Source organism: Andrographis paniculata, unplaced genomic scaffold (genome assembly GCF_009805555.1).
Source record: "Andrographis paniculata isolate CXL003 unplaced genomic scaffold, ASM980555v1 Contig32END, whole genome shotgun sequence".
NCBI lineage: Eukaryota > Viridiplantae > Streptophyta > Magnoliopsida > Lamiales > Acanthaceae > Andrographis > Andrographis paniculata.
Window position 1 is genome coordinate 672,575 of NW_026137565.1, and position 144,179 is coordinate 816,753.

Genomic DNA, 144,179 nt, shown 5'->3' on the forward strand with positions numbered 1-144,179 from the left:
ATTTAAAAAGTCTTTATAAAAGGGATATAATCGCGGCCAGGATGTTTGATCATTTCTAGTTCAGTCGGACCACCCGCCTTTAAGCAACGGATGAGGTCCTCTTCGCTCTTTTTTAATTTGGCGGGCAACTTCCTATTCATGAATAAGTTATGCCCGATGATTTGATTGATTTTGTATGATCTGGTGTTCGTTGGACATGCACTTGTTCATTTCATCCAGCTTTTTCTCCTGCATCGCCAATTCTTTTTGCAGGCACTTGATCTCTTGCTTTTTTCTTTCTATGTCTGCAAAATGTTGCTCTTTTGATAATTGGAGGGCTTTCACTCGTTGTTGCGAGCGGCCCAGAGACGAGTCTACATCAGAAATGGTATGTTGAATGGTGTCAGTTTTGGGAATGGAAGATCAGGGATCTCGGGTCGCAGCCAATTAGAGGAGTGGCATGTCCACAATAACCTCGGAAAGTCTCTCAAGGATCCGGTCGAGCACTTGGCATGAAAGAGAGTCAGTAGGTTGTGCACAACAGACTGAGGAGGCCATTCATCAGTTTGTTCAATTCACCCTCAGTCAAGCTGGCAAATGTTCTTTCAGCAACTTTGGAAAGCGTCTGCCAGATTTCAGTGGGAAGAGACACGGGAGAGAGGGGAGTCAGAAAGCCCTGGTCTTGCAAAATGGACTATAGGTAAGTTTGCTGCTGATATGTTGTTTCAAAAGAAAGTGGTGGAAAGTGCAGTCACCTGGCCTAGGGTGGCCATTTTGACTGAGGGGGCCAAAATTGTGGACAGAATAGGTGGAGGTTGAGGCCTCGGCGGAGCTGTTAAATTATGTGCTGAGTCGTAGGGCAATGGGACCGCTACATCTTTCCTGGCCAGGGATTAGGTGGGGCCCTCTTGATTCGGACTGATGGGATTTTCCTTGGGCATGGACTGATGGGGAGTGGGTGACTTAGATCAAATAAGAGAACTCACAGCACAAGATTCCTCATTTGCGATTTTGCACAGGGGGGATTGAGGTTGCGCCGTGGCCTCTTCGGGAAATATTTCCCCTTCAGCTTCTCCTAGCGGTCCTTGCTTCTCAACCGGTGCTTCTGCACCCTGGTCGTTCACTGGCTGGTTAATTTTCCTCAAACCCTCATCCGGAACTTCGATTATCTGAGGGAGAAAGTATGGTGTATGAGCGAAAGAAGGTAGAAATAATAGTTAGAGGAGGGAGGATACTTGAGGAGGTGTTCGGTTCCCAGCTTTAGCGGGCGCGGCTGGTTTTGGTTTGCGGGCACCAGTCGGTGGGACTTGCCTCTCAACCAGTGCTCCGATATTGTGGTCAGTCATTGGTAGGTCCGCTGGTTGGTTACCTTATCCCCGAATGTTTGTTCCTAGTGTTAAAATCGGATGTCTCCGTATTGGAGTACCAATTGCAACAGAATTCGAAAAAGTACCTCGGGAGCAGGGGTTTGTTTGATCAGAGGGTTCGAGGTCGGCTCGGTGGCAGTGGCAGTGGTAGGAGGCAGTTGTTGTTCCTCTGTCACAGGGTTGGTTGAGCCAGGTGAAGGGACGGTTGGAATGGTGGTCAGGTTGGCAGCAGTTGGTACCTGCTAAAGCTTGATATGCGGCAGCTGATCGGAATTCGGAGAAGATAGTCAAATTCACCTGCAAGGAGGCTATATATTTATCCCTGGCCTTTCAGTGTTCTTCTGAACCGGCTGGTTGGACACCTATGGTGGTCTTCGCCTTCTTTAGGGAGGAGTTGGCGGCTCCAACTTGATTGTCGCTTTGCCATTTGGGTCACGGGGATCCTAGGGTAACTTGCCCTATTAGTGGTTGAGGAAGTAGAATCATTTAGGACTCTGATTGGGCGGCTAGAGGAAAGTGAGTGTTCAGGCACTCGGCAATGGGCCTCCCAACCACAGGCCATGCTAGGTCTAACCACCATCCTCGAAAGGCTCGGACGGTATTAAGGCAGTCTCATAAATGAGTGAATGTATGGTTGGTGAGGTAAATAGTAGTTCTTGGGATCTTCAATATTTCTAGGTTGAGTTTTCCTTTATAAGACTTATATTTCGGCAGGCTTAACCTCCACTCCTCTAGTCAATTTGTACACTGCATCACGATTTAACCCTCCACTAGGTTATCTTTTGATGCAACATAGTCTATCGAAATAACCTTAGTTGTGATTAGTTGCCTTATGGAATTATGTCGACGGAAAATGTGTCGACTCTTTCCATTGTACATTGTACTCTCTGCTCTGCCAAAAGAAGATTTACTATCGTAGTAAAGACTTATGGCAGAGATAGGTTTGTCCCACTCTGGATTGTCCTCGAGAAAGTGACGAATCCATTCCGCCTCTTCTCCAGCTTTATCCAATGCAGTGAACTCAGATTTCATTGTGGATTTGGTAATAATTGTTTGTTATGAGGATTTCCAAGAGATTATTGCACCCACTAGTGTAAACGCATATCCACTAGTTGATCTCGAATTGAGAGTATCAGATATCCATTTTGCATCTGAGTAGCCCTCTACTACAGTTGCATGTATGTTGTAGTGCAGCCCGTAATCTCGAGTGTATGTAAGTACCTAACTACACGAACTATGGCTTTCCAATGCTCGCGACTAGGATTACTCGTATACGTACTCAGCTTGCTTATAGCATAAGCTATGTCGGGTCTAGTGCAGCTCATTAGGTACATCAAGCTTCCAATTATCCGAGCCTATTGGATTTAGGATACACCCTCTCCACGATTCTTGGATAAATGGATGCTTGTGTCCAGTGGAGTTCTCGTTATTCCTGTATCATTATTACTGAATTTTTCGAGGATTTTGTATGGATAATGAGTTTGACTTAAAATTAGACCATTTCCGGTTCTGTTGATTGCTAGCATCGTCAAAGCTGCAAAATAAAGTATCAGTTCCTACACCACAAAAAACTTGCAAAATGCAGTAGTTCGGTGAGTAGGGCCGTCTCCGCAGGGAACAATAATAATATTGAATATTCGGTTATCTAAAATTATATTATATATATAATGGGGGGGTTGAATTTATCACACTAAAATAAGAGAAAATAAATTCGTTCAACTAAATAAAATAAAATAAAATGCACGGCAGACAGCAATAAAAACTAGAAAGGCCCAATTCAATTTCACAAGCTCCTACGAGGATTTGTTTAAAAACTTATTTTAATTCTTCCCTAGAGTGTTCTTCTCTAGGTTGCTACGCTAATTGGAAAATTACACAATTTTGTATGCCAATCCCTAATATAGCTATGAAATACTAAATTGATACGTGCGCAATAATCAATTCAGGATTTCTAAACTCATCAATTAGAAGAATTAAAAATACTCAACATCGATGAACACCAATTTTAATCGAAACCAAGTCTCACACTTTCAATCCCGAAAATCAATTCATACCTACACTAGAAATGAAACTACTCGCAATCCATAGCAATTAAAAATATAAAATAAATCAAAGAGTTCATCATGCCTTCAATTTTAAAAGTTGATAACAAACCAATTCTATAAATGAAGAAAAAGGGTGCCCGGAAGTTCTTCTGTGTTGCTCTCCAAAGTTCCCGTACGTAGTGTTCTTCCTTCGCTTCTCCTCTCTCTCAGAAAATAGGTTGTAGGTGAGATCGTGGTAGAGAATGTGGTAGTCCCCTTCTCTTCTCCTCTTCAATTAAAAAAATTGTGTCTCTTCAAGTCCATCCTAAGATCCCCTTTGCACTTTAAACCAAACAATTCTAAAATTGCTAATTAACCCTAGAGGACCTTTTTGCAATTTTTATTTTTTTCTACTTCGTGATCACGCCTAACGACTTCCTGCAACTGCTTTTCTCTCCAATATGCCCAAAATTTGCCAACTCTCAACGCCTAGTAGAAAGTTCAAAAACACACCATTAAGAGCATATATACAAAATTCGCATCCAAAAACCGTCTAAAATATAGCGAAATAATTATCTAATATCGCATATATCAACTCCCCCACACCTATCTCATGCTTGTCCTCAAGGATATCCAAACCAAGACTTGAAATACTCACTAGCGCAAAAGTCACTTAGCCGTGTTATCAATTACGTCAGATTTAAAGCATGCAAGAACCAACTAACCTCTCCAAATGTGGAATGTATATAAGTAAAAGCTCTCACCCTCAAGTGTTTAGGCTATATTCACTCAATGCACATGAAGTAAACGAAGAACCCCATTGTCTTGCAAGCAAATCAAATCAACTCCACAATTCATCAAGAAATTAACGTTCATAATCAAAGGTCTTAATTAAAGGTTGTAATGGGGCCATGGTTGGGGTAGGAAAAGGGATATCAATGGCTAATGGGACCGAGTAATTAATCTATCAAATCATCACATCAAAATGAACGCAAGTCGCACACACGTATGAATAAGAACAACATAACAAGAACAACACAATACTTCCCAAGATTTGATCAATGCAAGACAACATCATACTCACTTTTCTTTTCACGAGTCCCTTTTTTTTTAGGACTCGGAATATTTTTTTTTCTTCTTTTTTCACACAACCTCTTTTTTCATTTTTTTTTTTTTTTTTGAGGTTGGTCAATGAAATACTTTTGGCAAAAATATATATGAATTTATAATTTTGCCACATATATGAGAACTTTCAAATGCAACTATCGAATAATATACTGATGATATGCAACTCTAAATAGTCTAATGTAATGAATCAAAGAACAATCCCTCGAATTCCCATGGGCTCAAGTAAACGTTCGGCTTATTCCAAGAAAAAGGCATATCGGCTTGGGTTAAATATGAACCAAGAAAAATAGGATAATAACATTAAGCTCAAACTTTGGTTCACAAGGGGATAATAGGGGTGAAGGTATGAAATTAAGGCCAACAAGGGTAAACCTAGTGCCTTATCATTTTAATCCCATCAATTCTCAATAAACGCAGAGTCAATAAGCATAAGCAAGCAAGTTCTAGGTAGTCAAGTATAACATATGTTCACACAGTCCAAAAAAAAAATTGAGCATATATGATATGTATGAGTGAATTTGCTCAAATAAGGCTCAAATAACTCACTTAAGGGTTCTTTGTTAGAAGGCTAAGCACACTCGTCATCTAACTTCATCAACAAACATGGCAAGATCCTAATGAACTAAGTAAGCACTACAACCTCAGCTCAAAATACACAAGAAGACATGCAGGGAAGTTATCAAAATAAAGCATTATATCGCATCAAAAATTCTAATCTCCCCCCACACCTAATTAGTGCAATGTCCCTATTGCAAGAAATAAAGATGAAACAAAAGGGCAGAGAAAAGAAACTTCCTTGGAATAGGTGGGGGCGACCGGCCATTGAGAAAAAGACCCGAGACTCGCACTGGTCAGGGCAGTAGGAGGGATCCAACTCTTGCACCTTGCCCATCGTGCCTTCACACAAAAGAATTCAACAATAAAATTACAATTCCTCAATAAATTCCACAAAGCATACACACTAGCAATTAAGCCCTTACACCAAACATCACTCTCAAACATGTATTCAACGTGCAATCGACAATTTCACCATCACAACATCATTCTCAATCATCTATATGAATCCATATATCGATTGCATCAAAGAACCTCTACGAAAATCGCCCAAATTAAAATTTTTCATCATCAACTGATTTTATATAATATCTAGCCAATAATTGATAGAGGTTAACCAAGAGAATGCAATAGATTAAAAAGTAGGAGAAATCCCTGAAATCAAACCGGCAAACTGGAGAAAATCGAAACAACGAAAAGGGCGGCCCTGGCTGGTGGCACGGACCGGCTGAAAAACAGCTGCAACTGATGGACGACGTCGCAGAGGGGCGGCGGAATGGTGAACGGTTCAAAATGGCGGAGAAAAGAGGGAGGCGGCGGCTCCTGCAAGAGAGTGAGAGAGAAAAATGATTTAAGATTTTAAGGGTGTAATAATAAAAATAATAATAATAATAAATATAATAATTATTATAGTAAGAATAATAAATATAGTAATAATAATCCTAACGTATAACTATTATAGCAATATGGAAATAAAAAAATTAGAACTTAATTACTAAAAATAATAATTGTAATTATAGAAACAATAATAAATATAGTAATAAATATCATAATAATTATAATTATAGATATATTAATAAATATAATAATAAGAATAAATATACTAACTATAATAATAAAATATAGAAACAAAATATATATATAATAATAAATAAATAAATAAAATTACGAGTATATATATATAAAAATAAAATAAAAATAATATAGTAATATTAAATTTAATAATAATATTAATAAATATAATATATAATAATTTCCCCAAAATAAACCCTATTTGCACAATTTTTCAGAATATAAGACTTCATTAGACGTGATCACGCCTAAAGAAGTACGTTCTGATTTCTTTAAAAATTTCTCCCTCTTATCAATCACAACACACTTGATGCGTGGCCACGCCTAAGAATCATTCTCATTCTGCTCCACTCAACCACAAAAATTTCACCTGTCATCAAAACACAAAAAACAAGGCATGAAATTGACTCACAAACACAACAAAAATTCAAAGCACACAAAATAAAATAAAACACTTGGATTGCCTCCCAAGAAGCACCTTTGTTTATTGTCGTTGGCTCGACACAACATCTCTTAAACTAATCACGTGGCTCAAAAAGAGCTACACACTCCACTTCTTTGCTCTGGAACCCCTCATAGTAAGACTTAAGACGATGTTTATTCACAACAAACCTTTTATCCGTGCTAAAACTTTGAATCTCAACTGTACCACACGGAAACACATTAGTTACCACAAATGGACCTATCCAATGATAACGAAGTTTACCCAGAAAAATCTTAAGATCAGAATGATGAAGCAAAACCTTTTGACCAACCTTAAAATTTTTTCTCAAAATATTTGGATCATGAAATTTCTTACTATTTCCTTATAAATCCTCGCATTCTCGAAAGCTTTGTTCTGAATCTTCTTCAACTCTTGCAACTGCAATTTTCTTCTTTCTCCAACTTCATAGACTTCCTGCACATCTTGATCAAGGACATCTACACAATACAAATCATGAGGTTCCACGGGATCATTCGATTCATAAAAAATATTGATATGAACTTTTACACCTTCGAATTCCATGGTAAGTGTCCCTGTTCTAACATTAATTTTTGTGTGTGTAGTACACACAAAAGGACGTCCAAGCAGAATAGGTGAAGGATTAGGCGAATTTTCATCATGCATATCTAAAACATATAAATCAACATGGAATATTAACTCATTCACTTGCACAAGAACATCCTCAATTATCCCTTCGGGGTAAGCGTAAGTTCTATCAGCTAGTTGAATCACTATCTCTGTTTCTTTCAAGGGCCCAATGTTCAAAGAGTTAAAAATAGACTTAGGCATAACGTTAATGGCTGCACCTAAATCTAGCATAGCTCTTTTAATTTCCATCTTACCTATTTTGCACGGGACGACAAACATACCTGGATCTCCGCATTTTTGTGGCAATTTTCTTTGCAGCACGGCAGACGCAGTCTCTCCAGCTAGCACTTTCTCGTCTCCTCTCAACTTCTTCTTCTTGGTACACAACTCCTTCAGAAATTTTGCATAACGGGGAACTTGCTTAATTGCGTCAAGCAAAGGAATGCTTAGCTCCACTTTCTTAAACATCTCCATGATCTCCTTATCTTTATCGCTTTTAGCCAGTTTTGCTAACCTTCGAGGAAATGGAGCAACATTAGCATTTGATTGAATAGGAGGTTTAGAATTCACCTGACCAGTTGATTTGTTTGCTTCTTGCTCAATCTCCTCTCCAGCTTTCTCTTTTTGTGTAACAACCTTCGGACCTTCTAGCTCCTTACCACTTCGCAAGACCATTGAACTAACATTGCTCGGTTTCATGTGGGTTTGAGCCGGTAGCTTGCCTTTCTCCCTCTCTTTCATATCCCGCACCTCCTTCACAACTTGAGACATTTGATCTTCCAAATTTTTAATACTCATTCTTGTCTCTTGCTGAAATTGCAAAAAATTAGACGCAATTGATTTCACCATATCATATAAAGAGTTACCAAGAACGGGAGCTTGGTACATAGTCCTTTGCTGCTGCTGCTGTGCTTGTGGTTGAAAACCCGGTGGTTGTTGTTGTCCATAGGATTACTGATTCTGATTCCCATATCGAAAATTGGGGTGGTCTCGCCATCCCGGATTAAATGTGTTCGAATAAGGGTCATAAGCCCTTCTTGGTGCAAAACCTGCAGTATTCACTTCCACCTCTTCTCTTAGTATGGGACAAGCATCCGTGGGATGCTCAACACTCCCACAAATTCCACACGGCTTCACTTGAGCATTACCTACAGCAAGTTTCCTCACAAAAGCAGTTAGCTCATTCAATTGTTGTTGCATAGGAGAACTTACCTCAACAGCTTCTTTCACTCCCACAACATCGCTCGGCCCAAATTGTTGAGAGTTCATGGCCATATCATTTAACAATTCCCAAGCTTCTCTCAGAGTCTTATTCATGAAAGCGCCTCCACTGGCAGCATCGATGATCCTCCTGTCAATAGAAGTTAGTCCTTCGTAGAAATATTGGATTAAAAGTTGCTCAGAAATTTGATGTTGGGGACATCGAGCAATTAATTTATTGAATCTATCCCAATACTCGTATAAAGACTCCCCTGATGCTTGTTTGATGCCACAAATCTCTTTTCGCAAATTCGCAGCTCGGGATGCGGGAAAGAACTTCTCAAGAAATTTGCGCTTCATATCCATCCATGTGATAACACTTCCGGCCGGCAAGTTAAACAACCAATCTTTAGCTGCATCCTTCAAAGAGAATGGAAAAGCCCGAAGCTTTATTTGATCCTTAGTGACTCCCGGAGGTTTCATACTCGTACATACCACATCGAATTCCTGCAAGTGCTAATGTGGTTCCTCCCCTGCCAAGCCATGAAAAGACGGCAATAAATGAATTAGTCCAGATTTAAGTTCAAATGCCGTATTATCGGCTATAGCAGGAAAAGTAATACACAAAGGGTGTTGAATTAAGTCGGGAGTAGCTAGCTCCCTCAAGGTTCTTTGTGCCATTGGATTTATCAAAACTTCTTCAACTTCCTTGGCCTCTTCACTCTCTTCGGAACTAGAAGTATCCGCTAGTTGGATAGCTAAGTTAAGTCCCGGTGCCTCAACTTCTTTCTCGGCCCTCTTTCGCTCTCTAGCTTCTTTCCTCAAACGGCGTACAGTCCTTTCGATTTCTGAATCAAACACTAATTCACCTGTACGACCAGTTTGAGGCATAAACCATTAAGCAAAAACTAGAGTTAAATATAAACAACCAAATATCAAAAAATCTTATATTGTTCCCCAGCAACGGCGCCAAAATTGCTAGTCTCGTCAAAGCTGCAAAATAAAGTTTCAGTTCCTACACCATAAAAAACTTGCAAAATGCAGTAGTTCAGTGAGTAGGGTCTTCTCCGCAGGGAACAATAATAATATTGAATATTCGGTTATCGAAAATTATACTATATATATAATGGGGGGTTGAATTTATTACACTAAAATAAGAGAAAATAAATTCGCTCAACTAAATAAAATAAAATAAAATGCACGGCAGATTACCAAAGATGATTAGACTCTAGCATAGGCATGAATTTTTCATTCGGGATATGAAATTTGATCATCGACTAAAAGTCAAATTCATCGACTAGTTGGATAAATTGGTTAAAGTTGATCTACACACGTTCACAACCAACCTTTCCTTACTTTTTCGATAGCTAAGGTACGACCGTTAGCTATTTCTCTAATCGGGAAAGAATCCTAGGTACGACCGTAGTTTTCTAACTCGACGCAGTAAAAACTAGAAAGGCCCAATTCAATTTAACAAGCTCCTACGAGGATTTGTTTAAAAACTGACTTTAATTCTTCCCTAGAGTGTTCTTCTCTAGGTTGCTACGCTAATTGGAAAATTACACAATTTCGTATGCCAATCCCCAATATAGCTATGAAATACTAAATTGATACGTGCGCAATAATCAATTCAGGATTTCTAAACTCATCAATTAGAAGATTAAAAATACCCAACATCGATGAACACCAATTTTAATCGAAACCAAGTCTCACACTTTCAATCCCGAAAATCAATTCATACCTACACTAGAAATGAAACTACTCGCAATCTATAGCAATTAAAAATATAAAATAAATCAAAGAGTTCATCATGCCTTCAAGTTTAAAAATCGATAACAAACCAATTCTATAAATGAAGAAAAAGGGTGCCCGGAAGTTCTTCTGCGTTGCTCTCCAAAGTTCTCGTACGTAGTGTTCTTCCTTCGCTTCTCTTCTCTCTCAGAAAATAGGTTGTAGGTGAGATCGTGGTAAAGAACGTGGTAGTCCCCTTCTCTTCTCCTCTTCAATTAAAAAAATTATGTCTCTTCAAGTCCATCCTAAGATCCCCTTTGCACTTTAAACCAAACAATTCTAAAATTGCTAATTAACCCCGGAGGACCTTTTTGCAATTTTTTTTTTCTACTTCGTGATCACGCCTAAGGACTTTCTGCGTTCTGCTTTTCTCTCCAATATGCCCAAAATTTGCCAACTCCTCAACGCCTAATAGAAAGTTCAAAAACATACCATTAAGAGCATATATACAAAATTCGCATCCAAAAACCATCTAAAATATAGCAAAATAATTATCTAATATCGCATATATCCTTGATCTTAATTCCTAAGATCACATCAGCGAGACCTATGTCCTTCATGTCAAATTTAGAATATAACATGTCTTTGGTAGACTTAACGATATATTCGTTGCTACCAATGATAAGTATATCGTCTACGTAAAGGCATCACATAACCTGACTCAGTGGTCTTTACGTATATACATTTATCACATTCATTGATTCTGAAACCACTATCCATCATGGTATGATCAAATTTTTCATGCCATTTCTTTGGAGCTTATTTAATTTCATACAATGATTTCACAAGTTTACAGACTTTCTTTTCCTTTCCTGAAACTGTAAAGCCTTCCCAATGTTCTATGTATATCTCTTCATCAAGATCTCCATTTAAGAATGCCGTTTTTATATCTATTTGATGTACCTCAAGATTCCGCATAGCGGCTATCACACAGATCATCCTAATGGATGTTATTCTTGTGACAGGGTAATAGGCCTTTTCGTTGCTTGTAGCCTTTGATTACAAGTCTAACCTTGTATTTTTCTATTGTACCGTCTGGTTTTAACTTTCTCTTGAATATCTACTTTGATCCAAGAGGTTTTTTTAACCAAGTAGGAGATCCAAAAGTTCCAAAGTGTGATTCTGAAGAATATAATCAATTTCACTTCTTACAGCTTCTTTCCAGAGAAACGCTTCAGCAGATCTTGCCTCAGCATATATTTGAGGCTCGTTTTCAATGAGGCAGTAAAATATTCATTTTCAAATGACTTTTCAACTCGTGCTCGTTTGCTTCTTCTAAGATCAGGTTCCTGACCTGGTTCTGATTCAGATTCATACAACTCCATTCGATTTCGGTCCACAATTTCGTGTTCTCGGTTGGCCGAACTAGGTTCAACGCCTGCCTTTGCACGGAAAAAATTTTCAAAGATTGATGTATTCTTTGATTCCATTATTGTATTCTTTAGAATATCTGAAATTTTTTAATCGAATACCAAGAATTGATAGACAATATTGTTATGTCCATATCCTATGAAAATGCATTTCACTGTCTTGGGACGATTCTCACACGTTTGGGAGGTGGTACCACCATCTTAGCTAGACACCCCACACTTGAAGGTGTTTGTAAAATAGTTTTCGACCTTTCCAAAGCTCATAAGGGGTTTTCTCCATTGTTTTCCGAGTTATTAAGTTAAGCATATAGTTACTGCTTAAAATTGCCTCCCCCCACATGTTTTGGGGTAGTCCACAACTTAACAACATCGCATTCATCATTTCTTTTAATGTGCGATTTTTGCGTTCAACAACGCCGTTTGATTGAGGTGAGTAAGGTGAAGTTACTTCGTGAATTATTCCATTTTGTGCACAAAAATCACCGATCGGAGTTTCAAATTCCACCTCTGTCACTTCGAATTCGTTTAATCCGTTTGTTAAGTTGGTTTTCCACTTTATTTTTGTACAAAATGAATTTACTTAATGCCTCGTATTTGCTCTTAAGCAAATAAACATAACAGTATCTTGCACAATCGTCAATAAATGTGATACTATTTATTACCACGACGCGTTTGTACAATTTTTAGATCACATACATCACTATGAATCAATTCGAGTGGTTCAGTTTTACGATGAATAGTTTGGAAAGACGGTCGAGTTTATTTTGCTTCAACACAAATTTCACATCTATGTTTATTTAATTCAAATTTTGGAATGTGTTCAGGTTAATTAATCGATGAATTGAATCATAATTAACATGACCCAATCGACTATGCCATAGAGTAGAGGACTCAACAATATAAGTAACAAACTTATTATTATTATTTTCAATGACAGTCATAATACAACATTTCAGAAGTCCATCCTCCGCATAACCTTAACCCACATACACTCCTAATTTATGAAAAACAAAATTATCTCCATTCATATTAATATTAAAGTCGTGTTTCATCATGAGCGTCCCCTAGACCAGGTTCTTCGTAATCTCTGGCATGTAGAGGACATTGGTCAGCATCACAACTCTTCTAGACGTCACTTCAGAAACACCTTTCCTCTTCCCTTGACTTTAGCAAGAGCAGCATTCCCCATGTACATCGTTTCTCATTTGACACGCTCGAATGAGAAAAACTAATTCATGTTCATGCAGATATGGCGTGTGCTTATATGTCGAGCCACCATTGATTCTTGTTTGATCCCACCAGATTTGTCTCAGAGACAACACATGTCAGGTCGAGTAGCTCTTCATCTTTAGTAACAACGTGTGCCTGATTTGTCTTTTTTTTTTCTTTTTTGGCGCCTTGCAACGGTGTTCGACCTTTCCGCAATTAAAACAGTTACCTTTGAAGGTACTTTGCCTTTTAACGCCGCCAAATGGCTTCAGCTTCTCTTTTTCCTTGTCCGTTGGCTTCCAGTTATTTCCAAGCTCCTCATTGTTCCTCCGAGCTGTCTTAAAAAGTGAGCCTTGGCCTTTGTGCTCGACTACATTGGCCTTGCTACCGAGTATCGGATGTCCCCTACTTACCAGGTTCGATTTATGCTCCTCTTCAGTTTGGAGATGATTAATCAGTCTCGCCATATCCATTTCCTTGCGTTTTTGTTTTAAGTAAATTTTGAAATCACCTAAACTAGGTGGAAATTTTTCAATTATCGTCGCCACTTGGAAAGCTTCACTCAGCTCTATCCCCTCGGCCTGGATCTCATGCAGAATCAGCTAAAATGCATCAAGTTGTTTCATAACGCTTTTTCCATCGACCATTTTGAAATCCGGAAACCGTCTGGCGATAAATTTCTTTGCACCAGCATCCTCGGTTATGTACTTTTTCTTCAGCGTCTCCCCACAGTTGCTTAGCCGTTAGCGCATGCCGGTAGACACTGTATAGGAAGTCGCTCAAGACGTTCAATACATAATTTTTGCACATAAAGTCTGAATGATTCCAGGCATTCAGAATTTGTGCTTTCTGTTCTTCCGAGGATCCTTCAGGCACAATAGGTGCATCCTCCGTCAGCCAATCTACCAGATTCACTGTGGTATGATAAAACAACGTCTTCTGCTGCCATATTTTAAAATGCTGCCCGTTGAATTTTTTGGCTTATCGGGCTGCCGCAGCAACAAGCTACCTGAAAGTTGCAACAACAGGCTGCATTAAATGGTCTGTAACAGCAATAGGTTGTATACCCTCCAACTCGTCTAGTTGTTGTCGGGCAGACGCAACGAGACCCTGCGCAAGTCCTACAGCCATACGTTGCGGACGAGGCAGAACAGCAGCAGGCTGTTTCAGTCAGGCACAATAAGATGCCGTTTCTGCAGTCCAGGAATAGGATGGTTGGAGGTCGCAGCAACAGGCTGCGCCTCCTCCATCGCGGCCTTGAAGGCTTGTTTGTACGCTGCCTTCGCAACCTTTTCCGCAACAGCCCTCCTGGCCGCCTCGCGCGTTTCATGCCTGGCAGCAGCGATTTCAGCGACTTCACTGGTTGTGCGGGGTGGTTAGGATTCTGGAATGGAGGGAGTGTGCAATTCACTGGAGTTCACTTCCTCGTTCTCATCCTCGTCTGCACCAATTTGAACGTTGTCGTTCAGATTTCTTTCGCCTCAATCGCGCACAACGTCGATCATTCCTTCGTCATCAGGTACGTTCTGGGGAGCCGCGATTTGATCAAGAATCAAGGGAATTCCTTCGGCCATCTCAGGTTTTCACACGGAAATTTGCTTCAAGATTGTTTGGCAAAAATATTATTGAAAATCAAGATACTCAATTCAAAATCAGATAACAGATCTGATTAAGAACATATTTGAGTTTCGCGTTGCACGCGATCTCCTTGAAGAAAATTCGGCCCGCCACCGGTTGCTTCCCAAGATAAAACGAATTAATTAAGGATTGAAAATCCCACCACGAACCGAACAGAGAAAAATCTTAGGAAGTTTTTGGAGAAAATTGAAAAGAAAAGGCAGAAAAACTAGAGAGTAAGGGTGTACTGTATTTTAGGAATTGATTCACGTTATATGGATTGTTGGCTAAGTTCTTTAATTTAAGAAAATGAGGATTGAAAATATCACGTGGCCATTAAAACCGTAACCACCTCTACATGTTGCAATTTTTGTTGCAACAATTTTGTTTTATCCGATTAAATTTGAAACTGTCAAAATAAATCAATCAAATAAATTAAAATATTAAATTAATTGGATTTTTTCTGCGATTTGGCGTGGCCCTTGACTATACATATATATATATATGTATGTCCAATCTCAAGCCCAAGTCAAAGCTCAACCCAAGCTAATATCATATTCAATCCAATCCCAATTGAATAATAAATTGAAGTAAGTACATATAAGGATGTGGTGTTTGTTTATTCTTCCCATGTGGGACAAGAGCAATATTTTACTTTTTTTCACTTTCACGTACCAACATGTTAGATTCAGACTGCGGATCCCTACATTGTAAAAAAAAAATGAATCTCCACAAAAAAGATAAAACTACTTCCGTCGGAGACGTACTATGAATTTACTTTTTGTTTTTCACATAAACTTTTTAATATTAATATGTTACATATATATATATGTAGTACAAAAGAGATAATATACAAATTTACTGGTAGAAAAGGACAAATTAATTAAATAATAATAATAGAGATTTTTGTAATAATATATAAGTGGTAAGATTTTCTTTTTTTTTTAAGTTATATGAAAATATAGTTACTAAAAAAATAATTAATTACGGACAAATTAAAATAACAAGATAAATAGATTGATTCAGAACGAACAGAGCATATCATTCGATAAACATACTTTTAAAAGTTTTTTCAAAAAATATATATTTTTTGAATAAATACTTTTCAACTATAATTTTTTCAAGTTTTCAACATAATAATTTTAAAGAAGTAAATTAAAAACATCTTGTATGATTTAAACGAACTCAAAGTTAGATCTAAAATCAATAAGTGAAGGGAGATCACAAGATTGGGTGGTTGGGATCATCAAGAAGCATGTGAAGGAAGTTGTGTCGTTTAATTTTTAATCTTTTTTATTATATATAAATCTATGTATAAGTACTAGCCTGCCTACCCATCCATGTCCTGTCTTAGTGGTTCATATGATTCCTGAGATAGCTACCCTCAAACCTTCACTTTATTTTATGATATTTATAAAAACTCGATACAAATACAAATCAAACTTTTCTCTCTCCTAAAAAGAAGAAGTTTTTGTACGTTTTAAGAAATTTTTTTACAATTATTTTATTATATAACTCTTATTCCCCGGTAATTATTTCATTTTATTTGAGTATAAAAATTAAGTACTTCCTCCATCTCACATTGGATGTCTCGATCACTGTAAACACAAAAATTTAAGATAAGTATAATTACTAGATAATTAAAAATGTACTAGTGAAACTAATTATAAATAATTATAGATTAAGGTTAAAATAACTTATTAGTTTAATTAAAATTAAAAAAAATAAATTAAAAAATTTAAAATGAGATTAAAATGTATAATTATTTTCCAAAAAATGAAAGTGACATAGGATGTAGGACGGACAGAAACGACAATGTGGACATGGTAGATGAGACGGATGGAGTAATAATTATATTTTAATATGAATGTGAGATAGATAATAAATACATTGGAATATTATAAAAAAATTATTAAAAAAATTAGTTAAAAATGATGTGATAAATATAAAAATAGTGACAAATTAGTTGCTATTTGTTAAAATATGGATAATAAAATTATAGATGAATAAATTTGTTTATTATAAATAAATTGTGTATATGTTTAACGAATAATAATAATAATAATAAAAATCTAACATAATTAGAACGGACGAAAGAAGTAGTTCTTACGAATTATTCTAAAAATAGTACTCATTCCGTCCCACCACAAATGACCTATTTTTCTTTTTTTGGTCGTCTCACAAAAAAAAAGATGACCCCTTTTTAGTTTTAGTAAATTTATCAATTTTAAATATAATTAACAAATATAAATCAATTTAATTAAATTTCTAACTCATTCAAATCTCATATATATATATTATTATCTATCTCCTCAATTAATAAATATTTTTATTTACCTTTAAAATTCCCTATTTTTTCATAATACTAATTTATAGTAATAATGAATAAATAAATATATTTTTTATTTATTTGTATTATATAAAAGTTTATTATCTACAAAATAATTCATATTATATATATTATTGAAATATAATATTAAAATATTTAAACACATATTTTAATTTTTTTTAATCATTAAATAACTATTACTCTCTATGTAAATAAGTAATCTATACTACCTAAATTTATGTGCTCAAACAAAAGGGTTCATTTCTATTGGGAGCATGGAGTATATTTTATCTCAAGTATTGTTGAAATACATATATAAAAACAAACTAAATGCGCTCATAGATATTGTGTTTTTCAAATACAGAGAGATTCAAAAATTATTGGTTACATTTAGTGATACATCTAAATAAGTTGGTTGATAGCTTTCGATTACTTTTTTTTTTCTTCTTTATATAGCTTAAAAGGTTCCAAGTATTTTAACAACATATAGGTTAAAGTGAATTGGTAAATAAGTTAATAAAAAATTATTTATTTTTGGTTACTTATATAAATGGTTCATCTTGGGATATTTTGAATTTATTTATCTGTGGTTTCAAATAAAACGTGTGATTTTCAATAAAATCATTATTATTATTATTATTATTATTATTATTATTATTATTATTATTATTATTTTATGATAAATCTTAGGTATTATATATCAATTTGATTGTGTTAGAAAATAGTAAATAATAATACAGAATATGAGAACTTAGTGTGACCAAAAATCGGATCTATGTTGAAAGAACTTTCATTTACAAGAATCGTCACTATATATAGTTATGTCACTATATATAGTTATGTACACGTTAAATAATCACTCTCAATTTCAACTAATTCTAACTATATTTATCTACCTTTACACTAAAAGTAACATATCACCAGGAACTAGACATAAAATCCAAACTACTTAGACATAGACAATGACTTAATAGTTGTCTCACTATGATGTAACGCAACCCACAATAGCAATTCTAAATGTAATTTGTAACAACAATCATCCGCGAGATGAATGTGACATCTTCAATATTCTTTAGTTGTGTAGGACAAGATGATAATGGCCATACTAGAATAATCGCCAACCTTCAATCTCTTCACATATGTGATGGATAACTCTTCTTGTGTGATGCGTACGTATGTGATCTTACTGTTCAATAACTTATAGATATTATTTTATACCGCAAGTAATAGAGCATCTGTGATTTTTAAGATTTAGATATAATAATCTATGTGGTTATGATTATAATAGATAAATTTTTTTCCTTCCCCTTTATCTTTTTGTTGAGATTTGGATATATCAAAGATACACGCGAGACTTTGCCAAATTTTTACTAAAAATGTTCACATCTTTGTTTGAACATATGGTCTTAATAACCTTCAACTTTTAACTTAAATATAGTTGTATTCTTTGTTCGAACACCAATTTGAACATAGGAACATAATGCAAAAATAATGTAACAATCTTTCCTTTTCTGCATTATATTTGCTGCACAACATCTTTGTTATTTGGTTCTTGGCGCATGGCCATTACATTCACTTTGAACATCCAAATGGAAAGATGCCCTCTATTTAAGAACATATTGTTTTTTAATAAAATAAATTCATCCGCTACGAAGACTAGTTTAAAACCATATCTAACTAGCAGTGATCCCAAAACGAGGTTCTTTCCGATGTCCGGCATGTGTAGAACATCCTTCAGGATCAATTTTTTCTTGAAAGCCATTTTTAGCACTGTTGTTCCCACTCCTTCGACTTCGGAAGATGCATGGTTGCCCATGTGTAATTTTCTCTCCCCAGTCTCTTTGTAAATCGAGAAACTCGCCTTGTTGCAATAAACATGGGAAGTGACACCGGTATCAATGAACCATGCCTTTAAAATTTCAAAGTGACTAGTCTCGTACACAACATATACAAGATTATCAGCGCTGAGGTCACGATTAGTCTTGTGGGACATCTCAACTAAGTGGGAACTCTGATTAGACTTCTTTTATGTAGCACATACAATGCAAACGCCACAGATGTTAATTAAAACCACATCTTTTCCTGCCACTGTTTGATATTAACCCTTGTGAACGGTTGGAGAATCAACACCTAGGGCATCATTTGTGTGGCATATCCCGAAGTGACTGTCTGGATTGCAAAAGAGGCTGCATTTTGTGCCACAAAAGCCGCAATAGAAAACCCATAGAATCCTTCGAAGCCTTCGGGAGCAAATCCTACGAACCCGACAGCTGGTCCAGTATATGCCGGTGTGGAGCCGACACTGAAAATCCCAACATTCTCCACTACGTTATTTACAGCATTTTTAGTCTATACCTCAGAGAGGTCGACACCGGCCAATGACACAATCGGATTTTTGGCAGCATCCATGATGTCGCCGTATTGATCGTTGGCCGCCATTCTTGCAATATATCTAAAAATATTTATTTTTACGATTGTTAGATATATAATAATATTATTATATTGCGAGAACATAATTATATAAATAAATTTGATATCACAATAATTTTATCGAAATAAATTTGATAATCTCAATAATTTTATCGAAATAAATTCGACAATCACAACAATTTATTGAAATAAATTTGATTATCACGTCAAGTCGAGATATAACCTTTCTCCATAGAAAACGAATATGTCCCGCTAGTGCCTCCGGTTCGTGGCACAAAGTTATCAAAGATAAAATGATTTTCGTCTCAAAATTAGGTGGCATTTTAATATTTCAGAGCTTCGACGAACTAAAACAAAGCGAACTAAAACTGTGTCAGAAAGGTAAATCTAGAAGAGAAACTAGAACCGATACCGAAAACTTACCAAAAATCTTGACTAACACCGGAATAACAAGGAACAAATATCACGGGAAAGCTTTTTTGGGTTTGTGTAGTGTAGTTGTTGTGTTTTCGAAATGACGAGAAGTGCCCTATATATCGGCCTCCACCAAAAGCAACGGATATGGATTAAATTCATTCCACTAAATTGAAATTCTAAAGGGCATGCACATTTCGATGAACCAAATATTGGCTATAATTAGAATTACGTTGAACAGAATTTGTCCAGACAGAAACATTAAAAATGATACTTAATAAAAATTTAATAATAATAAAAGACTTTTATACTTTTAACTAAAATATTCCATTTATATTATAAAAACAAGATATACTTATTAATATATATATTAATAGTATAGTTTATTAATATCATAGTGCATATAATATGCATAGATAGTTTATTAATATATGTTTATTGTTTAATATTTTTTTTTTTGATATATAATATATTTTATTTAAATTGAAGATTTTGCTCGTTGTTCAAATTTTATTTTATTCTTTGAATAATATATTTTTTTATGTTTATTAATACTAACAAGTAATTTTTTTTGGAGCAATATATTTTTCTAAGTTATTATATATTAATTCTTTTACTATAAGGTTCATTTATAATTCAATTTTTATTTTTTTAATCTCAATTGAAAGTAAAACGCATATTTAGTTATATTTTGAGAAATTTTTTATGATATTTTTTATTTTTCTGTTCTTATTCATTTTAATATAATATTTTTATATATATAATTTTATATTTAGAAATTTATGTAATTTTTTCCAATTTTTTTCCAATTTTTTTCAATAATATTTTATACATGTCTCTAATCTTATTCATATTTTTTTGTCTACTTTTTTTCATCAACAATCCTCCAAAAGAAATTCCAACTATTTTTCCTTTTTAATATCTAATAATCTAAAATATTAGTTACATTAAATAATTAATTTTTTCACATTCACCTAAAAAATGAACTCTATATTTTCAGATAATATAAATTCATTATACAATATATATAGGCAATTACATTATATTGTTATATAATATAAATGACTTTAATAAGAAAAAAAAATGAGAAGAAAAACATGTATGTATGATAAAAAAAAAAATTCAGAAAAAATTTATTTATCTATGAAAGGAAAGAAAAAAGATTAATAAATTTACTAACTGACTCAACATAAATTTCGATATTTAGGTTAACAAGAACTTGTTTTTTAATATCTTCATTCACAATGTCATTTGTTTGAAAATTTCTATATTGATCATTTTTTCTAAATCACAACTAAATATCATATACTCCCTCCGTCCCATGAAATTAGTCGCGTTTCTTTTTGTACGGAATTTAAGAAAATTTGGTTTATATACTTAATTAGTGTGATTAGTTAATGTAATATACGTAATAAAATTTTAATTTAATTATTTTTATTTGATGAAATATTGAAATAAAAGTTGAAATATTATTTTATTTTATTTTATTTAAATTTAATGTTTTATTTATTGAAATTGTTTTATTTTTAAAAAATATTATTTTATTAATTGTAAATTATGCAATTAGATAAAAAAAAATTAATTGTAATACAAAAATAACAGCCGTAATATTAAAACTTTTTATATAAACAAAACATCAAATTTTTCGAATTTGATTGTTGGTAGGGATAGTTCGATATTACATACCAAAATTTATAATGCATATTTTATTATATATCTTACCAAAATTTTTAGTATGCTATTTTATCGTAATGAGATATTGTACCAATAATTTGGTATACTGAATTTATAGATGAAAAACTACTGAATTGCAGAAATAACACATACCATACTAAAAAATACCGAAAATGCCAAATTTCAGTATACCGAATTTTTTTGTTTGGTATCAATATTATTTTAATATACCAAAAAATTCGGTGTGGTATAAAATATGGTTCGGTATTATCTGAATAAGTATCGAGTCAATTCTAATCGAATTACATGTGTGATATAAGAATATAATATTCTATACTAAAATATAAAAATTAATAATAATTTTACAATTTTAAGAATATATTAGAAAATTAAGTATTTTAGTATCAATATAGTAAATTATTGATATATACCGATATATCAAATACTAAAATATCAAACTGTATTGATAATTTCGGTATATATTATACCAACAATGCTAAAAGTATATGCAATTGTCGTACTGAAAATGTTCGGTACGGTATCATACCATATAAAAACTTACGATATACAATAATGTTGAAACTTTAGTATTTTTTCATACGGTACCTGCATTATTTGAGCAAATTTATATTTTGAATGAATTTTTTTTAATGAAATATAAAAATCAAATCTCATTATTAACTAATTTTCAATTGTAAAATATCAAATTAAATATTTTTTATATTATATTAAAAATTAATTAAAATTTTTAGAAATTACATAAACACTTACTTATGTCATATTGAATATTTAGTAATTTTTATTATTCAAAATTTTAGCCATATTTTTAAATTTATAATAAAACAAACAATAAAAGTTAGAGATTTTAGTAATTGAATAAAATATAATTAAATTTATAATTGTAATTAGTATTTACTAATTATTACTATATTAAGAAATGTGACTAATTTCGAGGGAGGGCCAATAAAGAAAAAATGAACTAATTTTACGAGACAGAGGGAGTATAATATTTGCATATTCATATTGATTTTCTCAAATTGAAGAAGAAAATGTTAGTTTAAATAGAAGAAATAAAACTAAAATAATAATTGTTAATTCTATTAGAAAAGAGTAAAATACATTATTCAAAACAGATAAATATATAAATGCTATTTTTAATAAATAAATAGTTTTTATAATCTCAATGACAAAATAAATCAATTTCATGAAATAAAATCATGCAATATTATGGCTATAATTTGGTTCATATATATATATCTTTATTTTTTTGGGTTTCGGATACAACAAATTATTTTGTTGTTTGAATAGGTTTCAGAGCATGATAGACTTCACCAAATCTATAATTTATCAAACCTAAGTCTCAATCAACCGACCACATCATTTGGTATATGTGATTGGTGGTGCGCCAGCGGCTTACCGATAATCATTTGCCTAGCCACTTCGTTAATAATTATTATATAGCCTGCATACATTTCAACTACCGAATAGTCGGTCTAATAAATCATGAATTTAATTTATAAATTAAATTTCATTGATTAAATAAATAATCGATTAACCGGTTTTCCAACAAGTTAAATAATAATAATAAATAGTTTCAATACTTTTGTTTTAAAAATACAAAAAGAATAAATATTTTTATAAAAAATTAAAGATTTTTTAGTATTTATATATAATTATAATATAATTAGATATTTTTGACCGAAAAAAAAAAAAAAAAATTCTATTTATTGAGTTGTAACATGCAGTATTTCGTTAGACAAGTGAAGTTGGGCTCACATTCATATAGCGTGTGTTCATAAGGTCCAATTCTATTTATTGTGCTAATTAAGTTGAAAATTGGCCCAAAATTATTTCCGTTGGGTACAGCGAAGTCGTCAATGGTGGTTTTTTACTTTTGGGTGTTCCTGCAGAGAACAATCGAGGAGTTCAGCTTTGCAAGAAGGTTTGGCAATGGCGATGGACAATGACAAGCTCCGGGACTTGGCGCTCGCAATTGCTGCCACTTGTTTCTTCGCTATCGTAATCTCCATTCGTCTCATCAAGCCTTTTTTGATAAACCCCAAGCGGAAGAAGAGGGAGTGTTATTTGAACAAGCAGACCAAACCTCAATCCGCATTCAAGCGAGTGCTGGCGGACAATTCGTATTCGCAGTTCAAGCATCTCAAGTTCGTTACGGAAGAGTTGCCGTCTGATGGTATGAATATCATCCGAAGCCATTTCTATTTCAGCTTTGTTGGAAATTTCAATTAGCAGATTTTTTTTTTTTTTTTTGTGTGTGTGTTATTTGTGTTTGATTGGAGCTTAATCATGTACTCTTTGATTCTAATTTTTGGTTTAGGTGAGTACACAAATTTACATCCGTACAAGGGAGAAATTTCCAAGTTGATGAAGAATCGGAATGTAGGGTTTCTGGAGGTTCTTAATGGTTGTGATAAATGGGGTTTGGAGATGCAGAATTCTTACGTGTGGGTTGATACTGAGTCGGAGTTACGAGAGCTTGTTGAAGTATTGACTAATGAAAGAGTGTTTGCAGTGGATACAGAGCAGCATAGCTTCAGATCCTTCTTAGGTTTCACAGCTCTCATACAGGTTTCCATTATCATTTCCACTGTGTTCAGTGTATTCCGTGTTATGCTTTTCTGCTTGGATGTGGCATGGTATGCAAAGGTGTTAGTTTGTGTAATTTTCATATTACAGTGCATGCATAATTTTTTAGGCAAGAATGTGTCTTTTGAAAATGCTTATGAGGTTTGAGTGCATTTATTATTTAATGAGTGTACTTAGGATAATAACCACCTGCTGTTATTTGGTAATAAAAGCAGTGATGTGGAGCAAGGGTGTGAACCAAAATCGTAGATGGAATTTCGAATTTTGAAATTGGAAAATTTTCAGGAGATATTGAACTTGAGAAGTTAGACTAAATTCATATCCAGTTTCAATAGTTTCAAACTTTTTTTTTGGCGGAACAATTAAAGAAGTTTTCTTGGTTTACTTATTGAAAAAAATAAAAATAGAAATTCGCAATGGACTTCCACAATGTTTTTGGTGCTTATAGAATGAGTTGGTAACGTGTCCAGTGAGTTCGGGTATATGGTGTTTGTGCTTGTTCTGAACATGTTATTGGTATAGGCTTGGCTCGATTCTTATAGGATTCGAGCTAAAATGGTGGCTCAAGCTTGGTTTGTTAAGCTCAACTTCAAGCTCGAGCTTGGCCTACGAGGTTAAACTTGAAATCAAGTTCGACTCGAATTTTATGTATCTTGTATATTTTTCAATAAATAAGTTAATTATGTAATTTTATTCGTATCTTGTTTTCAAATTGCATTAATAAGCGCAAGTTATGATACAAAATTTACATATTATATTAATGTATAAAATGATACAAACATCCAGCCACTAACGAGCTCAATCAAACTACATGCAAGTCAAGCTTGAGCTCGGCTCACTTACAAAATTAATAATTCTCGAGCGTAGGCTTGGCTCATCTAGCTCTGTAAATGAGTCGAGTTGAGTTGTTAACGAGTTGGATCGAGCTTAGCTACAAGCTACCCCATTTGTTTAACTGCTCTACTTCTTCTTCAGGTTGTGCCAAGTGCACCAATTTTTAACAATTTTTAATATTTGATTGGATTGTGTTATTGGGTTAATGGTTTTAAAATTTGTTGTTACATATATGTAAATATATATGTATTCAATTTGATACCACAAATTTTGATTTCTAGAATTCATAAAATCAAATTCATATTGATATCAACAATCTTGAAATAAAAAATTCTAACTAGAGGCCTGAGTTTTCAAATATCCAAATTGCAAATAATTTTTGAAACCAGTTAGTAAATTGGAAATTTATGGAATTTCATTTCCTTAGTGTGGAATGTGTCTTTGGGATAATTTATGTCAATAATTCTTAATCTTTTATGCATACCAAAGGATACATAGCTACGACTGATTATAAATTTATTCCACTTTTGTTTGGTTCAAAGCAAATTTACATGTTTATTTTCTTTGTATCAAATCAGATATCCACTGTAAAGGAAGATTACTTGGTTGACACAATTATGCTGCACGATAAGATGTTACTTCTTAGGCCGGTATTTGCTGATCCAGAAAAATGCAAGGTGATATTGTGCTTATTTCTGTTCAATTTGAATTTGCTTGTTTCTAACGCAGTATATATTTTGAAGTTTTCTAAGTGCCTTTCATTGGAAATGATTAGGAAATCATATTATGAGCTCCTTACAGTATCGTTTATATGTGAACAACTATTTCCATCCAAAACTGTTCTTTTTACTCTCTATAGTCACACTGACTTGGAAAATCATGCGTTGCAATATCATATTATTAATGTCAGGCACATGTTAGACATTTGAAATCTAGCCTTCCCTATCAATTACATTAAGATAACAATCTACTTTATGTAACGTTAATGGAAGATTTTTATTAAGATTGAAAACTTTTTTGGTGTTCTATTTGTTGTTAGAATATTGAACTTTTGTGAAAATTTGGAATCATATAGTGGAGCTCTCTACAACCAAAGGATGACTTGAGTTCTTGAGCACAAGGAAGTGGAGTGCATTCATTGACGTTCTTGATTTCATTTGCTTAAATTTCTTCTTTCAAAGCAACAATCCATCGCTGTATGCATCTAGAGCAGCATTTCAGTTTGGTTCCAACACGGCTGTTGTACATATGCTTATTTTAACACAATTGCAGTGCCATCTGGTTAAGGTTTTACTCAGTAAAGGCACATTATGTTTTTATTATTTCACCTTTTTATCAATGCATTTCAGCATCATGATATATGTAACAAAAACTATATATTTATATATTTTTGTTTCTGTGTTGTAAAGAAATTCATGTCCTGAAATCTTAATTGACTGCATCTAAATCAAACCTATTCTGTTAAAGAGCTCTTATTTTTTAAGTTGTCTTATTGCTATAGGTGTTTCATGGTGCTGATAATGATGTTCTTTGGCTTCAGAGAGACTACCATATTTATGTTGTCAACTTATTTGACACAGCCAAGGTGAATTGATAGATTTGTGTTCCTTCACTTTGTTTAGAGTTTCTAATGCAGAGAAGCCATGGGGTTTCAGGATGAACTAATTCTAGCAGCAGAAATTTCAATAGAAGAGTTATTTCTCCATGATTATGTCATTATACTGTTTTTGGTGGTATATAATGCTATTTATATAATTTATGGCTTTGTTATCTTATTTATTGTATTACAGGCATGCGATGTTTTATCGAAACCACAAAGATCATTGGCATACTTGCTTGAAACTTACTGCAGTGTTTCCACCAATAAACTTTTACAGGTTTGAGCATTAAATCTTACTTTCATTTATCTGTAATCACTGAGTTCTGGTACATGGCATGTCTAATAACTCTCCTGTGGGGGACATGGTGCAGTAGATAAGTTCTATAATTTTCAATTAGAATTAATGAAAAATTAGTTCTTTGAGAATATTCAGTTATTAGTTATACTTATACCCCATGGAAGCATATAAGTTGGGTGTCTACTTATTGCATGATTTATGATTGTATTCCATCAATGCAAAAGGTCCTTGGTATTTATTTTGTTACATATAAGGGGGCTCTTCGAAGGATTAGGTCGGATAAAACCTAATATCATATTTACTTTAATGTGCTCGGGTCCGAGATAATCGCAGGCCCGATACACTAATATTTATAGGATTATTAATCTAATCCAATACCCTAATATTATTTAATACAACCTAATAAAATTATTAAACTACCCTTAGTCTTAGTTCTTTTTCTTGCCCTATCCATTCCATTTTCTTCGCTCTCGCGGTAATTCATCAACTATATATGCAAGTATTGAACATATTTTATTATTTATTTATTTATTTTGTAACGAAGTATTGAACATATGTGAATGTACGAAAATATGAATGACTTGCACTTTAGTAATATAAGTTTGATGAGTGTTTGTAATAACTTATTTGATAAAAATTATAGTGAAATAAATATTAGACTTATTTTATATGAATATAATAATTAATTTTTTGTTTAATGTTTATTTAAAATTTATTTTGAATTCATTTGAAAAGTAACTGTATATATATTTTTATCTTAATCAACTAAATATAAAATGATAAGAATGAGAAATATTGCCAAAAAATAATTTATAATTTTGAAGATAAAATTAAATATATTTAATTTATAATGAAAAAACATCCTATCAAATTATACACGTATCATAATGATATCAATTAAAAATAATAGTGGATTATTATATATTATGTTGTTAGAAAAAAAAAATGCATAGGAAGAATATCGCTGATTATTTTATTATTTTCGTCAAAAGAAAAAATGATTTTACAATATACAAAACCGTAATATATTAAAACTATACAAAATACCTAAACTACCTTCATACTATTATAAATACAAAAATACCCTTATACATAATACATCTAACACTCCCCTCTAACTGGAGAATATAAATCGTATGATCCAAGTTTGTCACATAAAAATTTAATTCGAGGGCCTCTAAGAGATTTGGTAAGAATGTCTGCAAGTTGCTCATTCGAAGCAACATGGTGAGTGGCGATGCATCCAGATAATACCTTCTCCCGAATAAAATGACAATCAATCTCTATATGTTTAGTCATTTCATGAAACACCGGATTAGACGCAATATGCAAGGCAGCTTGATTGTCACAAAAGAGTTTCATTTCTGAAACTTCCACTATCTTGAGCTTATGAAGAAGTTGTTTTACCCAAATAAGTTCACATGTCGCTAATGCCATGGCTCGATATTCTGCCTCTGCACTTAAGTGAGCAACAACATTCTGTTTCTTACTTTACTATGAGATAAGGTTAGCTCCCACAAATATGCAATATCCCGAAGTAGAGCGTCTATCAACTAGGGATCCTGCCCAATCAGCATCCGAGTAGCCAATTACTTCAGTGTGACCTTGATTGGTGTACAATAATCCTCTACCAGGAGACCCTTTGATGTACTTCAAGATTCAAATGGTAGCATCTAAGTGACTATCGCATGGAGATTGAAGAAATTGACTCACAACACTTATAGCAAAAGAAATATCAGGTCGAGTAAGTGTGAAATAGTTAAGCTTACCAACCATTCTACGATATCTTTCTGCGTCAGCTAATGGCTCCCCTTTGTCCCGGAAGAAGCTTCAAATTTGGATCCATGGGAAAGTCTACTGGCTTGCAGTCAGATAAACCAGTTTCTTCAAGAATATCCAATGCGTACTTCCATTGTGAAAGAACAATACAATCACGTGATTGAGCAATCTCAATACCAAGAAAGTACTTCAATGGTCCCATATCCTAGTTTGAAAATGCTTAAATAGATGTTGCTTTACCTGAGTGGCCTCTTCTTTATCATTTCTGGTGATAACAATATCATCAACGTACACAAGAAGGTATAAACATTTACCACTCGATGTGTGCTTATAAAAGGCAGAATGGTCTAATGCGCTTCGGATCATGCCAAACTCCTGTATAACACTGCCAAATCGACCAAACCAAGCACGCGGAGATTGTTTCAATCTATAAAGTGAACGGCGTAGTTTGCAAACAAAAGCAGACTCCCCTTGAGCAACAAATCCAGGTGGTTGCTCCATATAAATTACCTCGTGAAGTTTGCCATGTAGAAATGCATTCTTAATATCAAGCTGATGAAGAGGCCAGGAATGCATAGCAGCCAAAGCAATAAAAAGACGGATCGAAGACATTTTGGCAACATGTGAGAAGGTTTCAGTATAATCCTCACCAAAGACCTGTGTGAAGCCCTTAGCCACCAAAGTGGCCTTGAGACGAGCAACTTGAGCATCTGCATCAACCTTAACTGCATAAACCCAACGACAAGCCACGAGAGACTTACCTAAAGGCAAAGGTACCAAGTCTCAAGTACCATTAGCATGCAAAGCAGCCATTTCATCTACCATTGCCTGTCGCCAATCTGGGTGAGAAAGAGCTTCACGAAGGGATTTAGGAAGGGAGATGGAAGATAAGTTTGACACAAAGGTATAGTATGTGGGAGACAAACGATGAAAACTTAGAAAATTGTAAATGGGATGAGGATTACGAGAAGAACGAGTACCTCGTCGTAACGGTGCAGGATCCGGCAGAATAGGAGCCGCAGGAGAAGAAGACAATGGCAAGTCTTGAGAGCCAGGACACTCGATAGACGCTGGAGGAACATGAGCGGTAGAACAATCGGAAGAGAGCACTTGCGAGCGAGGACGACGACTATAAACTTGAAGAGGTGGACGCGAAAGAAGAGGAGAAAAGAAAGGAATAGGTAACACATGGCTGACAGACGGGATTAAAGATGACGGAGAGAAATAAGGTGTGGACTCAAAAAAGGTAACATGAGCTGAAAAGTAATACCTACGAGTATCAGGAGAGAAACACTTATAACCCTTTTTAACTCTAGAATAGCTAAGGAAAACACACTTCAGCGCACGTAGAGCTAACTTATCCCGACCCAAGGAGTGATCATGCACAAATACAGTACATCCAAAGACACGAAGGGGTAAATGATATAAAGGATCTTGAGGGAACAATATCTGGTGGGGAATTTTATTCTGGAGAACCGAGGACGGCATGCGGTTGATAAGATAGCAGGCAGTAAGAACAACATCAGTCCAAAACCGGAAAGGAACATGATGATGCACAAGCAAAGTACGAGCAGTCTCAATTAGGTGGCAATTTTTGCGTTCAGCCAACCCATTTTGTTGAGGAGTATAGGCACAAGAGGATTGATGTAAAATACCATGAGATGACATAAACTGAGTCATAGGAGTAGAGAAGTATTCAGTAGCATTATTCGTCCGAAGTATTTTAAGGGAGACACCAAACTGATTTTGAATTTCAGCATAAAATGTTTCAAAGACAGAAAATAATTCGGAACGAGTTTTCATCAAATAAAACCAAGTACATCTTTAGAAATCATCAACAAAGGTAACAAAGTACTGAAACCCAAATACAGAAGTAGTTCGACATGGACCCTATATGAACTAAAGCAAAAGGCATATCAACCCTATTATTAACTTGCTGGGGAAACGAAACATGAGTTTGTTTTCCTAGCTGACACGACTCACAGGACAATGAAGATAAACTAGAAAGACTTGGAACAAGCCGATGCAACTTAGAGTGACTCGGATGACCCAGCCGGTGGTGTAGAAGTTGAGGAGAACTGGCAGTGGAACATGCAATTGGGAGTGAAGGTGGTGGAGGGTGGTCAAGGTGGTACAATCCATGGAGCTCAAGTCCTTTGCCAATCGTCCTCCCGTTCTGCGGTCCTGAATAGAGAATGAATCAGAGTTAAATGTTATTGAGCAGTGCAAAGTCTTGGTTAATTGACTAACATAAACAAGATTAAATGGACAATGAGGAACAAAAAGAACGGAGGATAAGGGAACACATTGCAATGGTTGAGCATCACCGATAGCCTTAACAGAAACTCGTGACCCATCAGCTAAAGTAATATCAGATAATGAGGTAGACTTATGAAATTCGGAAAACAATTTTGGATTACCAGATAGGTGATGAGAAGCGCCAGAATCAAGGACCCATGGTCCAAGAGAGGTACCAGTGTGAGCGACAGGGGCAACGGGTGAATGAGATGACTGCTTTGAAGCTTTGTATGCAAGATACTCCTCATAGTCTGAACCAGTTAAAGGCCCGATAACTGAGGGGTTTCAACCTGGGAACAACAGCCCGAGGTGGCCGGCCATGCAATTTAAAACATTTATCACGAGTATGGCTCCACATGTTGCAATAAGTGCAGCGTGGACGAGAGGTCCCACGAGAGCTCCCATGAGGACTATGATCACCTCGCATATGTGAAGAAGGTGAAGCTAGTAGAGCAGACTTGTCTCAAGAATCAATAATCGGATGTGCCACAGAGGAGACACATAATAAGCGAGAATAAACATCATCAAAAGTCGGAACTGTTAAGCTGGAAAGGAGTTGATCATGAACCGGACTCAAATCTGGACCAAGACCAACTAGTGCACACACCATATAGAATGTATCACGCTGAGCAAGCTCCTCCGCAGCCGTTTTCCCTGGAGGTAAAACTGAATTGAGTTCAACTTTGATAGATGAAAGTTTACCGAGATACTATGGAATTGTCAATCCGGGTTGACGAAGATTGACCAAATTAGATACCACGCTGTAGAGGCGCTGAATATCATTGGTATATAATGTCTCCAGAGATCATAACAGTTTGTAAAATTGGTAAAAATTGGATGAAGGCTTGGATCAATAGATTGCCAAAGCAAATTGCATAATAAAGCATCAGCCTTAAGCCATGCAGCTTTCTCAGTGTCAGCAAACCTTGACCCATACACCACATTTGGACAGCTTTAAACCAAGAGTCATAGTTAGAACCTCCAACCAATCGTTCTGTAGCAATAGCCGGGGTTGGAGAAAGAACACCCGTAAAAGAAGCAGACATGGTTGAATAGTGAATTGAAGAGAAATCTAAGCCACAACTTAATAACAATCCAACCTAGGAGGAGAAATCAGAACAACCTTGACAGACAGCAGACCGAAGGAAAGAAGAGAGGACAACGTAGCGGGCGGCAGTCGGCGCGGAGGCGGGCGACGCGGCGGGGTAGGGTGGATGACGGGATCACAGTGACTGTGATACCATGAAGAATATCGCTGTTTATTTTATTATTTTCGCCAAACGAAAAAATGATTTTACAATATACAAAACTCTAATATATGAAAACTATACAAAATACTTAAACTGCCCTCGTACTATTATAAATACAAAAATACCCCTATACATAATATATCTAACAGTATAAAACAAATTATATATTCCCTCCGTCCCGGATACCATATCCACTTTACTGTTGACACGAGGATTTAGGAAATGTATAATTAGTAAACAATTAAAAATGTATTAGTGAAAATAATTATAGATTAAAATTAAGATAACTCATTACTCTAATTAAAATTAAAAAAATTCTAAATTAAAAAATTTAAAATAAGATTAAAGTGTATAATTTTTTTTCAAAAAAAGAAAGTGACAAAATAAGTGGGACAAACGAAAATGAAAGATGGACATGGTAAGTGGGACGGATGAAGTAATTTATAATATGATTATGAAGGGTATTTTGGGTAAAAAAATTAATCATGTCATGTTATCTAACAAAATAAACATAATATAATTTTATCTATTGTTTAATCTATCAAAGTAATATTATACTCCCTCCGTCCTAAACACCGTGCAACATTTGTGTTTGGTATGGGAATTTACGTGGAGAGTATTAAGTATGGTAATTTGAGATAATTTGGATATTAAGTGATGTGATTGGAGAGAGAAATGATTATTTATTTTTTTGTTTGAGTGATGTGATGAGATAAAGTGAAGTGTATATTAATATATGTATATAAATATTACTCCCTCCGTCCCAAACAAGGTGCAACATTTGCTTTTGGCACGGGTTTTTAGGTGGGTAGTATTAAATATGACAATTTAGAAATTAGGTGATGTGATAGAGAGAGAAATATATATTTATTTTTTTTATTTGAACGATGTGAGGGGATAAAGTGTGAGGTATAGATTAAGTATAATTAATTATTTCCTATTTTGGAAATGTTGCAGGATGTTTGGGACATACCAAAAAGGAAATGTTGCAGGGTGTTTGGGACGGAGGGAGTATTAATTATTTTTTAAATTTAGAAATGTTGCAGTGAGTTTGGGACAAACAAAAAAGGAGATGTTGTAGGGTGTTTAGGACGGAGGGTGTATTAATTATTTCTAAATTTGAAAATGTTACAGTGAGTTTGGGACAAACAAAAAAGAAAATGTTGTAGCGTGTTTGGAACGGACGGAGTATTAATTAATCATTTGATTATTTAATTTATTTAATTAATCCTTAGTACTATAATGCAATCCTTTGAAGTAAACGCCCCAATAGAGTAAAAAGATTAGTGAGGAGTCAATGCTAGATTAATGTGTTATAGTAGTACATAGAATTAGTGTTCATTAATATTGTGTAATCTCAGTTAAGGATAATCTGAACACAATTCATCTTTCACTCTTCCAATTTTAACATAGTATGAAAGCAGAAGATTATGCTCCAACCTACATGCAGTCTTGTTTCTTCATTTTCAATTAATCTTTCTTTATGCTCATATTTGAACAGAAAAATAAAAATGAAGAAAGGAGAGATATTCTGTCGAAAAATATTGTTCTTTTTTTTTTCCATACAGGGATAGACATTTTTATACAAAAATTCCTAGTAAAAATAAAAGGAAATTATCCTCTATCTTATCCCATGAATTATAGAATCTCTAGTTGTACAAAGGAAACAAGACCAACTGACCAACAAAATATTTGTTTCCTAAATATAGATTGCTTTACATATTTTCCCACACTCCCCCTTAAGCTGTTGAATAGGTATTTTCCATTCTCAGCTTAGGTACAATAATTTGAAACATTGAGCTATTCAATCATTTTGTTAAATTATCTACTAGTTGACCAATTGTTGATACTTAGGGTGTGCAAATAAATATGTTGTCCAGCTTCTCTTTGATAAAATGTCTATCTATCTTGATATGTTTTGTTCGGTCATATTGCACCGGATTGTGAACTATGCTGAATGCAGACTCGTTGCAGTAGAGTCTCATAGGCCCTACCCCACTTTGTTTGTTGCTCCTCCATGTCACAAGATTTTCCCCAAGAAAGGTGCAATATCTATATGTTGACCTTCTATCAATGTAGACCCAACATAGTCTGCATAAGTATACTTTAGTATCAAACCTCCATTTCTTTTGAATAAAATACCTTTTCTTGGTATCCCTTTAAGGTACTGAAGTACTCTGTGGGCTGCAGACGAGCCCTTTTCGAGTTGTGCATAAACTGGCTGATTACATTTGCTGCAAATGCTATATCTGTTTGTGTGTGGGAGAGATAAAATGAGTCTCCTTATCAGTCACTAGTACATCTCTCGGTCTACTGCAGCATCACCTTCAGCTACCCCAAGCTTGATTCGGGCCCATAGGTGGCCATTGGTTTGCTTGTTGTCATGCTGTCTTCAATGAGGTTCTCCCCCTAAAGATAAGATGTAGTAAAATAAGATTCATTCTCATTGAATGTGACATCCATTGAGATAATTTCTTGGATGGAGAATGGACACTTGTATCCTTTTGAGTGGAAGAGTATCCCACAAAGATACATTTTTGAGCTCTAGGATCCATTTGGACGATGAACATGAACAAAAGACACACAACCCCAGCCCTAAAGCCTATTTCTAAACTCGGTTTTGAAACCCTAAACCATCGTGAAAACCTCATCCTCTTCCGTTGAAAGGTGAAGAATCGCAAAATTTATCCATAAAAAAAGAAGGTAAAAGAGAAAAGAAGCTTTCAACAGTTCCGACCAAAAAATGAACGAAATACCCACCGGAAATCGAATAAAAAACCAACGGGATGGATCGGATTGAGGTATTAAGACTGAGATCGCAACGGATGGAGGAATGAAATTTAGGGTTCGAATGGTAGGTTAGAGAGATAGTAAATGGGGTGTGGGATAAGATAGTAAATAAAGTGGGTAGGGTAAGTGAGATAATAAGTGAGGTAGGTCAGCGTATAAATGATTAGTTTTAAATTGTGTTTTAGTTATTGTAATTATTGGTTTTAAGGTAGTGGTATATACGTAATTTTGATTACAAAGTAAGAGAAAAAATAAGATAATTGTATAAGATTTTTACTATATAAGGAAACAAGAACAAATTTAGGAGACCGACAAATATGATAAGTGATCACATTTTTTTTTTTGGAGCCGTAGGGTTATGAATTGAGATAGATTGATTACAGTTCTTGTGAAATATAGTTATGCAAATTCTATAGCCTGTACTTCCTCGTATCATAGTTTTCAATAGCGCGCTATAGAGGCGCAATAGCGGCATAGCGTAGCGGAAAGGCACTTTACTGCTACGGCCGCTCCGCAATTCCGCGTTTACGCAATAGTGGTGTAGCGGCGTTACGCTATTCCGCTATTGTAGCTTATTGAATTATTTTTTAACACGTAAATAATTGAAATCCAACTTTAACTTATAAAAGTACTTTTTTATTATAATATAGACAAAAAAAATATTTATCTTAAATCTTAACTAAATTTTTAGATTCATTCCAAGAAAAGAAACAAATTAAAAAGCCAAAAATTGCAAGATTTGACTTATAGCAATGATGTGATTGGTCTTATTGTTTTGAATGATTCCAATGAGTGGTTAATTGAAGAAGTTATTGATGCCAATAGGTCTGCTATCTACACTAAGATACAAACATAAATACATCAATGAGAAAAAAAGCTATAGGTACTTCTAGCTCTAAAAAGGAAAATGATATTATATACAGTGATGAACATATAATTGAATAAATGGATGAGAATGAAGAAGAGGAGGAAGAATATATAGACAAAAATAATTAAGCGGAAGAAATTTTTTTATCAAATTTTGATTTGATTAGCTTTGATATATATCTATCACACAATAGTGATCTAATTATTTTTGTTTATATAACTATCTAATAGTTATGATCATATATATATATATTGGCATTTTATTGGTTTGAGTGATAATTCTAAGATTAATTTATAGGTTTTTCTTATGTATTTTTGTTATAATTTCGTATAATAATAATTTATATATATTCTTAAATATTTAAATAGCAGTCATACCGCTATCCCGCTAAAGCATTTTAGATGTTGACCGCTACGCACCGCTATTCGTGATTGACAACTATGCCTCGTATAGAACCTCAAATCATTTGAGATTTGAGTCAATTATGAAAACAAGGGAATGATATATAGCCTATAAGTCCCAATAAAATAAAATAGAAATAAAAATTATAGGTTGTGCAATTTGGCTTTAGTTTAATTCAGCTCAGCTAGGAAGTGGACTGGGTTTTGCTTTTGGCAATTTGAATTCTCTCGTTGGCCTGAACATGCTTAGTTCAGCTCAGTTGGGAAGTGGACTGGCTTCAGCGTTTGGTGTTTTGTGTCTTCCCCTCCCCCCATAGGCTTTGTTTTTCTTTCAGAACTCATCTCAACTGTGAATTACAGTTCCATATCTTTGAAATTTTGACATTGATTGTGTCAGTTGATCGAGAAGTTCAGTTCCCCATTTTTGTAATTTTCTTCTTATTAAATTGCAATTAGAGAAGACACTTGGATGATCTTAGTATGACTTGAAACACTACTTCACAGAGAGAAGACTGGAGACAACGCCCCTTGCCTGAGGAAATGATACAATATGCTCGAATTGATGCACACTATTTGTTGTACATTGCATATTGTCTATGTCAGGAGCTCATGGAGAAAAAAGATGGTAAGCTTGCCGTGGTTATGCATCTTAGAATTAGCCTTTGGCTTGCTATTAATAACATGCTATATAATGAAGCAATTTTCTTATATACTATATATCATTAATTATGTTAATACTAGTCCCTTAACTATGTCTAATTGCTAAAATTCATGAAAGATCACAATGCCAATCAAAAGTGCAAGCTTTGTGTTTTTGTTTGTGTCAATAGTTTGAAGTGCAATTTTTACTTACATGCATTGCTTGAGAGTGAATGTACAATGAATGGATTTTTGTTATTATTTATTTTTGGCTTCATCTCCTAGATTTGTAGGATGAAATCGAGTTGGGGAAACTTTAACTCTCTAGATTGGTTATTATTTTCTAAAATATGTAGCAGTTTGTGCATGTTCAATTGCACATGCTATTTTTCTTTAGAAATGATCCATTATATAACTGCAAAAAGGAAATCGAAGAAAGCATGTGATCGTAAATGTATTATGACATGGGAGAATTTGCATTATTAAGTCAGCTGAATTACACGCATTACTTAACTTGTCTTTTTCTATTTTTCAACTTTTTTTACTGCCAAATTTCTGAAGAAAATAAGTGCATCAGAAAATTCACCCCCTGGTGACAAATTGCATTTTCTTCTCGAGGCTAGTCGACGCTCCAATGCAACATGTTTGCAGCTTTATGCAAAAGAAATTGAAGCCTGTCCAGGAGAACTAGCTGCATCATCTATAATTTCTCGATGCTTGAATGATCAGGGGAATATATCGTCGAACTTTTCTGACACAAAGGTATATTGTTACTGGAGCTTCTATACATATCAAGACTGCCATGGATCGCATGATACTCATGCTGAACTTTTCTGTCAGTTCCAGGAACTTGTGAGGCGACTCTGCTTATGGAGGGATATAACGGTCAGTGTGAAAATGTCTCTCTTATGATTTTTCATTAATGTGTGTGGAGGGAGGGGCTAATGAACATGATTTATGGAGAAGTAGATTGAATGAATGCTTGGCTATATTAACAGTACAAAAAGTCTAAGCGTGTCTGAAGTTTGATTTAAATATGAAATTCCAACTGTATAATATATTAATGGAAATTAGACACTTCATTTTTTCCATCTATGATCAGGCACTTCTACACTGTGCACTCTTGCTTCACCACCAATGTCTTTTTCGATCATAGTTCAATTGCCTAAACTGCCACTCTCACTACTGCCATTCACTACTTGCCAACTTTATGACTCATTTCAGCTCCCTAAACAGCTTTTGTTCATATCTTGAGTAAACAGATTCACAAGTAAGCAGCTAAAGTTAATTTTGTCTTTCTAAGGAAACACACTTGTTTACTCACACTGACACAAACACGTACCTTTGTTTGTTGTCATTGGAAAATGGCTGCTTTGTGCTTCTGTGTGTCTAAGGAACTACTTGAATAGATTTGTAGATAGATATTTCTGCAGTCATTTCTAAAAGTCATGCTTACCATCTATTTTCCTGTACCATAACAAAGTTGAAGTACTATGTCTGCATTGTGCACTAACTTGGTTGAATGACATTGTTTTAGGCTCGTCTCCACGATGAGAGCTTGAGGTTTGTTTTATCAGATAATGCGATCATTGCACTGGCAGCTAAGGTTCCAGCTAACGAAACAGATATCTTCAGTCTTATATCCAAAGCTGACCAAGATGTGGAATTTACTGTCCTTGTTCCTTCTCAATCTCCATCCCCTGTAATTTTCTGTCATTTAGAAGATCTTCAATGCTTGCTTCAAGCAAATACCGACAACTCAGATAATATATTTGAGCATTTCATTGAGCAACACTTAAGTCCAGCTGGTAGTTGTCCTCTCTCTGCATTCAATTACAATTTGCTGTCTAAAACTAACTTCCGATTAACCAATAAATCAACATCGAATCGCAATGGATTTCGAGCTTCAAAACACATCACAAAGAAGGCCTCCCGAGATCTATTTGTTAAAAAGTTTTCATGCAAATCCCCGGTTTACCACAACTGCAAGATCTATGCAAATGATGGTCGATTATTGTGTTACTGTGATCGCAGGAAGCTTGAATGGTAGATATCTATTTATTAGAGGATCTAGACTATAGCTCTCTACACATGTCAAAGGTGTTAAATCTATTATTTTCAGGTATATCAATCGGAATCTTGCAAAACTTGTGGAGGAGGATCCTCCTTCCATCATGCTGCTTTTTGAACCGAAAGGTCGCCCGGAAGATGAGGACAATGATTTCTACATTCAGAGTAAGAAAAATATTTGTGTTGGTTGTGGCGAAGGCAAACACTACTTACGGTACAGAATTATACCCTCATGCTACCGAATGCACTTTCCTGAGCATATGAAAAGCCATCGTTCCCATGATATTGTACTTTTATGTGTGGATTGTCATGAAATTGCTCACGCTGCTGCTGAAAAGTACAAAAGACAAATAGCTGATGAATTTGGAATACCATTATTTGTTCGCAAAGTAGTTGACTCATCTAAGTCACAAGAAGTACCTGCATCTTCTTTGCTTGTTACATCCTCTGAGGAGAATGGTGTATCTCCTTTACAGTTACGCACTGCTGCTATGGCACTGCTGCGGCATGGACCACAAATGCCAGCCCAACGACATAAAGAATTAATGCAGGTATAGAAATGCATGGTTATGGCAGTTTTCAAATTTGATTGTGTAGTTGAAATGCCTTTATGTTTGGACATCAAGTGTTATATGTTATGATTTTATATCAACTATGCTCAACTCTTGTAGACTACTCTATGATTTGTCAAGAAACCTATATTGATTTTTTAATGGGTAGAGTTTGGCAATGAATGATACAACATAGATAGATAGGTTAGTATGTATATTGTTGGTATATTCAAAACTATTCTTCAGGGTTATTTTTTGGTTTTCATATTTAGCAGGAATAGATATATGTATATATATCCCTTTTCATGTATGTCTCATTTTACACCCCCTGTTGACTTCCATGGAACCTTCTTGTATACATTTCTTCAAAACACAGGATTATCCTTTTTTCGTATGTGCCATTTCTCAAAAGTTATAGTTTTGTATAGGTCGTCAAGGCATACTATGGAGGAAGGGAAATATTGAATGAAGATCTAGAAAGAGCTTTGGTGGTTGGAATGAGTCCTCACGAGAGGAAACGATTCGAGAAAAAGAGAGGTTATACATTTAAACATTTCACTCGAGGTATCATTCAAAATCACGGGAAAGGAAACAACATCAACAATAAGGCACCCATCTCTATCGAAAATGTGCTACAGGAAGATTGTGAGGGCATTTCAAAGGAAGAGTGTATGGGAGTGAATCTTCTACCTTTGTCTTCTGGTTCTGAAGCCAATGCTGCAAAATATACTGGTGGGGATGATGATTTTAGGGAAGATTTAAAGATACCAAATGGTGATGTTTCTACAAGTGAAAACTTATCAAACGGAACTGCTCCAGTGCATGTTAGAGATACTTTACTTAAGCATGAGAAGCTGTCTTTGTTAGGACATGGACCACATGGGAAACAGGTAGTCGAACATCTGCTGAAGGAGTACGGGGAAGATGGGATTCGCGAATTTTGTCAGAGGTGGAGACAAGTTTTTGTTGAAGCTCTTCACCCTCGATTCTTGCCTGGTGGATGGGATGTGATGCACAGGTACGCCTGAGTTTATCATAAGACAATATAGTGTACATTACTGATTAACCCTGATGAACTAGGGCATGTTCAAAGCAATTGTTTCTTAAGATGGTATCTTGTTTTCGAAAAATACGAGAATATTGTAGTTATATGTTTTATAGTTTCTTTGTCCTTTGTATTGGTATATAGTTGCATGCATTGTTACTAGTTTTGCCTTTGTTTGTTACAAAATGAACGTACATACATACATGCTTGCTATATGAGCCTAATTTGCGTTTTACTTTGTTGTAAAGGATTTGATGTTTGCGACACTGTTTTTGCCAGTGGTAAAAGAGATTTTGGCGAATTCAGCGTCTACAAACCTGGGAAGAAAGCAGCTTTGATGACCTGACCTGAGGCTTGTCCTAGTCCTCCTTCAGGTTAGAACTATATTTATGAAATTAATTATCCTGTTTTGGCAGATAATTCGTAAGAGATCAGACATACATACATATATATATATATATATTTAGTTTACTAGCTCGCTCCTTGTACCATTTATGACCACCCCAAAATCAAGAAAGTGCAAGTGCACACATGAGACTCGATTTCATCTTTTAATTTTGTTGATTAGACAAACTAATATTTTATCTAATGTGTTGCTTGATCGAATCCTAACCCCGTCCAATAGCTGACATATTCAAGTTTCTGGACAGCCATCCCCCATCCCCCATCCCCCTTTTAAGGCCGATTGAGTTGCCTAAGAAAACATCTCCAATCTCAAATACACCCGTAAGACTTTTTTTATTATTATAAATGTTGTTATAAAATGCAATATATACACATTAAAACAATATATATCTTACTCACTAACAACAAAATATTAATTTTTATATTAACAACATAATTTTTGGTACTTAAAATAAACACATTCATCCAAAATCACTAAGGAAACAAACTTAAAAATTCCCTCAATTCCGAGACAGATGATGCGTTTTTTAGTTAGTGTCTTTTTATATAATTAGTTTATGTAATAAAAATATGTGCTATTTTTATATTTTAGATGAGCCGGTGCCAGACTATTCGAGCTTGAATATATATTAAATTGATTGAATAGACTATTCATGTCATTAATGTGTATAGTTTTTTTCGAAAGTCCTATTGAAAGAACTCTATAGTTGAACGGATGGCTGACCTTGAAAGTCTCTCAAGATGGATGATATTATTACTCATAATGTAGTTAAAGATTGATCACCATAATTTATGCCTATAAATAGGCACTTGTAATTCGAGATGGCGTGCCCGGGCCCCAAGAGATTGGGCCGTGCTTGGCCCGGGGTGTGTTTGTTTGGGGGTTTGAATTTTGAGTTGGGATTTGAATAGTAAAAATTTTGAATTTGAATAGTGATATGATGTGAAATAAATAGGTGTTGATGTGATGTTTTGAATGTAAAATTGATTTTTAGTATAATATAAAAAATAAAAAATAGGTGTTTGATTTGATATTTTTAGGGAAAAAAAAATTGGATGAATAGTGTAAATTCAATCCAATCACTCAAACAAACACACTTTATATTTAAATTTAAAATAAAGTATTTATAAATATATTAAGAAATAAATACATATTAATAATTGAAAAATAATCTAATGGATGATGTCCTCTATTATTGTTGATAAATTAAAGTTCAATTCTTATACCTATCATTCAAATTTTAAAATATTTAACTGAAAATAAAAATCGGGCTAGCCCGATCAAGATTTTGAGGTATTTATTTAATTATCTTCTTTCAACACAATTATTACTAATATATAAATTTTAGATTTTTTCCACCGGCTATTGTAATAAAAAGGCATCTGAATATGACAATGTATAAATTATCTGAAAATAGTACTAGTAGTAATAATAATTTTATTATGAACATACAATTATATGTAGTTTTTTTTTATTATTATGTACACTGAAGGTATATATTTTGATAACTTAGAATGTTTATATTTTCGTAGTTTTAAGATTTATATTTTAAGAACCTGAAAGTTCGTATTTTAAAACCCTGATGGTATATATTAAGTACCCTGAAGGTGCATATTTTGAAACCCTCTAATATTGTATATTGTGTGCTCTGTAGGTATATATTTGAAATTCGGATGATTTATATTTTGAGCATTTTGAAGGTGCAATGTGATAATATATATTTGAAACTAATTATATATAATTATTTTTACTCTCATATTTTGCAATAATGTAACAATTATGAATTTAATGTAACAATTATGAATTTAGTTCAGATTATTGATATATTTGTTCTTATATTTTTTTTCAGAAGAAGAAATATGAATATTGAACACGCTATAATAAATAATACAGAAGAAAATTTATGTCTAATTGATAGTGCATCAACGCACACCATCCTGAAAAATAAGAAATATTTCACCAATATGAAGTTGAGAAAATTTGTGTTAATACAATAGGTGATAGTACGAAATTGATTGAGGGCTCCGGAAGAGCCATGATACTTCTCCTTGAATGAGTAAAACTTGACATTCCAAATGCTCAAAGAAATTTGTTGAGTTTTAATGATATTCGCAGAAATAGAAATCAGACAAATAATAAATTTTTGTTTATTACTGTTATGTATAAAATTTATAATTAGGTTAAAAGACCCAAGTTAGATGAAGATGTGAGCCTATAATTGGGTCTGTTAGACTAATTAAGGGGTATTTCAAGATAATCGGGTGAATTGGACGTATTTCTAAGGAAATAGGTGGGTCGGATGGTCCGTAGGTCGGTTAGTCCACAGGTCGGACGCTCCGCAGGTCGGTTAGTCCACAAGTCGGAAGGTCTGCGGTCAGACGGGCAGGTCGGTTGGTTCACGGTCAGATAAGTAAGTCGGAAGGTCTGCGGTCGGACGGGCAGGTCGGTTGATTCGCGGTCGGATAAGTAAGTCGGAAGGTCTGCGGTCGGACGGGTAGGTCGGTTGGTTTGCAGTCGGATAGACAGGTCAGTTGGTTTGCGGTCGGATAGGCAGGTCGGTTGGTTCGCGGTCGGATAAGTAAGTCGGAAGGTCTGCGGTCGGACGAGCAGGTCGGTTGGTTTGTAGTCGGATAAGCAAGTCGGAAGGTCCGTGGTCGGACAAACAGGTCGGTTGGTCCGCAGTGGGACGAGTAAATCGGTTGCTGTGGAGGTCGGATGCTGCGGAGAGCGAGTGAGAGCCGTAGTTTAGTCGGCTGGATGACGCGGTTGGTAAGACAGTTGAAAACACGTGTCAACAAGAGAAGAATTAGTAGACGGTTGAGAGGTTGCGTTGTAACCGTTTGGGCGACTGTTCCAGGTACTGTTTCTGAGGAATATTTAAGAATCGGGGTCAGCAACTGGCAGGGAATCTTCAATCATCTTCAAACGACAGCAAAGTCAGTTATTTGGGGATCATCCTTTAATTTTCAGTCTTTTATTTTCCAGTTTATTTCTGTATCGTACAGTGTTTAGAAATTCCTAATCTCAGGCACTAATTATATCAAATTCGAAGATAATTTCCTATTTTCGCATTTTACTTTTTATTGTTGAAAAAACACATCAACAAATTGGTGACCACAATGGAAGAAAGGCAAGATTGTTGATCCTACATCAACAGAGAATTTCATACGACTGAGGTCCGGCCGAATCATCAGAAAAATCAGTATGGCAGGCTCACAACCTCAATCATCATCAGCACCAGTGGGAGAAAATATTTCACCACCTGTCATGCCAAATCCAGGGGAGATTCCCCAACCTCCTACCGATTGGTTGTCTTATGTTCAACAATTGAACAATCAGCAAACTTCGGCTATGCAGAATATGTTGCGCGAGCAACAGAATCTCATGCAGAACATGTTAGATCAAGCTTTATCAAGGGTTACTTTTCAACCCACTCAGACACCGCCAGGAATATCACCATCAAGAATGCAAGCAAATTTTGCAGGGCCATCATATGTTGATAGTACACTGCCAAGCGCCACAACGTTCAACTGAACAGATAAGGGAAAGATTCCTCTAACTTTCCCTAATAATGTTCCTTTGGGACCAAGAGTTGACAATCTGCAGCCAAACGTTGTTAGGGAAGAGAGGCAATGAGCACATATTCAGGATCCTATCTTTATCCCTGATCATCAAAAACCCCGTGTGGATCCTGAAGAGATTGCACAAGTGTTGAGGGTGCATTTCGGTTTGAATCCTTAGATGGCCAACCGTCCTGCTTATCAAAGATCTTTCCCCGAAAGGATCATTAACGACTATCCACTTCCAAGGAATTATCGACCACCTGATTTCCATGCTTTTTCAGGGGAAGACGGATCCTCCACCATAGAGCATGTGGGTCGTTTTACAGCACAGTTGGGGGAAGTTGGGAAATAATCCTTTTTATAAACTACAATTATTTGGATTATCTCTTACCAGAACAACTTTTTCATGGTTTGTAAATCTGCCACCTGGGCAAATACAAATTTGGGAAGGTTTGAAAATGGCGTTCCATGCTAGATTATTCAATCATTTACCAACTGTTTCTCTTACCGATTTATTGGAATTAAAGCAATATCTAGAAGAGTCAGCCTCACAGTTTATTGAAAGGGTACGATTGATGAAAGGACGTTGTCCTACTATAATCAATGAAAAGAAATGACCAATTTAGTGGTTAGAAATATGCATGGCCGCATAAGAGAAGCACTCACTGCTCATGATGTGGAAGATTTGGCAAGTCTCGCTGCCAAGGCTGGACGTTTGGAGTCTCTTTTTAGAGAAAATGATCAGAATTTCAGACGTAATAAAGTTCAACATATGGCAAGTATGGAAACAGAAGCATGCGACTTTGATTTTGATCAGACAGAAGAAATGGCGGCTGAAATCATTTCAGGAAAGCCTTATATGTGCTCTAAATTAAAACCAGTACCAGGAACTGAAGGAAGAGAGCAACCTACATTTGATAATTCAAAGGCTGATGAAATTTTTGATATTTTGCTAACTGACGGCCAGATTCGAATTCCAAAAGGGCAAAGGTTGGCTACTAAGGATGAAATCAAAGGAAGACCATATTGTAAGTGGCATAACTCTTTCACACACAATACAAGTCAATGCACTCATTTTCGAAATGAGATCCAAAAAAAGGCCATTAAGGCAGGTCGGCTCAAATATATCACTTTGGGTGTTGAGCAACAACCTTTTCCAAAAGTAACCACATCAATGGTTAATATACAAGCAAGTCCCAGATCGGGAAAAGGAAACTCATCAAACAGTGGCCGACCAGAAGAGAAACTCAAGGTTTGTGAAAAAACAGTGGCCGAAAAATCGGATAATCAAGATAGTTCTTTTAATGTGGAGTTAAAGGAGCAAGTTTTGGTTCGAGACCACCCGACTAGAAGAACTGGCTCGGTCGGGAGCAAATGGGCTCGAAATAAAAAACCTTTACCAATTGATGTGGATCCTTGTTTTCCGGGTATGAATTGTACTCAAATTCGTAATGCCAAGCTCAGGTATGCTGTGAGGTACAGGGATAAGTTCTCTTCATCAAAGCAGCCGAATGATATGCAAGGCGCTGTTGATTCTCCAAAAGGAGGTCGGTCCATAAGGACCATTTCATTTGAGCAGCCGAATGATGTACCAGTTGCTACCGATAATCCAGAGGGAGGTCGGTCCATATGGGTCGCCTCATCAAAGCAGCCGAATGACATGCGAGGCGCTGCTGATAATCCGGAGGGAGGTCGGTCCATATGGGTCGCCTTATCAAAGCAGCCGAATGACATGCGAGGCGCTGCTGATAATCCGGAGGGAGGTCGATCCATAAGGGTCGCCTCGTCAAAGCAGTCGAATGATATGCGAGGCGCTGCTGATTATCCAGAGGGAGGTCGGTCCAGATTGGTCTCCTCATCAAGGCAGCCGAAGTATCTGCAAGGTGTCTCTGAGTTTTCTGAAAGAGGTCGGTCCATACATAGGAACGGTAAAGGAGTACCAGATGAGAGAATTGAAGGTTTTAGATGTCAGTATTGTGAGCGGATTAACATTAATCCATCTCTGGAGGAATTTCGTTTGGAATCTCTTACAACTCAACCTGAAACTGATAACAGAGACGAAATGCTGGAAGCAGATTCAAGGTCTGTCAAGTCTCGACTAGGGCCACGAGATCCCTGCCGAATGACAGGAATTAATTGGATTGAAGAAGAACCCCTGTGGGCAAGTCTGATGGATGATTTTATAGAAGAGCCAGAATGGGCAAAGATTTCAAATCCTGATTTTCAGTCGAGGTTCCTCCGATAGTCTTCCCTCCCATTCCAGAAGGCACGACGTCTCATTTAAAGCCTCTATATGTTAATGCTCATATTTGTGGGAAAATAATCACGAAGGTTTTCATAGACAATGGAGCCGTCTTCAATGTGATGCCATTAAAGACTCTTAAGAAGTTAGGGAAGGGAATTTACGATCTGTCTCCATTAGATTTTGAGATGACCAACTTTACAGGGCAGCCGACCAGACCAGAAGGTATGATGGTCACTACAATTGAAGTCGGTCCTAAAAAGATTTCTTCTGTTTTCTTTGTGGTGGATGCGGACACTACATATTCCATCCTACTTGGGCGAGATTGGATTCATGCATCTCAATGTGTACCATCAACACTGCATCAACGATTAATGTTCTGGGAAGGCAATCAGGTCTTCAAAATGGAAGCAAATGACAACCCTTTCGATGCATCAGAACAAGTTGAAGAATTAGTTTTTTATTCCGGTCATGTACCTCCAATGTCTCAGATTTTTATGGCTAATGAATACCCAAGAAGGGTTTTAAATTCATCAGCCAGAATTTAATGTTCTTTTAAAAGAACAGTTTTACTGTATGGCTCATGAGGAAGCCAAACCTACTTTTTATAATATATCTTTTATGGAAGGTGCAAATTTAGAAAATTGTAGTTTACTTATTAATCAGTTTTATTTACATCAGTTGTTTTAAAGCAGAAAAAATCAAAAAGATTATTGATGTTCATTTCCAAAAAGATGAACAATTTTGTTGGTCTGATTTATTAGAAAAGACCGAACCAGCTTTTTCAGCACAAGATCCTTCATTGGAATTTAATTTAGGAACCGACCTGGTTCCAAAATGATCAGGATGAGTGGTTATTTGTCTAAAGAGCAACAAATATTGATGCTCAAAGTTATAAAAAACAATATTGATTGTTTAGCTTGGGATTATTCATAAATGCCTGGTTTAGAGCGAAGTCTGATAGAGCATCGATTGCCTATTAAAAAAGGTTTTAAGCCCTACAAGCAACCTCCAAGGCGTATGAGTCCTGATTTAATGCCTCAGATCAAATAAGAAATTCAGAAACTTCTTAAAGTAGGTTTCATCCGGCCTTGCCGTTATGCAGATTGATTGGCCAATATTGTACCAGTGGTTAAAAAGAATGGTAAGATCAGGATATGCATTGATTTCAGGGATCTTAATATGGCCACTCCTAAAGATGAATATGTGATGTCTATGGCTGACATGCTAATTGATTCAGCAGTAGGACATAAAATTCTCAGTTTGATGGATGGTTATACAGGATATAACCAAATCTTTTTGGCAAAAAAAGACATTCATAAGACAACATTCAAATGTCCAAGAGCTTTAGGTATTTATGAGTGGACGGTTATGCCTTTTGGTTTGAAGAATGCAGGGCCGGCTTATCAGAGGGCCATGAATTCAATTTTTCATGATCTTATTGGTAAATTTATGGAGGTATATATAGATGACGTTACCGTCAAATCTTCCAGTTTTGAGGAACATTTGAGAGATCTTAAAGATGCTTTCAGTCGGATGAAGAGGTACAAGTTGAAGATGAATCCGACTAAATGTGCTTTCGGTATATCAGCCGGGAGTTTCTTGGGATTTTTGGTACATGAGAGGGGGTTAGAAATCGATGCTAATAAAGCCAAAGCAATTCTTGCCAGCCGACCACCCAAAACGGTTAAGGAAATACAAAGCTTTTTGGGGAAGGTAAATTATCTCAGACCATCCATTTCTAATGCTGCTGGCAAGGTCAGACCAATTACTAAATTATTAAAAGCTGGAGGAGACGTTTTCGAGTGGGGACCAGACCAACATGCAGCTTTAGAAGCTATAAAGCAAGCATTGGCTCAACCGCCTATGTTGATGCCTCCCAAAGAAGGTCGGCCCCTCAAATTTTATTTGGCAAATACGTATGAAGTGGTCAGTTGCTTATTAGCACAAGATGGAGAGGATGGAAAGGAGAGGGTAATTTATTACTTGAGTAAGACCCTCACAGGACCTGAATTAAATTATACAATGCCAGAAAAAATGTGTTATTCCTTGGTAATTGCATGCACCAAACTTGAGCATTATATGTTGCCCAGGAGAATTAAGGTTATTTCAAGGTTTGATCTCATCAAGTTAATTTTGCAAAAACCTACTATGCAGGGCAGACTTATGAAGTGGGCCATTAAATTAGCTCATTTTGATTTGTATCATTCTCCTTTGAGGGCGGTGAAAGGCCAAGCAATAACAGATTTTTTGGCAGACTTCGCAGGTTATGAGCAAGAACCGACCGGATACATGTCTTATGTAAGTACCCGAAATTGGTTAATGTTTTTTGATGGTTCTACTTTAGGAAACAGATCGGGTGCAGGTGATTTTTTGGAAGGACCAGATGGTCAAAAGGTCAAGCTGCAGTTGCAATTAGAAGCCATGACCCATAATTCAACGGAGTATGAGGCTTTAATCCTGGGATTGGAAGCCTTAATAGCCAGGAATGTTCAATCCGTGATCATAAGAGGGGATTCTCAATTGGTAATCAACCAAGTAAACTTGAATCTTCCTGCTTTGATAGCCTTCTGTATTTCCTTTCGGAAGTGCGTACACTGGTTAGTGTAATGCATAAAAGAATTATGCCACTTACAGTACGGCCTTCCTTTTATTTCCTCATTTGTTGCTAACCGTTGTCCTTTAGGGATGTGAATTTGCCTATCCGCTAGCAGAATATCGAAGATTTCATCTGCTTTAGACGCGTCAAAGGCCGGTTGTTCCCGCTCCTCTGCCCCTGGAAGGGGTTTCAGTTTGGGACATACTTAGGGCTTGCCGTTCACAATCTCAGCAGCCATTTCCTCAGCACCACTTCCCTGTTCATCATCCAGCGCATACCTTTCTGTATCGACACTGGCCATCTACTGGACCTTGTTCCGCCGGAAGTTGTGATCTCTTTCTTTGAAAAGAGATTCTAACCTTCCTGCCTTGGATGCTAAACTGGCCAAATCTCGAACATCGTGGGCTGTTAAAGCCTCCCACAGTCGTGTATGCATATTCCTGACCACCAAATTGGTCATCTCGCTCTCCTCAATCACTGTTGGGCAACGTCCCTTGATAACAGAAAGATATATTTTAGGTTGTTGTAGGTTATATATCAATTCACAGGGATTTTTATTCGAAAATCAATGAGTAGAGTTTTTATAGAAGAATGGTCAGATATAGTAATTTTGTGGTTGTAGACCCTGGATAGTTATCACAATTATTTATACTCTTTTTACTGGTGAGTTTCCAGGTCGAACACAGGGATTTAAAGTCATGAATTTCAATGGTAGAAATCTTGGAGAAGCGACGAAGAAACAAAAAGGGGGTCCGCTTGGAGCGGGCCTAAATCTTCTACTCTGAAAGCGGTAAATAAAGCAGTAAAAATGAACGGAGACGAGCGAAGCGAAAGTGAGAGGATTGGGATGTGAGTGAGCGGCATATTATATGTATATGTATATGAGCGAATTAGAGTGAAAAAGAGGTGTTGTGTCTGAACTGTGCGTTACGAAATGGGTAGATTTCCCTGGATGCAGCGAGCGAATGACGTAATTGTGTTATCGGAAGCATATATGTATATTACGAAAATGATGATAGAAAGATGTTGTAATTATATAAACTCGATTATAAAGAACTCATCACACAGGTATTTTGGCCTGGGGGGGATTTACAACAAGACTTCAATGACACCCAGAATTAAGACATTATAAGAAAGAAACCCTACTGTCACTAGGAATTTCTGCGACCTAATAGACCCCCGTCTATGTCCCGTTAATTTTCCCAATTTCTGCCTCATTAGTGGCTTTACCCCCTGATGTTGGTATTATTTTATCATAATCAAATTTAGCACAGTAGTTAAGTAGGTCGACAAGGCTCCCGTGTACTTAACTACGTTGAACTACCTTGAGACCGCTTTTGGCGCATCACAAGGCTTAATTAATCAATTCGTCTCTCGCTCTATACCAGTGATATGAAATTCTCTAAAATTGATTTATATAAGTATGGAAAATTGTGGAAGAATTTAGTCTGAAGAAGTGAATGATATTTCCTTATATACTATGAAAACGCGAAAAGGATTAGACTACAAAGCTGTAAATGAAAGCAGTAATCTAATCTAAGAGAGCATTAAAGACGTGGCCAAGGGAGAGGGAAGACGCCCACTCCCTTGGCCTTTCCTGTGGAGAACTTCCTTACAGGGTTGGAGCTCTCGGAAACAGGAAGACAACGAACGCTGTGTGTATTCTGAAAATCGTCCAAGAATTCGATCTTTTTTACCTACAGATATCTGGCCCTATTTATAGCAGGTGCAACGAGACGGTTGCAAGAAGCTGTTGGGCAGTTCCAACCACTGGGCAGTTAGGCGGTTGCTGGTGGTTATTCTGTTAAAGCAGTTGCTGGCCATAACTCCCAGGGTGCCCGCTTCGCTTGCGTTGAGGGCACAGATCTTCCTCGCTTGCTGAAGAGCAGGAGGGCATCAGCGTAGCTCGGCTCGCTTGTGCTAGCTGGAATTGGAATGGCTGTACCGCTGCATTTGAAGTACTTAGTTGAAATATGGTGATAGTCTGCAGCGGCGGGTATCTGGACTGAAGCTTGCAAGCGGGAGAGGCTATCGCTTGCGGCTATGAAGGTGGCCGCTTGCCTCTCATGCCTTAGTGTTTTCAAGGTGTGTCTTGGGCGCTTGCGAGCGAAGGCGGCTGTCGCTTGCGGCGTCTGCCTTAGCTTTTCTGGTTCCAGAATACCGCTTAAGAGGGCAAAAATCGTTAATAGTCTCAACAACGAATTCTGGATCATGCCTGGTGATATAAATCAATATTGTATGCCGATTACGAATTATTTTGATGGTTCTTATGCAGAAATTCAAGTAATACACATTTTTGTCAAGCTAAGAATATGCTCATATTTGGAGTTATCAAACCTCCTCACACTAAACCTTTGTTCGTCCTCGAACAAACTGCATTAAAGGATCAAGAGGTTATTCCGTTCACGGCAATCAAGAAGTGCTAATAACCAGTGCCATGATTGGGAGTAGAGTGAATCTCAAATAATAACAAGTGCACCACAAGTATTCAGCATGTCATTTGATTTAACGAGATTGGAGTTGTCCAGGTATTGTCAACTTTGTTCGCTTAGCAGAGATTCTTTTTTTGATCTAGGAAACCTTCAGCCGAAGGGCGTGGAGAATATATATATATATATTTTTTTTTTTGGATCGTGAGTTTCAAACAAACATTGTGTCTGCTCATGATCTTATTAGGTTCTCGCACGCCTAGGCCTTTTCAGTTCCTTTGTAATGATAGGTCCTCCCTGCTTCGCTTGCATCGTATCTTAAACCAAATTTAAGGACTTCTCTTTTCAAGTTATGCCTTATGAGCAAAGTCGAAAAACCTGGTCACTTGCCTTACTGAGTATGGAAAGTTGAAACGAAGGGGGCACTAGTTTTTCACAAGTCTCTTTCACTGTTACTTAGTCTAACACTAGTGTTCAAGTTATGGTGAAGTTCGAAGGACAAGTACTTAGTCTGATGTGCTTAGGTTGTCTAACTCTACTCTAGAACATATCACAAAGTTAACCAAGTGGAATTTCACATAAGAGCACATACTTCAGGTTATGTTAGGCATACAATAAAGAAAAATTGTCACGAGTTACCAAAAATTGTTGTCTCCTTGATGTGTTATGTACAGCCCTTGCTATTCTCAAATTTACATGGGTGAGGACCTTTCTTTATTTCTTCTTTTCGCTTGTTGGTCCTCGCCCTTGAGGAAGGTTGCGTGATATCTGCCGCACTAGGTCTTCCAATCGAAGGAGACTCCTGGCTGTGTCAAGCTGTTGTTCCATTAGGATGGCGTTTTGTTGGGTAAGAGCTGCGAGAGCTTTCATAATTTCATGCAGCGTCGTACCCATGCTTGCAGCCAGAGTCTCTAGCGCTTCCACTCGCTCTTCTAGTGCGGCAGTCGCTTTCTTTCCAGCAGTCAGTTCATCACCCAGACTCCTAGCGTATGTGTCTATTAATGTCTGAGTCATCATGTATTGGGTGAGAATGGCTGAGTCGAGTTCATCCAATCTTTTTTCAATATTTTCCAGTGATGCGCGGGGGGCTGATGGTCCAGCACCCGCCGCTTCTGGTGATTGTCGCTCGCTCTCAGCTGAACTGATCTCCACTGGCTCTTCCTCGTTTTGGGAATCGGGTGCTGGCTCAGGGGAGACATCCCTGAGGAATACTAGCTGCCTCGCTGCCTCGTACTCCAGCTGCTCTGCTTTCTTCTGTTGTAAATACCTTCTGAATCGCAGCTGGAGTTGAGTCAGCGGTTTCCAGTATTTTAGCAGCTTGACCAGCACCTTCATTTTCCTTTTTCTTTCTCGCTCGAGCTGCTGCATTCGTTCGATTCGTTGTACTGCGGCAAGCAGCTGAGCTTTCTGTTCTTGAAACTTCCTGTCCTGTTCCTCCTCCTCCTCTTCTATAAGTGTTTTATCAGATTTGGTTGAGGCAGGAGTCAGAATTTCTGCGGGTGTCCCGATCATGGTATGTGTTCCTGGGCTGCTCGGGGATACCTGCAAGACAGGAAGATTTAGAATCACTGCCTCCACCTCCTCGGCTTCATTGGCAGCTTCAGCGGTTGTGGCAGCGGGGACCTCGGCGGGATATTCTTTGTATGATTCAATGGTGACATCGATCCCGCCAATAGTTTCTTCGGTTAGTATGGTCTCCCGCTCCTCCTCTGCTCCAGCAGCAGTAGGCTCCACCGCTCCCGGCTGGTTAACGGGTGTGGTTTCTTTGCCTATTCCAACAGCAGTTGGCTCACCTGCCCCCTGTTGGTCGAAGGGAACAGGTTCATCGCCAGATGGGCTTGGCAAAACCTCCTCTATTGCTGGCCGTGCCGGCGAAGGTCTCTCGGGTTGGGCGGTGGGTTCTCTGATGACGATCCCCTTCCGTAGTCTGGAGAGGGGAATCGTGTCCTCGCTTGACTCTACATCCACCGCTTTCCCCTTCCCTTTCTCCTGCCTTGTCGCTCGCCGAGGGGGTGTTGGATTTTTTCGCAGTGCTTCTTTCACCCTCGGTTTTTTGACAGGCGGTGGAGCAGGGTCTTCTTGTTTCTTTGACCTCTTTTCGCCCACGGCCGCTCGCGGCGCCTTTCCTTCCTTATTACTCCTAGTTGCTTCAGCCCCAAATAGATTTTCCTCAATCTCCCGAGCGAAGCGGAGGGCTTCCTCTTCCTCATCGCTGGGAGCTTCATTGGAAACTGTTCTCTCAGAGTCTGGCTCGGTATGGGGTGTCACATCTTCTCTTATGATTTCCCCCCCCACAAATCTCATCTTTCTTTTTGGTGGAGGGGGCGCTGCCGCTTGTGCTTTCCTCTTTTTCTGCTTGGGGATGAGAGTGAACCCCTTGGACTCCAGCCAATTTTTGTGGAAGGCCGCTGGGAACAACGGCTTCATTTGGAGTTCTGGGGCTGGAGTGGGCAAATCGACGCCCGCGCGACGGCAAAGTTCTGTGATCAGGGTCCCGTGACCCAATGTTCTGTCTCCACTTCTTCGATCCCAGATATCTAAGCCGATGATCGCGCCCAAATCCACATCGTTTGATTCCTCCAAGATTGAGCGAAGGGCTACGAGGTAGTCAGGACGAATGTCAGTGGTGTGAGCAGTGATCATTATTCTGCTCAACGACCACTTCACCCATTCCTTTTTCTCTTCGTCCACCGACCCGAACTTCAGGTTTCTTTTCTCATATGCAGGGGTGGTGGCGAAGGTCCTGTATAGCGACTGCAGTTCAAGTGAACTGCAGACCTCCGTTGCCTTCAGCTTGTCTTGCATCTCTTGGGCGGGGTAGTGGTGTTCCCAACCCAAGAGTCGGTTGATCTTCCTGGCTGAGCAGTCTACCCATTTTCCCCGAACGTAGACATGCTTTAGACTCTCAGCCTGGTTCAGATTAGCGTAAAACTCCCTCACCAGTGATACATCCACTGGTTCATTGGGGTTTCTGATCAACCATGACAGGCCCCGCTCCTCCAGCCAGTCAGAGAGCGGGCCTGTGATCTTTTCGGGGTCAAATCCTCTCTCGTAGAGGATCCCCATTGCCTTCATCCGCTCGTACGCCGCCGCTGCGTCAATGTTGGAAAAGTGCAGTTTGTCATACTGCTTCGATCTTAATACGTCCTTTGCAGCGTCGGCAGCATTCTTCTTGGAGATATTGCTCCGGAATGCCTTCATTTTCTTTGGCGGTGCTTCTAAGCAGGCAAATTTGTTTTTAAGCTCCTTCAGCTGGTACTCCTTCAGCTGTTCGTATTCCGATTCTTCTAATTCCAGCCACCAGTCGCTCACCGGATACCTCTGCTCTGTTTCCTCAGTGTATTCGAATCTAAGGTATTCCTCCGGGAACTCTGGGATGAATTTTCGGAATGGCAGTGACTTAAGCTGCCTGAGCTTCCCCCAGTCTTCTGTTAGCTCCAATACTCTCCTCCTCTTGTAGTATGCCTCAGGTGGCGCTGGCTCTACTAATTCTGCCCCTGAGGTTGTTGTCACCACCTTACGTCCGTCCGTGGATTTGATCCTTTGGACTCTTCGTTCGATCCTCTCCTCAACTTTCTCAAACTCCTTCTTCAACGTTTCTTGCTTTGCTGGATCTATTTTGCTAAGCCTGTCCTGAACCTAGGGTTTCCAGAATTATTGTTTATCATACGAACATTATGAATCCTGCCTCATTATCTTTAAATGTAAATAACATCCATATAAGGCAATCACATTCAAAGTTCCGGTGATTTTAACCCTAAATTCTCCCCCTCACAACGAAACAGAACACTACTGTAAGCGTTACGTTGTGAAAAAGGGAGAAAATCACAAAACAAGACCTAACCTACAGATTAGAGTGAAATTCATCCGTAGAAAGCAAGTATATCAGTTATTGTATCTAAATCTAGCATATAACAGACTTAGATTCACAGAAATCAAACAGGCAAACATTTTCGCAAAAATGAAGAACAGTGAAATATCGTGAAAATAATTTGCGATTCTGTGTTTCTAAACGTTAAATCGGCGAGAATCAACCGTAAAATAGAGTTTATGTACCAAGGTTAACCTAGATCTTACCTTAGATGAAGCTATTATTGGTTGAAATGGTGAGATTTTGAAAAATTTTCGCTCTGAGAGTGGCGGTTACTAAAGCTTCGGGAGGAAGTTACTGTAGGGCAAAAGTGGAAAAATGACTGTGGACTGGGGTATTTATAGATTTTCTCAAGACTCTCTAGAGGGCAAGCGGAGCGATGCCAAGTCCACTGTAAATACTTATAAAGGTATAGGGGAGGGTATTTCAGGGCGGATGAGCGGGTAAAGCAACACTTCTATACACCTAAGACTGACACAAAAGCGAAAATGAAAGCGGTGCTGAGTGAGCGATACTACTCCCTCAGTGAATATCAGGGTGAAACAAGCGGAGCGGTGGTTGACTTGGGTCAGGCTTAGGTTGGAAGTTAAAATGCTAACACTAAACTATTCCTATAAAGCGATAATCCTATTCTAATGAAAGCGATGAAATTATGAAATCTATCTATGAAAGCGGTAAAGGAAAGCTTGTAAATTTTAACTATGAAAGCGATAAGTTTTAACTAGAAAAGCAATAAAAGAAAGCTGTAAATTGGCGGATATAAGATTGGGCTTCTGGATTCTTTTCACGAAATTCTATCATCGCTTGAGCTTCTGAACCTCAATCAGATTAATCTCTGCATTGGCCTGTTGCAACACAGGCCCTTCAATGTATGGTTTCAGCCTCGCTCCATTCACTAAGAAGGAATCTTTCTCTCCGGGGGTCTCCACATTGTTAATCCTTATGGCTCCACTTGGCAGCACTTGTCTGACAATATACGGCCCAGTCCACCGTGACTTCAATTTCCCTGGGAATAAGTGGAGCCTAGTGTCATATAAAAGAACTTTGGATCCCACCGCAAACTCTTTCTTCTTCAACTTCTTGTCATGATAGAATTTCATCCTTTCCTTATAGATCTTTGCGCTTTCATATGCAAGGTATCGGAACTCGGTCAGATCGAGCAATCTTTTTGTGCGCTTCTCCTGCGCTGGGAGAAGATCAAAATTGAGATACTTGATAGCCCAGTACGCACGATGCTCTAGTTCCAGCGGTAGGTGGCAGGCTTTTCCATATACAAGCCGATAAGGGGACATTCCAATTGGAGTCTTGAAGGCTGTTCTATAGGCCCACAGCGCATCATCCAATTTCTCTGCCCAATTCTTGCGACTCTTATTTACTGTGGTCTGGAGGATGTGTTTGATCTCTCTATTTGAAACTTCCACTTGACCGCTCGCTTGTGGATGATAGGGGGTAGTTAAATGCTGGCGAACACCATATTGTTGTAGGCTGGATTGCAGCGCCTTATTCACAAAATGGGTGCCTCCGTCGCTTATTATCGTTCTAGGGACCCCAAACCTTGGGAATATGGTATATTTTAGGAAGCGGATCACTGATCGAGCATCATTTGTGGTGAGCGCTTGCGCTTCAACCCACTTACTCACGTAATCCACCGCCACCAGAATGTATTGTTTCCCATTAGAAGGTGGAAAGGGACCCATAAATCTATCCCCCATACATCAAATATGTCCACAAACAAGACTCCAGTTTGGGGCATCTCATCTTTCTTCGAAATGGACCCCAGTCTTTGACATTTGTCGCAAGATTTGGCAAAGGCATCTGCATCTTTTTGTAGGGTAGGCCAAAAGAAACCTGACTGCAAAACTTTGGCCGCTGTGCGCATGCCAGCGAAATGCCCTCCTACATGGGACCCATGACATTCGTTCAAGATCAGCGGGATCTCAGACTCCGCTACACAGCGACGGATTATCCCATCTGAGCCGATGTTGAACAAATAAGGTTCATCCCAAAAATAATCCTTTGCCAAACTGAGCAATCTCTTCTTTTCCCGTTGTACAGTGTGTGCTGGAAACTGTCCTGTAGTTAAAAAGTTGGCCAGGTCAGCGAACCATGGCTCTTTCGCTTGCACCAGGAACAGCTTCTCATCTGGGAATTGTTCATTGATTCCAGGAGATTTGTCCTCCTCTTGTTGCAACCTACTGAGGTGATCTGCCACATGATTTTCCTTTCCCTTCTTATCCTTGATTTCTATATCGAATTCCTGGAGCAACAAAACCCATCTAATCAAGCGGGCTTTTGTCTCCTTTTTCTCCATCAAATATTTAATGGCTGCATGGTCAGTGTGAACAATAGTCTTGCTTCCAATAAGATACTGCCTGAATTTCTCAAAAGCGAAGACAATAGCTAGCAGCTCTTTCTCGGTGGTAGTGTAATTCTTCTGAGCAGAGTCCAGCGCTTTACTTGCATAGTAAATGACGTTAAGTTTAGACTCCACCCTTTGTCCTAGTACAGCGCCGACGGCATAATCACTTGCATCCGTCATTAACTCGAATGGCTCACTCCACACTGGTGCTGAAATTATAGGAGCAGAGGTCAGCTTATCCTTCAGTATTTGAAAAGCCTCCTCACACTCGCTTGACCAGCGGAATTGAGTATCCTTGCACAGCAGTGACGTGAGTGGTTGTGTGATTTGACTGAAACCTCTGATAAAACGACGGTAAAATCCCGCGTGACCCAGAAAGCTTCGCACTCCTTTCTCATTCGAGGGCGCTGGCATTTTTTCGATTACACTAATTTTTGATCTATCTACCTCTATACCGGCAGACGAGATCTTATGGCCCAAGACAATTCCTTCATTCACCATAAGGTGACATTTTTCCCAGTTCAGCACGAGATCAGTCTCTATGCATCGGAGGAGTACTTTTTCCAATTATTCAGGCATCTGGAAAATGTCTTGCCATACACCGAGAAATCATCCATAAAAACTTCAATACAGGAGTCCAGGAGATCACTGAAGATATGGTACATGCATCGCTGGAAGGTGGCCGGAGCGTTGCACAGTCCGAACGGCATCCTCCTATAAGCGAAAGTCCCATATGGACAAGTGAATGTAGTCTTCTCACAGTCCTCCGGTTTGATGGGAATTTGATGATAGCCTGAGTAGCCATCGAGGAAACAGTAGTATTCGTGACCTGCAAGCTTCTCAAGGCATTGATCAAGGAAGGGAAGTGGGAAATGATCCTTCTTTGTGGCTGAATTCAGTTTTCTGTAGTCGATGCAAACCCTCCATCCAGTGACAGGTCTTGTCATGAAGACCTCCCCATCGTCGCTTGTCTGTTCAACGAATCCTCCTTTCTTGGGAACCACCTGGGTTGGGCTAACCCACTGGCTGTCACTGATAGGGTATATGATTCCTGCATCGAACAATTTGATCACCTCTTTCTTGACTACTTCTTGCATATTCTCGTTCAGACGCCGCTGAGGCTGTCTACATGGTTTTGCATCAGCGTCCAGCCTTATATGGTGCATACACACCGCTGGGCTGATTCCTTTGATGTCTGAGATTTTCCATGCAAACGCCGCTTGATTTCTTTTGAGAAGTGAGATGAGCTGAGCCTCTTGGTCCGGCAATAGTAAGGCGGAGATTATCAGCGGGTAACTCTCCTCCGGCCCAAGGAATATATATTTGAGGTGCTCAGGTAATTTCTTCAGCTCATCCTTATTGTTGGTCTCGCTCGCTGGTTCCCTAGTTGCTTGTTCAATGGATTCAGTGGGCGCTTGAATATCGTCGCTTGCCTCAGCTGAATTCTTTTTATCTTCCAGTTCGAGCGATCCATTACCTGAAATTCCTTCCAGGCTATCAAGTGTAATATGGTTCTCAAAAGTTATTATTTCATTTAACTCATTGATAAAATCACAATTTTCTTCCTGAGGTTGGCGCAGTGCTGAGTTCATGGAAAATGTGACTTTATCACCACCAAAACTCAAGGATATTTTTCCTTCAGCAACATTTATTGTAGCTTGAGCGGTGGCTAGGAAAGGTCTCCCTAATATAATTGGAATGTCGCGGTCTTCGCTCATTTCCATAATAACGAAATCTGCAGGGAAAATAAATTTGTTCACTTGCACGAGTACATCACGAATGATTCCTTTAGGCAATCTTATTGACTTATCGGCAAGCTGAATTACAGTTCTGCATGCTTCTAACTCATAAAGCCCTAATTTAGAGAAAAGCGAGAAGGGCATAAGATTGATACTTGCACCTAAATCACATAATGCCCTAATCGGCTCTAAATTTCCTATTGTACAACTAATGATAAAACTCCCAGGATCGCTGAGTTTCTTCGGGAGGTCCTCCTTAAATACGGCACTGCACACACTTTCCAGCTGCACCGCTGCCACTTCATCAGGAAATGCCCGCTTCCGATTGATTATATCCTTGATAAACTTAGCGTAATGTGGCATCTGAGACAAAGCATCAGCAAACGGTATAGTAATTTGAAGACTACGGAAAGTATGTACAAACTTATCAAACTCCTTGGAGTTGTCCTTCTTCCCAAATCGTGCGGGAAAGGGAGCTCGAACCAAGGGCTGAGCAATACCCCTTTCATTCGGGTCAGACTCCTGAGCGGCTGGTATCGCTCGAGGTTGGGATGGACCTTGCTCCTTAGATGGAATCTGTTTAATCTCATCCTGCACAGGCATATTAGCAACAATAGGGGAAGAAGATTGATTCATACCTCTGTCTGGCAGTGGTGGCGATTGCGTCCTTTTTCCTCCTCTAGTTTCGATGGCCTTTGCTTGGTTCGGGACAGTCTCGACTGTCCCAGGCAACGTTCCTTTCTGCTTCAGCTTCAGCGCTTCAGCAATCTGCCCGACTTGTACTTCCAGCATTTTGATCGAAGCAGATGTGTTTCTTTGGAACTCCTGATTCGCTCGCTCTGTGTTCCTCCAGAGTTCCTCCAGACTCAACGGGACTTGTGCCGCTGTGGGAGGTTGAGCGAATGCATGTGCCTGCTGCGGGAAATGGGGGGTTTGATTGTATTGTTGATGATGTGGATGATATCCCCCTTGGATATATTGTTGTGCAGCGAACTGTTGTGGCCTCTGAAATTTTTGCTGAGGACGCGGTCCAGCGGGGCCTTGAACTTGCCCTTTTTGGAACTGCTGGAATTGAGGGGCATTTCTGCCAGCCATATAAAAGACCTCCGCCGGGTTCTGAGCTTCCTCATTTGAATACTCAGCAACCTGCGGACATTTTTGGTCTTCATAAGCTTTCTCCTCGCATTCCGCGGCCTCATGTAGTGCTTGTTTTCCTTTATTACGCAGGTCCTGCTTCATAAGCTTAGACAGCTCCTTCACTTGGATCGACAAACTGTCGATCCTTGCATCGTGAGATACGGAAGCAGGGACCTGGTACAGACCCCTCGATGGCTCGGGCCTGTTGGACTCTGGCCAACTTGACTGATTGGCCGCCATCTTCTCTATCAAAGCCCTCGCTTCAGAGGCACAACGCCCCATAAGCGAGCTTCCTGCCGCTGCATCTAAGGACATTCTGAGTTCAGGAGTAATTCCTGAGTAAAAAATCTGAAGTTCCATGAAGTCCGGTATTTCATGATGAGGGCAGTTGCGGAGTAGTTGTTTGAATCGGCTCCAGGCTTTTGGAAGGGTCTCATCACTCGCCATCTTGAAAGTAAGTATTTCATTCCTCTGGCGAATGGTCTTTGATACAGGATGGTATTTGCTCACGAAGGCCTGCGCTGCTTCCTTGAATGAGCCAGGGATCGGATAAAGATTATCAAACCATTTCCTGGCCTCTCCTGTTAAAGAAAAGGGAAACAGAATCAGTTTGGCAGCGTCCTCCGTGATGCCGTGCGATTTGGAGGTGGCAGCGATCCTATTAAAGTTCTGTAAGTGTTCGTAAGGGCTTTCATTGAGCAGCCCATGAAATTGGCTCTGGCTCGCCAGGCTGACGAGCGCTGGTTTCACCTCATAATGGCCAGAGCCTCTGGGCGCAGAACTTGTAATTAAAGTGTGATCCAGAAGGGTCTGGTAGTGAACATCCATGGGGACTTCCGCAAGTGGGCGATCAGCAGCCCTATGACCCTCAGCCCTCTGGTAAGGCTCAGCAGTAGGTGGTGGGGGAATGATGGTTGTGGGTATCGCAGCGGTGGTGGCAGCTTGTGCCGCTTGGGAAGCAATAAATGCTCCCTGCGCAGCTTGAGTTTGTTCCACCTGAGCGAGGTGCGCTTGCAGCCCCGCCATTCCTTGTTGAATGCTACTGAGGGCTCTCAATAGTTGCTCCTCAGTCTGTGAAAGTGCAGGAGGAATGACAGCAGGGACCACAGTGGGGACGTGGAGCGGCACCTCCTGCGAAGATGCAGATGTGGCGGAGTTTGAAGATGTCCCAGCGGCAGTCTGGAAAGCTGGGATGACAGTAGGAGGAGCGGTGGCATTTCCTTGATTCGCCATGAGTTGTTCTCGCACTTGCTCTCGGAACAGACGTCTCTGTGATCGAGCGGAGGGAGTAGGACTCGTGGGACGCTGAAAACGCTTCGGACCCCTACAAAATGGCAGCCACATACAAAAATTTAAAGTTAGAAGAATTTTTGAAAGTAATACAAAAGGCACGATTACAACGAATTAAAAGTAAATTATGGCGCTTCAAAAGATTTCCAACAGATACTTTTCATGAGTTTCAAATCCCCGGCAACGGCGCCAAATTATGATAACATAAAGATATATTTTAGGTTGTTGTAGGTTATATATCAATTCGCAGGGATTTTTATTCGAAAATCAATGAGTAGAGTTTTTATAGAAGAATGGTCAGATATAGCAATTTTGTGGTTGTAGACCCTGGATAGTTATCACAATTATTTATACTCTTTTTACTGGTGAGTTTCCAGGTCGAACACAGGGATTTAAAGTCATGAATTTCAATGGTAAAAATCTTGGAGAAGCGACGAAGAAACAAAAAGGGGTCCGCTTGGAGCGGGCCTAAATCTTCTACTACTGAAAGCGGTAAATAAAGCAGTAAAAATGAACGGAGACGAGCGAAGCGAAAGTGAGAGGATTGGGATGTGAGTGAGCGGCATATTATATGTATATGTATATGAGCGAATTAGAGTGAAAAAGAGGTGTTGTGTCTGAACTGTGCGTTACGAAATGGGTAGATTTCCCTGGATGCAGCGAGCGAATGACGTAATTGTGTTATCGGAAGCATATATGTATATTACGAAAATGATGATAGAAAGATGTTGTAATTATATAAACTCGATTATAAAGAACTCATCACACTGGTATTTTGGCCTGGGGGGATTTACAACAAGACTTCAATGACACCCAGAATTAAGACATTATAAGAAAGAAACCCTACTGTCACTAGGAATTTCTGCGACCTAATAGACCCCCGTCTATGTCCCGTTAATTTTCCCAATTTCTGCCTCATTAGTGGCTTTACCCCCTGATGTTGGTATTATTTTATCAGAATCAAATTTAGCACAGTAGTTAAGTAGGTCGACAAGGCTCCCGCGTACTTAACTACGTTGAACTACCTTGAGACCGCTTTTGGCGCATCACAAGGCTTAATTAATCAATTCGTCTCTCGCTCTATACCAGTGATATGAAATTCTCTAAAATTGATTTATATAAGTATGGAAAATTGTGGAAGAATTTAATTGAAGAAGTGAATGATATTTCCTTATATACTATGAAAACGCGAAAAGGATTAGACTACAAAGCTGTAAATGAAAGCAGTAATCTAATCTAAGAAAGCATTAAAGACGTGGCCAAGGGAGAGGGAAGACGCCCACTCCCTTGGCCTTTCCTGTGGAGAACTCCCTTACAGGGTTGGAGCTCTCGGAAACAGGAAGACAACGAACGCTGTGTGTATTCTGAAAATCGTCCAAGAATTCGATCTTTTTTACATACAGATATCTGGCCCTATTTATAGCAGGTGTAACGAGACGGTTGCAAGAAGCTGTTGGGCAGTTCCAACCACTGGGCAGTTAGGCGGTTGCTGGTGGTTATTCTGTTAAAGCAGTTGCTGGCCATAACTCCCAGGGTGCCCGCTTCGCTTGCGTTGAGGGCACAGATCTTCCTCGCTTGCTGAAGAGCAGGAGGGCATCAGCGTAGCTCGGCTCGCTTGTACTAGCTGGAATTGGAATGGCTGTACCGCTGCATTTGAAGTACTTAGTTGAAATCTGGTGATAGTCTGCAGCGGCGGGTATCTGGACTGAAGCTTGCAAGCGGGAGAGGCTATCGCTTGCGGCTATGAAGGTGGCCGCTTGCCTCTCATGCCTTAGTGTTTTCAAGGTGTGTCTTGGGCGCTTGCGAGCGAAGGCGGCTGTCGCTTGCGGCGTCTGCCTTAGCTTTTCTGGTTCCAGAATACCGCTTAAGAGGGCAAAAATCGTTAATAGTCTCAACAACGAATTCTGGATCATGCCTGGTGGTATAAATCAATATTGTATGCCGATTACGAATTATTTTGATGGTTCTTATGCAGAAATTCAAGTAATACACATTTTTGTCAAGCTAAGAATATGCTCATATTTGGAGTTATCATCCCTTCATCAGTCGTATCCGCTCTATGAATTGGCAGGCGGTCTCCTCCGGCATTTTCCGGATCTCCAAGAGATCTGTGAGTGGGACCGTTGGAAGAGGATTAAAAAATCTTGCATTTAAAGCTGCCTCCAAACCTTCCCAAGTTTGCAACTGTCCTGGCGGAAGACTAGGAAACCAAAAGAAAGCTGTTCTTGTGAGAGACAACCCGAACAACTGTAATTTGTGAAAAGGATTATTGTCCATTTCCCCCAGTTGAGCCGTGAAACGTCCCACGTGGTCGATAGTCAAAGCTCCATATTCTCCCGAGAAATAGTGGAAATCAGGTGGCCTATAATTCCTCGGGAGGGGATGCTCATTGATGATTCTTTCTAGAAATGGCCTCTGATATGCCTGTCTGTTCACTGTTTGAGGATTCATTCCAAAATGCACCCATAGAACCTGAGCGATGTCTTCCGGATCCACTCTAGGTGGAATAGGGTCAAAAACAGGAATGGGATTATGAGTCTATCCTCCCATTCTATCTTCTCTGGGGACGGTTGGCTCGGCTCTGACACCCACTGGAACATTATTTGGGTATGTTAGAGGAGTCTTTCCCCTGTCAACCCTAGTAGTGGCACTTGGAAGAGTGTTATCTACATATGAAGGCCCCGCAAAATTTGCTTGTAATCTAGATGGCGACATCCCTGAGGGTGATTGGGTGGGTTGAAGAGTAACCCTTGACAAAGCCTGATCTAGCATGTTTTGCATGAGGTTTTGTTGATCACGCAACATATTCTGCATGACCAAAGTTTGTTGATTGTTCAATTGTTGAACATAAGACACCCAATCGGCGGGTGCTTGGGGGACTTCCCCTGCATTTGGCATGGCAAGTGATGAAATGATTTCTCCCACCGGTGTTGAAGAGACTTGGGGTTGTGAACCCGTCATATGGATGCTTCCAATGATTCGGCCGGATCTCAATCATATGAAATTCTCTTTTGATGTAGGATCAGCAATCTTGCCTTACTCCCACTGTGGTCGCCAAATTGTTGATGCCGATTTTCAACAATAAAAAGTAAAACCCGAAAATAGAGATTATCTTTGAATTTGATAAAATAAAATACCTGAGATTTACAAATCCCTAGACACCGTACGAAAAACTAGAAAAATAAATACTACAGACTGAAAAAAATAAATGGTGATCCCCATAAGAAATTCACTGAATTTGATGTCGATTGAAGATGGTTTCTTTAGGTCATGAATAGACCTATTTAAAACCTATGTCAACCGCCACAACCAGGTCGTGCCTTCATATCCGCTCGCCGGTTGTAACTTCTCTCAACCATCTTAGAACTGCTTTTCGTCCGACCGACACACCTGCTGCTACGTCTCCTCTTGCCCGCCTTCCACTTGTTCGATCCACCCGCCGGTTGTAACTTCCCTTAACCGTCTTTTCAGACGAATCATAAATCACCATCCGACTGAGAAATCGTCTGGACCGTCCACCGACTGAACCTACCGAATAACCCAACATTTGACCAACCGACCAATCCAAATACTAACTGGTCGCTAGACCAAACAACTAATCAGTTGCCCATTCGAGCCACCACCATTCAGTCCCTTCAAACAGCTGAACAACCATTCTTCCAGACGATTCATCGGTCGCCCAATCAAGCGACCACCATCTAGTCCCTTCAAACGGCTGAACAGCCATTCGTCCAGACAATTCATCGGTCGCCCAATCAAGCGACCACCATCCAGTCCCTTCAATCGGCTGAACAACCATTTGTCCAGATGATTCATCGGTCGCCCAATCAAACGACCAACTAACCGCCCTTTCAAGCGACTGAATTACTGTTTGACCAAATGACCGGCCAATCGATTAGGCAATTAACAGGTCACTTAATTAAGCGACCAACTAACAGACTTTTCTTTGCCCGACCAATTAACAGACATTTCCTCTTGTCCGACCTCCGTGTCTGCCATCTCATCTTTTTTTGCCCGACCTCCGTATCGGCCGTCTCATCTTTCTTCGCCCGACCTCCTTTTGACCGACCTCCGTATTCAAACCCATTTAGGATCCCACTGCCATTAACAGGCCCATTGAACTATACACCAGTCCACAGCCCTAGGCCCATTCTTGAAAACCCTGCACATTGGTTTTTTCTTACTCAACAATTATTTAACATGTTATCAGTACGAAGGCTCTTGCCTATTTTACTTTGGTAAGTTTTATTTTTCTACTATCTATATTACCTATTTTCTAAACTATGGAAAACCTTACAAAATTTTCTTTTAAATCTCTGTCTCTCACCGGCAATAATTTTCTGACTTTGTCCATGGATGTAGAAATGCATCTGGTTTCAATGGGTCTTGTTCATACAATTGCCAGTGAAAATGCGGCTACAAGTCAAGATCAGGCTAAGGCTATTATTTTCATCCGTCATCATTTGGATATTCCTCTACAGTCTGAATATTTGACATTGAAATATCCACTAGATTTGTGGAATGAATTGAGGGAGAGATTTGGGCACTTGAAATATATCACTCTCCCGAAAGCCCGACATGATTGGCTTAACCTGCAGTTGCAGGATTTTAAAACTGTTACGGAGTACAACTCCGATATCCATCATATTACATCTCAGTTGAAACTCTGCGGAGAAATTGTCACTGAAAATGATAAATTGGAAAAGACTCATCTACCTTTCATGCTTCTAATGTTGTGCTGCAACAGCAATATCGTGAGAAAATTTTTCAAAAGTACTCAAAGCTCATTGAATCTCTTTTATTAGCTGAGCAAAATAATGAGTTACTGATGAAAAATTATCATTCCCAGCCCACTGGTTCCAGTCCGTTCCCTGAAGTGAACGTGACATTTTATGAACGAGGCCGAGGACATGGTAGAGGCCGTAGACGTGGTCGCAGTCGTGGCAGTCAACGCGGTTGATATACCCCTTACAATCGCTGCAGTTTTGACATTAACAAGATGCAGACTAAACCCCAATATGGGGATATAGCCGAAAAGGATAAACAAGGAAAGAGGCAAATCGGCATTTGTAATCGGTGTGGCATTAAAGGCCATTGGGCCAATACCTGCAAAACAACCAAACACCTAGCCGATCTTTATCAAGCATCACTGCAAAAGAAGGGGAATGAGGTCGAGACTAATCACATTGATAATGATGAAGACCCCGATGATGATCTTCTGGATTACGACATAACGCATCTTGATATAGCGGATTTTGTCGTAGATCCAACAAACCCCCAGTGACAGACATACTATGTCATTTTATATTTTGTAATATTTAAATTATACTACCTTTTTTGTAATGCATTTTGTAATACTTATATCTGCCTTTATTAATACTGCGTTTATTTATATTTAAAGGTTAAATGGATGCCATACAAACTAATGCAAATATGTGTTTCATTGACAGTGCAATGACACATACTATATTAAAACACGAAAAATATTTCTCCCATTTGAGAAGGGAAAAGATGAATGTCAATACAATAAGTGGCAGTGCAAAATTAATTGAAGGCTCTGGAGAAGCCATTATATTTCTCCCCGCGGGGATGAAAATTGTGATATAGTATGCACTGTTGGCCACTAAAGCTCGAAGAAATTTATTGAGCTTTTAGGATATTCGGAAAAATGGTTATCACATTGAAACTATGAGTGATACCGATGATGAATTTTTATTAATCACCAATATCATTGATAAAAGGAAATGTATTGAGAGATTACCCTCACTCTCTACTGGTTTATATTATGCCAGATTAGGTATTGTTGAAACACACCTCACGATAGATCAAAAGACTACCGATTTTTAAATATGGCATGATCGCCTTGGGCATCCTGGCAGTATAATGATGAGGCGAATAATTGAGAATTCGCATGGCCATTCATTAAAAGGTCAAAAAGTGTTAAACTCAAATGAGTTAACCTGTGTTGCCTGCACTCAGCGAAAATTGATAACCAAGCCATCGCCAGCTAAAGTAGGTATTGAATCACCTACATTTTTTGAAAGAATACACAGGGACATTTGTGGACTTATCTTCCCACCGTGTGGGCCATATACATATTTTATGGTGCTCATTGATGCATCAACCAGATGGTCACATGTCTGTTTGTTATCTACTTCCAATATGACATTTGCAAGATTGCTTGCCCAAATTATTAAATTACGCGCACAATTCCTCGATAATCCAATTAAGACTATACGTCTGGATAATGCTGGTGAATATACATCGAATGCATTTGATGATTATTGCATGTCGATTGGAATTAATGTAGAGCACCCAGTTGCTCATGTTCATACACAAAATGGCCTGGAAGAATCACTTATTAAAATATTGCAATTGATTTCTAGACCATTACTAATGAGGTCTATGTTGTCTGTTTCAGCTTGTGGGCATGCAATCTTACATGCAAGAACACTTATAAAAATGAGGCCGACAAGCTATCATAGCTATTCCCCAATGCAGTTAGTATTTGGTCACGAACCAAATATATCTCATCTACGTATTTTTGGTTGTGTTGTTTATGTTCCTATTCCAACCCCCCTCCAAACATACAAAAATGGGTCCTCAACGTAGATTGGGCATTTATGTCGGATATAAATCACCGTCAATTATAAAATATCTTGAACCTATGACGAGTGATTTATTCACTGCAAGATTTGCAGATTGTCATTTTGACGAATTATATTTTCCGACATTAGGGGGAGAAAATAATGAACCAAAAAGGGATATCAATTGGAAAATCCCTTTGAATTTTTGTGATTCTCGTACAAATCAGCATGAACTTCAAGTTCAACGCATTATACATTTGCAAAATATTGCAAATAAATTACCGGATGCATTCAATGACTTGAGCAAAGTCACTCGATCATATATCTAAGCTGCTAATGCTCCAAACCGGCGGTTTCGGTTTGAATTTTATCCCACCCAAACCGGCGGTTCGAACCAAAACCGCCGGTTTGGGCGGACATAATTTTTTAAAAAATAAAAATAAAAAAAATCAAATATCTTGTCCAAACCGCCAGTTCAAACTATAAATCGGTAGTTCACGGCTTGGCTCAAACATAAACCGAAACCGAACCGTCGGATTCACGGTTTCAGTTCGGTTTGAGCCCGGTTTCGGTTTGAACCAAAACCGCCGGTTCGAAAACCGGAAAACCGGCGGTTCCGAACCGTTTGGGCAAGTTTGTTGCATGGTTTTCAAATTTTGAGTGGGAATGCATTTATGTAATATGGATTGTTTTTGTATTAATAAATAATATGATAAATTTATTGATTGCGATGATTAGATGATTGATCTAGAGATAGTGATTCAATCGCATGCAACCAATTGAGAACTTGTAAATATACTTAAGAACTGAAAGGTTTTTGAGTTATTCATTGATGATTGATTTTCATTGATACTTGCTTTTACTTGACAACACCACAATTACTGAAGACTTGAAACAAGTTGAGTATATCTTGCTTAGGCTATTCATGTGTAATTCTACTTTCAAGTTATCAGGATAAAAAGAACAGGATATTTGGGCACGGGTCACTGGCATCGATGTTGCCACCGGATCGCAGCTCATTTACTTATGATGGTTGTATGTCTGGTGCTCCAACAATTGACGGGAGTCAGATAGCGCACTTGGAGGAGTGGTTTGATCATTTCCGGAGTTGCGCTCTGACAATCATGTAGTAGCTCGAGAGGATAAACGCCTGATAGAACCGCCCCGACCCCGATGGCGTTATGGTGTGTCACAAGTTTGTTGATTTGCATACTTAATATTTAAACTTTAATCTTGTATGAATTTTACTATTTCAAATGTACAATTATGTTTACTATTTTTTGTGGTATCCATCGATTATGGAATTATATATATAAACATTATGAGATTCGATCGTATTTTGTTTATTAGATACTTAGTTTGGTGCAATTTACTTAATGACTTGGATTTGTGTTGTCGTAATATATGATTTGAAACAGATATGAACAAATTAAAATATAAATTTTTTTGGGGTGTCGAAAAAATTACTCACAAATATTATTCTTTTTCAAACCTCATGTAAGAAATTCCGAGTAAATTACTCACGGAATCACTCATTGAATTTTTTAATTGCAAATAAACTTATGGTCGTGAGCAAATTACTCGCGGACAAACGAATTATTCATGGATTTTTCTTGTGAGAAATTAGTAATGAGGTGTTTCCTAATAAAATACTCACGGATGAAATTCCGTGAGTGATCGATTTACTTACGGATTTTCATGATTACTCAAGAAAAAATTCCGTGAGTAATCAATCTTTTTTATGACAAAATTGCCTGAAAATTTCATGTAGTTTTAAAATTCAACGAAAATTCCTTTGTACTTTAACGATTTCATGGCACCTCCTTATATTTTAAAAAATGTTGCTTGAAATCCCATTTTACATTTTCTGTGCGATGAGAAGATAATTACACATCTACATTTTTTTTCATGGTCGGGGATCTTATGCAATGTTTTTTAAAGTATAAGTGTATGCTATACAATTTTTAAAGGACATGGAGTATTTACACTGAATTTTAAAACCACCGGAGAGTTACGTACAATTTCGCCATTTTTTATAATTTTATCATATTGGGCCTAAACACTAAACCATATAAAACAAATTATTATTATATATAACATATATATTAGGAAAAATTGCAAAAAATGTTCTTCATGTAGGTCAAATTATCATTTTTAGACACATTTTTTATTTTTACAATTTAGGACAATATGTGTTTCACCGGCCTTATTTTTGTCCTCCGGTGCCGAAAAAAGTCACATGACGGTCACGAAAACTTATGTGGACATACCGTTCCCGACGTGGATCCTGCCGGTGCTGACATGTTACATGAGATGGACCATTGACGGTTTGTGACGTGGATATTATTATTTTAAAAAATGAAATTATTTTTTTAAAAATTTCAATCTGCCCATTGACTCAAATTGCAAATAACTTACCAAATTGAAATAAATAAAAAATTTATCACCACACACCCAAACATCGATCTATCCATTCATCTCCACAAAAAATTATTCGTCATTTTTTCCCCAACAACCCTAAAATTTTCCACTCTATCCAATTTCGTCCACCGCCGCGGCAGAGGAATGCTGGATCAGAAGTAAATCAACAATGCGTTGGACAAGAACTTGGAGAAGTATTCACCTTCTGCATCCAAACTCAAGGGTTCCGCCGTCGTCGCCTTGCCCTCCACCTCAGCTACTAGGAAACATGTCGATCCCCTAGATAATCACTCTTCCTCCAACTTCACTTGCAACAAAAGCAAGCTGTCTGAAGTTGCTTTCTTAGGTCTTGGTAGATTTTTTTATATTTTCTTAGAATTTTTATTGTTAATCTTTTGTGGTTTTTGACGATTTTTTTTTTTAAGTACTTAAAATTCGCACAGGAGAACAATGATTCAGTTGATAATCTAATGTGAAATTACTGCGACAACCATGGTCACGGCGGCATCGAAAAGCTAATATGTTGGAAGGAGCAACATATTTTTCCTAATGGATCAATCTTTGATCTTCGAGCTTGACAAATCGGAATATTTGAACTCCACCGCTATCGTGCACTCGCCAGATGTGCACAAATCGAGCTCTAGAGTCTTCAAGAAGGCATCGGCGAGAGGAGTAAGTTATTGCCGCTCCGTCTTCGAAGATACTTAAGAATGAGTAACGAGAGAATGGCCACGGCAGACAGTAGTTGGAAATTGGATTCCGCCGCTCGAGTTCCTGGCAAGATAGATGGCGGCCGCGTTTATATGGAACAAGGGAAATTTTAGGGGACAGTGGACGAAATGGGAGATTTAGGGATAGATTGAGAATTTTAAGGTTCTTGGGGAAGAAAAACCAATAATTTGTGGTTAGGATGGATGTATAGATCGATACAGTGGTGTGTGGAGATAATTTTTTTGTTTATTTCAATTTGATGTAGTTAGACCTAAACAGAAATTAGTTTTTTGCAATTTAATTCAATCTGGCCAAGTTATAATTAAAAAAAAGAAATCATTTTTTTTTAAAAAAATTAATAATATCTACGTCACAAGCCGTCGATGGTCCACCTCACATAACACGTCAGCACCGGCATGATCCATGTCGGCAACGGTATGTCCACGTGACCACCACGTGACTTTTTTTGGTGTTGGAAAACAAAAATAAGGCTGGCGAAAGACATATTGTCATAAATTACGGAAATGGAAAACATGTGTCTAAAAATGATAATTTGACCTACATAAAAATCAACTTTTACAATTTTCCCTATATATTATTTACATGTCCTTTGCCAAATTGCTCCCTGGTTTTTTACGGCTGGTCCTGAAAATATATAAGTATTATTGCTATAATTATTATCACATTTGGAGAAACATAAATAAGCTTCAAGTAAATTAATATAATATTCAACAGAGAAGCACGCTGAAGTGGATGCCACGACCCGATAAGTAGAGACAGTTGTCCTCGATTGCAAGAGCCTGGAAGCCTAGGAGCATCTGACTCAAGCCAAAATGTCCAGTGAGTAGTACATGCCAACAAAGGTATCACCAACATATCATTATTTTACAAATTTATCATTAATATAATTGATAACTCCAATTATTAGCATATTCTTTGTTTAAAAAAATTATATATTACTTGAATTTCGGTATAAAAATATCACAATATCTTATTTATGAAATACTTTATTAATTTATTTTGCTTGACATGAGCCAGAATTAGTTTGTTGAGATTTTTAACGTTTTTGGCCTTTTTCAACGATGATTCTAGTCCAGAAAGGCTAAGTCATGAAAGTTAAGCGACAGTCCTGACCGCTCAACAAGCGACGTCTTCCAAGCTCAAGCCAGTGTCAGCGACAAGACATCCACCACAGCGAAGCGAGAATAAATTACCCCAAGAAAGTGCCTACGTGTTCAACTCGCAACGGTAAAGCCATTCCGTTACCAGTCAGCAAGGATAGCTCTGCTTAGCTGCGCTGATGCCTTCCAGACACCTAGGCAAGCGAGGAAGATCTGTGCCTCTACATGCCAAAGTAAGCGAAGCGAGCGCCCTGGAAGTTATGGCGAGTGCAACTGCTTCAACAAAATAACCGCCGTCAACTGCCTAACTGCTCAGTGGCTGAAACTACTTCTCAACTGCCTAATTGCACTCTGCTTTTGCTGTCTTCCTGCCTCTCGAGAGCTCCAATCCTGTAAGGGAGTTTTCAGCAGGAATGGCCATAGGAGTAGAGATTCTCTCCTCCTCTAGCCACTACTTTACTGCTTTCTAGTTTTAGTTCACGGCTTTCAATTACAGGTTTTATAATGTTCTTTTTGTAGTGTTCTATTGCTTTCCTTAGTAAGTAATGGAATATCAATCTTTCTTCATCATCACTTCTTCCCCAATTTCATATTTGTATAAATCTGAGTCATAGAGAATCTTGAGTCGCTAAGAAAGAATAGAGAAGAATCGACTATTTAAGCTCAGTTTCGTGTCGTATTCATTAACAGATTATGGGTGGTTCAACATAGTTAAGTAAGTGGGAGCCTTGTCGACCTACTTAATTACTGATCTGAATTCGATTTTTATTAAAAAAAAAGTAACATAAGGGTAAAGCCATTAATGAGACAGAAATTAGAATAATTAAAGGGGCATAGGCGCTTGTCTATTGGTCACAGAAATGTCTAGTGACAGTAGCATTTCTTGCTTATAATGTTTTAATTCTGGACGTCATTGAAGTCATGTTGTAAAGCCCTTAAGGTCAAGTATCAACGGTTTAAGTTCTGTATAATTCTGTTTATATGATTACATTCATGCCTCCTATCGCTTTCGTACTATAGATATAATCTCCGCTTATGCACCATCATCATTCGCTCATTTCATCCATAACAACCTAGCCATTAAGGAACGCACAGATCAGACACAACATTTCTTTGTCACCTCTATCACTCAATATATACATATATATATCGCGCTCAACTCCCTCGCTCACCTCCACTCATCAACCACTATCACTGCCCTCACAACTCACTAGTTTCGCTTCGCTCACCCCTTCGTTCACCTTTACCACTTTCTTTAAATTATGTTCTTATCTAGTTTAGTGTCTAGGCTTGCTCATGAGGGAGCTCCCCTTATGCTTTTCTTGCCGCTTTTCACTGGCTAATTCTAGATTAAATTTCGTGACTTAAAATCTCTATGTTCGACTTGGAAACTCACCAACTAAATAGTATAAATAATTGTGATAAACGATTCAGGGTCTACAACTATATGTTTTTAATTTATATCTGACCATCCACAATAATTCACTTCATTCTAATTTCGATACAAATTCCCTGTAATTGAACAACTTCAAAAATTGCTTATCAATAATGTGTACATATTGGCTTTCCATCTATACTAATTTTTGTAAGGATCCGAAGAAGATGCATACTAATTTATCTTAGGTCAGTGCAATTAGTGTTTTGGAATTGCTAATTGAACTAGTTTTGTTGAACTCATGTGCCTAGGAATTGATTCTTAGGTGATTTATGTGTTTATTCATCATCTCAACAATGACTTTTAGATTGATTTGGTTGTGATATCGGACTACATCAGATATCTTGTTTAGGCATCCTTGAGCCACACACTTTCATTGATAAACAATCTTCTTTAAAATAATTGTACTATTATTTTATTTTTATTAAAATTAGTAAAAATCTTCTTTTTCTAGTTTACTGCATCAAACACAAGAAAGTATATCACACAATCCATATGGAGACGATCTCTTCTCATATATTACATTTCTTTGTGATTACAAAATATGTGAATTATTTGATTGACCGTACGGCTGGTCAATTGCGACAAACACACTCAAACTAGCCCTAATATTCTCTCACAAGGTCATGCACACCCCAAAAATAGATTTCAGTGGACGATATAGAACATCACTCGAAAAATCACATGTGGGGAATACTTACCAGTTCGATGAATTCGAATCATGTACAGTTTGAATCGTAAAGGAAAAAGATGAACAAACCTCAAACTTCACAAGAACAGAAAAAAAGTTTCCGCAGAGAGGAGAAATGAGAAGAGAAAACTAATTGCGGGAGATGAGAAAGTGGAGAGAACTGAAGAAAGAATGACTGTATGTATGTTTGTATCGAATGAGCGAATATGTGGTGCCCTCCCTCTCCACAAATATATATATATCCTTAAACACATATATATGAGAAGTTGTACGGATGACTACATGTTATTACGTAAATATCCTTAACAGTGTAATATTTATTATTTTGAGCAGTTGTACGAAATGGTAATATTATAGGCAAGTATGACTAAATTTGTCAGTTAACCCCTTCGTTGTCAGTTATATTGGGGATATTGGGTGTTGTTGAGGTTTGTGTTTTTCCAATTCCATTTGTTATTTTGCGGTGATTTACTTGTAAAAAATATATTGACATGAATATCATTCTGTAGATCGTAATGTTTACTTTTAATACAATAACTTATTTAAAATATTTTAATGATATGATATAATAGAAATGCATCTGAAACTAATGTAGGATTTTCGAGCTTGTTTGGCACTCAAAACAAAAATTATTTGAATCTGACTGGACGGTTGATCAATATATATCATTTTGTAGATGAATTAAATATTTAATTTTACCTAAAATTAAATATTTAAATAATACATAAATAATGTTTAAAAATATAATTAAAGAAACACATTAATTTATTTAATTTATACACAAAAATAATTAATTGGAGCAGTTGGGAGAAAGCAGGAGTAAATGTAGGAACTGGGGGAGTCTTGTGGATTAAATGCAGCTGACCAGCCGTCGCTTGAATTCCGCACAGTAGCCGACTTGGCTTACCTCTATGCAGAAGTTTCCCCGCTGAGTAAATACAACCGACCAACTATAAATTATTCCGTTGATTTCTGTGCAGAATTAATACAACCCTCATTCAATTAATAATCATTGTATACAGATTTTTGCACTAATTAATACAAAATTAACATTTATTAAAAATTACAAAACAAATATTTAATAAAATAAAATATATTATTTATTTAAATATATTTATTGCGCCAACATTAAATATTTAAATTATATGTTTTTATAATATTTAATTTACCTAAAATTAAATATTTAAATAAAACATAAATAATGCATAAAAATATAATTTAAGAAATAAATCAATTAATTTAATTTATACAGCACAATAATTATAAAAAATACTTAAAAATTAATAAATTAATATTTTACACACAAAATATAATAAATACAATTATTGAATTAAATTAATATAAATTATACTAAAAAATTGGTTGGTTGCACAGTTATACAAAAATTATTTATATAATTAATTCTCTTTATTTCTCTCTTTTTTCCATCCCACCAATTCAGTCAGTCACTTTCTTTTTATTTTAAAATATCTATATTCATATTATTTATTTATTTAAATTTATATATTCATATTCATATAATATAATTTTTAAAATTTTATTAAAAATTTGAAACATATTAATACATATCATTTTATAGAGAGTAATTTAACTCATATAATAAATTAATATCAAGAAAAAATAAATCACAAAAAATATTTTATCAGAACATAAAAGTAAGCCGCGCATATACGAGCACTAATATATATATATATATATATATGACAAATATGGATCAACGAAATTAAACACCTAGATCGGACTGCTGGCGCTCAACCTTGATTAATGGGTTGGGCCAAGTGTAAGTGGGCCAGTCGTTTAAGTTTTATTTTTGTTGGACTTTCTATTAAAATCGGGCCTTAGTCAAATTATGGGACAAAATTCAATGACTACTAATAATATCAACCATTATATTTTACTTACAAATATTCAGTCTGGTACTTTAAACCAAACATACATGAAAATAAGTTTATATTTAATAATAATAATAAGAGGAAGTGATAAATATATTTAGTCTCATATATAACTCCCATTATAATTATTTTGATACTTTTAAGCCAAACATATGTGAATAATTTTATATTCAATTCCAAGTCACTGAAAAAATCATATGATACCAAAATATTTCTTCCAAACATAAACTAACTACATAGCAATGTCTAGTGTCAAATTTTGAAGTGTATTTAACTTTTAAATAAATATACAAATATATATATATATATTTTAATATTTGATACTACAAATTGCTATATGACTAATCCTTGTGAGTTCTTCACATATCATATAAGCACATGTTTCGATATTATTTTTTTCAGCTATTGAAAATTAAATATTAAATTATTTTTATATAAACTTTATTTAAAAGACGAGACTAAAATTATACTCCCTCCGTCCCACATACTGTGTCTGCTACACTGTAGACACGGTATTTTAGGAGAGGTGTAATTAGTAGATAATTAAAAATGTATTAGTGAAAATAATTATCCGATAATATAAATAATTATAAATTAAGATTAAGATAACTAATTAGTTTAATTAAAATTTTAAAAAAAAATTAAAAAGTTTAAAATGAGATTAAAGTATGTAATCATTTTTCAAAAAAAAAAAAGTGACATGGTATGTGGGACAGACAGAAACGACAATGTGGACATGATTCGATGAGACGGAGGGATTACTATTTAATTTAGAGTTTCACATTTGTTATTTGTTGAACCAACTAACCAATCAAAAGGTTGAGTAGCCAAAAGAACAACTAACTATCTATATATATATATATAGAAAAGACCAAAAAAGTGGACCTTTGCCCTTGAATTACTTCACAACTAAAATCCAGCCATGGCTATTGGACTCTTATGCATTATTTAACTAATTATTGGTTTGTTAAGTTCAATAGGTAAAATTAGTTCCAACTCCTTTTGCAACCTTACTCCTTCCCTTTGACTTTTGCATATAAAGTTATTATATATATATATATATAAATATGTATTTCTCTTCTTTTCAGATAAATATATTTTTAATTTAGGAAAACATGCATGTATACAATGCATATGTTTTAATATAAATAAATAATAATATTTTGTAATAATTTTATACTTTTTTTTATCCGCCAAAATTATATATGGTAGTATTCTTTTAGTTGTTCGCTAAACTAATACATATTCTATTTATATTAAAATACTTTATTCACCGATAATTTTATTAATTCGACTTCAACAAATAACGACAATTTTGTCACTATTTTTTTATACTTGCCTCACCATTTTTCCTCCCAATTGGTTACTAAATTTTATATAATACTATAATTTCATTTTTTTTTTATATATATTCGACTTTATCATTATAATATTATTATTTTTAAATTTTCACACCTAATTAAAGTTATACTTTCTCCATCCACCGTCAATTTATTCTCGTTTACATATTGCGTAGTTTTTAACATTAAAAATATTCTTATATTTTTATAATTTATTATACAAATGTCATTGTATTTGTATTATATGACAAGTATATATATATATTTTTTAATTAATTTGTACTATGTTTGATATAATAATTAATATTCAAATATTAAACCTAAAAAATAAATGAGAATATTAGCCGTAGACAAATAGAGTATAATTTTTATGGACAAAAAGAGTAATATATAATTATTATGTTAGTAAAAAAATATGTATTGAATTTCTATTTATCTTAATTTCAAGCGTAAATAATATAATGTGTACGAGATAAGCTATATAGTAAATTTTAAATATAATATTTATGCTTTTACAATGTAACATAGTTGTGATTTACTTTTTTAAAAAAATAAATAAATAAATAATTGTTTAAAAAGTAACTATATAGTGAATTGATTATCATTGTCGTCTCCAAGCATTCCTTCAAAGTAGCTTAAAAATCCATATAATTTCCGTCTGTTAGAATTTCGGTACACACATTATTAAAAAAGAAATAAAAATGTTTACGAAGGGTGTGTTTGTTTGGGGGTTTGGATTTTGAGCTGGGATTTGAATAGTAAAAATTTTGAATTTGAATAGTTGTATGATGTGATATAAATAGGGTTTGATGTGATGTTTTGAATGTAAAATTGATTTTTAGTATAATATAAAAAATGAAAAATAGGTGTTTGATTTGATGTTTTTGGGGGGAAAAAATTGGATGAATAGTAAAAATCTACCAAAATCCTTCAAACAAACACACCCTTCAAAGTACGTATAAATTTGATTAATATATTAAAAATAATACTGCCATAGTCATAAAAAATTATAATAACTTTAATGTTCTAGTATGATTTATATATATATATATATACATATTTTAAATATGAGTTGATATATTTATTATTAGGATAAACTGTTTTTTAGTCCTGTAACTGGATCCCCTTATCATTTTAGTCTCGTAAGTGGAGCATGTCGCAAACTAGTCTCATAAGCTCCGCCAGGTCAGCGACACTTGGCAGACACGTGGATTTTTTATTTATTTTTTCATTTTTTACAATTTTTTTTTAAAACTTATTTTTAATTTATTTTTAATTTTATTTGTATTTTTTTATTTTTTTTATTTGGTCCAATTAAAAAGAAAAAATTTAAAAATTTAAAAAAAATAAAAAAAATAATAATAAATCCACGTGTCCGCTCACCTCCGGCAAGCCACACGGGCGTCTCCGGCACCGAAGGACTAAAATAGCGAAAAATTTTCACTTATGGGACTAGTTTACGACAGGCTCCACTTACGGAACTAAAATGATAAGGGGTCCAGTTCCGGGACTAAAAAAGCAGTTTACCCTTATTATTAATATGAAATATTAGGTGTTTAATTAGTTAATTGAATAATTTATATGGTTGTGGTTTACATTCAATCTGTTAAATCTAATTAGGTGGTTGATAAATCTTATATATAGATCAATTGAGCCTTAACTAATTTTGAATTCTTGTGGAAGCTTTATTATGATGTTAGGCTTCATTTTCAAGTTTGGGAATATAACTAATTGGATAAAAACACCTTGACATGACATATAACCTTTTGGGTATTTATGCTTAAAAATAAATAAATAAATAAATAAACATAATTGCTCTTTCTATTCTTCCTACTTTTGTTGGTGAACAATAATAAAAATGTGACATGCCATTTTTTATTATTGAGACAAGTGGTTAAATTACCTATCAAATATATAGCTTTGGTAATAAGTAGCCTCCAATCATATAAAATGATCCCATCAATTGGATATTTGGTATCATTACAACCTTTTATTTAATCAATTTCTTAAATTTGGGGAATAATTTGTTAGCCCTTTTGCACTATAGGCTTCTCAATGTGTAAAAAAGGGTCATCACTTTTTTTTTTTTATCTCCACCACTACAAAAAAAAATAATAATATATTTGTAACGGAATTTCGTCCCTAAAGTTCATGTAGCTAACGTAAATCCATTCCTAATTCCGTCTCTAATGTCATTAGTAACAGAAAAAGTAGATTTAGAGACAAAAAAATTTTGTTGCAAAAATGATTTTTCTTGTAGTGACCAGCATTATCTACATCTAAAATTGATGGAAAAATAAAATTTATGTTTTTTTGTTTTTATTTAAATATATTAAATATTATTTTGAAATTTAATTACATTTTTTTATTAGTATAATAATTTGTAGAATATTTGTATTCATTTTTTTAAAATTTTGATTGAAATGAGAGAGCTATATATATATATATATGTACAATGTGCATATTTTCTTACTAATAAATGTCAACTTAAAACAATAAAATTTTTATAATACAAGTATTCACATATATATTCATGTTAAAACTAGTTAAAAAGAAATGCACTATAATGTTTTAAAAATACACAATCCCAATAAATATTACTAAAAAACTACAATATACAATATACATATATAACAATAAAAACTATTAAAACTAACAAAATATCATCCTTTGTAGTAATTTCATAATTCATCGTATCTTACAAAAAATCAAAAAATCAAAAATAAATCCAAACAACATATACTAAACAAAAACGTTTTATTAAGTATTTGTCAATATGATAGAATATATATTAAAGATGCCTTTGTAAAATTGACGTCGTCATGCGAGACAGATATAATATCATTGAATCAGAGTTAGAAGTAACATCAATAGGTAAATAATATATGTTAGTATGACAAGAATTTTTTAACATCGTAAAAAAAATTATGTTATACTCCCTCTATCATCCAATTGTGTGCTCATTTGACCGGACACGGGTTTTAAGAAAAATATGTAAAAATAGAATTTTATTTTTTTTTGTAAAAAAAAATATTATTTTTTTACTAAAAAAGGAAACGAGAATAAATTTGAATGACAACCAAAAAAAAAAGTGAGAATAAATTTGAACGACGGAAGAAATATTATTTAAAAACAATTATATATATATATATGTTTAGCTAAATTTAAAAAAAAATTATACAATAAATTAAAAATCTTGGTTTCCAAGAGAGGAATCAACAGAATAGACAAATTTAGTGATGAGAAGGTTTGTACCTTAAGATTCAATTTCAATGATTGTTCCTTGTGCGTGTTTCCTCTAGAAGCTCATCATTGAAACTACAAAATTAATTAGACTCCACAATTTAATTCAAATCATATATATATATATATATATATTTATTTTAAGTCAATAATTTTTTTTTTTATATTAAAAAGTATATATTGCAATATTAATAGTCAAAGCACACATCATTAATTTTGTGTCACTTCTTCTAAGTTAAGAATGGGGCTTTTCAAATATAAAGTTTTTTTTTTTTTTTTTTTCCACGTATGTCACTTATAAACTGCTTATGTTATGAGATGTAAAATGTTTTATACATTATATATATATATAGCGGTGTTTACGATGCCTCATGACAATACTTTACTAGTAATTATATATACTAAATAATATATTAAATATAATTCTATAATATATATATATATATAAAATAATACTGACAATACATACAAATATCACTACAATAAAATATTCATATTTCTAGGAAATTAGCTATAGAAATTTTCAAAAATATATGTAGCTAATGAATTTGTTATAAAATTAACTATGAAAATGCATTTAGTGACTATAAGCAGTGTAGCTAATTTTACCATATAAATTGTCATGACAATTTGAAATATAATTTGCTACAACTTATTTGACACCCTATTTGCCACAACAATAACTTTGATATATATTTTGCCACATCTAAATAATAATTATTTTACAAAAATTTTCCACATAATAAATATATATTAAGCATTCAAATTAATATATAAAATATATATCAATATGAGAATACTCATAGTCTAAGAAAATATATTATATTAATAAGATGGACCTTTTGTTTTATGTTTTTTGGAACCCATTAATAACATATCAAGCTGTGTGCAAATCAAAACATAACACTTTGGTCACCAAGTAAATTAAACTAAAAGGTAATTAGGTTTTGACAATAATAAAGTTTATATATATATATATATATTTGAATTAAAGCAACACTTTATTTTGTTAGTTTTGACTTCTAATTATTAGAATAAGAACAAATAATGTCACAAAAATTTTAAGAAATCAAGTTAAGACATTTTTATATTTTAGTGTCATTATTCATTCAATTGACTTTATTCCATGAGAAAGATATTTACATCTAAAACAACCCTAAAGTCAAAGTTTATACTAACCAAACAAAAGTATATACTCCAAATATATATATATATATATATAATAAAAATTATATATCATTAGGGGGGGTTGGGTGTCTCAACCCTACACCCACCACACCCAAGTCTTATCTTTAAAGTTTAATTTATTCCATTGTCCACAAAAAGGCATCCAAGTCAAGTATCCACCAAAGCAAGAATATTTTCTTCATTTATTTTATTTAATAATAGTAATAATAAGTATTACTCCATTATTCTTACATGCACTCAATATCTATCTATAATTTGTCCATTGCATGAAATTGTAAAGACAAAAGAAAGATACCATTTTTCATTTAATATTTGTGGTATGGAGTAGACACTTCAAGGTATATTTTTAATAGCCATTAAATCTCTTTTTATTTCAAATATTTTATTGGTATCTTAATTTTATGGCACATCATATGTGTTTCTTTTGGGTAAGTTTGAAATTAAGGTTAAGTTTGGATTGGATTTGAATTTTAGGTTATGTTTGAAATTTGACATTTCTTTTGATTTGTAATTTAGTTTGAATTTGAGAGTTTTGAAGGGTATTTATTTGATAGATAAAAAATATGTATTAAATTAAATTTATGAAATTAATAATTGTGTAATTTGAGTATTAATTTGTGTTAATTAAATATTTATATTTTTTTATTTAATTGTATTATATTATATTTATTTTATGAAATTATTATTATTAGAAAAATAAAAAATATATTTTTCTATAGTTTTGCACGGCTGTGCAAAACTGTTAATAAATTGTACTCCCTTTGATAGTCCCGGGTTACATTTACCTTTGGTACTTAACATTAAAAATATTTTTATATTTATATAATTTTTTGTACAAACATCTTTTTATTAGAATGATAAGACACTGATAGAAGTATTTTTGTCATTATTTTTATTTGCACTATATTTTGATATAATAATTAATATTCAAATATCAACGCGCAAAAATAAATATGGCCCTTTGAACCAGACCAATGTAATATTTTGTAAAATTAAAAAAAAAAAAAAAAATGTCAACTTTTGCAGCCTATGTCTGCCATCAGAGTAATTGTCTCTCAAAACATAAATCTTGCGTCTAAACTCAAACCTACTGTGCTCACACAATAATTTTCCTTTAAATTTGGCCAAAACAAGCATACCCTAATTTTTATGTATAAAGTTTTTTCTTTTTTTATATAATTATTTTCTAGATTCAATTTATAAAATATTTTAAATAAAAGTTGAAGGTAAAATGACAAAAAAAAAAAATACTATTAATTTATACCAACTAAAATATTGTCTTAAAGTAAAACAAATTAACAAATTGGAACATAACTAGAATAAGTTTATAATTGTAATGTTGCATAACAACAAAATTCTATTGAATCGTAAAATAAATCGCTTCATCTTTTAAAATAATGAGAAGATTCTATAAATTATCTACAATAATAATATATAAACCATTTACCAAATTATTTAGAAATACATGCTTTGCAAATATTTTATTAGTAGTCTATTTGTTTACTTTGTTTTTTTTGGAAGAATGTATATTTTATGGTAGGTATAAAAATAATATTACTAAAATAAAAAATAATATTACTAAAATAAAAAATAATATTTTGTATTAAATTAATAATTTTTTGTGACATAATAAAATATATATACTCCCCCGGTCCCATATAATTATGCTATATATATATATATAAATTTTGTCGGCTAAACATATAAATGATATATTTATATTAAGCAATTTTATCCACTCATAATTTTATTGCCCTATTTTAATAAATAATAACTAATTTGTCACTATTTTTTCTACTCACCTTATAACTTTATTATTAACATGTTAATAAATTTCTCACTCTATCTATTTTTATCTACTATACTTTTATATTAAAATACTATTAGTTTTTAGTTTTTGTGCCCGGGTATTTTAGCATAATTAGCCTAGATGGATAGAGTATTATATGTATTGCGTTAATATGCATATATATTGTATTTTTTTTAATAATATTTATAGAGAATTGTTAGTATCTAAAAATACTAAATAAATCAACTCAATAGGTTTTGTTTCCAGTTGTGTATATATAGTGGTCTGATTTGTTAGTTTCTATTAAAATAAAGGGTAATTGAACTATTTCACAAACTCTAAGTTATAGAGCTAAAGTGTGAAAAAAAAAAAAAAAAAAAAATCAATTACAAAATTAAAATAATCAGTTTAATAATAATAATAATAATAATGATAATACTCCTCCGTTCCATAACAAAGTATCCATTTTTTTATTTTTTCATAATCTTATTAACCATTTTTTTTCATTTTTAGAGGTGAATAGATCCCAAATATTTTAAATAGATGACACATTAGTCATTACTCATAATTATAGATGACAACGTGTACGTGTATAGAACAAATTTAAATAGATATAGATATGGTTAATAAGATTATTATTATTATTTACTTGCAAAATACTAATAATTGGGTGTGGTGTGCTATCCAGGTAATCCACTTCTCGACTCTTCACCCATCCTTAATCCCCCCAACAGCCACCACGTGGCCGGTTCTCATTGGCCCAGGTAACCACTCCGGCGGCCTACCCCTTTATTGGTCCCCAGCCATCAATATTTCGCCACGTTTTAAGTTCCCGTTAAAGCAACCTTCAACTCACCAGTTCCCAACTAATTCGGACAACATACGTAACACTTGTATATTGCCCAAAATCCCACATTTATTCCCTTCCTCACACACATTATACATACATATACATATATATATATTACAGTACACATAACACAACAACAAAGGCCACAATCAAGAATTGCTTCAACTCAATTCAATAAAACAACAACACATGGAGTGGACAAGAGGCCACATCATAGGCCACGGAGCCACCGCCGCCGTCTCCGCCGCCACGTCCCGGAAGTCCGGCGAGATCATCGCCGTGAAGTCGGCGGAGCTGCAGCGGTCCAAGGCCCTTCAAAGGGAGGCTGAAATTCTCTCCGGGTTGGATTGCCCGTACATAATCGGCTTCAGGGGCTGCGACGTAACACGGGAGGGCGACACGGCCGTGTTCAACCTCAAAATGGAGTACGCCCCAGGCGGCACGGTGGCCGACGCCGCGCGGCGGCTCGGCGGCGTCGACGGGCCCACTGCCAGGCGGTACACGTGTCAGATCGTGAAGGGGCTCAAGTATCTGCATTCCAAGGGGATCGTGCATTGCGACCTTAAGGGGAGTAATATTTTGATATGCGACGGCGGCGTCAAAATCGCTGACTTGGGCTGCGCCAAGGCGGCAGGTGCGGCGGCTATCGGCGGCACTCCCATGTACATGGCGCCCGAAGTTGCCAGAGGGGAGGACCAGGGCTTCCCGTCGGATGTCTGGTCTTTGGGGTGCACCTTAATCCAGATGTCCACCGGGAAGTCTCCTTGGCCGGACGCCGCCGCCGCCACCGTCCGCCGGATTGCCTTCTCCGGCGAGGTGCCCGAGTTTCCGGAAGCTGTATCGGAATTATGTAAGGACTTTTTGAGCAAGTGTTTGAGAGTTGTTCCGGCCGAGAGATGGACGGCGACAGAGCTTCTCCGGCATCCTTTTCTGGAGGAATCGGAATCTCCGACGAGTGTTCTGGATCGGAGCGTTTGGGCCGGCGGAGAATCTTGTGAAGATTCCGTTCACATGGATGGGGAGTATTCCTCGGAATCTGCGATGCAGAGGATGAAAGAATTGGGGAAAATTTCAGGGGATGAGAAGTGGGAATGGGGACACAGTTGGATTACTGTTAGAGAAGTGAATTTTGTAAATAGTGAAAAATGGACACAGGAATTATTGACATTGGATAATTTTCAATTTTTGTGAAAATTAATTCTTACTTGTACATAATCATTTTATTGAATTGTCATTTTTTTGGAGAATTATTTTTGAATTAGTGCTCAAATTGTTATATATATATATATGTGTGTGTGTGTGTACAGGTGAGTTAATTAGTAAGGGTGGAGTTTTATTATTCTAGAAAAAAAAAATTAAAACTTCAAATATCCTTCAAAATATATTTAAACGGAAACAATCTTGAGTTGATAGTTCTAATAATTTTAAAATAAATTTTGAATTATGCATGCTTATACTTTTTTTTTCAATGACGTGATATCGTAATAATCTAAATAAATAAATATTTATTATTAAAATATTATCAGTTAAAATATTTTCGTTGCATATAATTGGTGACTGAAAGTACCAACTATTGTCATTCTTTGTATTATTAAAAAAATAGTCTCCTATCCAATCAAAAAAAATAAATAAAATTCCCTATAGTAAATTAAAGAAGTCAAATATAGTAACTTTATATACATACATGTACATATATTGAATCAGAAAAATAGGAAGTTGTTTTGGGTGATATTTACTTTGTGATGTTGCTGAAATTCGTGGATGACGACCTAATAAAAATTAAGGGTACGTTTGGTAATTAGTTGATAATTTTTAGATGTTAGCTGTTAGCTGATTCAATTAACGAGTTTGACTAGCTGATCTAATTAGCGGTTTGTATTAGAGTGTTTGGTAATACAACTGTTTGACATTAGCTGTTTATACATAAAATGACGATTAAAGACATTGATATATTATTTTTTAAAATATTTAGAAGGATGTATTCAATTGAGATTTTAATGAATTCTTTTGGATTTTAAAAAGTATATAGATTTATGTGGATTTAGAAAATCCACAGAGTCTACGTTGAGTTTGATGGATTTTAGTAATTGATTTAGATGGATTTCTACGGATTTGATTGACTTCTTTATGGATTTATATGGATTTTGTAGGATTGTAAAATAATTTCTTTTTATGAATATATATTAATTATATAAATTTATATCAAACAACAAATTTTATAAATATAATAAATAATTATTAATAAAATAATATTTAATATTAATAAATAATATATAAGTATTAATAATGTAGAAGTATTGTAACATATGTAATACTACTATATTCTACATTATTAATTTTAATTTTATAATTTTAGTATTATATTATCATTCAATATATCGAATTTGTTTTATATTTCTTTATTAGTTATTATTATTATTTATATAACCTTTTTAAATAAAAAGTAAATACGTATATAAATAAAATAAAAAATATAATTTTTGATTTTTGAAAAAAATATTAAAATAAATAAATAATTATAAATTAACGGTTCAACAAAAAAATATTTAAATATTTATTTTACCGTTATCGTAATGGTAATATAGTGTATTCCATAATTGAAAAGAAAAACGACAGTAATACATATTTATTGTGATAATAATATTTTTAAATTATATTTATAATATAAAATTATATTTTTAGAAAAGATTCATAATAATTTGCTAATATATTTTAGTTTTAAATTATTATTTTTATTAAAAATTATAATAATAGTAATAAATATTATCATATTATTGATCACATATAAAACAACAACAACAACAGCAACAACAACAACAACAATAATAATAATAATAATAATAATAATAATATTAACAATAATGATAATAATAATTTTAAAAATCCATTAAAATCTCTGAAGATTATGAGAGATTCTTTGCTATATAAAATTTTCACAATTTTCCATTAAAATCCATAGACTTTTAAAGTCTATGGATTGTTGAATATCTCAAGATTTTAAAAGACTTTTGAAAAAATTTATATTGAATACCTCAAGATTTTAAAAGTTTATGTACCTGAAGATTTTAAAAGACTGATTGAATACCTTAGGATTTTAAAAGTCTATATAGCTGAAGATTTTAAAAGACTAATTGAATACCTGATTTTAAAAAACTTTTAAAAGTCTTAATTGAATACACCCAAATTTTGAAAATCCAACAAAATCTATATTGAATACACCCCCCTTAATTTTGTTCATTTTGGTTTGAACACTACAAAAAAGTAATATATTTATAACGGAATTCCGTCCCTAAAGTTCACGTAGCTAACGTAATTTTATTCCTATTTCCGTCTCTAATGTCATTAGTAACGGAAAAAATAGATTTAGAGACAAAAAAATTTTGTTACAAAAATGATTTTTTCTTGTAGTGGAAATTTATTAGAATTTTTGTTATTAATTATTGAAAATTATAAAAATATTATAAAATATTTATTTTTATTTTTATTATTTAGATTTGAGAAAATTATTTTTACTAAAAAATAATAATTTTTTTTATTGAAATTATGTAAAATATAAAATAATAAATCTTTTGCATATATATTTTTATTATGATAATTATTATTTTAATATATATAAATAAATTTATAACGTTTGTTTTTTCTATTAGATTTAGTTTTAAAAATTTATATATTTTACAAATAAAATAATTTATATGTAATAATTAATAATAGTAATTATTTTAAATTTACAAAAATAAAAATATAATTTAATAAATTAAATATATTAAAAATAGTTAATAAATACTGCTATAAAAATATTTATATGTATGAAATAAATAATTAAGTTTTAAGGGTAAATAAAGAATAATCAAAATTAAAATGAAAAAACTCTTTAAAAATGTTGGATAGATGAGGTTTTCAGAAATTAGCTTTTTAGGTCCAAAAAGCTCTTTCAAAAAGTCAATTTACCAAAAATCTATATTAATTTTTTGATTGGTCAAACAGCTAAAAGGTGTCCAATAAGTTAAAAGCTCTTCAAAAAGTTGTTTCCCAAACACCCATTAAGTATGTCGAAATCGACAATTATTGGGTTCCCCGGCCTACTCAAGGAAGTATCCTGGCTAAGTCTTGCGATCAAAATGAATCGATGGGAGAATAATATAGACGTTGCTATGCCGAATTATGAAGAAGACGTAGAAGAAGAAATGATTATGGAAGAAATTGAATTAAATTGGATAACTAATGCTAGTAAGAGAATAAGAAAAAAAAATAATGCAGAGAAAGGAAATAAATCAAATAAATTGCAAGAATGAGATTTGAATTATGAAACTGTGTTGATCGGATGTGTTGGATGTTCTGTATCCTTAAAATTGCTCATTTTAAATCCACATTACTTTCTCCTAAAGTTTGCCCACTTAAATTAAGGAACCACTCCTTCCACTACTCCCACTCTTCATCCGACAGCACACGTGCACAAGTACTCCTCTCGGCTGGTTTTGTTCATTGGGCTCTCATCCGGGCCAATTTTGTGGAGTTTTGGGCCTATTTCTAGTTCATTCGGGCTGGGCTTAAAATTGTTTTTGTAGGATAACAAATGTCCCCCACAAAAATATTTTGGACAAAAGTGTCTTCTGCAGTCCAAAATTATTTTAGTTGATGTGTGAATATTTTCCAAACAAACAATGCAGTATGCGTGCCTCGGAGAAGTTTTTTCACTAATTTCTACGTCACCGTCATCCTTCTTTCCTTCTCCGGTAGAAGAAATGACCATTACCTTCGTTCCTAGTGAGAGAAAATCCTCTCATCTTCTCAAATGGCCTCATCCGTAGTGCCTCGACTGACCTGCTGGATCCAGAGGTCCGATCATCTGTGTTGTTCTAGTTCGCTGGTCGGAATCATATGTTTTGGGCAACGGCGGAAGCTGTTCTGGGCTTCTGTTCAGTCGGAAGTTCTTCGAGATCCCAAAATGATGGATAAAAAATTTTTAGATGCTTCCCGTTAATGAACGTCTTTAACTCTTTCCGTTCGGGTTCCATCAACTTGTCGCCACCTTTTTGGACAGTTGGATTCGGTTTATCTGCCGTTTGATGATTTTTCCGAGATGATATAAGGGCCCTCCCAATTAGGCGTCCACTTTATGATCTTCAGGTCTTTGGGACCTTCCGGGAGTATGGTTTTCCAAACCAAGTCTCCCTCTTGGAAAGACCGTGTCGTTAGAAAGTTCGTTCAACCTTCTTCTTTTGAAGCCAGAGGTGTTCAAGGGTCTGAAGTCGTTCCTCCGGGAGGCTATCTAGCTCCGGTAGTAGTGCCCGATCTTGTTCGTCCATCGAAATCTCGTTTTGCTTCAAAATACTTAGTGAAGGTACCGTGATCTTAAGGGGTAGGACCGCGTCTTGTCCGTATGTCACCGGTCGCAGTGGATTTTGCGTTCCAATAAGCCCACAAGGCTTCCTCCAAAGTATTATTCCATACCCTTGGATTATCCTCCAGCATTTTTTTTTTATGATGGCAATTAGCGTCTTGTTCGTAGCCTCGGCTTGTCCGTTGGCTTGCAGATAATACGGAGAAGAGTGTACCAATTGGATGCCGTATTGTGCTACAAAGGACTTAAGCTCTGCGCTAGTGAATACCGTCCCTTGGTCAGTTGTGATGGTTTTGCTTATGCCAAATCGATGAATAATATTATTCTTGATGAATCGAATAACATGATTCAACCATACCTAGACTAACAGGACAACCTCTACCTATTTCGTGGAGTAATCAGTTGTCACGAGGATGAATGCATGTCCTTTTGATGATGGTGGATGGATTTCACCGATGACGTCCATCGCCCATCCTCGGAAGGGTCACGGTTTGAGAATTGAATGAAGTTCCTCGGCTGGGGAACGTTGCAAAGGGCAGTGGCGTTGACATGAAGGACATCCTCGGGCATAATCGATGCAATCTTGCGAGATCCGGTGCCAGAAGTATCCATACCGGAGGATAGTCCATCTTATAATCAGGCCAGCCCTATGCGCGCCTCCGATTCCTTGGTGTACTTCCGCCATTACTTTCATCTCTTCATCTCACCCCAAACATCGTGCCAGGGTTCCATCAGCCCGTCGTCGATAAAGTTCACCGTCAATGCACATGTATTTCAACAGTTGTTTCCGCATGCACCTCGAACCAGCTTTTCTGAAGTCTGCCATTGCCTCAAGGAGCTCTGTGCGCCAATCCACAACCCTGCAGGTAGTTAGGCATTCGAATTTAGTGGCCGATTCCTCCGTTCGATACCCGGATGCCCATTGAGCTAGGTCATTCGCCTCCGAATTCTCTTCTCGATGGATGTCATCCAATATCACCTCTATACGCTGCTGGATTAGACCATGCACTTCTCGGAGGAGTTCCTAGAGTCGTGGGTCTTTGCATTTAAATTTCTTTACTACTTGTCGGATGACCAGCTGGGAGTCGCCCCGGATCAAGACATTTTTAGCTTGTCTCGTGGCGAGAAAATGCAACGCCAACAAAAGAGCTTCATATTCTACCTGGTTGTTGGTCATTCCATGCGGGAGCTGATGTGCAAAACGCCAAATTTCTCCTTGGGGACTAGTTATTACGACTCCAACCCCTGATGTTCCTCCGGTGCTCAAAAACATTGAATGTAACTTGGCATGGTTTCAATCCAATGTATCCCGCGGGGGTGGCCTCGATCATTCCGGGTTGTTCGGCCAAAAAATCAGCGACAACCTGCCCTTTTATCGTTTTTAGGGGCTGATATTTTAAGGTGAACGACGCTAGTTTCATTATCCACTGGACTAGGCGGCCTCAGAGGACCGGCCTGCTCAATAAATATTTCAGAATTTGACTTTGGACAATACAACAGTCTCGAAAAGCATCAAATAGTACTCCAACTTCGTGCATGCATAAATAAAGATAAACATAGTTTCTCGATACATGCATAACGAATTTCAACATTGTTCAAAATCTTACTGAGATAATAAATCGCTCTTTTTCGGCCTGACTCATGATCCTGCGGGAGAATGCAGCCGATAGTGTCCTTTGTCGCCGAAATGTATAGTTTCAGCTCTTTCCCGGTGGCTAGCGGCATCAGCACCAGTGGTGATGCAAGGGCCTGCTTGATTTGCTTTACAACGGCCTGTTGCGCAGCTCCCCATTCAAAGACTTCCCGGTTCTCACGTAGCAATACAGAGAACATTTTCATCTTTCCTGCAGTGTTGGCAACGAATCATCGTAGAAAGTTGATTTTGCCCATCAAGCTTTATAATTTTTTGAGATTGCGTGAGGGCCCCAATTCTTGGATTGCCTTCGCCTTGTTCTGATCAATTTAGATCTCACTCTAATGGACGAGAAAGCCTACGGAATTTCCCGTTTGAACGCCAAACGCATACTTTGTCGGGTTCATTTGAAGGTCGTGCTGCCTCATCCGGGTAAAGGACCTCCGGAGGTCAGTGAGATGGTGGTTGAATGGTCTGGATGTCCAAACGACATCATCGATGTACACCTTTATACATTTGCCAATTAAATCGTGGAAATTCGCGTTTATGGCCCTTTGATACATTGCTCCGGCGTTCTTCAATTTGAAGGGCGTTATGATCCACTCGAATATGCCAATCACCCCTGGGCATCGAAATGCCGTTTTGTAGGCATCCTCTTTGGCTAAGTAAATCTGATTGTATCCAAAATACCCATCCATAAAAGACAAGATCTCGTATCCCACCATTGAAGACAAGCATGTCGGCAATCGGCATGACGTACTCGTCTTTGGGCGTCGCCAAGTTAAGGTTGAAAAAATCGATACACACCTGGATCTTCCCATTTTTTTCACTATAGGTACGATGTTAGATATCCATTACGGGTATCGGTAGGTACAAATGAAATTCGCCTTAAGAAAAACTTTTCCACCTTTTCTATGACCTTCGGCATCAACTCCGGATTGAAATGCCGTGGGGGCTGTTTTTGAGGTTTGAACGACGGCTTGGTGGACAACCGATGTTCAACCAAGTTTCTGGACAGACCCGGCATCTCGTGGTAGTCCCACATGAAACAGTCTCGATATTCTTGTATTAAGTTCGTAAGTCGTTTTTTATGGTCCGGGGGTAGCAGAGAACTGTACCTGGTCATCCGGGGTACTGCATTATCGCCGAGATTTATTTCCTTGAGAGGATCCTGCGCTTCGAATGATGGGGTAGCCCTCTAGATAGACGAGGGAAGTTTATCTTCATTTTGATCTTCTGGAGGAGGCGGCGGATCTGGACGATCTGTCTGTCTTTCCAGGATTCGAATAGGGACAAATAAGGTACTCCATATATCATCATATGTCTCACAAATCCATCCCCCCAGCCTCAATACGTCATGGTCGTCAGTCATTACAAACAACTTGGTGGACGGGCCGTGAGTCAGCCTCTGTATGAATTTCGAACGCTTTCATTGTGAGGTTACATTTTGTCCATGTATCCACGTCCCTCAACATCATCGAAAGGGGATATATGTTGGGTGAATAATAGACCGCTTCGGCTGCATGGACCTCCATCGCGGGATCGGTTTTGGCTTTGACCGTTTCTATGTGATTACCACTCCAAAATACCATTTTTTGGTGTATGATGGACGGCACACACTGGGTAGTGTGAATCCAGTCCCTTCCTAGTATGACCAAGTACGTCAGTTTTTCTTCGATCAAAAAGAAAGCCATTTGGTCGGTACGGCTCCCTACTGTTACATCAGCCACTAACACACCGGCGGCCGAATGTGTATTTCCCGTAAAGTCTGTGGTTCGTATGGTAGTAGCGATAAGATCCCCACGGTTCTTTCCAATCTTGCAGAGTGTAGACAAGGCCATCACGTTGACAGATACCCCTCCGTCGACCAAAAACCTTGCTGATCGTGTGACCATTGAGATAGACGGTTAGGAACAACAATTTAAGGTGCCATGTATGTTCTTCGGCTAATTTCCGAAAAATGACCAGCTTTGATTCCTTTGTCGGCGCCTCCTGTTCTGGATCGGCCTATTATAGAGGGCAAGTTTCTTCCATTAGCACGTCCCCCTGAAAATAAGAGGGTTGGACCTCCGGTTCCGTGGACTCTCTGAGCAACAAACCAAAAATGTTCACCCGGAAGTCCTTTTCATAGTGTAGTGCCCGTTCCAAATCTTGGTCATTTGCGATGATGTCCAAACTCGCAATTGACATATTGTCATCTTCCAAAGCCCCAATAATTGGTTTGTCCTCCGGGATAGACAACCCTGGCTTCTCCGGATGAGCATGCTGTCTAAATAGGGCACTGCCCTCTGGAACAACTTGTTTCGGACTCCATTTTCGCAGCCTCCACATCTGGGGAGGGGGGTGATTTCTCCACATGAGGTGTTTCATCAGCTTCTATAATTTTCTTTTGCTCTCCGGAGGGCTGCACATGTTGTTGTCCCTGTTCAGCGAGGCGTGCAGCCAAGAATTGATGTTCCCGTCTTTGCTGTTGGGTCCTAGTCAATGGTGGGACCCTTTTTTTAATTATCTATCCACTTCCCATCGCTTGTCGGCCTTTCTGGCCATCGGATAGCATGAGGAGTTATCACCACTTGATCTACTGAAGTTACTCACCACACCTCACCGTTTTTTCAAAGCTACCTTCGGCTACGGTATTGTGTGGCAAAAGACGATCCCATACCGAACTCCTTCGTGGGGTTTTATGGACCTCTCCAATCATTCAAATACATTTTTCCTTGGTATGGCCTGCCTAAAATTTGGTCTGTTACCCAAGGCTGGTCGGTTTCTCCTAGCATGGTAGACACCCACGGGATTAATTTGAGCCGGGAATGGCTCCGTGTCAATTTTCATCTCCTGCTTATCATCCAGCCGTAGGCGGCCCTCCTTAATAGCCTTTTGTACCGTTTTTTTGAAAATGATACAACTCCCAACTTGGTGTCCATACAAGCCATGCCATTTGCAATGGGTTTTTCCACCCAATTCCTCGTCAGACGACATTTTATGACCTTTTTTAAACTGGAGCTGATTATCCTTAAAAAAAAGTCAAAGATTTGCTTAGTTTTGGATATATCGAAAGCATACTATACTTTGGGATTAGTCTCCTTCCTCCGAGGTACTTTGAGTGCCGGGCAAATATTCACATTTCCTTGCAATATTTCCGCCATGAATGTCTCCTCTGGCTCCTCCAGGCAGTCTGTTTCGTCCTCTTAGACTTTGACAAGATGTGCTCCGCTCCTGAATTTCTGCCTAGCTGTCTGAGAATCCCCGAGGAGTTGTTCTGCCTTAACCGCTTTTCCAGCAAGCAACCGGAGGTCATTGTATTCCTGCAGAGCTAGTTTATCCCGGAGCTGGTGTGTCATGTTATTGATAGCCATATTAACCATTTGATTTTCAGGTATCTGGATCTGGAACCGCCCCTCGGCCCTGCGGAACCTTTTCAAAATTGTTCCACCGATTCGTCGTGCTTCTGCCGTAGGTTGGTTAGGCCTGAGACCATTACCTCTGGTAGCGGGCTATAAAAGTGTTTGTGGAATGCTCTTTCGAGATCTGCTCACGTGTTACACGAATTTGGTGGCAGAGACGCATACCATGTAAATGCTAGCCCTGTGAGGGACAATGAGAATAGTTGGAGTTTGAACCAATCGTTGGTCCCGAACTCTCTTCCGCACTGTGCTGTGAACCGGCCAATGTGTTAATTGGTGGACTGTGAATCATCGCCTGAGAACAATGTGAATTTTGGGACCTGTGTATTTCAGGGGAGCGGATGGTCAATGGCAATCTGATCTGGGAATGGCAGTTGTTAATGCTGCCAAGCGGGAAGTCGGATAGGATTGCCATACAACCTCCAAATTGCTTCCTCGATGACCTCCAGATTAATAATCGGTTGCAGCGGGGAGCAACTTCAACATATCCTCTAGACTGCCCCGGTGTACGTGTCTGGAAGCTGACACGCTTGGCGCCTAGGCCACACCGGCGCTGAGGCCCAGACCAACCATTCAATGTGCGCAACACGCTCGCAATATACCATAAAGTATGGGAGATAATGCAGAACACATTCCTGCACCAAAACATATGCCGTCAATAAGCCGTACAGGACAGGGGCTCGGACACATGCGACGGACTATGACCGAGAACCTAGAGCAGAATTTCAACCCGTGACAATACTCCCCCACTTCAAGTTGGAAACTCTCTCGTGCGACGCTACTTAAGTGCACTGACGTTGGTTCTTGCACCCTCAGTATGCCTCCGGCGTCACTCCATTGACCATCTTCTGCATACTCTCTCTCTTTATACTCACCAACAACCAGCGAGGTCTTTTGCCATAGACAAACCACTGACATGCTCCTCGCCCGAGCAATGCCCCACTTGTTCATTTTGTTCGCTACCATCGTCAAGGTCTGCTCTGATACCATACGTAATATGTCCGGAAGCTGACACGCCCAGCGCCAAGGCCACGCCCGTGCTGAGGCCCAGACTAGCCGTCCCCTGTGCGCAACATGCCCGAGATATACCATACAGTATGGGAGAATAATGCGGAACATGTACTTGCACCAAGACATATGCCGTCAATCAGCCGTATAGGACAGGGGCTCGCACACATGAGACGGACTATGGCCGAGAACCTGGGGCAGGTATGTCAACCCGTGACACTGGGCCTGGCTAGATGCAAGGAAAATATTGTTGATGGCCCTGTGGAGGGTGAGACGGAGGTGAACGTCCTCGATTCCCCTCAGCTAGTACTCACGGAGGTGCTGCCGGTGGAGGAACAAAATTTCCGAAATAGATCGGGGGGACTCTATTACGCAGGTCCGTATCCTTGTTGTGCGACTGGTCCGACAGGGGGAGCTTCTTGGTATGCTGTCTGCCCCCCCCCTCCCGAAAGGAGGCGGCATAGCCGGAGCTGAGCCAAAAATTCTTTTCTCCTATTTTCAAATAATTTTTTGAATCAAAATCAATTTTCATTCAACAAAAAAAACAAAAATGAATTACTTCTCAATCATGAAATAAGCACACATAAAGTAAGAGAAACTACAAATAATAGAGAGAATCAAGTATAATCAGATCTCAAGACCAATTGATAATTGAAGAACAACTTGATATTATAGAGGAGCACATAGAAATAAATTTGTACTTGATCATGGAAAATGAGGGATCAAAAGAGAAGAAAATATTATCAAACAAAAATGAAAATTCATGATTGAAGAACAACATGATATTATCGAATAGCTTACATCAATCATCACTAACAATGACATTGTGATTTGATTTATGAAGAAAATCACGAATTAGATACTAAAAAACCAACCCTACAAATCAACTTCTTCATAATGTGTTCGTTGTAAATTATATAATTTTGTGTTTTCATAATTAGATAGCACATAGTATGTTTATGAAAATCACCCAAACAACCATTATTTAACACGTGATCTACTATAATTTATCACAAGATAATATTTTCTTATAAGGTAACATAATATAGATAGAGAAACATAGTATATTTAAAAAAAGAGTAAATTATTTTCTTTGTCCCGTAATTGGACCCCCTTATGATTTTAGTCCCGTAAGTGGAGCATGTCGCAAACTAGTCCCATAAGTGAAAGTTTTTCGCTATTTTTGTCCTCCGGCGCCGGAGACGCCCGCGTGGAACGCCGGAGGCCACGTGTTCGCCAGGTCAGCGACACCTGACGGACACGTGGATGTTATTTTTTTTTAATTTTTTAAAAATTTATTTTTATTTTATTATTAATTTTATTTGTCTTTTTAAATTTTTTCATTTGGTTCAATTGAAAAAAAAATTAAAAAAATAATAAAATCCACGTATCCGCCAAGTGTCGATGACCTGGCGGACACGTGGCTTCCGGCGAGCCACGCAGGTGTCTCCGGCGCCGGAGGACTAAAACAACAAAAATTTTCCACTTATGGGACTAGTTTGCGATAAGTTCCACTTACGTGACTAAAATGATAAGGAGGTTCAGTTACGGGACTAAAAAAACAGTTTACCCTTAAAAAAAATATATAAATTAACTTAGATGTAACAAAACATAGATAGTACATAATATTTTAGTAGAAATAAACTAAGAAGGCATACTTAGGACACGGCCAAGTATACATTATCAGAGGGTGAATTTTTTCGTTACAAGTAACATAACATATATGTAGAGCACATGATATGTACGAAAAATCACATTAAGTAAAAATAATTAGCCCATAGTATCTTTATAAAAATCACACAAACAATAATTATTTAGCAAATAATATATTATAATTTATCACAGAAGTAGTATTTTTTTACCAAGTTACATAATATCGATAGACTATGTAGTATATTTTAAAATATCACACAAACTTAACATAATGAGCACACGGTGCAATATACTTATCACATAAAAACTCTCATATTTTGAATTATTTTTTCTAAAAAAGTCTGTATAGTTAATTAGAGGTAATAAAACATAGATAACACATAATATGTTAGCAGAAATCATACTAAGAAGAAGTATTTAGGACACGGCCAAGTATAAATTATCAGAGTATGAACTTTTTCGTTATAGGTAATATAATATATAGAGAGCATATATTATAAATTAACTTAGTGGTAACAAAACATAGATCATACATAATATGTTAGTAGAAATCAACTAAGAAGACGTGTACTTAAGACACGACCAAGTATACATTATCAGAGGGTGAATTTTTTTTGTTACAAGTAACATAACATATATATAGAGCACATATTATGTACGAAAAATCACATTGAGTAAAAATAATCAGCACATAGTATCTTCATAACTATTGTGAATTTATATCTCGGATAGTCAAATTTATTTGAACAATACTTTGTGTACAAAATACGATAATATTTAGCGAAAGTGAAATTCAAATAAAACCAATACAATATTAAACCGAAACGAAATTGAAATTGAACAAAAAATATTAATCAAGGCTAAAGGCATAATCAAAACATTTATATGTGCTATATTAGATAAATATTTTGTTATATTTTGGGCGATTTTTTGGGTGTGAATTTTGTATATATGCTCATGATGGTGTGTTTTTGGGTTGTTCACTAGGCATTATGGAATTGGCAATTTTTGGGCATACTTGGGAGAAAATGAGCAGAATGCAAGAAAGCTTTGGGCGTGATCACGCCTAAGTGCAAAACAAAGTGAGAAGAGTGAAAATTATAAAGAAGTTCTCCGGGGTAGATTGGCAAACTTAGAAACTGTGGGGATTTAATTGCAAAGGGGATCTTGTATTAGAGAAATAAGAAGAATGGTGTGCAATTGAAGAGAAAGAGAAGAATAAACGCATTACCACATTCTCATGCACGACACCATTTCTTAAAGGGGAGAAGAGAGAACGAAAGAGCACGGCAGAGTGGAGAACTTCGAGAAGGATTGGAGACTACTTTCAGACATTCTTATTCCATTCTAAGTATTGTTCTTCCTTGTCGATTTCCAAAAATTAAAGGCATGATGAACTCTTTGATTTGTTTTATGTTTTCAGTTTCTATGAATTGCGAGTAATTTCATTTCTAGCCTAGGTGTGAATTGATGTTTAGGATTGAATTCGGTTGAATTTGGTGTTCATCAATGTTGAGTATTTTTAATTCTTCTAATTTACAAGTTTAGAAATATTAAATTGATTATTGCGCATGTATTGACTTGAGATTTTATAACTATATTGAAGATTGACAACCGTAATTATGTAATCTTTCAATTGGTGTAGCACCACCTTAGAGAAAGAATACTCTAGGGAAGAATTAAAATCAATTTTGAATAAATCCGCATAGGAATTTGGTTAAATTCAATTGGGACTTTTTAGTCCTTAATGTTGTCGAGTCAGTAAAACTATGATCGTACCTAGGATTCTCACTCGATTAGGGAAACAACTTACGGTCGTACTTTAGATATCGAAAAAATAAGGAAATGTTGGTTGTGAACGCATGTAGATCAACTATAAGTAATTTATCCAATAAACCAATAAACTTGATTATGGTCGATGAACAAATTTAATATGCCGAACGGAAATTTGTGCCTAGACTAGAGTTTAGTAAATTTTGAGATTCGGTCATCTTTTAGCTTAATATATTTTCTTTCTAATTTAAATTATTTTCCTTCTTTATTTAGCGTAGTAAATCAAATATCAAATCCCCCATATATATTTAATTATAAATAGTCAAGTGATTAAATCATTATTGCTTCCTTGTGGAGACGACTCTATTCACCACTGCTATATTGCGTTTTGCATTTTCTGTTCCATAGAAGCTAATATTTTTTTTTTTGCATTTTCTGTGACGTAGAAATTAATATATATATATTTTTTTGTTGCATCTGTGAGACAGACTTGTATTTTGTGAACAATATAGTTTACTAGTAATTGTATTGTGTTACATTCATGGGATAGAGGATGCTACTAAAGTCATGGCTCTTGATTAGAAGTTAAATAACATTCCATTCAGTAACCTTCCTTTGTTAGAATGGATACTTGTCTATATCCGTTTGATAATTGAATTTAGAATATTGATCTAATTATTTTCAATAATAATGATGATATTGCACGGGCCATTATTGGTTATGAAAATTATACTAGTTTATACTGTAATTTCCATTCTTATTTATCTGAAAGATAATTAGTGTATTATAATGATTCAGTAAAACCAACCCGATTCAACTCCATCATTGTATCTAGCTATTGAAATTGAGAGTTATTAAGATGATTGTAATTATCATGTGTGTTTTTACTATAGAGAAAAGATTGTTAATGTTAGTCTATCATATCTAATGTTCGAATGCCGTTTTTACTTCTTTTTTTCTTTTGTGCAGTTTCTAGAACATGAATAGAACAAAAGAGGAAGGTTTAATCTTCTCTTCTCTGCATTTTAGCCATTTTTACAAGTGTTGCTTTGTGTGCCCGCCTGCCTTTGCACAAAGTTTGGTTTTTCTTTCTCCATGAGTCTATTGTCCAGCTTAGTTAATATTTATCCTTAGCAAAGCAAATGAAGAACAAATCTCATTTGTAGAAAGGATACATTACATAGAGATAGAGAGTTCTGAATTTCAATTGGCGTAACATTTTTTATGAGATTAAATCAAGAAATTGTTCACTTAGCTGTGCATTTGAATTATGTACTTGTTTGCTGCTGCCCATTTGGGGTTGTACCATTTTCCGAATTTGAGCCTCCCAAATGCATATAGTTTGTCTTGGTACCTTGTTCTAATGTCATGTGCTTCCTTTTCTACTACTTCTTAGAAGAAATTAAACCAAGCTGTGGTTCTGATGATATTTGTTTTTAGACCATTTTGGACGATTGGAATGGTTTCTTTGAATGAGAATAGCTAGCTAAATTATTGGGAAAATAGAAATATTGGGTGCAAAGGATTAATCTTTTGTTAGGAAGTTTTTAGTGAACTAAATTATTGTTTAGGATTGGAGAAAACCTTATGATTTTATATATTGCTTCAAAAGGAAATAAGAAGATGACTTTGTTTCAAGTAAAATATTAGGTCTTTCTTGTTTATTTTTCCTTCAACTTTGGGGAGAAATTCTTTTCTCAAATGCAAAATTTTCTATAAAAGATATTAAATCACTTCAGAGCTAATTGCAAGCTCTGAAACAAGAAAAAAAAAAATTGTTATAGAGGAGTTTGCACTTTCTTTCGTTTATTTCTAACTGCTTAGGAAGATAGTTTTGATCTAACAAAGAAGTGGTGCTCCCTGAAGCTCATAGTTGTGATTTTAAATATTCTAACTTCATATTTGAGTTCAATTTAAAGGTAAGAAAGTATAGGTTTTGGAGTAATAGGTTTATGCCGTTAACTGAATTATGGGAGTATAGTGGTTTGGTTTACCTTGTAGCCAGTTCAGGCCATCAAGTTTTTTGTTGTATTCTTTTGGATTAATTATTACAAATTGTTGTCGATAATAAGCACTGCTGCTAGCCCGAATTTTCTGTATCCATTCATTCCATGTAATGAATCCTTGTTGCATTTCTGGATGGTGTTTTCTGAGAACTGTTTTCTTCTGCAACTTGTACTGGTAGAGTGAATATCACAATCGGACCTCAGGAGGAGAGGGTGATGCTCTCTGGAATGCAAAGAGTTGCTGATTATTTTGGAGTTATCGGTAAAGAAGCTGAATCTCATTATTTTATAAATGTCGGTTTTGTACTATACAAGAAAAAAGCATCTAAAAAAGGGTGCTTCCTAGTTAGATGTACTGGTTTTTTTTGCTATCCATTATTCTTGATTTTGTTCTCTTTGTAGCTGCTTAGGTGTTTAATCCTAGTCAAAATCCTTGCTAGCATCTGCTATTTTTTTGATAGGGAATGTATCAAACAGTGGGTTAAGGTGAGTTCAACTACCAACTTTGTACACATTTACTTAATTGTTTTGATTGAAGATTAATTCCTGAAATAAATTTTAAAAAAGTCCGATCTAATCTAATCCTTTGTATTGTATTCATTCTTCTATATCATCAAAATAATTGCTTTTACCGATTGTTTTTATCTGGTTTGGTAATAACTACTGATTCGGGGTGATGTTTATTTTAGGTCTATTTGTGAATGGCAGGGCATTATGGACTTGGGAATATCAACACTCTTGCTATTATTGATGTTGTCGGGGCTTTCATGGTATGCGTAGTCTAGTCTAGTCTTATTTTTTTTTCTACCAATATGTTGTTAATATTTTTGTTTCTCTGTAAAGTCCGTCCCATCTACAATAAGGAGGCCTGCAAGATTTAAAACAAACTTTTACAACAAATGGGTGCATTGCATCCGCAACAACAATGACAAAAACGTTACCATGGTCATTCCTGCAGTTGTCTTGGAGCGTTATAATTGGTTTAATCTTGCTTGTTTTGAAAATTAGTTAGAATTGTTTCAGTGTAATTCTTGTTTGGTTTCAAAATTTGTTTAATGAGATTGTGAATTATAATATGTTACATTTGGTAATTATGATCTTCTGAATTCTTTCATGGATAATTTTGAAACTTTACAGCATTTTGATTACTCCAATTCTTGATATATTTTCAGGAAGAGGCCTCAACAATTCAAACGGCAGGGAAAGCATGGTACAAGACAATAATCTCCGGTAGCGACTACATTGAGTTTGAAAATTTCTTCAAGTGGTTAGGTGTCTCCCAATAAACTGTCTTTTAATATTCATGCATTTTAGAACCTTCGCATTTTTTTTATTTTTTTCTTGCATTTTTTTTTTTGGCAGGTTGATGTCTTAGACACTTTTACAATCATCTGTTATGTCGGAATTTACTTTACTTGCATTCTAGTTTCGTTGCTTCTCGACTGTGATGGTAGTTTTAAGAAATAATTGTTGAGACTTTATTGTAAAATATTGTATCCTTTTTTTTTTTTGCTCCTGCATTTTGGTTGATTTGTGTGGTAGAATTAAACCTATTGTTTAGCATATATATATATATATATATAGTTTCAGTGAGCATCCATTTGATGGCTATGGAGGTGGTGATGCTGATGAAGATGGTGTGGACTTACTGACTAACTCACTTTCATTTGTCAAAGGTCATATTAAATTGAAACTTTGATTAATTGACTAGTTAATTCATTAATTAGTAGTGTTGATTGATTTTGTTTTTATGTTAATGTTTGAGAACGAAGTAGCAAATAATATAGAATATGCGGAGAGAGGTGAATATGATAACATTTATATCTATACATGAAAAGCCTAAAAGACTCAATTTGATGTTGTGATCCGATAGTGTGCTATACTAGGATAGGGATATGACTACATATGTAATATGTGTGCAAATGAATTTGAGTAAACGAATTATGACATTATCGAACAATGTTTTAGTTTCTTGAAATTATTTGAATATCTAATTTTCAATATGGAATTTACATATGCTTGTACGAAGATATGCTTATGATACTTATATCTCATTTAATTATATATATTTGATATATCTTTACATCGCAAAATATGTTTCTTGTAATATACTTGTGCAGTAATTAATAAATACAAAATTATAAATATATATATTTTTTATTTCTGCAAGGACATCATAATCCAAATGTATACTTGCATTTGTAATTTGCTTTCATTTTATAATATATTTTTCTTTTTGTGGTTTTACATTTTCTTTATCATAACTACAAGACAAAATCATTTTTGTAACAAAATTTTTTTGTCTCTAAATCTATTTTTTCCGTTACTAATGACATTAGAGACGGAATTAGGAATGGAATTACATTAGCTACATGAACTTTAGGGACGGAATTTCGTTACAAATAGATTATTTTTTTGTAGTGCATCTTGATAGGAGTGTGCACTTTACACAACAATTTGTGTTGTTTGCACCACAGGCAGTTTCTGTGCTCGTTTGTACAACTTGTGGGTTTGCAGTTTCTCGAATTATTTCAAAATCAAGTGAAGACTTTTAATCTGAAGGTTCGTTCTTATTTTTTTGATGTATATAATACATATCTTATATATAGTAGAAAATCAATAGCCTATAAGATCAGTTGCTTATATATCATTATATCACTGTTATTTCTTTAGTGTAATGCATAGCTTTATATAAATATGAAAATTACTTTGCAAGATAATACCGTTTTGATTGGTATACATATTTCAGAGGCAAATAACTTAGACATGGTAGCTCCTGAAAGAGCTTGGACGTATGATAGGATGCAGATGGGTATTCTAAATAGAGACTTTACTAATGAGGTTAATGGTTTTTTGAATTACTGTATGAACAACCCATATATTGATAAGATTGACAATATTATATTGTATGTGCAAGCATTGTAAGAATACCAGGTTTACTAACAATAGATGATGTGATATACCATATGTATTCTAGAGATTTTGTAACAAAGTATGATAGATGAACATGTCATGGTGAGAAATATGACAGAAGTGGTATCTCAAAACAATATGAGCCATCGAGAGTTGAAACTATAGTTGATCCAAGGATGGGGGGTCACTACAAGAAAATATCATTTTTGTAACTAGATTTTTCCGTCTTTAAATTCACTTTTTCCGTTACTAATGATATTATAGACGGAATTAATGATGGAATTACGTTAGCTACGTGATCTTTAGTGACGGAATTCCGTTACAAATATACTATTTTTTTGTAGTGGGTTATACTCAAATGGTGATGGATATCGAAGGGCTCACATTTGAGACATACATAGCGGAAGATGAACAACTTAACCCAAAAGGCAAAAAATCGTACGATCTAGTTCAGGCAGCCGATCAGTAACTATGGCCCGGTTGTATGAAGGAAACATTATTGTCTTCCGTGCCAAGAATGTTGAATATTAAGACTAACATCAATTTATCTGAAAGATGGTTTGATGCCTGAGGGCAACTGTTTCGTAAAGAGCTTCTATGAAACAAAAAAGTTGATTAAGGGATTAGGCTTACCGTATGAAAAGATAGATTGGTGTCCATTCGGTTGTATGTTATTTCAAATGTACGCTATTTTTTATCGTATCCATTGATTACAGGACTATGCTTGTAAATATCGTGTGATTCAATCGTGTTTTGTTTATTGGATATTTGGCTTGGTCCAATTTACTTTATGGTTTGGATTTGTGTTGTTGTAATATATGGTTTGAGACAGGTTTGGATAAATCGAAATATAAATTTTGTTTGGGAGTCGGGAATATTACTCACGAAATTACTCACGGAAATTATTTCGTCTCAAACATCGTATTGACATGTCATTATAAAAAAATAGTATATTTGTAACGGAATTCCGTTCCTAAAGTTCACGTAGCTAACGTAATTCCATCCCTATTTCCGTCCCTAATATCATTAGTAACGGAAAAAATGGATTTAAGAACGAAAAAATCTCGTTACAAAATTGATATTTTTTTTAGTGTGTTGCAAGGGAAAATTTTGTGACTAAATTACTCATTGAATCATTCCGTTGCAAATAACGGAGTTCTTTTATTTTTACTAACGAAATTACTCACAGAACAAATTCTGTCAGTAAATTTACTTACAAAGTCCATGAGTAATTATGTGAGTAAATTACTCACGGACAGAATTCCGTGAGTAATGTCGTGAATAATTTACTTACAAAATTATTTACGGATTTTCTCTTGAGTAATTACTTACGTGGTATTTACTAACAAAATACTCACAGACAGAATTCCGTGAACAATCAATTTCCTCAAAGATTTTTTCGTGATGAACTTGCTATTTTCATTTTGTTTGATGGACAAAATGAATGTTTTCTTGATGGTAGTTGCATGTCTTTTGTGAACATAATGTTAGTACTTGATGACTATGGTGCATGATACTTGCTACTTTATATACTATAGATATATTTGTTATGAGATAAGTTATAATGTATTGTGTGCTAAGTACTCTTTATTGCTGCGATTATTTTGAATATATTATGTGTTTTTTATACATTGTCAATTGTAAAGAAAAAGATTATTCTATTTTGAGACTGGACTTCTGTTCAGTTGTGAAAATAGCAATACAAATAACATATAAAATTTCCAAATTGCATTATTTTTTTTTTGGGTAAACTGTTTTTTTGGTCCCGTAACTGGACCCCTTATCATTTTAGTCCCGTAAGTGGAGCTTATCGCAAACTAGTCCCATAAGTGAAAAATTTTCGTTGTTTTAGTCTTCCGGCGCCGGAGACGCCCGCGTGGCTCGCTGACCTGGCGGACACATGGATTTTTTATTTTTTAAAATTTTTTTAAAAACTTATTTTTAATTTATTTTTAATTTTATTTGTATTTTTTTATTTTTTTATTTGATCCAATTAAAAAAATTAAAAAATTAAAAAAATAAATAAATCCACGTGTCCGCCAGGTGTCGCTGACCTGGCGGGACACCTGGCGGACACGTCACCTCCGACGAGCCACGCTGGCATCTCCGGCACCGGAGGACTAAAACAACGAAAATTTTTCACTTATGGGACTAGTTTGCGACAGACTCCACTTGCGGGACTAAAATGATAAGGGGTCCAGTTATGGGACTAAAAAAACAGTTTACCCTATTTTTTTCAATCCAAAAAAAAATCACTTCAAATTCTTGGCTTCCTTTTGAGAGCGTGATGAAAATCATCTGAATGAACTGGTGATCGATGGATTTCCTTTAAGGGTTTTTTTGTTTGGGGGTTTGGATTTTGAGTTGAGATTTGAATAGTAAAAATTTTGAATTGTGAATAGTTGTATGATGTGATATAAATAGGTGTTGATGTGATGTTTTGAATGTAAAATTGATTTTTAGTATAATATAAAAAATAAAAAATGTGTTTGATTTGATATTTTGGGGGGAAAAATTTTGGATGAATAGTAGAATTTTGGTAAAATTCTTCAAACGAACAAACCCTAAATAAAACATATGAGATACATAATATGCCTACAAAAACTCCCATAATTAAGGGAGAACAATGTTAGGAAGGTTTGACTAATATACAAATTTACCTAAGTATATACGATCACCAATTATGTGGATCTCAGTTATTATTAATTCTAATACACCCTCCAAGCATTGCATGGGGTGAAGACATACACGAAGTTTGGAACGTAGAAACTCAAAGGCTGGACGAGGGAGGCTTTTCAGGAAGATGTCATCCAGTTGGAGATGAGAAGGAACGATGTCGGTGCTAAGTTTTTCAGAGGTGACCAACTCACGAACAAAATGTTAGTCCAAATCAATGTGCTTGGCTCGCTTGTACGCAATAGGATTCTGACTAAAAAAAGATCAGATGAGGCTAAGGTCGGTCAAGTGGAAGGGAGAGCTTGTAGTTCCGTAAGAAGATTTGTGATGGAAACTAGTTCAGCTACTAAATTGACCATACCCCGGTACATAGATTCACAACTAGAACCAGCAACGGTAGGTTGCTTTTTGGCACTCCTAGAAATGAGAATACCCCCAAGAAAGATCGAGAATCTAGAAGTGGAACGACATATCTCAAGACAACATGCCCAATCAGTATCAGAATATCCTAAGAGAGATGAATTAGGCTGTTTTGTGGGGGAGAGACCAAAATGCAGTGTCCCTTAAACATAATGGAGTATACACTTAACAACCGAAAAGTGAGCAACCATTGGAGAATGTATAAATTGACTGACAGAGCTGACAACATATGATAAATCGGGACGTATGATGGTTAAGTATTGTAGAGCGCCACCAAGAGATTTGTACAAGGTAGGATCGGGAAACAGAGAACTGGTGTTGATTAAAGACTCCCTTGTGGCCAATGGAGTGGAAATAGGCCTGGACTCTAACAAGTCTGCGCGCTGAAGAATATCATGCGCATACTTAGCCTGCCCGACAAAGAGATTGTTAGGAGAATTTGAGACTTCCGAACCTAGAAAGTAAGACAATTGTCCGAGATCTTTAATAACAAACTCTTGGTGAGTATGAGAAATGAATTTGCGAAAAGCGGTAGTGTCATTTATGTAACAATAATGTTATCCATAAAAAACAACATATATATGATAGAAGGTCCTCATTGAAAATTAAAAAGAGAAGAGTCTGCCCGATTTTCAACAAGCCCTAAGTTGAGGAGATAAGAGCTGAATCATTGAAACCAAATAAGATGGGCCTACCGAAGGCTGTAGAGAGCCTTCTTCAAACGACAAAAATAGTCAGGATATAGAGGATTGATATAGTCGGGCGGTTGAGACATGAAGACAGGTTTGTCAAGAATGTGATTGAGGAAAGCATTATTAACATCTAGTTGATGCAGAGACCACCCATGTTGGATTTCCAGAGTTGGAACAATCCGAACGGTAACAGCCTTAACAACAGGACTAAAAGTATGATGAAAGTTTGTACTAGGTATGTGAGTAAATCCATGGGCAACCAAACGAGCTTTGTGACGCTCAACAAAAACAATCGACATGAAATTTCATTCGGAAGACCCACATGGAACAACCAATATTTGTACTAGAGGTACGAGACACTGAAGTCCAAATGTCATTCGAATGAAGAGCATCAATTTCTTCCTGCATGGTAGCAAGCCATTCGGGATGTTTAGTAGCTTACTTGAAGCCACAAAGCACAAGGGTGTGTTGAATAAATGCTTCAAATATTTTTAAATAATTTATTATATTAATATTATAAATATATTAAGTAATTATCTAAATAAAGTATCTAAATAAAGAGTTATTATTATTTTTTATATTTGGATTGATTTGATGCAATCAATCTTAATATCACTGTACTCTGTTTTATAGTTGAACTTTTTGGATTGAGAGAACAATATAAGTATTAGTTATTCTTCTTCCTTTAGAAAGCTTTACCCAACAAATTTATGGTATAAGAGTCACATAATTTGTGATTGGCGTAGATTGGAGAAGAATGCCAACAGTTTTTTGGAGCAGGGGATTCGGTAAAGTGATTGACAAAGAATTGGTGAATCGCATTCATGGCCAACAATTCGAGTTCTTAGGTTTCAATTCCGACATTCAAAGGGGAAAATTATCATTTTTGGAGTTTAATAATGAAAACCTTGTTAGAATCTCAAGAACTTTGGGATATGGTAGAAACAGAGTTCGTCGATGATAGATTTGAACCGCCCATGCAACAAGTAAGGGAAAATCGAAAGAAGGATGCCAAGGCGTTATTCCTTATTCACAAGCTCTTAATGATAGTATTTTCTTCAAAATTAAGCGGCTGATACGTCAAAGCAAGCATGGGATATCCTCAAGTAGGAGTATTTGGGAGATGAGAAGATTATTACGGTAAAATTGCAAACCCTGCGCCGTGATTTTGAGTTGTTATACAATGAGAGAAAAAAAATCTGTGCAGGATTATCTCTCAAGGGTTTCTGCACTTTTTAATCTTATGAAGTCGTATGGGGACGGAATAAATAATATTACTATGGTCAGCAAATTTTTGAGAAGTTTAACCTCAAAATTTTATCATGTTGTTGTGGTTATTAAAGAGGCGAAGGACCTATCTACTTACAGTTTTGATGAGCTGATGGGTACCTTATTGATCCATGAGGATCAGTTTAATAGATCTACTAAGAAAATTGAAGAAAAGGCTTTCCAAGTGAAGAGGGAGCTTCTATCTAAGGGCAAGGTAGATTCTACTTTCAATGGAAGAGGCTGGATAACACAATAAGTAGAGGCCAAGGAAGAGGTGGTTATCGTGGTCGAGGTCATGGTCGAGGCAGTGGACGCAATTATTTTTCTGAGAATGCCATTATTGCAAGAAATATGAGCATAAGGAGGTTGATTGCTGGTTTAAACAAAAGAAAAAAACAAAATGATGACCAAAAGCGTGCAAACTTCACCACAACACATGAGGAAGAAAGTAATCTATTCATGACTCACTCCACTACAATAATGTAACAAGTTATGTTGGGTTATTGATAGTGGGTGTTCTAATCATATGTGTGGTGAAAGAGCATTGTTTAAAGATCTGGACGAGACAGAAAAATTAAAAGTCATCTTGGTAATGACAAGCCAATCAAGGTTGGGGGTAGAGGTACGGTTGCAATTAGAACTACGAAAGGCAATACAAAATTGATTCATGAGGTACAATATGTTCCATCACTTGATCATAATTTACTAAGTGTTGGATAGCTATTGAAGAGTGGTTATTCGGTTCTATTTAATGATGAATCTTGTGACATCAGGGAGAACAAGACCAATAGAAAGCTTTTCAGTGTTAAGATGACATCGAATAGGATGTTCCCTATTGATGTGAAGCTTGGTTGTGCCTTCGTCGCTAATGAGGATACATAAGCTAAACTTTGGCATAACAGATATGGTCACTTGAATATGAAAGAGCTGCAGCTGCTTGTGAAGAAGGGATGGTTCTTGGGCTGCCTAAACTTGATCGTCTTAATTTTTGTGAAGGGTGCATTTATGGAAAACAGAGCAAGCCTTCATTTACAGTGGGAAATGCATGGAGAGCATCATCTTGTCTTGAGCTCATTCATTCGGATTTATGCGGACCTATGTATGTGGAGTTTCTTTGAGGGAGTCGATATTATTGCTATTTGTGGATGACTTCACTCGGATGTATTGGGTCTATTTCTTGAAAAATAAATCAGAGGCATTTCAAAATTTCAGAAAATTCAAGGCGTTGGTGGAGAAACAAAGTGGGTGCCAAATTAAATCTCTTTCGGACTAATCGAGGTGGTGAATTGGTTTCACGTGAGTTCAATGAGTTTTGTGAAGAAAATGAAATCCGTAGAGAGCTGAGTGCACCTTACACGCCACAAAAAAATGGCGTAGCTGAACGTAAAATCGCACCATTGTTGAGATGGGCAGAAGCATGATGGTTGCAAAGGGTGTTCTGAAAAAATTCTGGGCTAAAGCAGTAGCTACGGCCATCTACATTTTGAATATTTCTCCGACGAAATTTGTTTATAATCAGACCCCATATGAGGCATGGAATGGTCACAAGCCGAAGGTAAGCCACTTACGAACCTTTGGTTGCACAAATTATGCTTTGACCAAATCTCGATCAAAGCTTGATGAAAAGTCGGAAAAGTGTGTCTTGTGGGGTTATAGTGTTCAATCCAAGGCATACAAACTATATAACCCAATAAGTGGCAAGGTGATTATAAGTCGGGATGTCCAATTCAATGAAAATAAAGGTTGGACTTGGAAAGGTAGTGAAGATGCTGGAGCAACAATGCAAGTAGATGAAATTTTTAATCATTCTCCTGAGAATGCGATACATGCTGAAGGTGAAATTTTAGGAGGTTCTGCAGATTGTTTGTCGGATTCCTCATATTCGAGTCGAAGTAGCAACGGAAGCTACATGTTTTGAAGATGTTGCTGGAAAGGAAAAATGGCAAGCTGCAATGGTAGAAGAAGTGAAGGCGATTGAGCGCAATCAGACATGGGACTTGGTTGAAACTCCTGAAGGAAAAACTCCAATAGGTCTCAAGTGGAAATTCAAAGTCAAGTATCATGGTGCCGGTACTGTGAATAAGTACAAAGCAAGGATGATTGCAAAAGGTTATGCGCAACACAAAGGTGTTGATTTTGATGAGACATTCTCACTTGTGGCTCGCTTTGAGACTGTAAGGACTCTTTCTTTGTCTTGTAGTGCGATCCGAAGCTAACTAATGGCGCCCTGCACATTTACAGCTTTCGGTTTATCAATTCGATATTAAATCTGCATTTTTAAATGAAGATTTAGAAGAAGAGATGTACGTCTCGCAACCTGAGGGCTTTGTGGTTCAAGGCAAAGAACACAAAGTTTTTAAGCTAAGAAAGACGTTATACGGGCTTAAACAAGCACCACGGGCGTGGTATAAAAGAATTGACTTATACCTTCTAAAGAATGGATTTATGAGCAGTGAAAGTGAGCCAACATTGTATGCAAAGAGAAATGACAAAGGTGAGTTTCTACTTATTTGCATTTATGTGGATGACATGATATATTTGGGATCAAGTGAAGCATTAGTTGCTTATTTCAAGATGTGTATGATGATGGAGTTTGAAATGTTGGACTTGGGGGAGTTTAGTTATTTTCTCGGACTTGAAGTAAAGCAAGCTAAAGATGGCATATTTATCTCATAGAATAAATATGCTAATGAGCTTTTACTCAAGTTTGGTATGCACAATTGCAAGGTAGCAACCACACCGATGAATATTAATGAGAAGTTGCAGCTGGAAGATGGAACCAAAGCAGCTGATCCGAGCTATTTTCGATGCCTAATAGGTGGACTAAACTATCTTACATGTACTCATCCTGATATCATATATTCTGTGAGTTTGCTATCTAGGTACATGCATAATCCTACCGTGCAACATCTGGGAGCAGCTAAAAGAGTGCTTCGATACATAACTGGAACCTCTGATTTGGGGAATTTGGTATTCGAAAGATGCTGAATTTCAGTTGCAGGAATTTAGTTACAGTGATTGGGCTGCTTGCATAGACGACAGGAGAAGTGTTTCCGGTCAAAGCTTCAACTTAGGTTCTGGTGCTATTTCTTGGAGTTCGAGAAAACAGGATATTGTTACATATTGTCCTCATCCGAAGCGGAGTATGTTGTTGTGACTCACTACAAAAAAAGTATATTTGTAACGGAATTCCGTCACTAAAGATCACGTAGCTAACGTAATTCCATCATTAATTCCGTCTCTAATATATTAGTAACGGAAAAAGTGAATTTAATGACGAAAAAATCTCGTTACAAAAATGATATTTTCTTGTAGTGACTGCTGCAGTGTGTCAAGTTGTGTGGTTGAGAAGACTACTGGCTGATATGCACCAAAGACAAAAGAATGCAACAGCAATTTATTGTGACAATAAAGCCACTATTATGATGACAAAGAATCCAGTTTTTCACAAGAGGACAAAGCATATCGATACCCGGTTTCATTTCATTCGTAATTTGGTAGCAAATGGTGAGATTCAGTTGGAGTATGTTTCTACAAATGGTCAAGTTGCGGATGCTTTTACTAAGGCACTTTCTTGGGAGAAGCTTAAGTATTTCCGAAGGCGACTTGGGGTTTGCAGATTTGAAGCATCGGGAGTGTTAAATAAATGCTTCAAATATTTTTAAATAATTTATGATATTAATATTATAAATATATTAAGTAATTATCTAATTAGAAGTATTTAAATAAAGAGTGATTATTATTTTTCATATTTGTAAATATTTTTAAATAAATTAATCACTTTTTATTTAGATACTCTATTTAGATAATTACTTAATATATTTATAATATTAATATCATAAATTATTTAAAAATATTTGAAGCATTTATTCAACCCTCTCCGGTGCTTGAAATCTGCAAACTCCAAGTCGCCTTCGGAAATACTTAAGCTTCTCCCAAGAAAGCCTTAGTAAAAGCATCTGCCATTTGACCATTTGTAGAAACATACTCCAACTGGGTGGCACTAAGAACTAAGAGGAGAGTTGTAGTGGTCATATCAACCGAATAACAAGGTTTGAATATACCAGAACGAGCGCGAGTAATTATCGTATAAGATGGCACTGGAACGGGGTCCACGGGAGGGGGCGGGGCTGCAGCAGATGGAACCGACTCTACAACAGTAGGTGAGTGGGGGCTGCTGGAGGCTGAGTGGGACCATGCCGAGTAGAAGGAAAGTTATCATCATCGTCGATCTAAACAGGGGTTGCTCAGGAAAAATTCGAGAGGAAGTTGGATCAAGAAAACGGAACCTTTGTGAACAGTAGTAAAAATACAAGCACGACTTAGAGGCTCCATTTTATGAGCTGCATAATCTCGAAGATAGGAAAACACACAACAACCAAATGGCTTAAAATTAGCATAATTTGGAGGATACCCAAATAACAACTCAAATGACGATGTTTTATCATACATAACCTGCTTTGTTTGATTATACTAATTTGGAATATTTTTTAGGTAGCTATAAATTGTCCAAAGAAGAGCCTGCACCTCTCATTGTGTACCACTATAAGGTAAAAATATGTATGTACCTTTCATTGGTCTTTAAATATAATTATATGCTTCTGCTTGATTTAGATGTGTTCTAGTTCATTAAGGCAGTTTAGGATTGATTTATGGTTTTTTTTTAATGGCATCTGCAACTCTTCGAGTGCACGTAAACTCTCGACCAAATTTAATAGCCTGTAAACTAAAGTCGGCAAAGACAAGCTTTGAATTTATCTTTTCTGTAAACAGTTTAAGGCTTATGCAACTATGAAATGTCATAAAGAGATTTCAACTTATGGTTGGTTGGGTGGTTTTCTCTATTGGTTTTGCAAATTGAACTGGTCAAAGCTTAAGGACAACAGTTCGATCTCAAGTTGTTTTAATTTTGTTAATGCTTCACATTGTTGAATCTTATATATAATATATATATTATGCGTGTCCATGACATGGAAGGAGAAGGAAAAAAAAATGCTATTTTTTCACTTAGTGATATTTTTCATTGTATTTAGAATGGTGAGGCATCACTTACTTTTTTATGTTGTTGTTCTATATAAACTAAATATATTGTTGCTAGCTATCATTTGACATTGACTGGATTACACCCTTTTTAACTAATAGGGTCATTCTTGTTTTTTATGAAAAGTTAAATGATTTGTTGTTTAAATCTTTTTAATTTATTAAATTAGTTACTGTGATCATTGCAGTTTTTAGTCATTTTATTATTTTATCTTTTGTGAAATGAGTTAAGAGTGAATATTTCAAATAGATTATTATCTTTTTCTCGTATAGTTAGGACTGTTTGAAAGCTTTGGGTCCTTCGCTTAGATTATTTTGTTGGATTTTTAATTAAATAAGTGAAAGAAGAATAAATTATTTGTCTCATATTTTATTTGATTAATTTATTTTGACTTGATAATCCAATAAAGTATTCTATTGCAATTTAATGCAACACAGAAGTGGGCAGTTTTGTTCTCTTCACATGATTAAATACAAAATAATCAGAAAAATATAATCTGTCTCCATACAGAAAACTTCTTCCTTCTAAATTCTTAGAAAATTCTCTTGCAAATTTTATTCCAAAAGTTTTTTTAATTCGGTTTGGGGAGACGATTATTCTATTGATAATTTGTTCTATCCTAGGAGGCGATCTGTGGAGGGCCGAATTCGCTTCAAAGAAATTGTGTGCCACGCGAGACTCGGATTTGATTTCGCATCATATCTTATTTGTGTTTTTGAATTTTTCTCGTGTGAAAGTCTGTTGTTGTTCTGCCTCATCTGCAACATATGACTACAGGACTTGCGCAGGATCTTGTTGCGTCTGCCGGACAACAACCAAATGACTTGGAGTGTCTACAGCATGTTGCTATTGCGGACCAAGTAACGCAGCCTATTGCTGCGGTTCCCGAGAAACCAAAAAAAATTCAACAGATAGAATTTTAAAACATGGCTGCAGCGGATACTAAAAAAAATGCCATTTAGTTGGGGTGATTTCAAGATTTACTTGAAATACAAATGGAAGGAAAAGGGACATGGTGAGACTGATCAATCGTCTCCAAACTGAAGAAAACATAGATCGAACCTGGCAAGCAGGGACATCTGATGCTCGGAAGCAAAGCCAATATAGTTGACACAATTCCATAAGACAATTGATCACAACTAAGGTTATTGACTTCCGTGATTCAGTTTAGAAACTGACTAAAGGGATGGAGCTCAAACCTGCTGAAATATAAGTTTTATAAAGGAAAACCCAACCTAGAAAAATTGGAAATCCCAAGAACTAGGTTCAATGGGACAACTTGTCTATAAGATTTATGTGCGTCATTGTGGGGACTAATAGCCTCAACCCATTCCTGTTAATAAAAAGTGACAAAGTAGGGAGGATAGCAAATAATTAATGATCACTAAGTGTTGCATCACTCGAAAACTTAGAAAGATCACCTATGTGAAAGAGAAGTGAGGCCGCTTCTAAGGAGAATTGTTTAGGCTCAGTTCTTTAGAAACTCTCGCAGAACCAGGACGGGTTTCATGGCCAAAACGGACCAAACAATGAGAACCGAACTAGACACATGTATTCTGTGTTGGTATGTAGTCCACTTATTAGAAAAATTGAACAGTTTAAGGACAATGTGTCCACTAGAGAATTGGTAAAGATATGTACTGTTCAAAGGAAAGTTCAAATGAAATCTTACTTATCCTATGAAGAATTCATCTTTCTTTCATCATCGAGTCATCGTTTTCCTCTTTCGTGTGGGGGATTTTTAGGTATTTAATTAAATTTTCTAAGAATTTAGAAGAAAGAAGTTTTCTATATATGCAGTATTTTTCCTCCATCTGCATATACGGAAAACTTATTCCTTTTAAATTCCAAGAAAATTCTCTGCAAATTTTTATTCCAAAATTTTTCTAACTCGGTTTGAGGAATTTGTTATTCTGTTGATAAGTTGTTCTATCCTGAGAGGCAATCAGTAGAAAGCCGAATTCGCTTTAAGGATATCGCGTGTAACACGAGGCTCGGATTTCATTTCGCATCATATCTGATGTGTGTTTTTGAATTTTGTCATATCTTAGATTTCGCCAAAACTATTTTCCAACATATTGTTGTGTCATTTCATTTTTATTTTTATTTTTACTATTGAAACTAGCTTATGTTTGATAGAGAATTGTGATGACATGCATTTTTGTTTTCATCCTTTTAGGGGACTCTTTTGCTCCGGTGATTTTGTTGCCTAAATTTTGATTCCTGTCACATGCAAGTAATGTTCAATTAAATTTAGTTGGAGATTAGGGATGCACATCCAATGCAAAAAATTTTAATAGCTCTTCGAATGCTTTTGATGCTAATGTTGGCACCCAATTTCTGTCAAGATATTTTGTTGAGAAAGATAGTAACGGTAATGTACGCAACTTTCAAAGTCATTGTGTTTTGCTTTGACATTAACGGGGATTTTAGAAAATGAAAGCATGCTGAAGATGATTTGGTGTTCAGTCAGAAGGTTTGCATTATATGAAGGTAGGTGAGAATTAACTTGAGTTATTCCCCTCCTTGAACCACCATACTCTTAATCCTATTAAGAAAAAATTAAGTATTGTTGCTAGCTTTGCTTCCCTCAGTTTCTACACCGAAGAGAAAGTTCTTGAAAGTTGCTCTAAGATTTTTGACATTCATAATTGAGATATGGCAAATTTGAGAAGAGTGAGAATATTAGTAGCATTTTTATATGGTTTGTTTTCTTGGTATTTGTGTGTGTGTGTGTTTTGGATTTTTACCATTTCTTAGGCAAGTTTATATTCACTGGTGTTTATTTTTATCTATGTCTTTGAAATGTTTGTTGATTTTGGATTGTTGAATATGTGTTGCCATTTCATGCACTAGGGTTTATCTTAATTTTTGGTATAAATTTTTCCCTCCTTTACTGGATTCCTAACTTGGGGTTGAAGTTATTATATTCGAATATAAAATTTTACTGAAATTGGTATTTATGAGAATGTGGTTTTATCTTGCTTATATTTCTAAGCATAAAAGACAACTTCCATGCAGTTTCCATATCATTTAATTTGAATAGTTGTTCTCTTGCTTCATATATTATTCTCATCCATATGTTAATTGTATCCAAATGTACTGCTAGCTAATTGATATATTATCATCTTAAGCTTGTGTTGTAGTATAAATATGAAATATGAATATGATTTTAATTAATATTATCCATTATATGTCTTTTTATGCGTTGATTAAATGAATCTATTAGAATTTCTAAAAATTGTTAGATAGACTTCATCTTAGTTAGGATATTTGAAGCTAAATCATGTGCATTTAAGCATGAAGGTTTTTTTTTTTTAATAAGTGATATATTTGATATGTAGTTTCATTTTACTATTTTTTTTTTCTTCATATTCTAGCTATTTGTTAAAATTTCACCGAAAAATCCCCTGATCTATAGAAGTTTGTTAATCTCGTTGATAAATGAAGAACACTGGAACAAGCTTTGGCCGCTTCCATTATCTCACAATTTTAGTTGTTGTAGGTCATCAGTTTTGAGATGTCTCATATTGTTGCCGTCCTGTACAAGGTGTCTAAAGAAAACTTCTTTTAATTGGTTGTGTTTGTATTTATTTTTCATAGACCATGAAATATTTCTATCAGACATTCCAAATCTTGTCCTTTTTTTTTAAAAAAAAAAAAGAAAATTCAAAATCCAATCCAGATCAAATCCAACTTTTAAAAAATTCTTCCAGCCGTTGGTTTATCCAATATTTTATCATGTTACGGTCACATATTAGAAATGGAGTCCAATTTCTTTCATTTCATTTGTGGTGATGCTTTCTTTGAATGTAATTGTTTTGTGGTGTATGTAACATAGTAGTTACATCTTTATCAAAATTTGAACTTTCGTCTCTATTTACACGATGAACCCTACTCCAAGTTAAAAATTTATCCAATCTTGCCAAAGGTAATATGTGATGTCTTGATTGAATGAATCATGCTTCCGAAAAATAATTTATTCTAAATCAACCACCCGTTGCATTCTAAGATTTGTATAACAACATGACTTTATCAATTTTAAAATACTTCCATCTATTTTGTGCTTAAGTTTATAGTTCTTCTAAAAAGTGTCACACTGTCTCCAAATTTTATGAAGTTGTTGAAAAATGCATACATTTGTGATGCCATGTTGCATCTGATTGTATGCTTGATCACTGATATGCTTTTGTGCATGGTTAATTTGATATATGGGATAAGCATTACAAAAGGTAAAGGATATGGGATAGGACCAGTCAAGTTATGGCATACAAGATATCATTTGTATATGTTCGCATGGACTTCTTCAATAAAAAATATTTCTTAAGAAATATGCTCTGAGGTAAATTTGTGTTTTTCAAATGGAATGGAGCTTGAGTATTATTTTTATATAATATTTTTTGATTGTATCTTCGAGCTTGTGCATTATTATCGTAGAATATTGTTCTAATTATATTTACCGAAAATATATTTGAAATATATCTTTGCCTTTTTATAATTGATAAAATTATATTTGATATCAGTTGTATTGTTGGTTTTAGTCTTGTAATATATCAAACTTCAAAGTTTGGGAATTATCTTAATGGTTCAACTAAGGAGGAGCTTCTAGATTTTGTTTGAGGGAACTTTTATAGTATTATTGGGATGCTTTCTATATACGGTTCTTGTGCTTTTCTTATGCAAATCGATATTTTGTGTCAATTAGTTATGTAATTAATGATATGCCTTCAAATTATATTTATTTAACTATACTACATATTTTCATGTTAAATATACACCCTTGATGATTATATTATATTTCTAACTTTATGTTTCAAATATCTTTACATTATAAACATTCAAGCGGCATAGCACATTGAGTTACTAGTATATATATGTATGTGTGTGTGTGTGTAATTCAAGCTTTCCGAGTAGTCCTGAACTTGGACTCGTCAATGGGAATTTCATCCTCAGCAGCGACATGTGATCTAATCTCAGGACTGATATTGAAGAGTTGTTGCAATATGACTTTGTCATCAGCACACACTCTATTATCGATAAAGAGTATGGGAAATTTGTATTGCTTCCTCCTATGCATACAATGGCAAATCCGCAGGTGTGCAATGTGTGTGTGTGACAAGAACTTGTGATTTCAAGAAAATTGTGTAAAATACGACCAAATCTTAGAAGATGAATGAGAGAAGTAGCAATTCTTAATTACAAGAGATATCTTAAAAAAATTTAAAGGGTCTAAGGCAGGCTAATGTTTATACTGTTCTATAGTTTTTAATTTCTTTGGTCGGGTATTTCTTTTCTTTCTTCTTTCAACTTTTTCCATGTAAGAATTTTTTTAAAGAAAAAGGTTTTTTCTTTCTTTCTTTTTGTTCACCTTTGATAGAGATGGTGATTTCTTAATTTCACTAAACATATATTCTCGATCACACTTATATTTGCTAGATGTTCAGTATTTCACGCCAATGCTTGTGCCACGTGTGATTTAGCTTTACATGTTAGATGAAAACAACTTTATAAGATTAAATATGACGCTATGAAAAAGACAAACTCCTCTACAAAAAGCATATTGAAAGTTATAGGGGGTTCAAGGAAAATTCAAACACGTAGAAATATTGAATAAATCTTGACTTTTTTTAGGAGCTAGAAAAAATGATTAATTAAACTACCATAACATGGAAATAAATTGGCGGCGGTTTCAGTCTGACAACATATGTTTTATATAGCACGATACAATATATATTTTATATAGCACGGTACAATATTGTGTCATATAAAAGCATATATGGTGTTGTATAAATATATTTATTGTGCTAAAATTAATAATTTACATGTCCCGCAATGATTAAGTTTACTTATATTATGGGATTCATAAAATATAATCAAATTCTTTTAACAATAGTCTAAAATTCGGGTAAAACTTACATCAAAAAGTTTGAGATGACATTCATAACAGACCCTATTTGGGGTTTATGTTAGAGAATGGAAATATAACATGGAGATTGTGAAGTGAATTAAATTATAGAAGCAGAATTAAATATTCCAGTTAAAAAAAACAACCAATCTAACCATATTTTCATATTTTTGGTACAATAGTTTACTTTATTTATTTAATATTGTTTTACAAATTAGCTTATCTTATATTACATTTGAAAATATAACATCTAGGTCAATTAACTACAAGAGTGCATTTGTCCGGTAAGGAATGACCCGATGGTGTGAGGAGTGAACTTGTGACCAAAATATGAAAAAATAAATATTGGCACGGACTACCACACCCTATTATTTTTTATATAAAAAATTAATTATTTTTTCAAAAAGTTGCCTTCTCACGCGCTTGGTTTTCAATTTTTTTTTATAAAAACTGAAGGCGCCAATGACCGTGCCTCTATTTTGAATTTTTTTAAAAATTCAAAATAAAAAAGGCTCAAATAACTGCGGCTCTGGTTTAAATTATTTTAAAAAATAAAAATAAAAGGCGCCGTGAGTAGAACCTAAGATAAAATTATTTTTTAAAATAAAAGTGAAGGAAATTATTTTTTGAAATAAAAGTGGAGGTGCAGTAGCTAGCACCTACTATAAAATTATTTTTAAAAGTAAAAATAGAGGCGCAGAAAATAGCGCCTAATATAAAATTATTCTATTAAAGTAAAAATTTATTCAGACGAATGTCAGTGCTTCCTCCTTAATTTCTTTAAAGCCCTAATTTTATTAAGTGTAAGAAGCAGGCCACCGGATGCTCAGCTGCAGCGTCGGATTTTGATAGGAAGTGTGAGGACGCTGCTCCCCCGACGATGTGGTGGCCATAGTTTGCGTCGATATCGGAAATCCATTGGCTGACGATGGTCGGTTTGTCTGTGAAAGTTGTGTGAAAGTCATAGGGCAGCTGATGGTCGTAAACTTGGAAAGGATTGTTGTTGTTCGCCATAGCCACCATTTGTCAGAATCTGAAAGCTCACTAAGTAGAAAAGTTTCCCAAATCGGTAAGTGTTCCTTTACTTCAAGGAGGACGACACCGAAGCTGTAGACATCGCTCTTCTCGTCCACTTTCAAAGTGTATGCGTATTGTGCAGTAGCGCGTAATATCAAAGGTAAATTTCAGTAAATATTGTTGGAACTGGGCTAACTCAATACTAGTATAATATTATCCATTTTGGGTTGTGCCCGCACGGATCATTTTTGGACTTCCTCCGAAAGGCCTCATACTAGTGGAGTTCATATGGAACTTAAAAAGTGTTAGATTTTCTTCAAATCTTCAAATGTGGGACTTGGGTTTGCACCCCTCTTATTAGGACTGGGTCAACTCAATCCTAGTATGATATTGTCCGCTTTGGGCTGAGCCCGTACAGATTTGTTTTTGGACTTCCTCCAAAAGGCCTCATACTAGCTGAGTTCATTTGAGGCTTATAAGATGTAGAATTTTCTTCACAACTTGCAATGTGGGACTTGGGTTTGCACCTCAACAATTTTCCCCTCAAACCAAGGACCAACAAATGGGCTTCCCCTCTAATGATATTCCATTGATCTGCACACCTTGGGCCGTCTTAGCCACACCGCAAATTCCAATCACGAGGTCAATGAGGGCGAGGGCTTTTCACCACCACAACCAATGCCCAATACCTTCCAGTCCACTTCACTATCAAACCTGGCTCTGATACCACTGTTAGGGGATTGGGTCAACTCAACACTAGTATGATATTGTCCGCTTTGGGCTGAGCCCGCACGGATTTGTTTTTGGACTTACTCCAAAAGGCCTCTCTTCCAAATGATATTCCACTCATCTGCACACCCTGGGCAACCTTAGCCACACTGCAGATTTCAATCACAAGGACAACGAGGGAGAGGGCTTTCCACCACCAGGGATAACTCAACACTAGTATGATATTATCCGGTTTGATTTGAGCCCGAACGGATTTATTTTTGGGTTGCACCAAAAGGCCTCATTCTTTTGGAGTTCATTTGAGACTTATATTCGTGTGGGCTCAGCCTAAAGCAGATAATACCATACTAATGTTGAGTTGGTCCAATCCTAACAAGTGAGACTTATAAGGTGTAGAATTTTCTTCACAACTTCCAATGTGGGACTTGGGTTTGTACCCAAACAATCTTCCCCTCAAACCAAAGACCAATAAATGGGCCTCCCTTCCAATGATATTCCATTGATCTACACACTTGGGCCGTCTTAGCCACACCGCAGATTCTAATCACGAGGTCAACGAGGGCGAGGGCTTTCCACCAACACAACCAATGCCCAATACCTTTCAGTCCACTTCACCATCGAACTTGGCTCTGATACCACTTGTTAGGAATGGACTAACTCAACACTGGTATGATATTGTCCGCTTTGGGCTGAGCCCGAACGGCTTTGTTTTTCGACTTCCTCCAAAAGACCTCGTACTAGTGGAGTTCATATGAGACTTATAAGGTGTGGAATTTTCTTCACAACTTTCAATGTGAGATTTGGGTTTGCACCCCAACAAATGCTTTTGATAATTCAATTTCAACATTGAATTTTATTTGCTCTTTTGTCTGATTCGTTGTATTCTTAGGTTTAGCTTTTGCGAGAATGATGTCAGCTCGTTGTTGAATCTATACAATTCTAACAGACTTCCGCTTAATACTTCTCCTCTATTTATGTTTTAACTCCAACATTCAACTTAACAAATACCTAATTTCTTTTTTATACTTGACATGGACAATGTAGGATTTAGACTTGGGGGATCTAGAGAAATTAGCATAACTATGCAGATAATAATCACTTAACATACAATTAACACAAGTACTTAAAGAATGTTCAGTCACTGTAATTGTTAAAAAAATCTAGAAACAATTGTTGTTGGTTTGATCTTCCCTAAAGAAAAAATGATCTAATGTCTTGTTTGACATGGACTTACTTATTGAGCAATGAGTTTTTAGGATGCAACCATTATGACACATATGATACCCTTCTACTTGAAAAAGTATTTGAGATTTTGGATTTTTGGGGAGAGAACTCTGGACCCATGACATAGAGACTAACTCCTGCAGAGGTCAGGAGAATTTTGGGCCTACGAGTAGATTTCAAACTTGAAGCCATTGCTGCGCTTAAACTACAATTACAGCCGTGTATATCAAATCACGATTCGTGAGTTGTTTATGTTACTGATGTGCTATTTCTTGGTTCATTTTTTTTGATGAAAAGATTCATGAATTGCATATGAGTTTGTGGTTTAGGTTATATCTTTATAACATATGTTATATCTGTTATCAGTCTTCTATAGCAAATAATTTCCATTAACGATATTATGTGGTTTATTGTTGCTAATTAGGTGTGCCAAGAATTTATAGCGGAAGACCATTAATATGCATGCTTTGTAGACTATGGGTTGTATTTTGTTACCACTAAAGAGAGATCTGAATTGGTTGATTCTGGTACAGCTCAATTGTATGGTACACAACTAGACATGTGACACAATTTATTTTTCTTTGCAAAAGCAATTGTTCCTTGGCATTCTGATTTCTGTTTGGTCGTGTGATGATGATAATCAAAGTCACATAAAGCAAGAGGGATTTCCAAAAGGTAGATGATGTTTTTGGTGTGATCTCATTAACATGATTTTGTATGTTCTAATCTAATTTTATTTAAAGTGGCACATTTTTTATGTATTCTATAACACTTGAACTTAAGAGAATGATATCATATTGTGAATTTCTTTACGAGAGATTTGTATGTCTTCATGCATTATTATACTCACTCTCTATACTCTTTCCAAAATTCCGTACCTAAGTATGTTTGCTTGCTATATCAGGTGGGCATATCATTAATTGAAATAGTTCTGAGAATGTTGTGATTGTTTGAATGTTGTGGTTCAATCTTTTCAACCCTAGTATCTTTTACCGAACTTTTGAATTATTCTTCTTTATGTTTGCTAGCAGCAGAAAGTCCTTTTAGAATTGAATTGGCAGTGTGTATATTATCTCTTATTGTTTTATGTACTCAACAAAACCTTAAACCCTCCTCATATTTTTAAACAAAATAAATATAACAAAGAAACAAGGAGATAATCATAACACATGTAACATCAAATTTATAAATGTGTATAATTTAAATTGTATTTACTTATATAATTTTGTATAACTTATTCAACAATTTGCTGATGTTAAATCTACATTTTGTAGGTAATATGGATGAGAAGGACTTGCTCTATGCATCACGACAGGATTTATATAGGGTTGAGAGGACCTAATTAATTAATTAATTATTGCTATTTTATTTATATTGGTCTAATATTTTAATTGCGAATAAAAATATTGACACGTGTTTTATTGTAATGCTTATAAAAAAGAAATGATAATTATTTAGCATTTTGAATTTTATATTTATATTATATCTAAGCCTTAGCATCGCACTAGGCGGGCCGGCTCAGTAAAACTGACTCCTTAGTTCGATGTGGCAGTAATATTCCAATTTGAGGCAATCGGGATGTTACATCCGCCTTCAACGATCTTTTCAAGAATTGAGTCTATGGCATGTTGGACTAAACTGGAAATAGTCATTTGAAACTTTTGGGCTCGGCTCCGAGTTATTGGTTCGGTTTGTGTGATGGTCACGTCAGTTTAGGGGTTTGGATTTTTTTGTTGGGATTTGAATAGTAAAAATTTTAAATTAGAAAAGTTGTATGATGTGATATAAATAAGTGTCGATGTGATATTTTTAATGTAAAATTGGTTTTTAGTATAATATAAAAAGAAAAATTAGATTTTTGGTTTAATGTTTTTAGAGGAAAATTTTTTGGTGAATAGTAGAAATTTGAGGAAATTGGATAAGATAACACACCCTTAGTATTTTTATAGCACGATCCCTATAAATTTTATTAAAAAATATCATATACTCATATTAACTAAATATGTAAAATATACTTCATTTGTCTCATCTTATAATTGACACATTTTTTATTTTTGTCTCTCTCATAATAATTAACATCTTTATATTATGGATAAGACATACTAAATCAAAATATATTTAACAAATATAAATCAACTTAGTTAATTACATAACATATAATATGATAAGAAATTCTTTTATCTATATTTAAAACTCCACATCTTTTATAAAATTAATTAATGTTAATTATAAATAAATAAATGTGTTTTTTTTTTCGGACGAAGGAAGTATTTTATTCATACATAAAACCCAACAATTCAACGCAAATATTATTTTTTATATTATCAACACAATTATTCATATTTAATATAAAAATACATTCATCCAAAAAAATACAAAGGGTGTGTTCTTTTTGTGAAAAAGTTCTAACACATTTTCCAAAAAATATTAATATATTACATATATTATTATTTTTATAGTATCTACATAATTCTTCATACATCGAATAAAAAAAAAAAAAATTCCTTGGAACCAAAACACAAAACAAACAAACCCAAAAGTGAATAATATATTTGTCATTGCTTTTTTCTATTTATTCGATTTTTTATTATTTAATTAATTTTCACTAATTTTCTATTTATCATATTATTTTTATCAATAATTTAATATACACTTTCACTAACTAATTAAATATAATTATTATTTATAATAATAGTTATTATTAAGTATCGCCCCCCATTCAAAATTTAATATTAATAATAATATTATTATTATTTTTAGTATAGTAGTATTAGATTATACCCCATCAAATGACATATTTTTCATTATAACATTTCCATTTTATTTGATACTTTTTATATTTGGTAAATTATTAATTCAAAATATAATTAATAAATATAAGTACCTTAATTAACTTAATAACATATAAAATAATACACTATGTATATATATTTAATAAATATAAATCAATTTAATTATTTGATAATATATACTCTATTGTCATCTAAATTTGCACTCGCTTTTTTTTGTTTGTCCGTTGTTTAAAAATATTCTTTTTTTGTCTGTCACTTAAAAATATTTTTATTCTTACTTCCTTCATCTCAACTCAATGTACTATTTTTATCATTTTTGTTGGATTTTTTGTCCTTATGGTCCACCCCAAAAATAGATACACAAATACACACTCGTTTCGCAGCCCGAGCACATTCGGGCCTGGCCCATGTCCCGACTTCGACCGACCGTCCCGACTTCGTCCTGGCTTGGACCGTCCCGACTTCGTCCTGGCTTGGACCGTCCCGACTTCGACCGTCCGCCCGACTTCGTCCCGACTTGGACCATCCGAATACATACCGACTGTCTGACCTTATGCCTCCCGACCTTGACCCACGTCCTGATCCGACCTGACTAGGATCCGCGTCTTTTTTAAGCCACGCCCCTGGCCGTCCGATCTAGGGTTTTGATCCTATCCGTCCATCCGATCTTACCTGTATATATATACCTGGGGTGAGAGAGACGCCGTCATTCGATACATTTTTTTACTCACTCTCTCTCTACAAGCTCACCCTCTCTAGCCTCTCTCTCTCTCGACCTTTCTTTCACTCTCCTGTCCGACGGTGGTTCACGGCGGTTGTTGTGTAGTGCCTTTCCTCCTGTTCTGTGGAGTTCCTTTGGCACTGGTTTCCCCCTGTTTGTGTTGTTCGTAGCCGAAAGGGGCTCGTTCAACTGTAGGCTTGTGGTTTCTGTTTCCTGTATGCCTTTTACTTTTCTGTGGGGGTTTTGTGGTTGTGAGTCGTGGTGTTGTGGCCGGTGTGCTTGTGTTAGTCGCGATTCGAGTGTGTATGTGTATATGTTGTGTTTCGAGTGGTTAGGGGCTGAGCCTAGCCAAAACGAGTTAAAGTTTTGTTCGATTTTCTTAATAAAAGTTTAGATCCGTTCCGCATTTTTAAATAACAAGTGGTATCAGAGCTTTGTGTGCCTTTTTCGTTTTAGAAAAATCGTTTGTCCTTCTTGGTTTTAGTTAGTTTTGGTGTAAATAGTGTAGATCTGAAAGGATCTGGTTGAATCGGACTTATTTTTTCAGTGTTCGGTTCTTTTCCTTTTAGATCTGTTTGAAACCGGCCAAGATAACAGTCGATCTGTGCTTCTTTAGCCTCGGTCGAGTGAGATCTGTGAATAGATAGTCTTAATCGCTTCAGATCTGTATAGTCTGTGTTAGTTGGGCTAAGTTTCAGTTAGTTTGTTACTAAACCGTTGTATTTTTTTAAAAAACGGTTTTGTTTTCAAACTTTCTTTGTTAAACAAAGTATAAGTCAGGATAGTTGCCTCTGTGTGGTTTTAGATCTGTTAAAATTCGTTTGGATGAGTCTAACTCAAAAGTTTTTTTTTGAAAATATTAAAAGTTTTTTGAAAGAAAAAAGTTCTTTAATATTCAAACTTTTCTCGTTTGAAAATTAGTGATAAAATCTGTAAGCCAGTCTGTTTTTTGCATTGTTGTGTCGGATTTGTGGAGAACACTGTTTTGGTGTTAGTTTTCAGTGATTCTAACTTTTAGTTAGAAGAGAAACAAATTTTTTTTAGTATTTTTTGTTTCTTGAGATTAACCATTGCTAACCCCTATTCTCCAAAAAGGAGAATAGGCCGTTTTGTGTTGTTCTCTGTTCCTACTTTTTGTAGGAATATTAATTTTTTTTTTGTTGCTGTGCTTCAAGGGTAATCTCTAAAACCCATCTTTTACAATTACTGCTTTGTGTATGGTTTACTGCTTTGTGTATGGTTTATTGCTTTGGTGAATGTTATTACTGTTGTTGTGAATGGTTAATTACTGCATTTAATTTCTCGCCGAAATCATCTGTAAAGGCTATTGTGAAACCAGGTTACTAAACTCTAATCCTCACATCAGTGAGTTATTCTCGAGTACCTCGGTTGAATAGTCACGAGTGTATGTTGTAATAGTTAGGTTATATCTTGTGATTAATTCTTTGCCTGCTGTGATTATCTGTTGTGTGTGATAATCTGTATTTTCTGCTCGACTGTGTGATCTCTTGCCAAATTTTTAGTTTCTGTTTTGTGTGAAAATTAGAAAATAATTTTCTGAAAACTAAGTAATATTTGATTGAAAATCTGTTTCTCAATATAAATAAAATGGCGAGTCACTCTGGTTTTAGTATTCAACCTTTTGATGGAAAAATGGATTTTGCAATTTGGAAACAAAAAATGAGAAGTATTTTAGTAACTCAAAGGTTGATTAAAGCAGTGGAGCCTGATCATTCGATTCAAGTTCCTCTTGAGAGGAGGGTTGAATTGGATGAAATTGCTTCATCTACTATAATCTTACATTTGGCAGATCATGTAATTAGAAAAGTAGGCAAACAAGAATCTGCTTTGGCATTATGGAATAAATTGGATGAACTATACACTCAAACATCATTACCAAGTAGAATGTATTTGTTAGAAAAATTTTTCAGTTTTAAACTTGATTTATCAAAATCAATTGAAGAAAATCTGGATGTTTTTTCTAAACTAATACAAGATATTAAACTTACTGGTGATAAAAACATTGATGATTATAGTGCTATAGTTTTATTGAATGCCATACCTAACTCATACTCTGATGTAAAATCAGCTATTAAATATGGGCGAGATTTTATTTCATTAGATGTAGTTATTAATGGTTTAAAATCTAAAGAATTAGATTTACAAACTCACAAGTCAAGTAAGGGTGAAGTTATGTATGCTAGGGGTAGGTCACCTTTTAGATCAAATAAGAAAAATAATTTTGGTAGTAACAAAAACCAAAATAATAATAATAAAAATAGATCTAAAAGTAGAAATAAAAACAGATCTAAAACTCCTAATAAAGGGGGTAGAAGATGTTTTAATTGTGGTGACCCAAATCATTTTATACGTGAATGCCCTAGAAGAATTAAAAATAACAGTAATAATAGCAGTAACAATAGTCAAAAGCAGCAAACTAGTGAAGTAGCCAATATGACATTGCTTGATAACATGTGTGATGATGTTTTTGCTGTTAAGACCGACTGTTCAAATGTGAATATTTGTGCAAATGAATGGCTTATAGATTCTGGTTGTACTTATCATATGACTCCTTTAAAATCAATTTTTAGTGAATACAAAACCTTAGAAAACTGCACTGTTTCCATGGCTGACAACAGTGTATCCAATGTTCTTGGAATAGGAAGTGTAAATTTAAAATTTAACACTGGTTTTGTATTGAAACTAAATAATGTGAGGCATGTTCCTGGTTTATCAAATAACTTGTTATCTTGTGCTGCTTTGTCTGATTTAGAATTAGAGGGTAAATGGGGGAGTAATTGCATGAAAATTACTAAGGGGTCCTTAGTCGTGTTTAAAGCTGAAAAACGTAATAATCTGTATGTTACTTGCGCTGAACCAATAAATGTGCCTGTAAATTCTGTAAATTCTGTTTTAGAGAATAGTGAATTGTGGCATAAACGACTAGGACACTTAAGTAATAGAGGTCTAGAAATTTTACATAAAACTGGCTGTTTTGGAAATGTAAAATTTGAACCTGTTGCTTTCTGTGATAACTGTGTTTATGGTAAACACCACAAAGTGCAATTTCCCCAACCCCCTAATAATAATAACCGAAATTTTTCAAAACAAATTTTAGACTATTTACATGCTGATGTGTGGGGCCCAGCTAGTGAGCCCACACAAGGAGGGTCTAGGTATTTTTTGTCCATTATAGACGATTTTTCAAGAAAAGTATGGGTTTTTCTGTTAAAAAACAAATCTGATGTGTTTGAAACTTTCAAAAATTGGAAAGTTAAAATTGAAAATCAAACTGAAAAGAAAATAAAATGTCTTAGGACTGATAATGGCTTAGAATTCTGTAATTCTTGGTTTGATATATTTTGTCAAGAAAATGGTATTAAAAGGCATAAAACTGTCCCCTACACACCCCAACAAAATGGGGTGGCTGAGAGGATGAACCGGACTCTCTTAGAGAGAGTTCGAAGCCTTTTGGCTTCTTCCGGTTTATCCAAGAAATTTTGGGGTGAAGCTGTTATTACGGCAGCTTACATAATAAATAGATCACCTTCGATTCCATTAAATGGTTTGTGTCCTGAATTTAAGTGGACCGGTAAAAATGTTGATTTTTCGAACATTAGGGTTTTTGGGTGTTCTGCCTTTATACGTACTAATAATGACAAATTAGACCCTAGAGCTGAAAAGTGTGTTTTTCTAGGGTACCCGGAGGGAGTTAAGGGGTATAGACTTTGGTTAAGATCTAGGCCCGGTTTTAAGACCATTATTAGTAGAGATGTTGTGTTTAATGAAAATGAAATGCCATGCTTAAATGTTGAAAAATCTGTGTGGGATAAATCTGAATCAAATGTTGAAAATGTAGATTCAATTAGTACACCAAACGAGGTGGAGCATAATTCTGTTGATATTAGAAATGATGAAAATAATGATAGTCTATCTGATATTCATAATGAAATTACTCCTGAAAATAATTCTGAAATGAATTCCAATGTGCCTGAGATTGATAATAATTCTGATTTTGATAGAAATGATCAAAATGAACTAGAGAATTATCAATTAACTAGAGATAGGGATAGGAGAGTCCCTAGATTACCTAGTAGGTTTGGTGATTTTGATTTAACTTCATTAGCTTTTAGTGTGTTTGAGAATTTAGATGGTAGTGAACCTAAGACCTTTAGGGAGGCCATAAATTCTGAAAATAAAATAGATTGGTTAAAAACTATGAAAGAAGAAATGGATTCTTTATATAATAATAAAACTTGGAGTCTAGTCCCTAAACCACCTAATTGTTCTCTTGTTGATTGTAAATGGATTTATAAGGTTAAACAAGAAGATAGTGGAATTAGGTTTAAAGCAAGATTAGTAGCCAAAGGTTTTACTCAAAAGGAGGGAATAGATTATAATGAAATTTTTGCCCCTGTTGTCAAATTTACCACTGTTAGAATCATGTTAGCTTTAGTTGCCTTTTATGATTGGGAATTAAAGCAATAGATGTTAAAACTGCCTTTTTACATGGTGAATTAGATGAGAAGATTTATATGAAACAACCTGAAGGTTTTATTGATAAAAATAAAACTAATCATGTTTGTTTGTTAAACAAGTCTTTGTATGGTTTAAAACAGTCACCTAGACAATGGAATATCAAATTTGATAATTGTATGAAAAATCTTGAGTTTACTAAAAGCAAATTTGATTATTGTTTATATTTTAAAACTGTTAAAAACCAACCTATTTTTCTTCTCATTTATGTGGATGATATGTTGATTATAAGTCCATGTATAAAGCTGATTGATAATGTGATTAAGTGTTTGTGTGATAATTTTGACATGAAATTGTTGGGGGATGCCAATGTGATATTAGGCATGACAATTATTAGAGATAGAAAAAATTTCAAACTGTTTTTAAATCAATCCTCCTATATTTCGAAAATTATTAAAAAAATTTCCATGTGTGATGCAAAATCTGTATCTGTTCCAATGGCTTCTAATTTTGTGTTAAGTAGGGACCAATGTCCAAAATCTGAATCTGATTGTGAATATATGAAGCATGTGCCATACTCTAATGCAATAGGTTCCATAATGTACTTAATGGTTAGCACTAGGCCTGATTTAGCCTATGTAATTAGTTGTTTAAGTAGGTATATGTCGAATCCTGGTTTAGAACATTGGCATGCTTTAAAAGGGGTGTTTAGATACTTATCTGGTACAATCAATGTTGGTTTAGTGTTTGGTAAATATACTAAAAATATACAGTTAGAGGGTTTTGTAGATTCAAATTATGCTAATGATAGAGACACTAGGAAAAGTACTACTTCATATATTTTTACCTTGTGTGGAACTAGTGTTAGCTGGAAATCACAATTGCAACATATTGTTGCCCTATCTACAACTGAATCTGAGTATGTAGCAATAACTGAAGCTTTAAAAGAAGCATTGTGGTTAAAGGGTTTAATTACTGAAATTGGTTGTTTGCAACATACTTTTACTGTTTTTTCGGATAGCCAGTCCGGAATTCAATTGTGTAAAAATCCTATGTTTCATGATAGAACTAAACACATTGATGTACGTTTTCATTTCATTCGTGATATAGTATCTAAAGATATTGTTAAATTAGAGAAGATCCCATCTGAATATAACCCAGCTGATATGGGTACTAAGGTTTTGCCTGCAAGTAAATTCGTATCTTGTATGAGATATATACATTGTGATACTTTTGATTAGCCTTATACTACTTAGTGTAGTTGGTAGGCTAATTTAATGTTCTTTCACTAACATTATGTATCTTTGTTGCAGGTATAAGGTAATATAAAATGAAATAAAATAAAAAGGGGCGATGATGTTCCCCGACCATTCGGACCAAAAGTCAGGTGGAGGATTTGTTGGATTTGTTGTCCTTATGGTCCACCCCAAAAATAGATACACAAATACACACTCGTTTCGCAGCCCGAGCACATTCGGGCCTGGCCCATGTCCCGACTTCGACCGACCGTCCCGACTTCGTCCTGGCTTGGACCGTCCCGACTTCGTCCTGGCTTGGACCGTCCCGACTTCGACCGTCCGCCCGACTTCGTCCCGACTTGGACCATCCGAATACATACCGACTGTCTGACCTTATGCCTCCCGACCTTGACCCACGTCCTGATCCGACCTGACTAGGATCCGCGTCTTTTTTAAGCCACGCCCCTGGCCGTCCGATCTAGGGTTTTGATCCTATCCGTTAATCCGATCTTACCTGTATATATATACCTAGGGTGAGAGAGGCGCCGTCATTCGATACATTTTTTTACTCACTCTCTCTCTACAAGCTCACCCTCTCTAGCCTCTCTCTCTCTCGACCTTTCTTTCACTCTCCTGTCCGACGGTGGTTCACGGCGGTTGTTGTGTAGTGCCTTTCCTCCTGTTCTGTGGAGTTCCTTTGGCACTGGTTTCCCCCTGTTTGTGTTGTTCGTAGCCGAAAGGGGCTCGTTCAACTGTAGGCTTGTGGTTTCTGTTTCCTGTATGCCTTTTACTTTTCTGTGGGGGTTTTGTGGTTGTGAGTCGTGGTGTTGTGGCCGGTGTGCTTGTGTTAGTCGCGATTCGAGTGTGTATGTGTATATGTTGTGTTTCGAGTGGTTAGGGGCTGAGCCTAGCCAAAACGAGTTAAAGTTTTGTTCGATTTTCTTAATAAAAGTTTAGATCCGTTCCGCATTTTTAAATAACAATTTTCCTTCATGTGACTCAAAATTATCTATTCTTTCATTATTATAAAAGTAATTAATATAAAAATATCAAAATACTTATAATTTTTATAAAAAAATTTGTATCATTTGTACTTATAAAGACAAAAATATCAATACCATCTCATATATTCTACTAACTAATAAAATATAATTATTGTTTAATCCACCAAAAAACAAAGAAAATTATTTCACTATTTCGAGATAAATAAATTATACTTCCTCCGTCCCACATACCATGTCTACATTGCCGTTTCTGTCCGTCCCACAAACCATGTCACTTTCCTTTTTTGGAAAATTATTATACACTTTAATCTCATTTTAAACTTTTAAATTTTTTTTAAAATTTTAATTAAACTAATTAGTTATCTTAATCTTAATTTATAATTATTTATATTATAGGATAATTATTTTCGCTAATACATTCTTAATGATCTACTAATTATACCCATTCTAAAATACCCCTTCTAAAAAATCGTGTCTACAGTGTAGTAGACACGTAGGACGGAGGGAGTATTAATATAATGTTTAAAGTAAATTTTGATCATTAATTTCAATTGTAGAATAATTTGGTGGGACACATCAATAATTTATTATTATTATTATTATTATTACAGTAGTATTAGATTATACTCTATCCTGGTCGAAACAAATAATATATTTTCATTCTAACATGTTCAATTTCATTTGACATTTTTCTATATTCCGTAAAATTACTAATTCAAAATATAATTAGGGTGTGTTCGTCTATAGGATTTTTCAAAAAATCTATTATTCATAAAAAAAAAAATTTCTAAAAATATCGAATCAAACACTTATTTTTTATTTTTTATATTATATTAAAAATTAATTTTATATTCAAAAGATTACATCTAACACTTATTTATATCACATCATATAACTATTGTAATTCAAATTATTTTACTATTCAAATCTAAAATTAAAATCCAAACCACCAAACAAATACACCACTAATAAATATAAATTAACTTAATTAGCTTCATAACATATAAAATTATACATATGTATATATTTAACAAATACAAATTAATTTAATTAACTTGATAATATATATTCATTTGTCATCAAAATTTGAATTCACTTTTCTTTTTTTCTTTTTTTTTGTCCCTCACTTAAATATTCTTTTTTTTATTCGTCCCTTAAAAATATTCATTTTTGTCTTAGGTTTTCAAATACTCCTAATCTTTACAAAAAAAAAATAAAATAAATAAATTATCTTTTGTACTTGCAATGATAAAAAATCTCAAAATTATCTTATACACTTTTATTAATTAATAAAATATAATAATTATTTTAATCCACTAAAAAAAATAAAAGAAAATATTTTCACTATTCTGTAACAAATAAATTATATTATAGTAATAGGTAAAATCAATTTAGGTTCACAATTTCAACACTAGAATAATTAATAATACTTCATTCCTCCTAATTCAAAATATCAGTTTTATTATTTTTATATGTCCTCACTTCAAAATATTTATTTTCTATTTTAGAAAAAATAATCATATATATTAATACTAAAATACTATTAACTTATTTAAATTACAAACATATCATTATATATACAATCAAAAGTCAAAGGGCAAAAATGTTAAAACTCTTATACACTTTCCCTAACTAATAAAATACTACTCTCGCCGTCCTGGTACAAGGTTGTTGTTTACTTTTTTACACGTTAATTTTTAAATATTAATATTATATTAGGTTGTAGTGAAAAAGACGAAAGTACCCCTATTAATATTGTATAATATAAAAGTAACGAGACTTGTATAATATAATATAAGTTGAAACGATATTTATTATATTAGATAGGTAATACAATTACTAAATTAAAAAATAATAACCTTGAAATAATCGTTAAAAGTGAGTTTCACATGTATTTTTTTAAAAAAAAACAAAGAAAGCACATAAAATAATTAAAATAAAAATGAGCCCCACATCAAATGATAAAAAATAGAAAATGAAAATTGAAAAATGAGTTCCACACTTAAAAAAATAAATATTACGGTAAAAGAGAGTTTGTAAAATGAAATTTAATTAGATACTCTCTCGTCCTGTAACAATAGACTTTTTTTATTTTTGTATATCTGTTATAATTGATATATTTTTGGTTTGAATAAAATTTATTAATAACATAATTAACAAATATAAATTAACTTAATTAACTATATAATATATAACATTAAAATCTATTCAAAATTTCTTTTATTTCTAATCCTTTCCGGATGAAATTCTCTATTCCCAACTTCTCTATTTCCTATATTCCTATATTCCAACCAATTAAACTGTGACATGTGTGCTAAAAAAATCAAATAGAATAAAAATTAAGATTTATGATTTAACTATCTTTATTTAACTATATTTTTATAATTTAATTATTTTTTTCCAAAATAATAAATAAAAGTATATCTAAATTAAATTTTACTTTTTTATGATGCTATTTTTATATTTAATAATGTATTCTTTTATTTATAAAGTATCACACTCAAAATTAAAAAATATATATAAATAAATCCTTAAAATATTAGTGTATAAAAAATATTTATTTTAAATAATTTGTAATGTTTCAAGAACTTCTTTTTGGATTATTTATTTTATTTTTTAGAGTGATTTTTACCCATTAAAAATTATATTTAAATTTAATTTTTAATCAAGAATATTTTTTTTTTCTTTTTTTTTTTTTTTTACAATTTTTGTAAAATATATTATCATTTTATGTGGCTAGTAGTATGCAAACCGAATATTATTTTTATGTTTGGGATACAAATAAATAAACATTTAATATATTTTTATATTAAAGTAATATAATAAAATTTAAATTTGGATATAATTTTTATTTTTATTTATTTTTAAAAATATATTGATAAATAATAATGATGTACTTTATGGGATGTTTAATCGAGACTTTTAAAACTCTTTTAAAATATGGAGGTATTCAATTAACACTTTTAAATGTCTTTTAAAATATGGAGGTATTCAATCCAGACAATTTTAAAGTCTTTTAAAATCCTAAGTATTCAACAATTCATGTCTATGGACTTTATTGGATTTTGATTGAAAATATAGAAAATTTGTATAGTATGAAAAATCTCCCGATAAGTAGATATTTTGATGGGTTCTTAAAATTATTGTTATTATTATTATTATTATTGTTGTTATTGTTGTTATTGCTATCTACGTGTTATTAATATTATTATAATTTTCAATAATAATAATAATTTCAAATTAAAATATAGTTAATTATTATCAATTTTTTTTTGAAAATATATATTTTTATATTATAAATATAATATTTCATCTGTTCCTTAGCAATCTATCCATTTTTTTATTTTGGTCTATCCATAACAAATTATTTATTTCTTTTTTTTGGTAATTGTACTATATATCTAACATTACAAATACCCTTACAACTTACAATATATTATACAAATGTCATTACATTTATATCACACAATACTAATAAGGTTATTTTAGTCGGTTATACTTTATTCCTACTCCATTCTAATATAATATTAATATTTCTAAAACTCCTTATAAAAAGCAAGTGGATACATAGATAAGATGGAGGGAATATTTAAAAATTATATCATAATAAATATATATTATTGCCGTCTTTTTTTTTTTCAATTATCGAATACAATATATTATCGTATTAGTAACAGTGAAATAGATATATATATTTTTTCGTTAAATCATTAATTTATATTTATTTATTTTTTATTTTAATATTTTTTTTCAAAAATTGAAATTATATTTTTTACTTTATTTATGTACACATTTATTTTTTATGTAAAAAGTTATATAAATAATAATAATAACTAAGAAAAAATATAAAAATAATTTGATATATTGAATAATAATATAATACGAAAAATTATAAAATTAAAAATATTAATGTACAATATAATAGTGTTATTATATGTTACAATACTCCCTCCGTCCCTTAAATAAATATACATTTGAATTTTGCACGTAGTTTAAAATATATTAGTATTATATTGATATATAGTATGAATAATATAAAAATGACAAAAATAACTTTATTAGTATGGTGTGATATAAAGATAATTACATTTGTGTAATATATAAAGAAATAAATACTTTATTATGGGACAAACTAAAATGAAAAAATGGATAATTTAGTATGAGAGTGAGGAAATATTTTTTTATTACATTATTAATAATTATATATTATATTTTATTTTTATAAAATATAATATATAATAACTTTAATTATAAATATATTATATTTATAAAACTTGTGTTTAATATAAATTTATATAATTATATATCAATAAATACAATTATTCCCCGATCCTAAGAAATTCATATAAATTCATAAGGAATTTAATCAAATTTGTAAAATTTCATCTAAATCAATTATTAAAATCAATTCATAAACTTTTTAAAATACAAAACAATTAATTAAAATTTTAATTGAATACACCTCTTTAAAAAAATAGAATATATAAATCTAAATCCTATCATATTCACTCTTTCACTTGTTACTATTTTATTACTCCCTCTGTCCCAATACAATAGTTTTGTTTACAATTTTTGTCCGTCCCAAAACAATAGTCTTATTTTAATAAATAATCATATCACCATAAAACTACACTTATTTTTTCAATTTTTATTACACAATTGCCACTATTTTTTACACTAATACACTCATAAAAGGCAAAAAAGTTTTTTATCTATATTTTTTTACCCACTACCAATATAATATTAATATTCTTTAAATCATGTGTCTAACCCAATTAAAACTATAGTTTTGAGACGAAAGAAGTAGTAGAAATAGAGAAAATAGAGAGAATTGAGAATAAAAGATTTGACGTCATCCTTTTTTATAGCAAAAAATAAATATTTTTATTTATATTTAATATTTCATATATGTTTTAAAAATTAATTTACATTCATTATAAATAACTAAAAGTATTTTTTTATTTGCTTGTATTATAAAAAAATTTATTATTTATAAAATAATATTTATATTACATATATTTTTTATTGTCATATTATTTATAAAAAATTTAAAAATATTCTAATTTTTTTTGACAAAATTAACTATAATTCTCCAGGAATTTCAAAATGATTTTTAAAAATTGTACAGTGTCTTTTAAAACTACACGAATAATTTATGATGAAATTGGAAACATTAACGGTGAAACCCACCATATATAAAAACTTAAGAAAGAAAATAGTTACAGTTGGTACGTGTGAAACAAAATCTTACCTAAATATATATGGCCGTCAATCCTTTACTAATATTTTCTTCGTCATCTTGTGTGTTTATTTGACTGATACGAGTTTAAAAAAATATATATAAAAATAAAATTTTTTATATTTTTTTGGTAAAGAAAAGTGATATTTTTTTTTACTATAAATGAAAATAGATTTAAAAAAAAAAAAAAAAATGAATGACGGAAGAAATTATTATTACTATTTCATGTCTGATCGAGCAGTAGTCAGTGCAGCAAATTTGTCATGCGCATACTTTTGCGGCTTTCTAATTCTAATTGTACCACCGCTAGCAGACAGAATTACCTCTACACACTCTCTACCAATTACTTGAACGACAGAATCAACGAACTCGTTCGCGATGGCAATATCGATGACGCCCGAAAACTGTTCGATGCGTACCCCCGGTCCAGGAACACCTCCTCCTGGAACTCCTTGATCAATGGCTACATCAAAACGCGCCGCCTGTCTCATGCCCACAACCTATTCGATCAAATGCCCCACAGAGATGCCGTCTCTTGGACTACTTTGCTTACAGGTTTTCGCGATGCCCATGACCCCTACAACGCTCATCTTTGTTTTCTACAGATGCTCCGCCATAGCAGACCCACCGAGCTCACCTTCGCAGTACTTCTCAGTGCATTTTCCAACACTAAGGAGTTTTGCGTTCTGGTTCCTCAGCTGCACGGCCTCGTCATTCCTCTCGGGCTTGATCTTAATATCTATTTGGGCTCTGCCTTAATGAGGGGATACATCGGATTAGGTGATCGGGGTAGTTTTTGTAGAGTTTCTGATGAGATATTAAATAAAAATGTTGTCACCGGAAATGTAGTATTATTGGGTTACATGGAGTTTGGGATGATAGATGAAGCGAAGAAGGCTTTCGATTTGATGCTCAAGAGAAATGCTTTCTCTTGGAGCACCATGATCAATGGGTATATGAAGAATGGAATGGTTAGTGAAGCAAGGGAGGTTTTCGAGAGGCGGAGGCGGAGGGGCGATGATATGGATGTAGTGTCGTGGACTGCGATGATGAGAGGATGCATCCGGCATGAGAAGTTCTCCGAGGCTCTTAATTTGTTTCCTTTAATGATGAACTCTGGAACACTTATACGGCCAAATCAGTATACCTTTTCGTGTGCTCTAGATGCTTGTGCTGGCTGCTCTTCTCTTGTTGCGGGGAGGCAAGTTCATGCTTGCATCCTCAAAGTAGGGATTCATCTCGATGTGGTTCTGGCGACCTCCCTTGTTGACATGTATGGGAAATGCGGGGATTTAGATGCTGCATTCTGTGTGTTTGGGGGTATGGGGACGAAAAATTTGGTGTCGTGGAATTCCATCATCGGAGGATGTGCGAGACATGGAGTTGCGGGGAGGGCATTGGCAGAGTTTGAGAGAATGGTGCGGAGGGGTGTGGTTCCTGACGAGATTACGTTCATCAACGTTTTGGGAGCCTGCGTGCATGGAGGACTGGTTAAAGAAGGTGAAGAGGTATTCAAGTCGATGAGTGGGAAATATGGAGTGGAACCGCAAATGGAACACTATTCGTGCATGGTGGACCTTTATGGTCGGGCAGGTCAGCTGGAGAAGGCGGTGGAGGTTATAAAAGGGATGCCTTTCGAGCCGGATGAAGTAGTTTGGGTCACCCTGATTTCGGGCTGTTGTAGACTCTACTCTTCTCCCGGCATAAGGAAACTTCTACTGGAACAGCAGCAGCATCACCCAGCAGCAGTGGCAATGCTGCTACTTTCCAAGATACATTCTGAGATTGGAATTGGAGCAGCACTCGTCCAGACATTGAAATTGAAATTGCCTGCTGCTGCTGCCAGAAAACATAAGGCTGGGAGTTGGATTGATTGATCGATCCATCGATTGGTTGAGCCAAACCATACATACACACACACACATATATATATATATATATATGCTGGTGAAACTGAAGGAGATTAAAGACGAGCGACCGGTGAGAATATTTTGTTCGTCCGCCAAATTTATTTTCAGTTTCTTTTTTTGGTCAAGTCATTTAATTTTGAAAAGGTGAAAAATGTGAGCCCGTTTCTATCCTTCACAACAAGAAAACTGTCCAACGAGAGTTGTTCCAATCAACATCAACCATTAATTCCGAAGTACCGCCTATGAACTTTGAAGATGAAAACTCTATCAAAGTCTCAAGAATTGTGGGAACTTGCCGGCTAATCCAGATCATCAACTACGGGAGAATAGCAGAAAAGATGCGAAACTGTTATTACTCGTCCAATAGGCATTGGAGAATGAGATCTTCCCCTGTATTGCAGGCAGCCACAATATCCTCCAAGCAAGTGTGGGATATTCTACAGCAAGAATCTTTAGGTGACAAGAAAATCATCATTATCAAATTGCATCCCCTTTGTGCAAGAATACCTCTCTCGGGTATCCGAAATTGTTAATCAAATGAAATCATATGCTGAAAGTATCAGTACTGAAATGGTTGTATGTAAGGTGTTGAGGAGGTTGATTCCAAAATTTGATCACGTGGTTGCCGATGTTAAGAAAGTAAGGATTTATCTACCTACACTCTTGCTGAATTGATGAGTTCTTTAATGGCCACATGAAGCATGACTTGATCAATCCTGTAAAAAACTGTGAAGAAAAAGCATTTCAAGTAAAAGGGGATACTCAAGACGAGGATGTGGTGGGGGCAGAGGCAAGTCAATTTGAACCACGCCAATTTAGAAAAAAATAATTATACAATGCCCATACTCCAACAAAATAGGGCACTAAAATATTGATTGTTGGGTTAAAAAGAGGGATGAACAAAAACGGGTAAATTTTACCGAAGAAGCCAAGGATCCAAGAAACTTGTTTATGGTTGATTTATCGATTTATTTTTTATGCTGAGAATGAAAATGTTTGGTTTCTAGACGGTGAATGCTCGAACCGCATGTCTGGTGTGAAGTCTCTATTCGAAGAACTTATGAAATGGAAAAAGGATTGGTTTGATTTGGAGACAAAAGAAATGAACATTTAAGGGAAAGGAACAATTTCCATCAACAAAATACAAGGTGATGTTAGACATTTCCAAATGTGCAATTTCTCCCAACCTTAGCCCATAATCTGCTAAGCGTCGAGCAATCGATCTCAAGTGGATACTATATTGTGTTTGACAAGGAATCGTCCATTATTCCAACAGTCCTGATGACACAAAACATAATGTTTCTATTGGATGTATCGAAATCAGTGGACAAGGCATTGGTTGCTAGAAAGAACATACAATCTAATACTTGTCATTTACATTACGGTCACTTGAATGTGAATGGATTGAAGCTTTTAAGCCAAAAGGAAATGGTACTTGGCTTGCCAAAAATCTCTGAAATAGATTTTTGTGAAGGTTGTGTGTATGGGAAACAATCAAGAGCTTCATTTCATGTTGGTAATTCTTTGAGAGCATCAAAAAACCTGAACTCGTGCATGCTGATTTGGGTAGGCCGATGAAAACAGAATCACTTGGCGGAAGTCAATATTTTCTTTTGTTTAGAAATGATCACAGTCGTTTCAGTTGGTTTTATTTCCTTATACTCAAACCTGAAAATTTTGACTATTTGAAACGGTTTGAGACATTGGTAGAGAAGCAATGCAAAAATAATATCAAGAAACTTCGCAGGGACAAAGGTGGAGAATTTGTATCTAATGAATTCAATATTTTTCTAAAAAAATAATGGGATTCGCAAGGAACTTACAAAACCCTATACACTAGAGCAAATGGTGTTACCGAACGAAAAAAAATCAAACTGTGGTGGATGATGCCGGGAAATTAGAGAAGTAAGAGGTACCACAAAAGAACACTCACCACTCACCATTCTAGGAATCCACCAAAAGACTTTAGAGCAAAATATAAGAAGACAATATCTTCCAACAAGCTTAACAGCTTAAGGTAAATTTTTAATTTCCAAGTTCTCCTTCAAACTTACAAAAGATAGTCATAATATAGGCATCAACTTAAACTCCAAATAAATGTAAACTTAAATAAATGTTGATAAATACTATGAATATGAAGAAACCAAGGTTCATAATGAGGAGATGAATTATCAAAATCAGCAAAATAAAAGTTGGTCCGGTGATTCTTTGCAGTCTGTCACGCTTCAGTGAAACGGCCGTAAAGTTCTGTAGGAGTATTAATTTTTAGATCTGTAATTGTTTTTGAAAACTAGACTCGAAGATCTTTGTAACCATATAGATTCGTCCTCGAATCTGGATCATCTTCATCACCAACATATGGTGACAAATCAGCCATATTGAACGTAGCTGAAACACCATAATTTCCAGTCAACTCCACCTTGAATGCATTATCACCAATCTTCTTCAAAATTCGAAAAGGACCATCAGCTCTAGGCTGTAACTTTCCATGCCGAACTCTAGGAAAACGTTCCTACCTCAAATGAATCCAAACCAAATCATCTTGTTTAAAACCAGATTTCTTTCTATGCTTGTTCGCCATCTTTTGATACTTCTCATTATGTTTCACAATTTTTCTACGGACCTTCTCATCCAACTCTTTGATATACTTGGCATGATCTTCCCCATCTCCACTGATATGATGAGTAAGAGGAATGAGAGTTATATCCATCGAAGTGATAGGATTTCTACCATAAACAACTTCAACGGACTCCGCCCTATTTTTTGACTCGAAGACCAATTATAAGCAAACTCCGCTTGAGTCAAAACCGCATCTTATTGACGAGGATTCTTCTTAACCAAACTCCTCAATAAATTTCCCAAGCTTCCATTCACCACCTTAGTTTGCCCATCGGTTTGGGGATGATGAACTTTAAATCCTGATAAGAGGTGA

General features: G+C 35.3%; 3 protein-coding genes, 2 long non-coding RNA genes and 1 pseudogene across 10 annotated transcripts; 5 read left to right on the forward strand and 1 right to left on the reverse strand.

The window, feature by feature from the left end:
- Positions 1-23,092: 23,092 nt before the first annotated feature.
- Positions 23,093-69,698, forward strand: LOC127247586 (protein RRP6-like 3). 6 transcript variants are annotated; one of them, XM_051269502.1, is made up of 13 exons: positions 23,093-23,424; positions 23,569-23,819; positions 25,250-25,348; positions 26,173-26,256; positions 26,462-26,548; positions 36,460-36,580; positions 37,172-37,356; positions 37,435-37,479; positions 38,132-38,640; positions 38,717-39,215; positions 39,644-40,233; positions 40,540-40,634; positions 69,429-69,698. In XM_051269502.1, the coding sequence occupies exons 1-12, from the start codon at positions 23,181-23,183 to the stop codon at positions 40,604-40,606; spliced, it is 2,781 nt and encodes a 926-aa protein (XP_051125459.1). In that variant the 5' UTR covers positions 23,093-23,180; the 3' UTR covers positions 40,607-40,634; positions 69,429-69,698. The 6 variants fall into 6 exon arrangements, with proteins under 6 accessions (XP_051125459.1, XP_051125460.1, XP_051125462.1 ...); XM_051269503.1 differs by having other exon boundaries at positions 69,436-69,698; XM_051269505.1 differs by lacking the exon at positions 69,429-69,698 and having other exon boundaries at positions 40,509-40,850.
- Positions 29,646-32,148, reverse strand: LOC127247587 (uncharacterized; annotated as a pseudogene).
- A 1,215-nt stretch (positions 69,699-70,913) lies between the features above and the next one.
- Positions 70,914-71,929, forward strand: LOC127247181 (uncharacterized). Its single transcript, XR_007837828.1, has 2 exons — positions 70,914-71,249; positions 71,329-71,929. It is a non-coding gene; the product is annotated as an uncharacterized LOC127247181 (long non-coding RNA).
- Positions 71,930-85,252: 13,323 nt separating this feature from the next.
- LOC127247828 (mitogen-activated protein kinase kinase kinase 18-like) lies at positions 85,253-86,410 on the forward strand. The gene has a single exon (XM_051269860.1). The coding sequence runs from the start codon at positions 85,353-85,355 to the stop codon at positions 86,352-86,354; it is 1,002 nt and encodes a 333-aa protein (XP_051125817.1). The 5' UTR covers positions 85,253-85,352; the 3' UTR covers positions 86,355-86,410.
- Positions 86,411-121,661: 35,251 nt separating this feature from the next.
- On the forward strand, positions 121,662-125,593 carry LOC127247180 (uncharacterized). Its single transcript, XR_007837827.1, has 3 exons — positions 121,662-122,074; positions 124,292-124,542; positions 125,142-125,593. It is a non-coding gene; the product is annotated as an uncharacterized LOC127247180 (long non-coding RNA).
- Positions 125,594-139,592: 13,999 nt separating this feature from the next.
- Positions 139,593-142,092, forward strand: LOC127247159 (pentatricopeptide repeat-containing protein At2g21090-like). Its single transcript, XM_051268895.1, has one exon. The coding sequence runs from the start codon at positions 139,601-139,603 to the stop codon at positions 141,212-141,214; it is 1,614 nt and encodes a 537-aa protein (XP_051124852.1). The 5' UTR covers positions 139,593-139,600; the 3' UTR covers positions 141,215-142,092.
- The last annotated feature ends 2,087 nt before the right edge of the window (positions 142,093-144,179 follow it).

Bases quoted from the DNA above. Each gene is read 5' to 3' on its own strand.
- LOC127247586 (XM_051269502.1), top strand. From the start codon at position 23,181: ATGGCGATGGACAATGACAAGCTCCGGGACTTGGCGCTCGCAATTGCT. The intron at 26,257-26,461 runs GTGAATTGATAG...ATTGTATTACAG, and splicing joins ACTTATTTGACACAGCCAAG to GCATGCGATGTTTTATCGAA. The intron at 26,549-36,459 runs GTTTGAGCATTA...ACTACTTCACAG, and splicing joins CCACCAATAAACTTTTACAG to AGAGAAGACTGGAGACAACG.
- LOC127247159 (XM_051268895.1), top strand. From the start codon at position 139,601: ATGCGCATACTTTTGCGGCTTTCTAATTCTAATTGTACCACCGCTAGC.
- LOC127247828 (XM_051269860.1), top strand. From the start codon at position 85,353: ATGGAGTGGACAAGAGGCCACATCATAGGCCACGGAGCCACCGCCGCC.